Source organism: Furipterus horrens, unplaced genomic scaffold (genome assembly GCF_987537825.1).
Source record: "Furipterus horrens unplaced genomic scaffold, mFurHor1.1.pri manual_scaffold_4, whole genome shotgun sequence".
Taxonomy (NCBI): domain Eukaryota; kingdom Metazoa; phylum Chordata; class Mammalia; order Chiroptera; family Furipteridae; genus Furipterus; species Furipterus horrens.
Window position 1 is genome coordinate 50,062,668 of NW_028327174.1, and position 121,896 is coordinate 50,184,563.

Consider the following 121,896-nt stretch of genomic DNA (forward strand, 5'->3'; position numbering starts at 1 on the left):
GTCAGCTGCATCACCGGGATCTCTATCATGATCTGTGCCATCCTGACCATTTTGTGTTTACCTTTGCTTCCTGGGTGGGGCCGTCACAGCTCCTACACTATAGGGGGCGGAGCCCCGTGTACTCATCACAACCCGGCGTCCTGTTTCACCATGCTGTGGCATTTTCTGCAGGGTGGGGTCCAAGATGGATTCATGCTGTTCACTCTCTACTGAGAGACCAGGAGCCTCCTTCTCCATCTCCACCCGCTCTGGGCCTCACAGTCCAAGGCAATAAGGGGTCTGCCTTCCCTGGCTTTGGAATCAGAAGCTGATGGGTATGGTCTCCAGCCAGGGGTGCTCCCCAGCCTCTTCTTGCCTCCCCCTAAATACGGGTGTCTGTGCTTACTGCTGTCCTGCCTCCATCGCTGCTGCTGCCGTGGACAGCACAGCTTGAACTCTCCTCCCCAGCTTCGCCCCTCCTACCTGTCCAGATGAGCACCACTTCTTTATAACTTCATATGCTGGAATTCCACTTATTTTCTGATACTTCTGGTTATTTCTGGTTTTGTTGTAGTTGTATTCCTTCTTAGTTGTGGAGGGAGATGGAGTGTGTCAGTCTAGGCCTCCATCTTGGCCAGAAGTCTCCTGTGTTTGTTTGCTTCAGTGTCCCAGGGAGAGCTGTCGCTCCTACTATGTTGTAAGGGGCGGAGCGTTAGGGATTCATCAGTAACGGGCGACCTGTTTCATCACGTTGTAGCTCTGTATGCGGGGGAGGAGTCAGAGAAGGAACAATGATGCTTGCGCAGCACTCACCCCTTTTCCAGGCACTTCTCCCACTTCTGCACCGGACTGGCACCCCTCTAGCTGCTGCCCTGGTCATTGTTCCGAGTGGGTGGGTCTACGGGTGTTCTAGGTCCGTGGGGGCCTTTTAAACAAGCGGACCCTGCTGAGAGACTGGCAGTTTCTGCTTCTGTCCCAATCCCCACTGGTCTGCACAGTCAGAAGCAATGAGGCTTGATTTTCCCCAGTGCTCGGACAATGAGCTGTGAGGTCTGGTGAGGAGCTGGGAACACTCCGCAGGTGTCCCTCCTGACTTTTTAAAATGTGTAACTGTGCTTTCTGCTGGCGTGCCGCTGTTGCTGCTGCTGCCACCACCACACTGGGTCCTTTCTTCCCTGGCTCCGCCTCTCCTACTTGTCTGGGTGAGTATTTCTTCTTTATATCTTTGCTTGTTGGACTTCCATGCAGTTTGATTTTCTGGAACTTCTGGTTGTTTCTAGTTTTGAGGTTGTTGTATTCCTTAGTTGTGGAGGGAGACAGCGCATGCCTGTCTATGTCTCCATCTTGGCAGGACTCTTGTCTTTTTTTTTTTCCATTTTTTTTTTTATTGTTGTTTATTACAGTTGTCCCATCTTTCCCCCATTGTTCTTCCCTTAGATGTTTCTTTGCTTTAACGCACATTTCATGCCACTGCTTTGGCTTTTGAGGCTGATATTTTTGTTCTCTTTGCGTTCCTTGTCATCCCTTTCTCTTAGAGTCACTGCAAAGCATTGAAACTTGTCAACTAACTGTTTTTGTTTGCTTATTTGTTTTGCTGAGGTGGGTTTTGAACAACAAAAGCAGAATAGTTACATGGGGTTTCAGCGAAATGTGATTTCATTTCAATGGTTTGTTGCTCTTTTCATTTTCCCTTTTCCTCATAATTCTCTTTCTCTCCATCCCTCATCCACTCTTTCCACAGCCCATCAGCTTATTTGAAAATTATTATAAATTTAAGCAAGGCCTTGAATTTTCTGTATTTAAACCTGACAAGTTCAATAGAACCAAGCAGTGCCTTGTGTGGAAAAGTTGGAAAGGACTCATTTTAACTCATTCTGTGCCAGACCTCAGTCTCATTTCTGGGCTGAGAAAGGTTGTAGGCAACATCCTCTGCAGGGTGGTGACTGAATTAGCATGTGAGCCTGACTTGGCAAGAGCCACCCAAAAGGGCTCCCCCCAACCCCCAAGTATCAATGGGTCAGGCACCTTTCAGATGAATTAATATCAAGAAAGGAATGGGAGAGGTATGAGAAGCATAGAATTGTCTTCTATTGATGTTTCCCATTCACAGATCTGAGGACTAGTGAGGCTCATATTACTCCCCTACCTTTTCTTCCATACCCCTGACCACCAGTTTAGACTTGGCTCCTTGTGTTTCTTTCTCCTTTTCATTCCTGGGGTCCACAGCAGAGAGTGTACATTTACTTCTTTTTTGTATTATTTGGGTTGGAAAGCAAATAAACGCTCATTCTCGGCAAGTGGTACCATATTATTTTATATTCATTGACTGGGAACTCTTTGTCTCTTAGCAGTTGACTTTTCTTGCACAGCAAAGAGACTGATCCTTTCAGACCCATCTCCCTTCAAACTCTAATTCTTTTCCAGCAATGTGTTTCTTGTTTGCATGTTAATGCCTTTGCCAATGTCACTCTTCATTCCTATAATTATTTTCTCTTTCTGCTAACTGAAATCTTTATATTTCTTTTATAATCCAGCTTAAGGTTTATCCCTACATGATGACTTCACTAATTAATTCCATTTCCAGTAATCTTTCCTCCTTGAATTCCTTCAGCATTCTTGTCCAGTTTGTAACATTCTACTTAGCATTTTCTTATGTACTGTCTCATGTTTGTAAGTCTTGTCTCCTCAACTATGACAAAGCCCCTTGAAAGAAGGGACCATCTTCTCCCAATTCAACTCACAGGGCATTTATTAAATGTGTTAACTTGTTATTTAACCATTTAAAACCTGTTTCCTAATTTGTCACATGGGGTTAATGATGTCTATCTCACAAGGATGTTGAGACAATAAAATGAGACAATGTGTTGAGAGTGGTTTATAAACCAAAAAACAAACACAGAGGATAGGCATTACCAATTTTTAAAATATGGTGACAGACTGTATAAATGAAAGAGTATGCAGAAATTACATGAATGAACTTATAGAAAAGCAGTATTAGTTATATATCTTACAGGTAGACACAAATTCTCTTAAGATCAAATTCAAGTTTTTAATGAACCTGCAAGGCACTCTCACTGAATTGAGTGTTTAAAATCTGAGTTTTGGTTCTGACATTGCCACTAATTTTATGATGTAACAAGTTAACCTTTGATAATTTAAGGCCTTTTCCAGCTCTAAACATCTGATACACGACTGAATTTGGATATCTTACCCATGTCTTTGGACCTCGGTTTTGTTATCTTTAAAATGGAAAATGCTGACATAATCAAAACCCTTTAATAGAACTTTATAGAATGAATATTCAAAGAAACATAAACCTTGGACAGAAGTCTCTTTGAAGAAAAAAAAAGTTTCCTTGGGGGAAAGCTGCATACTATATAGTGCATCCCCTTAAATATGAACAAAGCACATTAACATATCAAATGCTCTGAGAAGTAAAGCAACCAGTTAAACCTGATTTTGTGTAGTGTTTCCTAAACTTATTTGGACCTGGAATAGTTTTTTTCTCTTTCTTTTTAAATTAATGATTTGAGAGAGAGAGAGAAGGAGGGAGAGAGAGACCGAGAGACATGGGGGGAGAGAGAAACATTGATTTGTTGTTCCACTTATTTATGTATTCATTGGTTGATTCTTGTATATGCCTGGACTGGAGATCGAACCCACAAACTTGGCATATGTGGATGATGGTCAAACCAACTGAGCTACCCGCCAGAGCAGAAATTAGTTTCAAGCACCCATGAAACTAATTTTTTAAGGCACTTAGTTTGGACTGCCAACATGAATAGTCTTAGATATTAGAAGTAGTCCAAGCAAAGGGAAAAGTACACCCTTATGAGATGTTCTCTGCTTGTCTTCATGCATGCTGTAGCTTGTAGCTTTATCGTTAGTCAAGAGACTTTGAAAAATCATGTTCCTTGGTTAGTCATTGATTATCAAGTCTCCAAGATAATTAGTAAAATTTTTAAGTCTCTCAGATTATTAACTTTAGTCTTTTTTTCTTTCTCATAAAAACATGAAATCTGGCAATCAATCACCTCAGATACAAAATATCAACTCAAAATAAAAACACAAGAAAAGTTCTCATCTTCGGGATCTATTTGAAACATATAAAATTAGGTCAGGTTAACATCTGCAGAATATATCTGCCAAGGTGAAGATTATGTCATGATTTATTTTTGGTTCTAGTCTTTCCACTGGATCATTAGGTAACCTGGGATAAATTAATTCCCTGAAGGCTGAACTGAGACATACGGATGTTATTTCAAAATGATCTTCTTTCGTAACTCTTAGCAGTTATTCTAATAATCTCAGAGTTTTTTTGGTTTGTTTTCTTCAGAGTAGGTCATAAGAATTATGTGTTGTATTTATTTCAACATTTATTTTCTTCCAATATAATTTATAGACAGACTTTAAACAATCTGCTATTATTTCAAAGCAGGCAATGATCACTTTATTTTATTGTGAAGTATAGCATACAAAATTAAAAATGTATAGGTGGTATAAAGAACAATGATAAAAATTAATCTTCGTAACCCAATTCCAAAAGGTGTTTTTTAAAATTAAGATTTTTAAAATTTATTTTAGAGAGAGGGGAAGGGAGGGAGAAAAAGAGGGAGAGAAACATTGATGTTAGAGAAAAACATTGATCTGTTGGTTGCTTCTTGCAGGCCCCCAACTGGGGACCTGGCCTACAACTTAGGCATGTGCCCTCACCAGGGATTGAATCAACGACTTTTTGGTTTGTGGGAATGATGCCCAACTCACTGAGTCACATCAGTCAGGGCCAGAAGGTATTTTTGAAACATTTATTCAGTGTATCTTTAGAGAGGTTGAATGCTGCATAGAGAAAGGGCAAAGGTGGGCCATGAGTTGCAGTAGGGGTACTTGCAAAGCCCAGTCAGCTAGACATAAACTATGTAACCCACCCTCCTTGGATGGCTATTTTTTGAGTAAAATCCTTGGGAGGAGCCTACCCTTATTTATTGCTACCCCAGGGCTTTAACAAAATGATCCTCTCAACCACACTCACAATTCTCCCTTGAAGGAGATCTGTTAAATATGATATGTTTCATCTCATTAGATTTCCCATGATGTTTAACAGCTCTCCTAGATTGAGTCTAGGTGTGCTCCTTAGTCCACCTCTCTTCTCCTTGAGCGGGATATCCACATAGAAAAAAACTCCCTCGTTAGATCAGGGGCTCTCTCAGGAGAGGCATTGATGTCTTTCCTAAACAGACCATAAGGTTTCCAAGAGTGGGGCCTTAATTGCCCTCCTAAAGAAACTATATTGGTTTTGCAACAGCAACAGGCCCTGTAATGAAGGCATTTCATGAGTGACTTTCGACAGAAGAAATCACTCATTATGGAATGAGATCTTGGATCCTCTGTTAGTTCAGGTTCCATTCTTTAGTATGAAGTTTCCTATTAACTAGGACTTATTGTTCTGTTCCCATTTTGTATGGAAAGGAAGGTGAATTGTGAAAGAGTTTTTCATCATTTCACTTTGCACTTTTCTGTTTCAGCACTTACTGCATGTTATTACAGTTAATTATTTAATAGCTTACATCCTCCATTACAAGTGTATACTCTCCCTGGTAATAATGATATTGTTTTATTCTTCTTTGTAAGTGACCCAGTGCCTAGAACAACGCTTAGCACTCATTGAGCATTTATGTCAATTTAGTGAATGAAAAGAGAGCAGATATTTGGATGGTCTGCTTCTAATTGAATATTTGAAAGAATTCAATAGGAAGCAGCACACAGTGTAGTGCCCTAACTAGCTGGATGACGAACTTACTCTTCTGTTTCTTTTTTTTTTAATTTTAATTTTTTAAAGTATATTTTCTTGATTTTGTTGTTACAGTAGTTCCAGTTTCTTTCCCCTTTGCTCCCCTCTGCCCAGTAACCCCCTTCCCTCCATCAATCCCACGCCACCTTAGTTCATGTCCATGGGTCAGGCATATAAGTTCTTTGGCTTCACCCTTTCCTATATTATTCTTAACATCTCTCTGTGTATTTCGTACCAACCAATTATGCTTCTTAGTCCCTGCATCATTTCCCAATTTCTATCCCTCCCGCCTCCGAGCTGACACACTCCAAATGATCCCCATACCTATGATTCTGTTCCTATTCTGGTTTGCTTAGTTGGATTTTGTTTTTATTTTTTAGACTCAGTTGTTGATAGTTGTGAGCTTGTTATCATTTTAGTGTTCATAGTTTTGATCTTCTTTTTCTTAAGTAACTCCCTTTGACATTTCATATAATAACAGCTTGGTGATGATAAGCTCCTTTAGTTTCACCTTATCTGGGAAGCACTTCATCTGCCCTTCCATTCTAAATGATAGCTTTGCTGGATAGAGTAATCCTGGTTGCAGGTTGCCTTTCATCACATTGAATACTGCTTGCCAGTCCCTTCCTGCCTACAAAATGTCCTCTGAGAAATCAGCTGGTAGTCCTATAGGCATCCCCCTGTAGGCAAATCTTGGCTTCTCTCTTGCTGCCCCAAGGACTCTGTCTTTATCTTTCGCCTTTGGCATCTCTGTCATGATGCATCTGGTGTGGTCCCCTCTGGGTCCAGCTCACCTGGGACCCTCTGTGTTTCCTGGTCCTGTGTGTCCATCTCCTTTGCAAAATTTGGGAAGTTTTCCTCATTTTTTTCAATTCTTGCTTCCTCATTCTGCACTGGTTGACTGTTTTTTTCTTCCTTATGTTCCAAATCATTGATTTGAACCCCGGTTTCTTTCCCTTCACCATTGATTTTGTGTGGATTTTCCTTCGTTTCACTTAGCATAGCCTTCACTTCTTCTGTTTATGTGTTTGCTGTACTCAAGCATGTCTGTCAAGCCTCTGAGCATCTTTATCACCAGTGTTTTAAATTCTGCTTCTGTTAGGTTGGTTATCTCCTTGTCGCTTAGTTCTCCCACTGTAACCTTGAACCGTTTCCCCTTTTGGGCCATACTTCTCTCTCTCCTCATTCTGACAGGCTCCTGTGTTTGTTTGCCTCCACGTCCCAGGTAGAGCTGTCGCTCCTGTTATGTTGTAAGGGGGGGGCTCCCGTTATGTTGTAAGTGGGGTTATGTTGGAGGGGTCCTAGAGGGAACAACACCCCAGCCCAGCACTTGACCCTTTTCCAGGCACCGCTCCCACTTCTGCACCAGACTGGCACCCCTCTAGCTGCTGCCCTGGCTGCTGTTCCCAGAGTGGGTGGGTCTGCAGACGTTGTAGGACCATGGGGGCCCTTTAAACAATCGGACTCTGCTGAGAGACTGGCAGTTTCTGCCTCCACCCCAACCCCCACTGGTCTGCACAGTCAGAAGCAATGAGGCTTGATTTTCCCCAGTGCTGGGACTGTGAGCTTCGAGGTCTGGTGAGGAGCTGGGGATGCTCCCCAGGTGTTCCTCCTGACTTTTTAAAACGTGGGACTGTGCTTTCCGCTGGCCCACAGCTACTGCTGCCACCACACTGCGTCCTCTCTGCCCCGACTCTGCCCCTCCTACCTGTCTGGATGAGTATTTCTCCTTTACATCTTTGTTTGCTGGACTTCCAAGTAATTTGATTTTTCTGGAACTTCTGGTTGTTTCTAGTTTTGAGGTAGTTGTATTCCTTCTTAGTTGTGGAGGGAGATGCAGTGTGTCTGTCTACATCTCCATCTTGGCCGTAAGTCTCTTCTGTTTCTTTAGATCTGTAAATAATACGATTGGATTAGATTAGGCAGTATTAACCAGGGGTCAGTGGGCCCCAAGGTATTTTTGACCCCTCACACCACGCAAAGTTAAAAATCAAAGAACCAATGACCTTGTAGAGATTTACTATACTACTCCATAAAGTGTACTGTAACTGCAGTAGTAAGTATGTGGACACTAAAACTGCATGGTGCCTGTGGCTGTATGCATTCATATACACTCTCGAGTTTGTCCAGATTCACTTATGCTTTGGCCTCAAAAGATAAAAACATGACGACAGATTCTGATTAATTTTTTTAATGCTGATTATCTAAATTCTCAGCTTGTAGCCGCTCCTAATAGACAGCTGGCCAGGGGGTTGAGCACTTCACAAATGCAAAATATTGGCTAGGAAGGTACACATATATTATGGGTTCTGTCCTTGACCGGTATGTTTTAGTTGGTTGGGCGTGGTCCTGAAAGATCCCAGATTCCATTCAGACAGGACACAAGCCTGGGTTGCGATTCGGTTCTTTCTGTCACGATTGGTTGCCTAAGAAAGGCAAGCCATCCATGTTTCTCTCTCACATCAATGTTTCTCTCCCTCTCCTTTTCCCTCTCTTCCTCTCTCTCTAAAAATAAATAAAATCTTAAAAAAAAAAAAAAAGTGGTTCTGGCTTTGGGGAGGTTGGGAATCTGACCACGAAGTCACAGGAATATTTAACAGAAAGATTCGACGGGCGGTGAGGCTGACCGCAGCTGCAGATGGATACAGACGGCTGAGATCATAAAACCGACTCAGCAATGGACTTAGGCGGTGTGTCCTGGGTACGTGGCCGGGGTAGAGAACCCTCGACTCGCCCTGAGCCAGGCCTGGGCGGTGCTTTCTCCCCGCGCCGCCCCCCCCACCCCGCCCCCGGCCTCCATGCCTCCCAGGAGGCTGAGCGGCCACCAAATCCAGACATCCCAGTGTTTCCTCGCAGCGGGTTGATCTGAAATGGCCTTTTTGTTGTAAAACTTGGGTCTGAAAGGAGGCAAAGGGGAAAGTGGTGGAAAAATTCATGGGGTGGAGACGTCAGCGGCGAAAGGGAGGGCGACCTGGGAGACCAGGATCAAGAGAGAAAATCTCCTCCTGCGGTTCCCTTGGAGGCGCCCGCCTTCGGTCACCTCTGAGAGTTTCGGTTCTTTTCGGCAGTTCCAGCTGGGGCACAATACTCCCAGCGCGCTATTCCCCATCCCCAAGCCGCCCGCTTTCTCTGGGCAATGGCAGTTCTGCACGTGGACGCCAGTTCCCGTCCCACCCATCCCCGCTTTAATCTACGAGCTTGTTTCGAACCCACTCCTCCAATCCTTCCCCTTCCTTGTTATCCCAGTCCCCGGCGACGCCCGAGCTCCCTCAACTCAGGCGTGAGGGACTTAGTCACCAGAGGAACGGTAACCCAAATGACCAGAGACCGCCTCCTCCCCGGCGCCTTTCCACTCGCACGCCGGGTTCGCGCCGGCGCGAGCACGCGCCCTGTGAGCTGGCTGGCTGGCGCGCACGCGCCCGAGCGCGCTCCGGGGCGGGGCGAACGGCTCGAGCCCTGACGAGGTCGGTGTAGATCCGCTGGCACTCCGGCCCCTAGCCGCGCCTGCGATCCCCAGTCCGCCCGCCGACCGAGGAGAGAAGTGGGGAAAGGGGAGGGCGGAGGCTGGGAGGTGTCCGACTGTGGGAGAGCCGAGGGAGCAGCGCGGGGGCGACGGCAGCGTCTCTCGAAGAGGCGAAGCAGACAGCGGAGCTCCTTTCCTCTTCTCAGACCCCGGAGCGTCCGGGACGCAGAGCCCGGAACTGGGGGGACGCGGCGACTGCGGGGGCCCAGCGTAGGTGAAGCTGAGCGTGCTGGGTGGAGGAGGTTGGTGGGGGATAAAGGGGGCACAGAGGTGCACAGAGCGGGCTTGAGGGAGGGCACTGGGGAAGGGGTCGTTGTTGGGGGTTGGGTACGGAGAGGAGGGGACGTGAGCCCTTGGGACTTGGAGTAGTCAGATGGTGAAAGGTTTTTGGGGTCTGCGGCGGGCCGAAACACACCGGTCAGAGTTAGGGTGTTTGCAAAAGCATAGGCCGGAGAAACAATGGAGTGAGGGGGTTTTCTGGTGTGACCGTGAGTGGAGTACTGGATTTTAAGAAACAGCAAGAGATGGAAAATATTGAAAGAATGGGTTATTTGGGAGAAATGCAATGAATTGGGAATGCAGTTGCGATGCGTAAGGTCATCTGAGTGGGTGCCGGAGGTCCTTAAGAGTTGGGGGCAAAGTGGAGGCCCTGGCCACGTAGCTCAGTTGGTTAGAGCGTCGTCCTGATGAGCTAAGGTTGTGGGTTCGATGCCTGGTCAGGGCACATAGAAGAATCAGCCATTGAAATCCGTGTTTCTCTTTCTCTTCCTCTCTCTCTAAATCAATTTTTAAAACGTGGGATTTGAAAATAAGAGATAGAAGAACATTTGAGAGGAGGAAGAGAACGAAACATAATGCGAAGTGGAGCAGAGAAATGAAATAGATGTGGTTTGGGCTTCAATTCAGGTAGAAGGGTACAGCCGGTTAGAGAGCATGGGGTAGGTGTACTAGAGTGGCATCTGCCTCCTAATTCATCCAGGATGATTGAGTTCTTTTAGAAGGTGGATCTTCCTCAGGCTTGTCCCTCTGCTAAGGAGTGCAAGCTGTTCTTTTAATAATTTGGTTTTCATTTGTAGTCCGTTTCATTGAAAAAGCGTGCCTGAAATAGTTATTTCTCTTCTGTTCAGCGGGTTATGTACGTAATTTATGTGTGGTTAATGAAGCAGGAGAGGACAGGTAACCAGAAACAGGCATCTTGCTTTTGAGTCAGGTCAGGGATAATGCAGAGTTCAGGGTGTTTGGGGGAGAACCAAGACCAAAAGGTGATGAATAGCCTTGATAAAATCAAAGTTATCTGTACTTTGTTAGAATTGCAGTTTCTCACTGAGAAAACTTCATGTACTATCTGCTACTGGTTTTAAGTTCATGGGAGAGAGCTTGGGTGCTGCCTCAAGAAATTCTTAATGCTGATTTCAGATTATCAGGCTGTCTTAAACCTTTTAGTTTGAATGAAGGTGATTTGAAAATCACCTTACTTGAAAACATTGTGGGAAAATATTTCTGGAGTTATGATCTTTGCATTTCCTTGAGACTTGGATTTCCAGACTAAATTTTGAGTGGTATTAGATAACAAGGTTACTGATTTTGAAATTGTAGTTACCTTTATGAGTTCATAAATAATCCATGTTATGCTTTGTATTTGTTGGGCATTAAGTTTTGCTGACTCATGTAAGATTTCTGGGAATTCATCAGTTTACCTTTATTTGTCCGTTAGGTCTTGGATAGTAGCATTAGGTCACTTTATAAAGGTCCAAAAATAATCATCTAAATTGTCACTTTCCTTATATGCCATAAAGACTGAACAAAGCAAGGAGTGAGTACAGTGTCCTTATTAGTGATAAGGTGGCTCCTTATTGACCTCTTTCAGTGGGCTAGGTAAGGTGCTAAGATTGTTATGGATGCATTATCTCATTTAATTTTTTTTGAAGATTTTATTTATTTTTAGAGAGAGGAGAAGGGAGAGGAGAAAGAGAAGGAGAGAAGCATCCATCAGTTGCCTCTCCTACATGCCCTGAACGGGACCAAACCTGCAACCAGCGACCTTTGTCTTTGCAGGACAATGCTCAGCTAACTGAGCCACACCAGTCAGGGCTATCTCATTTAATTTAATCCTCACAATTATTTCCTATTTTGTAAACTAAGAGGTGAAATAACTTACTGAGGCCACAGAGCTAGTAATTAAAGCTGGAATCAGACCCAGCTCTGTTGGATGTCTTTACATCTTCAGTGCCTGGTGGGTCTTCCAGGTTTGTCCCTCCTCCAATCTCGATTGTAGTACAAGCAGCATGAATTGGTTGCAAGTTGGGTCTGATACGATATTAGTGATTTAGATGAAGGTTGGGTTAGTGGGCCATATCTGTAGAGTTAACTGGATGTTTGCTCCTGTGATTTAATAAATCTGTGGTCCTGAAAATAGCGTTAAAACATCTTGCTAGGGATTTGCCCTGTGAGCACACTTAATCTTCTGCTTAGCGTACTGCTGAAGTACTGTGCACATGTGGCGCTCTTCCTTGTAGAAGTCAAGACAGCCAGTTGTGGAACCAAAACCAGTTCACACTGGAAAACAATCAAAAACTGCTGAGTGCTCACGTGCCCTCCAAGCACCTGTTGAGTCCACAATTGGTACTGGCATTATATCTAAATATAGCTAGGATTCTCTTAGAAACCCCAAGTGGAACAACTAGAACTGAGAGAAACAGCTGGGGCCTGAGGGAGGAGCCATAGGTTACTGGCCAAAACATCAGCATAGCCCCTGGAGGCCCATACAGGAGCAGCAAAGGCAGGTATTAGTAAATGGCAGGAAGGGAGGGAATTATTTGTTGAGCATTTATGTATTCTAGGCATTGACTCAGTGTGTTTTTAATATAAATATTACCTTATAAAATCTTCAAACAATCCTTAAAGGTAGGTATAAACATGATCCCTATTTTTCAGATGAGGCCCAGAAAGGTTAAATAACTTGTACAAAGTCAGTTAATAGCAGTGAAGGAAGTTTGTATTATTATTGTTGTTATTTTAAATTGCTGCTTGTAGTTTCCCTCTGTAGAACAACCATATTAAAATCGGGATCTTAAAAGTCACTCTTCAGGATCCATTGTGCTTCTTTGTGAGAAGTAAAACTGGTTATTTCAATCTTGCTGCTTCCATTGGAGACGGGAAGGAAAAGCTTTTTTTAAAAATTTTTAAAAAGATTTTATTTATTTTTAGAGAGAGGGGAAGGGAGGGAGAAAGAGAGGGAGAGAAACATCCATGTGTGAGAGATACATCCATCCGTTGCCTCTCACAAGCCCCTACCTGTGGACCTGGTGCTCATTCATTTAACAAATAACCTCTTGTAGAATATAATTCAGCTTCTTCAGTTGCTTGGTATAAATCTGTAGCAACATAAAAATGGCATGTCCATCCCTCCTGTATTCTGAGATTTAAAAAAAAAAAACTTACTTTAAACATCTAATGTTTTATTATTTTTAGCAAACTGGGGATACTTTAAAAAAAATTATCCTCACCCAAGGATATGTTTATTGATTTTAGAGAGAGAGGAAGTGGGGGTGGTAGCACATCAGTGTGAGAGAGAAACATTGACTGGTTGCTTCCCATGTGCATCCTGACTGGGGATCAAATCCGCAACTTTTTCTTGTATGGGACAATGCTCCAAGCAACTAGGCCACCCGGCCAGGGCTATTCTGAGATCTTGACTTTCAGGTAAGTCATCCAGGCTCTGGAGGATGACAGTGGAGCAGGCCCGTTACAGACTTCTGCCTCCTCTACAGATATATTTTTGCCACAAAAATTTGATGATTGTTCTTGCTTGATTACTTTTTAAAAATTGTGGTAAATTATACTTAACAAAACTTACCATTTAAACCATTTTTTAAGTATATTTTATTGGTTATGCTATTACAGTTGTTCCAATTTTTTCCCCCTTTGCCGCAGTCTGCCCAGTACCCCACTTCCCTCCAGCAATCCCCCCACCCCAGGTCATGTCCATGGGTCATGCATGTAAGTTCTTTGGCTTCATCCTTTTCTATACTATTCTTAACATCACACTGTCTATTTTGTTCCTACCAATTATGCTTCTTAATCCCTGCAGCATTTCTCCCCTTACCCCCTCCCAGCTGATAACCCTCCAGATAAGCACTATACCTATGATTCTGTTCCTGTTCTGGTTGTTGGCTTAGTTTGTTTTTGTTTTTTAGGTTCTGTGTTGATAGTTGTGAGTTTCTTGTCATTTTAATATTCATACTTTTGACCTTTTTCTTATATAAGTCCCTTTAACATTTATGTAATAATGGCTTGGTGATGATGAACTCCTTTAGCTCTACCTTGTCTGGGAAGCACTTTATCTGCCCTTCCATTCTAAATGATAGCTTTGCTGGATAGAATAATCTTGGTTGTAGGTCCTTGCTTTTCATCCTTTGAATACTTTTGCCAGTCCCTGCTTGCCTGCAAAGTTTCTTTTGAGAGATCAGCTGATAGTCTTATGGGAACTCCTTTGTAGCTAACTCTTCTTTTCTCTTGCTGCTTTTAAGATTCTCTCTTTATCTTTAACCTTTGGCATTTTAATTATGATGTATCTTGGTGTGGTCCCCTCTGGGTCCGGCCTACCCGGGACTCTCTGTGCTTCCTGGAATTGTATGTCTATTTCCTTTGCCAAATTAGGGAAGTTTTCCTTCATTATTTTTTCATATACGTTTTCAATTTCTTGCTCTTCCTCTTCTCTTTCTGGGACCCCTATGGTTTGGATTTGACACATTTAAAGTTGTCCCAGAGGTTCACAAGCCTCTCCTCATTTTTTTCAATTCTTGTTTCCTCATTCTGTACTGGTTGACTGTTTTTTTCTGCCTTATGTTCCAAATCATTGATTTGAACCCCTATTTCCTTCCCTTCACCATTGGTTTTGTGTTGATTTTCCTTCGTTTCACTTAACATAGCCTTCACTTCTCTTATGCATTTGCCATACTTAAGCATATCTGTCAAGCCTGTGAGCATCTTTATCATCAGTGTTTTAAATTCTGCGTCTGTTAGGTTGTCTATCTCCTCATCTGTTAGGTTGGCTATCTCCTGGTCACTTAGTTCTCCCACTGGAACCTTGATCCGTTCCCCCCTTTTCGGCCATACTTCTCTGTCTCCTCATCTTGACAGGCTCCTGTGTTTGTTTGCCTCTGTGTCATAGGTAGAGTTGTCCCTCCTGTTATGTTGTAAGGGGCAGAGTCTTAGGAATTCGTTAGTACAGGGCGACCTATTTCACCACGTTGTGGCGCTGTATGCGGGGGAGGGGTCTGAGAGGGAACAATGTCGCTTGCCCAGCACTCACCCCTTTTCCAGGTACTTCTCCCACTTCTGTATGGAACTGGTGCCTCTCTAGCTGTTGCCCTGGCTGTCGTTCCCAGAGCGGACGTTCTAGGACTGTGAGGGCTCTTTAAACAAGCGGACTCTGCTGAGAGACCGGCAGTTTCTGCCTCCACCCCAACCCTCACTGGTTTGCACAGTCAGAAGCAATGAGGCTTGATTTTCCCTGGTGCTGGGACTATGAGCTTCGGGGTCTGGCGAGGAGCTGAGAATGCTCCCCAGGTGTCCCTCCTGACTTTTTAAAACCTGTAACTGTGTTTTCTGCCAGCCTGCCGCTGCCACCACTGCTGCCACCACCACACTGCGTCCTCACCGCCCCCGGCTCTGCCCCGTCCTACCTGTCTGGATGAGTATTTCTTCTTTATATGTTTGTTTGTTGGATTTCTATGCAGTGTGATTTTCTGGAACTTCTGGTTGTTTCTAGTTTTGAGGTAGTTGTATTCCTTCTTAGTTGTGGAGGGAGACTCAGCTTGTCCTCTACACCTCCATCTTGGCTGGAAGGCTGGTTCTTTCTCCCTCTCTTTCATCCTCATTTCCCCTCTCTCTAAAATAAATCAAATCTTAAAAAAAGAAAATCCTAAAGCAAAGCAGTTTGGGTGGGCCTGTAGATTGGTCCATAGGTTCGTTGGGGGGCGGTTGTGGAGTCTCTAGGGATTCCAAGGGCCGATCAAACAGTATTAGCCAGATTGATGGAGTCCCAGATATGGCATCAGATATGGCACCAGCTTGCTGGCTCTGTGGAAGGAGGAATCAGAAAAGGGACAACGGCCTCTATTGGCCTTGATGCCAGACACTTCAGACACTTCAGTTTCTCCCTGTGTACCAGTGGTGCCTTTCTAGCTGCTACACTGGTGCTGGAGCTCAGAGGGAGTGAGTCTGAGTAGGTGAGTCCCAGTGTGGTTTCTTTAAAAACTGCTTGGGGCTCCAGCAGTTTCTTCAACAGGCTCAGTCCCCATTGGTTTTTGCAGCCAGAAGTTGTGGGGACTTATCTTCTTGGCACTGGAACCCTGGAACCCTGAGCTGGGTGACCTGGTGTGGGGCTGGGACTTCTCGCTCCTGAGGTATTCCTCCCAAATTGTTATCCACCACGCGTGGGTGAGAGGTCCGCCCATTCTGCGTCTGCGCCCCTCCTACCTGTCTCGATGGATGTGGTTTCTTTCATTCTGTAGTTGTAAAACTTCCATTCAACTCCATTTTTGACGGTTCTGGCTGATGGTGGTTCTGTATTTTAGCTGTAATTTTGATGCGGTTGTGCGAGGAGACGAGCCATGTCTGCCTACTTTGCCATCTTGCCCAGATCCCCCTAAACCACTTTTAAGTGTACATTTCAGTGGCATTAAAGTGTAATCGCATTGCTATGCAACCATAACCACCATGTACCTCCAGAACACTTTTTATCTTACCAAATAGAAACTCTGTATCTACTAAACAGTAACGCCCTATTTTCTTTTCCCAGCTCCTGGCTACCACCATTCTACTTTCTGTCTCTGTGAATATAACTACTCTGGATACCTCATATAAATGGAATCATAGAATTTGTCTATTAGTGTCTGGCATATTTAGCACAATGTCCTCAAGGTTCATTGTTTTAGCCTGTGTCAGAATTTTGTTCCCTTTTAGGACTGCATTATATTCCACAGTATGTGTATACCACACTTTGCTGATCTGTTTGTCAATAGATACTTGGATTGTTTCCACCTTTTGGCTATTGCAAATAATTCTGCTGTGAGCATTGGTATATAAATATCTGATTGAGTTTTTGCTTTCAGTTCTTTTGGGTATCAACCTAGAAGTGGGATTTCTGGGTCATATGGTAATTCTGTGTTTGATATTTTTAAGGAAGCTTGGTTACTTGTAAATGGTGGTTTTATGATGTGTTTACCTGAAAGTAGTGCTTGGCCTTATGTTTGAGGGATGATGTTTCCTCTACTAATGTCTTCTGTACTGTTTGTAGGACACTTATCCTGGGAATAATTCAAAAGGAAATGATTTACTCAGTTTTCATGGCTTTCTCTTAGTTTCTGCCTACTTATATTTATCATGACATCTGGCAGGCACATTAAAATATGTTTCAATTTAGCAATAAAAGTACTTTTGAAAATCTTTTAGACATTTCAGCTGGAATAAAACGGGAGTTTCTGTTCTATAGTGTGAAATGTATCTGATGTGGAAGGAACCATTTGTTATATGCAGCTCTTTTCAGTCATACCTGTAAATGTGGGTAATCATTTCAAAAACATTATCTGTATGTATATGTGAAAAACATGTCAGTAGTGTAGAGCATTCAGTTTACTTTGCTGCCTTTGATTGAAATTTAAGGTACTCTTTTAAATTTTAAAATGTTTTACCTTTATGGGCTACTGATTACTGCTTATCTTTGGTATCCCTTCCTCATTCATTGAATAGGTTTTAGTGTCTGCTATATGCTTTAAATATGTCAAGAAGGTAGCTGTAATACAGGAAGTAAAATGGGCTGAAGTCATTTGTTTGACTCCATTTTTTCCACTCCCTTCATATGTGAGAGAAAGTTGACACACAGTACCAACACAGTAGGTAGAAGTAGTTGCAGACTGACAGTGAACTGTCTCTGAGCATGAGCCTAACCTCTCATGTCATTTTTTCTAAATGCCACCAGGAGGTTAATTATCCATGTATCTTGCTTCTTGAGATTGTTGGGTTCCAAAGGGACTTCAGGTTCATGTGCCGTTTTCTGGGAATCTCATAGGAGATTTTGTAAGCCCATACTTACCTTGGAGGTGGTGTGTTGATTCTGAAATATTTCTAAAGATTTAACGTTTGTAAACACCCTTTCTTTAGGTTACTGGATATTGAAGGTTGGTCAGAGGCCAGCATTTAGTATCCATGTTCAAATCTACCATGGCAGCGTTTAAGAGTGGGTTCCTGAAATATATACAGCATCTTCAACACAGATCCAGGCCCTTAAAACATTCTGTAGGGTCTGAGGATGTAGGCATTCGCTAAAGCCATTCTGTAGTTGTCGTTATGACAAATTTGTGCTTAGGGGTTAGCAAAGTATTCTTACTAGTTTAAACCCTAAATAATAACCTTAGGTTGCTGGTTAAGAGGATTTTTACATTACTTAATTAGCAAAATGACATGATTATTAGTTGTGGAGAGTATGCATGTGTGTTCTTTAGAATTGGCTAAAGAGGATTGGGACTGAGGAGAAGAAGGAGGTGTTTGATGAGGCAATTATATGATTGTAGATGAATCATTATAGATTCGTGAAGATATGTTTTGTATTTGAAGATGCTGCCAATGATGTTAGTTCCTACTGACCTGTATAGGAGTGAAAAGATAATTTTGAAAAAACCTGCAGTCTTCCCTTTCTTGAGTACACATGATCTGTCCAGTAGTAAATGATTTGCTGTTGTTTTAAGACTAAAACTGCCAGTAGAGCAGTACTTTTCATAAAAGTAGCCACTTGGTCTCTGCTTATAGCATGCCAGTGTGTTCAGCTCACTGCTGGCTCTTCCTGGTTATCTTCTATTACATTGAGTTGAAATATACATTAGCATATGATGGAAGTGACTGACTCTTCAGCCTACTTCGTTTGGTTATCCTCTTATGTCTTTATAGTAAATTGCCTTCATAGCTTCCCTGCATGTCCTGCACAAGCGCTCAAAACAAGGATCTCATCATAAGAAGCTTCCACGGATTTGATGAAAACGATGAAACTTGACTATAACTAAGATGGAATGACAGGAAGCTAAAGTATTGTACCCGAATAGTAGGTGGTCCAGAGCCACCCCAGACTAAATCAGCCATTTAGCTTAGATACAAACTTGTTGTTTTGTTATATCATACTAGTCAGTAACCAGTAGGTTTCTTGAGATGGGTTTATCTAATTTTTTGTTACGTGGACAGGGCTTTAAACAAGGCTTTATTGGGTAATCTTTTTCACCTTTGTCACTATTCAAAGGTTGTACATTTTTTATGGCAGTCTTTTACAGGTTGATATTTGACATTTGTCATTTGTTTGCCTATCTGTGATGTTATGATCCTATAAGTTAGACTACAAGGTATTAATATGTGATGCCATGTAACTTGGGAGCAGATGCTCTTGAAACAATGCAACAGCAATGATGACTAAATTTGTGTTTGGGCATCTAATTTGATTACATAGGGAAAGCTCCTGAAAAAAGACGAATATTTGATACCTTCATCCTGATTCCTTTTACTTGAAGTCTTAACATTTAAGTAGAATTATATTCAGTTTTTACATGATTACATTTTTGATTGGGCAGTAAAGCTGAGGACATATCCTTTCACACACTACTGGCTAATCATTTCCATTGTGAAATAATCCTAAGTATATTATTAAAGTTCTTGGCAGATGAACTTTTTGAGGCCTGAAATGTGGATTTACTGAGTGGTGTTGGTTATAATCAGGCTAATACTAAGAGTTATTTATAATATTCCCATATTGTAATATTTTCCTTCTAATTTCTTATTAAAATAGGGAAGCTGTATGACATGTTAAGAGCACAGACCTGTTAGCTGTATCACATAAAAGTTGCTGTATCACATAATAAGTAGGATTATAAATAGCTGGGCATAAAATTAATTGTTGGGGAGAGGGGCTATGAGGGTCAACAACAACAATTAAAGAGGAGTCCAATTATTTTGCACAGATCTGGCTTTGAATTTCTGCTCCTCTACTACTTCCTCTGGTGACTTGGACAAGTCATTTAATTTCTTGGAGCCTGTGTTTTTGAATCTGCAAAATTGGTGTACATACAGTATTCCTTCACTTATCATGGGTATTACGTTCTAGACCCCCCGCAATAGGTGAAAATCCACGAAATAGGAACCTTACATTTATTTTAGTATTTACATATATTTTAAGGCTTTATAAACCCTTCCCACACACTTATAAACCATTCCCAGTCCCTTATTAACCTTTCCCACTCCCTTATTAACCTTTTCCATACTTTTATAAACACTACTTATGTTCTTAAACATATTCTACACTCTTAAACCTACATAACCTTAACAACATACGTATATAGTACTGCAAAGTCCTGCGATACAGCGAAAAATCCGCAATAAATAATTAAATATATTTTAAAAAATCCCATGGTACAGTGAGGCTGCTATAAGTGAACCGCGATACAGTACAGAGAGGGACTACATACTGTAGTAGTAATTCCTACCACAGAGTTGTCATGACTGTTGAATATTTTTTTGAGGTGAATTTTTTTTTGAAATTTATGTAACATAAAAATTCTTTTAAAGTATACAACACAGTGGTATTTGTTACATTCACAATGTTGTACAACCATCATTCTATCTAGTTCCGAACTTTTGCATCACCCAAGGGACATGTGGTTCCCATTAAGCACTTTTCATTCTCCCCTCCCCCTCTCTCTTGGTAACTACCAGTCTGCTTTCTGTCTCTACAAATTTATCTATTCTGGATATTTTAAATACATGTAGTCATATAGTAAGTGACGTTTTGTGTCTGGCTTCTTCCGATTAGTGTAATGTTTTTGAGGTTCATCCATGTTGTAGCAGGTATCAGTACTTCATCTTTTTATAGCTGAATACTATTCCATTGTATGGCTATATCACATATTGTTTATCCATTTATCTGTTGATGGACAGTTCTGTCATTTCCACCTTTGCTTATTGTGAATAATGTACCAGTATTTGTTTGAATACCTGTTTTCAGTTCTTTTGGGTCTATACCTGAGAATGGAATTGCTGGGCCATATAATAGTTCTATATTTAACTTTTTGAGGGACTGTCATACTGTTTTCCACAGAGACTGCACTATTTTACATTCCACCAGCAATGTTAGAGGGTTCCAGTTTCTCCACATCCTTGTCAACACTTGTTATTTTCCTTTTATTTGATTGTAGCCATCTCAGTAAGTGTGAAGTCGTATCTAATTATGAATTTCATTTGCGTTTTCTTAGTAACTAATGATGCATCTTTTCATGCACTTATTGGTCATTTGTGTATCTTCTTTGGAGAGATGTCTAAGTCCTATGCACTTGTTAAAAATTGGATTGTCTTTTTGTTGAGTTATGATCATTGAATTAAAAAAATACTTTATTAATTTATTTTTAGAGAGGAGAAAGGAGGGAGAAAGAAAGGGAGAGAAACATTGATGTGCAAGAGAAACTTTGATCTGTTGCTTCTTACCCACCATCAACTGGGACCTGGCCCACAACACAGGCGTGTGCCCTGACTGGGAATAAAACCACTGACCTTTCAGTCTGCAGGCCAGCGCTCAGTCCACTGAGCCACACCAACCAGGGCATGACCATTGAATTTTAATGGCTATAAAACATTTAGCTCAGTGAGTACATAGAGTATGTAATGAGTAATGATTAGCTAATAATATAGCTAGGATTATTTTTGCTATGTGTGGTCTGAATTGGAAGGCTGAAAAACATTGTCTGGCTTTTCTTTTTTTTTAAGTGTATTTTATTGATTATGCTATTACAGTTGTCTCATTTTTTTCCCTTTGTCCCCCTCCACCTGGTACAACCCTTCCCTCCAACAATCTCCCCCTTAGTTCATGTTCATGGGTCATGCATGTAAGTACTTTGGCTTCTCCATTTCCTTTACTGTTCTTAATATCCCCATGTCAATTTTTGTTTTTTGTTTTTGTTTTTTTTCACTTGTGAGAATTTAACAAACTCCCCTCCATGTGGCTTCAAGCTATCAGCACACAGGCCCCACCAACACTTTTAATCTTCTCTTCGACTCTTCTGCTGAAGAATTTGGCCTTCACAAATGACAGGCTGCTTTGGGAGCTTTCCCTTCCCCAGAACTTTGTAGTAGCCCGATTGTACCACATCAATGACGGGAGCGACTCTGGTCTTGCTTTTCGCAACATTTACCCATGTCTGCTCACTGACCAAGGTCCACAGTTTGTCAAGGCTGACAGTGGGGCAGAAGCTCTGGTTCCTCTTTAAGTGGAAATGCCTCATACCAACTTTCCCAAAGTAGCCTGGTTGATACTTGTCGAAGTTGATCCTGTGATGATGCAAGCCACCAGCATTACCTCAGCCTCCTGGGTGCTTCCTGTGCTTGCCCATATGGTCATGGCCGTGGCTCACGTGGCCCCTAAGTTTCCAGGTCTTCCTCAGTCTGGATGACATGTTGATGGCCGAAATGCAAGAGGGCTTGTTTTTTGTTTTTTAAGTATATTTTATTGATTATGCTGTTACAGTTGTCCCAAATTCTTACCCCTTTGCTCCCCTCTGCCCAGTACGCCCCCTCCCCTTGAGCAATCCCACCTTCCTTAGTTCATGACCATGGGTCATGCATATAAGGTCTTTGGCTTCACCTTTTACTATATTATTCTTAACTTCCCCCTGTCTATTTTGTACCAATCAATTGTGCTTCTTAATCCCTGCACCATCTCCCCATTTCTCCCCCTTCCCCCTCCCAGCTGATAACCCTCCAAATCATCCCCATACCTATGATTCTGTTCCTATTCTGGTTTGCTTAGTTTGTTTTTGTTTTTGTTTTTATTTTTTAGGTTCAGTTGTTGATAGTTGTGAGTTTGTTGTCATTTTAACGTTCATAGTTTTGATCCTCTTTTTCTTAACTAAGTCCCTTTAACATTTCATATAATAATGGCTTGGTGATGAGGAACTCCTTTAGCTTTACCTTGTCTGGAAAGCACTTCATCTGACCTTCCATTCTAAATGATAGCTTTGCTGGATAGAGTAATCTTGGTTGTAGATCCTTGCTTTTCATCCTTTGAATACTTTTGCCAGTCCCTGCTCGCCTGCAGTTTTTTTTTTTTTTTTTTGAGAAATCAGCTGATAGTCTTATGGGCATTACTTTATAGGTAACTTTTCTTTTCTCTTGCTGCTTTTAAGAATCTTTTTATCTTTAACTTTTGACATTTTAATTATGATGTGTCTTGTGGTCCTCTTTGGGTCCAACTTGTTTGGGACTTTCTGTGCTTCCTGGACTTGTATGTCTATTTCCTTTGTCAAATTAGGGGAGTTTTTTTTTTTTTTTTTCATTATTTTTTCAAATAAGTTCTGGTATTCCTATGATTTGGATGTTGGCACTTCTGGAGATGTCCCAGAGTCTTTTTAAAGTCTCCTCATTTTGAACTCTGCATTTGATAGGTTGGCTATCTCTATTTTGCTTAGTTCTTTCATTTGGGACATATTTTTTGTCTCAATTTGGCAGCCTCCCTGTGTTTGTTTCTGTGTATTAGGTAGAGATGCTTTGACTTCCTGCCTTGGTGCACCTGTTACGTTGTAAGAGCCTTAGGTATTCGCCAAGGCAGGGTGACGTGTTTTACCACGTTGTGGCACTATATGTGGGGGAGAGGTCAGAGAAGGTACAATGCCACTTGCTTGGCACTTGCCCCTTTTCCAGTCACTTCATCCACTTTCTGTATGTGACTGGCGCCCCTCTCACTGTTGCTGTAGTAGTGGTTCCCAGAGTGGGTGGGTTTGCATGCATTCTAGGACCAAGGATGCCCTCTAAACAGACTCCTGAGAGTCAGGCAGTTTCTTTTGCTGCCCCAGCCCCCACTGGTTTTCATAGCCGGAAGCAATGAGGCTTTATTTTCCCAGCACTGGAATGCTGTGCTATGTGGTCTGGCCTGGGGCTGGGATTGACCTCCAGGTTTCCTGGCTTTTATCTGCCACATATGAATGTGGGACTGCCTGTTCCACTGGTCGCTGGGTCCTCGCTGTCATGGCTCCCCATCTCTGCCCCTTTTGCCTGTCTGGATGAATATTTCCTCTTTAAACTCTTGGTTGTCAGACTTCCGTACGATTAGATTTTCCAGCAGTTCTGGTTGTTTTTTGTTTTGGGATTAGTTGTGATCCTTCTTATGGTTGTGCGAGGAGGCAAAGTGTGTCTGCCTATGCCTCCATCTTGGCTGGAAGTCTGTCTGGCTCTTCTAAATAGGAGTGGAGAGGCAACGATACTTATTTGTTGTGAATAAAGGTTTGTGTCAGTGTTGGTATTTTGCTTTTAATTGATGCTCCCAAGTCAGGAAATGAGACACACACAGGCAAAAATCAGTTTATCTCTGGCAGAAATCAGTACAGTAAGTCCTCACTTAACGTTGTTGATAATGTTCTATGACTTGAAGCGAAATGTCATTTAACAAAACCAGTTTTACCAAAGGCTAATTGATATAAACAAGAGTTAAGTCCTATAGCATCTCATCAATGTTATAACAAAATGATGTTGGAACAAAATGATGTTATTCGAGGACCTGCTGTAGTGCCATCTAGTTATAGCTGAAATTTAGATTGTTTATTTTTATTTTACCCTATGAGATATTTGTTATTAATACTACAATCAAAATTTGTTTGCTAACTGGGTCAGGGAAGCCTACTTTTTATGTTTACTGGTATACAGTTTATGTATTGTCATGTTTTTATGCTTTTGCAACGTGGCTATATGGGCTGATCAAAAGAAGATAGATGAGACTAGGAGATTAAAGTAATTATTAATTTAGAATCTTACTCTCTAGTCAGGATTGTACCATCTTGAACTGATGACTATATTTAGCTAGGTTTATAGGTACACAAACTCATTTAATCATGTCATGATTTGGAGTGAGGTGGTAGCTTTAATCAGAACATACAGAAAACTATATGCAGGTCTAAATTTTGGTTATTTACTTGGAAAAGGCAGCAAAGTGTATGCTTTCAGAAACTGGTAATTATTCAAATCCCCCCTGAGGTCCACCTATCATGTCCACCTATCACTTCCAAGCTTTATATGCTGCAGCTCTGAACCCCACTTTCTTTTGTTATGCCTTTATCCATGCCCTAAACTCTGCCTGTGGGGCCTTCTATATCTCACAGTAACTTGCCTTTCTGAATGAAGTCTCTCAGGCAGACCAAACACTCCTTCTGGGCTTTTAATTCTGTTACATACTTTTGTAACAGTACTTGTCATACAGTGCTTTTAAAAATGCATATTAGTATTTTTTTAAAGGAGTATATGCACATGGTGAACAAAATTGAATGGTACAGAAGTAAATAGTGAAAACAATTTTCCTAGTTTTCTTTCCCAGAGGCAATCACTGATAGGACTTTCTCTTCTATGTCCTTCCAGAGTTATTGAGTACTGAAACAAGAACTTTTATAGTATATGAAATGCTTATTTTTCTTTTAATTTCTTTTGCAAAGGAAAAAATTGAAGCGTTATAGAAATATATAGAGTAAAAAGTGAAAGGTTCCATTTCCCTTGATCCTTAATTCTTATCCTTCCATATAATAACTGTCCATTTCAATAATGTTCCTCTCTCCAGAGGTAATCCTGTTTTAAGCCCTTTCAGTTCGTTCCACTTATATTTATATATTTATATAAAATATTTTTTCATGTATTTTTATGATTTTTATATATTCTGTAACTTCCTCTATATATCCATTGTACTTTCTAACAGTGTTTCAATGAACACTTTTTTCTGTGCTTCTCGTTGGACATATGTGAGTGTTTCTCTAGGTTGCTAGAAGGGAATTGCTGAGTGGAAGAGTGTATTCTAAAAATTTTGTTGAATACTGCCAAATTGCCTTAAAAATTTTTTTTGCCCTGACCGATGTGGCTTAGTTGTTTGGCTGTCCTCCTGTAAAGTGAAAAGTGGCCAGTTTGAAATATGGTCAGGCCCCATGCCTAGGTTGAGGGTTGGGTTCCTGGTCTGAGCTAGAGGCAGCTGATTGATGTTTCTCTCTTACATGGATGTTTCTCTCCCTTTCTTTCTCCCTCTCTTACCCTCTAAATAAGATAGTACAAAGTGTTCCCATATATTCTTCTGCCAGCTTTCCCTAATGTTAGCATCTTTCTTAATCATAGTACTAAAAAGTTGTAGGATCCATTCATGATGTCACATTGCAGTGAGCCATCATGTCTCTATAGTGTCCTCCTTCCTGTCTGTGGAAGTTTCTTAGTTTTTCCTTGTCTTTTTCACTGCCTTAACACTTTTGAAGAGTACTGGTCAGGAATTTTGTTGAACATCTCTTAATATAGGTTTGTCTGATGTTTTTTTTTTTTTTTTTTCCTGTTGAAGCATGCACATGTTTTATTTAAGTATTCTCCAAAGGTCTATTTTTTTCCAGCATAATGCAGATATTATGCTACCCTTTAAAATAAGATATATGGATTTCAAACAAAATTGTCAAAAACAATGACCTTGGTTACTCCGTATAGTACATAGAAATAATTACATTTCACTTACAATACAGATGCACTTAATACAGTCTGATGTTTTCTTGTGATCAGACAGAGGTTACGGATTTTGGGAAAGAATAGCACAGAGGTCATGTGCCCTTCTCATTGCATCACATTGGGGTAGATGATATCAACATGTCTTATTACTGGCAATGTTAACCTCGGTGACTTGATTAAGGTGGTGTCTACCAGGTTCCTTCTCTGTAAAATTTCTGCTTTTCCCATTCGATACTCTATGAGTCACTAAGTCCAGCCCACACTTAAGTTCCACCTCCTGGAGGGAGAAGTATGGAAGAATTTGGGCATATATATTTTTAAAAGATTTTATTTATTTATTCTTAGAGTGGAAGGAAGGGAGAAAGAGAAGAGAAACGTTGATTGGTTGTCTCTCGGGCACACCCTGAATGGGGACCAGGCCCACAACCCACACAGGTGCTGGGACTGGGAATCCAGCCAGCAACCCCTTGCTTTGCAGGATGACACCCAACCAACTGAGCCACACAAGTCAGGGTGAATTTGGACATATGTTTATACTGCTGCAGTAATAAAAAGTATTTTAGGGACATAGTTTGAGGCTATGCAAATATACTGTTTCTCTTTAAAAGTTCCACCAGTTAATTTTAGCATTTATCAGTTGATCTTGCCTGTAGCAGTTACCACTGTGGTAATCTAATGGTTATTTTTCGTTTCTTTCATCACTTCTACATTTATTAATTAAGACATTTTCTGTAAGGAGGCTTGTACTTTGTTCCCCATTTATTTATTTAATAATTTGTTTACATCACTATGGACTCATGGATATTTATTTTATTCTTTGGATCATTACATTATTTACTTTGTTGCTCTTTAATTTACTTAAAAAACTGTACCAATTTACACTCCTATCCGTAGTTGTAGATAACAAACTTCTACACTTACAGCATTGGCTATTATCTGATGAATTAAGACACTATTTTATTTTTCCTGATGAGGTTGAGTGTGTTTTATATAGTTATTGACTATACTTCTTTGTGAATTGTCTTTTTATATACTTTGCTCAGTTTTAAAGTTTCCTCATTTTCTTTGTCATGCCCTCTCCTCTTCCCCTTCCCTTGCCCCCCGAAGCAACCACTAATCTGCCTTTTGTCACTAGATTAGTTTGTATTTTCTGTTTTATATAGGTGGACTTCGGCGGCGGCAGCCGTCCGTCTCGAGAGACGATGGTGTAGCTTCTTAAGAGTCCATCTGCACCGCCGAGAATGGCTGTGCAGTCCAACTCGGGAGTGACATGGTAGTATCTGTCTCCTCCCGTGTTGAATCGACATCTTGCGATGACGCTGAAGCTACAGAGCCTGGGCAGGGTAATATGGAGGGTCTGCTGTTGCCCATGCAGCAGACCCCCCCTCTCTTCGCAGCTGAAGGGTCCAAGGGAAAGACGGAGTCGATACAGCTTGGGTTCAGTTGCGCCGCAGGAGTTGCCGGTGTTGACTACAACGTCAAACCGCCTTAGGGACTCCGGCTCCGGATTTTCTGTCAGGGTTTACTCCCTTAGCCTTTCCCCTGAAGAGGTATGCCGCAAGGCAGCGGAGGTTTTTTGGAGTCAGAGTTTCCTTCTCTGATAGGTGGACTTATACTGTATATATTTACTATTTCTTTTGTGTGTGGAGATCTGGCTTCTTTCAGCATCGTTATTTTAAGATAAGTCCATTTTTATGGATAGTGAATACCTATAGTATATTCATTTTTATTGCTAAGCAGTATTCCATTGTGAGGATTTATCACAATTTCTTTATGCATTCAAAATGATTGATGGACTTTTGGATTGTTAGCAGTTTTTTGCTACTACAAATAAATGAACATTTATTTGTGTGTATGTCTTTGTATGGACATATGTTTATTTCCTGATGGGTAAATACCTAGGAATAGAATGGCTGAATCATATGATAGGTATATGTTCAACTATTTAAAAAACTGTCAAAGTGCTTATGTCATTTTTACATCCCTATTAGTATGTGAGAGTTCCAGTTTCTTCACATTCTTGCCAGTATTCGATAACAGTCTTTTTCATTTTTAAAGACTTTATCCATTCTGCCCTGGCCGGTATGGCTTTGGTTGGAGCATCATCCAGTAACCAGAAGGTTGCAGGTTCGATTTCCGGTCAGGGCACATGCCTGGGCTATGGATTTAGTCCCTGGTTGGGGTGTGTGGGAAAGGCAAACGATTGATATTACTAACATCAATGTTTTCCTCTCTCTCCCTCTCCCCCTCTCTCCCCCTCCCTCTCTAAAACCGATAAGCATGTCCTTCTATGAGGATAAAATAAAAACCTTTTTTCATTCTAACAAGTGCATAGTGGTAACTAATGATTTAGTATGTATTTCCCTAATGACTAAGAAAGTTGAGCACATTTTCATGTGCTTATTGGCGTCTTTGGTAAAGTGGTTTTTTTGCCCATTTTTAAAATTGGGTTGCTTGTGTGCTTATTATTGTTTTGAGAATTCTTTATAAATTATAAGTTCTTCATCAGATATATGATTTGTAGATACTTTCTCTCAGGCTGTGCCTTGTTTTGTCTCTTAATTTCTTTCAAAGAACAGAAGTTTTGTGCTTTTGGTATCAAATCTAAGAAATCTTTGCTAACACAAGGTCATAAAATTTTTCCTTTTTCTTCCTAGAAAACTTAGTTTTAGGTTTTACATTTAGATCTGTGTGCCATTTTGATGAGATGAGAGTTCATTCTTTGCATGTGAATATCCAAATGTTTAGTACCGTTTGTTGAACAACTGAATTGCCTTTTTTCCCCCCAAATATTTTATTTATTTATTATTAGAGAGGGAGGGAGAAAGAGGGAGAGAAACATCAATGTGTGGCTGCCTCTCGCGCGCCCCCAACTGGAGACCTGGCCTGCAACCAGGCATGTGCCCTGACTGGGAATTGAACCAGTGACCCATTGGTTCTCAGGCCAGTGCACAATCCACTGAGCCATACCTGCCAGGGGTATATTACTTCTTATTTTAGGGGCATAGCCTCTGATTGATGCATCAGCTGATGCACTGCCCCATTGGAGGTTTGCTGCTTTGTTTTTTCTTTTTTTATTGTTTTTAATTTATTTTTTAATTGTTCTATTACAGTTGTCCCAATTTTTTCCTTATGTTTGTTTTTTCTTTAAACCTTGACCTTAAGTCCTGTGTGTCTCAGATTGTGAAAGCATCTCTACTGTGTAATGCTCATTTCTTTCTGCTGTGGTCCTGTTTCATTCTTTGGTTTGGAACCTTATTTATAATGAAGTGCCACTTTGGAGTCCCTGTACCACATGTGCAGGGAAGACTCCACCTTGGTGAGTGGTGCAGGCCTTGGGTCCCATTTTCTTCGGGGTAATTATTTCCATCACTAGGCCCAAGTGCAGTGCTTGCTCTTTTCTTAGTTAGTGATCTGAGTGTTTGTTTCCATGTCCTGTTTCAAGTGTGGAGTACTCTTTTGTGTTTCTTGAATTTATACCCAGTTCTAACTTGTGTGCTTGGCACAGGGCCTATGGCTTAGACTCCTTTGCAACTCATAGGCATTAAGACATCTGTCTGATTTAGATATTCCTGTTTATCATTTAGACTCTATAATAGCCTTTTAAATTGGCTCCCCAAATTCCACTCATACGCCTAATAATACATTCCCAACACAGTCATCATTTATTTGATTTAGATTTTAGTGCCTATGTTGTCAGCTTCCACTGGCATCATTTCTACTATCTAGTTACCCTGGCCTTTAATTTTCCCTAATGCCCTGGTCTCCCACTCACCTCAGGACCTTTGTACTTTCTATTCCTTCTGTCTAGAATGCTCTTTACCACTACTATCCCTTCCCTTGTGATTGCCTATTCATGTTTGGGCTATTATCTCAGTTCTCACTTCCTGAAAGAAGTCTTTCTTTACACCTCCAATTGGTTTAGGTTTCTCTGTCCCTGTGTATCTCATGGAATCCTGATCTCTATTTTCATGCCATTTATCACAGTTTCTCACTAGAATGTAAACTGAGGGTAGGACTTTATCTTGCTCATCACTGTTATTTCTAACATTGAGAAGAGTGCTTGTACAAGTAGACATTCAAAAAATATTTAAATGGATGAATATATTCATCTGAGCAATTTCCTGCATTAGTATTTCCCAGTGCCTAGTACAGAATTTGGCATGTTATAGGTGCTGAATAAATAATTTGGTGACTGACTGAATGAAAGAGATAAGGTTTTAAATTAGGATGGAAGCCAGATAGGGTTACTTTATAAAGAGTTTTATTTGCATGCTGAGTACCTTAAATTTTAGGTGTTGGAAGGTTTTAACCAGGAGAGTGACATGAACAGGCTTGTATTCCATCTAGAAGGATCCCTTTAGCAATTACTTGGAGGATGGCTGGAATATTATAAAGCTTTTGCTGTAATCCAAGGAAGGGATTAAATCCTGGTACAAGATAGTAGTTGGAATGGAGAAGATGAACTCAAAGTAATTTAGAAATATATTAGATGTGATTGGATTAAAATGGGGGAGTAAGTAAGAAGAATCTAGCATCACTTCCTGAGTTTCTAGTTTAAGAGATTAATACCTCCCACTTTAGAGTAAGCAGTATGAGAAAGAAGGGTAGGTTTGGGAGTGGATGAATTTAATTGAAATGTTAATTTTTTAACATAGGAAACTTAATCCTTTATATGCCAATATAGAAAACCCACCCACCTCCTTAGTTTTAAGAAAATTATTTGAGTTAAATGGTCCTTTTATTAGTTTGAGTTTCCTGTGGGATATTCAGGTGGAGATGTACATTAGATGATATGGAGCTCAGCTGAGAAGGTCTGTTTCTTTTCATTTCAATTAAAACAACCTGACACTTGACTTTTTGTATCTTAAGCTGTTACAGCATGTTTGTCTCCAGTCCTTCCTTGCAAAGCTGTTCTAGATTTTTCCCATATTCATATACATTTTTCTCTCGTCTTTGTTTTTCTCAAAGATCCCTTAGTTCTTTTCCTTTTATTTAGGGTTTATTGTTCTCAAAATTCTATGTGTTTCTACACATAGTGTGTTGAATCAAGTAGTTTTGTAATGTTCCTTAAATCTGGCCAGGGAAACAGAGGAGTTAGAGGGAAAGAGTTCAAGACTTGTGTCCTGAGAGGGGAGAGTAAATTACTGTTTGGAAGGAGGGAACCTGCCTAAGGATCTATATCCTGGCAGGTTCCTGAAAGAGCCATTGCTGGATGGGAGACTACTATTGAGAGATTCATTCATTTCAAGGGATATTTACTAGTACCTATTATGTGCCAGGCACTGGGCTAGATGCTTGGGATATTATGTTGAGCAACTGCATAGGTTCCTACTTACATGAATTTACAGTCTTGCAGGAAAGACAGTTAAACAAGAAGGTACAGTTTAATGTGAATGCTGTGATAGAGGTAGTGAGAATTCTTTAGAAGCCTGTAGTAAAAGCACTGGATTAGTCTCAGGTAGGGGTAGGGAGGGGAAGAGTGCAAGTTCTGGAGTTAGTGACATTTGAAGAGACCTGAAAGATAAGCTGGAATTAGCCAGGCAAAGAGAACAGGGAGGAGTTATATGTCCAGCAGCCACCCAAAGTCAGTTTTATTGCAGGACTGGGATTTTTGAATAAGGAAGGAAGAATTAGGTAACTGGATTCCCTGTGGACAGTGACCTTAACTTATTTCAAAATTTGTACAGGACCTAAACTTTTTTCCCTCTAAACATGAGAAAACCTTTTTTCTCCCTTTGTATTGGATAAGTCACTGCTATCAGGACCCAGAACCCAGACTGATATTTCAAATCAGCCATATTATGGGTTAAATACTTTTGCACACTGACCTTTTCCTTTAGTTACCCAAATTTGAGTATATGTATTACTCAGTGTTTGAAGCAGAACACGTATTTTATTCTTTAAAATTTCTTCTCAAATTAATTATACTTGATTTCTTTTCAGTGCTTGCTGGCTAGCTAAAAAAAGAAAAGCAACAAAATTTGACAGTCTAGGAAAGAGTGAAAAACGTTTAATTAAATTGCTACTAAATAATGTAGGATGTCTTAGCTATTTTGTGGCATAGAGGATTAAGGCTTTTTTCCTTAAAATGTCTAGTTGGAAGTACTTACACAATGGAGGAAGTAATTACTTTTTCAGAGTAAGTAATTTTGACCTCAGGCTTCCTTGTTCTCCGTATTCCAGAGTACCTTCTGCCATTCTGCTGGGGCCAATTAGTTCTTAGCTCAGATGTTTCAGTTTCTCTACAGAAGTTGAGCTTAACTGTGTTTATAACCTGTGAACATCAAATTCCTTTTTTTCTTCTGTGTGCTAGAACATTAAACTCCTTGCCAGTGATCTAAAGTACATAGAATTCTGTATCTTCAGGTGCAAAAGATTTATTTTCTCTGAACTAAGATCATGACATTTAAAAATGAAGACACCTGCCCTCGCCAGGTGGCTCAGTTGGTTGGAGCAGGTTGCAGGTTCAATCCCCTGTCTGACTGTGTATGGAAGGTAAACCAGTCAATCTCTCTCTCTCTCTCTCTCTCTCTCTCTCTCTCTCTCTCTCAAGTTAATAAACATATCCTCAAGTGAGGATTACAAAAAAAATCAAAAAGACTTTTTATAAAATAAAAATAAAGAGACCTTAGAAATGAAGAGACCTTAGGCTGTTGTCTGTTAGTGATGATGATTCTGGTTCTGCTGCAGATATAAACACAGTTAAAAACACTACAAATTAGTATTTTGTTGCAGAGGATGTTGTGTGACTGTCAGTCTCAAATTATTTAATCATTTAAAAATATTTGTAATGTAATTGAAATCATGCTAGTAAGCAGCAAATCATTGTGTGTGTTTATAAATATAGGTGATTTCAGATGACAGACTGGCATACAGTTTGAAGCAATAATTGTCACATTATAATTTTATACATGTTAAATCAATCATAAAAACGTCTTTTTACCATAGTCAAAGCAAAGATTTTAGGTGGGGAAGAAGAAGGAACTGAGTGAGCGTAATGATATTGTGTGATGTTATTTGGTTGGTACTATAAAAGGCAGGCTAAGTTTGACCTCCTGACATTTCAGCTAAGGTCTCCGGGCATGTTGTTGCAGCAGGAACAAAACCACTCCAAACTTGACACAAAACTCTTATGGTTCTGGATGTTGACTGGGCTCAGCTAAGTTACTCTTGCACAAATTCTGTCATGCACTTGTAGTTACATGGGTCTGGAATTAACCCGAAGGCTTCCTTCCAGACTTTCATGTCTGGCACTTTAGCAGGGAAGTCCAAGTAGCTAGGAGCTGAAATAGCCGGAGCTCCTTGGACATATTTATTTCTATTTCTTTGTAGTCTCTCCAGCATGAGGGCCTCATGGTAGCCAGACTTGTTACATGGAGGCATAGGGTTCTCCAAAAGCACTTGTTCTGAGTAAGAGAGCCAGAACGGGGTTGTAGTGTGTTTTATGACCTAAATTCAGAATCAGTGTCATTTCCACTGCGTTTTGTTCATTAGAAGCGAATCACTAAGTCCAACCCATGTTCAAAGGGAAGTGAACTAAGACTCTACCTCTTGCTGGAAGAAGTGTGAAGAACATTCAGACATATTTCAAGATCACTTCTGTCTTCCCTCTGGCCATATATTATCTACATCCCTTCTACATTCAAAACACACGTACCACTTCTCAAAGCCCCCAAGGTCTTATGTAGTACAGCATCAGGCTCAGGCTTGAGGTCCAGGATCTTGCCATCTAAATCAGTTCCAGGAGGAGATAAGGCTATTTGGATATGATTCCTTGAGTATAGTTCTTGAGTACTATTGCTTCAATTTAAAGACCTGAAAACTAAAGGGTCACATCATCTCCCCTTATGCCCAGTCCACCCAATATGCAAGAATATGCAGGCATAGGATAACCACTACTGACACTCCTGTGAAAAAGTAAGGAACACAATAGTCACTGATTCAGAGCAGTTCTGGAGAGAGAGGGAGAGAGAGAGAGAGAGAGGGAGAGTTCAGGGATCCCCCCAAAGCGTGTTTTCATTTTATATTGTCTGCCCTTTTTAGTCTTAAGATGACAATGTTTCTGAACATGAAGTTCTCTAAATCTTATAGCCGCATTCACTCTATTAGACAAAAGCCACACTTATACATTGATACAAGCCCTTTTCTACCTTAGGCTCTATAGAGGAGGAAAAAGTTTTCTTTGAACTTCTTAGGTCCATGGATGGGTCTGAAAATTAAACTGATAAAAGACAGATTAAAAGGAGAAAGGATACAAATTTATTTATATGTTTTATGTGACATAGAGCCTTCATGAGTAACTGAAGACCCTAAGAAATGTTAAACCTGAGTACTTTTATGCTGTGTTTGGTGAAGAGTGGACAGTCATGAAGGAAAAGGATAGATTAGAGAGTATGAATTAAGTGTATAAACTAGAGAAATTAGGCAAGGTCTGTTTGTTATGACTCTTTTCTGTGTGCCTTTGTCTTTGTAGGTAAGGATGTTCCTTTGGTTATAGGGAGGGCATGTTTCCCAAGAGGATTTTATTACTTGCTTCAAGGGAGAAGGGCAGGGAAAAGTCAGAGTGACTTTCCTGCTTCTGTCGTTTACTGTAGTTCCTTCAGCTTAAAATATTCAATATGCAAGGTGCCATATTTTGGGGTAGCTCCCTTTAATACTTTTGTGGGACAACACTTTTAAGATACCGAGACAGTTTTATTTTGAAAGGATCTGTGAAGTACCACCTTAAATCTCTTTGAAGTCTAAACTAGGAGTAGGCAAACTATGACCAATGAGCTAACATTTGTTTTTACATTTGTGTTTAAAGGGTTGTAAAAAAAAAAAAAAAAAGAAGACTGTTCACCAGTGACTGTATGTGGCCCTCAAAGCCTAAAATATATTTATATGATCCTTATCTAAACAAAAGTTTAATCTTTAAAAAATTTTTTATTGATCTTAGAGATAGAAGGAGAGAAACATGGATTTGTTGTTTCATTTATTTATGTATTCATTGGTTGATTCTTGTATGCGCCTTGACCAGGGATTGAACCTGCAACCTTGGTGTATTGGAATGACACTCCTGGCCAGGGCCAAAAGTTTAAGTTTTAGTCCATGTATCCCTGCCTTGGATTTGATCTTTGCCCAGAGGGCATTTTTTAATTTGAAAAACATTTGATATATAGGGAAGCCAGTAATAAGAAACAGTTCTTTTTTGGATCTAACAAGTCCTTTGTTTTGTATTTCCTCTGTATTCTGCTTGAAAATTGTATGATTTCTTCTTTTTCTCATTTCTATCTGTATTTTATGGTACATAGCTAAACAACAACAAACAACTGATTGACACTTTCTTTTAAAACTATTTTGTTTATTTGTAGAGAGAGGGGAGGGAGAAAGACATGTGTGCTTGCCTCTTGTGTGGCACCAGTTGGGGAACTGGCCCGCAACCCTGACTGGGAATTGAGCCAGCGACCCTTGGTTTCGCAAGCTTGCTCTCAGTCTACTGAGCCACACCAGCCAGGGCTGATTGACTTTTTTTTTAAGTGTATTTTATTGATTATGCTATTACAGTTGTCCCAATTTTTTCTCCTTTGTCCCCTTCTGCCAGTAACCTCCCTTCCCTCCAGCAACTCCCCCTACCCCCTGCCCTTAGTTCATGTCCATGGGTCATGCACATAGGTTCTTTGGCTTCTCCATTTACTTTATTATTCTTAACATCCCCTGGTCTATTTTGTACCTACCAGTTACACTTCTTGATCCCTGCACCTTTTCCCCCATTCTCCCCCTCCCCTCTCTCCACTGATAATCCTCCATATGATTTCCATATCCATGGTTCTGTTTCTGTTCTAGTTGTTTGCTTAGTTTGTTTTTATATTTTTAGATTCATTTGTCGATAGTTGTGAGTTTATTCTCATTTTACTGTTCATAGTTTTGATATTTTTCTTAAATGTGTCCCTTTAACATTTCATATAAGTGCTTGGTGATGATGAACTCCTTTAGCTTTACCTTGTCTGGGAAGCACTTTATCTTCCCTTCCATTCTAAATGATAGCTTTACTGGATAGAGTAATCTTGGTTGTTTGCCCTTACTTTTCATCACTTTGAATACTTCTTGCCAGTCTTTTCTTGCCTGCAAAGTTTCTTTTGAGAAATCAGCTGACAGTCTTATGGGAACTCCTTTGTAGGTAACTCTCTGCTTTTCTCTTGCTGCTTTTAACACATTGTTGACTGGTCATGAATAAACCTGTGTTTTCAGGTACGATAAACTGCTATACAGTTTATCATACCAAAAAAAGTTATGTAGAAGAAATGTACAAAGTTTCGTTTCAATACATTATGTATAAAGTATGTTGAAGTTTATTTAGATTGTTTCATTTTCATATTCGATTATGGAAAAAATAGCCAGTGATATGGGATAGCTTTTGTATAAAATTGCCATTCAACAGTGTTAAGATTCTCTCTTTATCTTTAACCTTTGGCATTTTAATTATGATGTGTCTTGGTGTGATCCTCTTTGGGTCTAGCTTGTTTGGGACTCACTGTGCTTCCTGAATTTGTATGTCTATTTCCTTCACCAAATTAGGGAAATTTTCCTTCATTGTTTTTTTCAAGTAAATTTTCAATTTCTTTCTCTTCTCCTCCTGGCACCCCTATGATTCAGATTTTGGTATGTTTGAAGTTGTCCCAGAGGTTCCTAATCCTCTCCTTTTTTTGCAATTCTTGTTTCTTCATTCTGTACTGGATGATTGTTTATTTCTTCCTTATGTTCCAAATCGTTGATTTGAACCCAGGCCTCCTTCCCTTCACCATTGGTTTTGTGTGGATTTTTTTTCATTTCACTTAGTACAGCTTTCACTTCTTACCTTATGGGTTTGCCATACTCAGTCATGTCTGTGAGCATCTTTATCACCAGTGTTTTGAACTCTGCGTCTGTTAGGTTGGCTATCTCCTAATCGCTTAGTTCTCCCTCTGGAACCTTGATTTGCTACCTCTTTTGGGCCATACTTCTCTGTCTCCTCAATTTGACAGGCTGCTGTGTTTGCCTCTGTGTATTAGGTAGAGCTGTTGCACCTGTTATGTTGTAAGCGGCAGACCCTTAAGTATTCGTCTGTGTGGGGCGACCCGTTTCACAACATTGTGGTGCTGTATGTGAGGGAGGGATCAGAGAGGGAACAATGCTGCTTGCTTGGCCCTCTCCCCTTTTCCAGTCACTTCACCCACTTGTTGTATGAGACTGGCGCCCCTCTAACTGTTGCCCTGGTGATGGTCCCAGAGTGGTGGGTTTGTGGACGTTCTAGGACCATGGGGCCCCTCTATATGGACTCTCCTGAGAGACTGGCAGTTTCTTCCACCACCCCAATCCCCACTGATTCTTACAGCCTGAAGCAATGAGGTTTTATTTTCCTGGTGCTGCAACTATGAGCCGCTTGGTCTGGCCTGGGGCTAGGATCACGCCCCAGGTGTCCCTCCCAGCTTTTATAACATGTGACTGCTCTTTCCATCAGCTGGCCACGGCCACTGCATCCACACTGCATCCTCTCTGCCCTGGCTCCCCATCTTAACCCTTTCTACCTGTCTGGATGAGAATTACTTCTTTATATCTTTGTTGGGCTTCCATGCAGTTTGATGTTCTGGTAGTTCTGGTTGTTTTTTGTTTTGAGGTAGATGTAATCCTTCTTACGGTTGTGGAAGGAGGCGAAGCGTGTTTACCTATGCCTCCTTCTTGGCCAGAAGTCCTGATGGACACTTTTGACATTCTGCCTGGAAATCTTACCTAGATTCATCATTTCATTACTTATATTTTCTCTTTTCCACATTACTGCAGGTGACAGCTTTGCTAAACTTTATGCCATTATCTAGTAAGGTTCTTCTTTCCTTTAGCTTCCAATAACACTTGCTTTTAAACTAAGGATCAGCAACCTTTTTCTGTCAAGGACGAGATAATTAATATTTTAGGCTTTTGGGGCCATATGATCTCTGGCACACCTGCTCAGCTCTACTGTTACAGGAGAAAGCAGCCACAGACAATATGTAAATGGGGGTGGCTGTGTTCCAGTAAAACTTTATTTACAAAATAAGCAGCAGAAAAACAAAAACAAAACAGGCAGCAGGTTGAATTTCACCAATAGATTGTAGTTGGCTGTTTAAAAATTTTTACTGACATCTTCCTTGAAGCTTTTCCTTAAGACCCTTCAGGCTTTCACTAACACTTTCAAGGCCCTTCTTCTTCTTCTTTTCCTTTTAAATTTTTAAAAAATTGATTGATTTAAGAGAGTGACACACACATATACAATGATTTGTTGTTCAACTTACTTATGCATTCATTGGTTGATTCTTGTATGTGCCCTGATGGGAGTTTTAACCCGCCACCTTGGTGTAGCGGGATGATGCTCTAATCAACTGATCTACCCGCCCAGGGCTTTTAAGGCCCTTTTTGCCTTCTCCTGCCACCCAGGCCCAAAGCCAAACAATTTAATTTTTTGTTATGGGAACAACTCACTCCCTGTACCAAAAGCTGTTTTAGATATCTATTGCTGTATAACACACCATGCCACATTGAGTAATTAAAAATAACACTCCTTTTTATCATTTATGGTTTTGGTGTTTAGGCTTTGCTAGGCAGTTGTTTCACAGGGTTTCTCATGAGGTTGCAATCACATAATCACTGGGAATGGAATCATTTAAAAGACTTCCTCAGCAAAGTCTCTTATTGCAGCTGCAAGCAGCTGGAAGCTGGGCCTGGAGGTGATTTCTCATTCGCATGTCTGATGGCTGGGCTGGGAAGACTCGAACAGCTGGCGCTCCTCAAGCATCTAACTCTCTGTGAGGTCTGGTCATAGTCTCTCCAGCTCGAGCACTTAGGGAAGCCAGACATCTTACGTGATGATTCAGGTTTTCAAGTTGCCTGTCCTGGGAGAGCACCTGGCAGGAGTTTTACCAGCTTTTATATCCTAACTTCTGAGGTTGCTCAGTGTCATTTCTGCTTCATTCTCTCTATGGGAAGGAGAATTAGATTCTACCTTTTCATGGGATTAGGATCAAAGAACCTGCAAACATGTTTAAAACACAAAATGCCCTCCTGTCCCTACATAGCAAAATGTTTTGGAAGCTGGAATGTAGTTGGGTCTTGCTTTGTTAGGGCAGGCTTTCTCTCTTCCATGTTCGTGGTGGTGGAGGTAGGAGATCACCTCTTTTTATTTAATGTTCAAGAATGTATTCGTCAGGATGTCAAGAGCTGTGGAAAAGGAGACCTCACAGTAACAAATACCTCATCTTCAGTAGAGATAGGACCTGGGAGCTTTGGACTTGACATTCTTTTTCCTTTTGTATGACAGCAGGCATAATGGTGCTTCCAACCCAAAAGAGAAAACAAATGAAACAAACGAAATCTCACAAACTATTTAAAGTTCTACCATTTATAGATTTGTTTGAGTTGATGAGAAACATTTTTGCAAGGGTGAAAGAGTATGTGTGCCTGTTTGTCATTATACTTCCCATTGAATTAGTTTAGCTAGCTCTCTTAATGCCTGCAATGGTACTTCCAAGGGAGTAGATGATAGAAATAATTTAAACTTGGGAGACTCCAGCACCAGTGGTAAAGCTGGTTATAAGAGACTTTGAATAGCATTAGGGAATGGTGTTTAGAACTGCACTACTACCTGACCCCATCTAAAAAGACTTTATTCACCTTATTAGTGATCTGGCTCTGGAAGTAAAATAATAGGTATTTTATGATATGTGCTTTGTAGAGGCTACTGTGTTATTTTTTCCCCTTTTCTCTAGATCAGTGATTTTCAACCTTTTTCATCTCATGACACATAAACTAATTACTAAAATTCTGCAGCACAGCAAAAAATATATATTTTGCTGATCTGATAAAAAATAGGTATAATTTTGATTCATGCACACTGGATGGCTATTGTTGTATTGGCCATTGTCACTTTTTTATTTGACAGTCTAAGGGAAAAGAGGTCAGTGCCCCTGACTAAATAGCCAAGTAGTGCATGCTTTAAAAATTCTTGCAGCACACCGGTTGAAAATCAGTGCTTTAGATAGAAGAGGGCAGTGTATATGTTTTGCCTTATTTGTTTATGGTCACACAGGTAATGTGAATATTGCATTTTTATATTCTTTCCATTTTGTTTTCTTTTTCCACTTTGCTTCTTTCTTTCCCCTTCTTTCTGGTTTGTACACCAGATTCTCTGATGATCTGAAAAAGGAAGCCTGGCAGTGGGATTGGTGAACTTCATGGCCAGCTGGGTTGCTCTTTCCGCTATGGCTTTGCTGGTCTTTGAGGAGACACTGTGAGCAATCTCAGCACAGTAAGATTTGTTGCACATCAGCCGCACTTCAAGTTCCTTGACATTGTTGATCAGGATCTTCAGAAAGCCACTGGGCAGCATGTGCTTTGTTTTCTTGTTGCTCCCATAACCAACGCTGGGCATGAATATCTGGCCCTTGAATCTTCCGCATACTCTATTGCCTCTGGTTTCCCTCCATTATGCTTAATTTTCACATACTGGTTTCACTGGTGCCAGATGAACTGCTTGGTCCTCTTTTTGATGATCTTGGGTTTCACAAGGCATCTGAGGGCAGCCACGATGCTGACTAGAAGATGGCTGCTTGATTCAGTTTTTTTTTAAAAATTGATCTTAGAGAGAGAGAGGGCAAGGGAGAGAGACACCCACAGCACCAGCCCTCCCAACCCCATACATTTGTTGTTCCACTTGTTTATGCGTTCATTGGTTACTTCCTGTATGTGCCCTGACCAGAAATTAAACCTACAGCCTTAGCCTATCGGGATGATACTCTAACCAACTGAGCAGGCCAGGGCTCAATTATTTTTTTAATATGGTATCTGAAAGATGATTTTACAGAACTTAGACTCCTACAAACACATGTTAATAATTTACAAGGGTATGAGAACGTCAAGAAGAATCAGAAAAGATAGTTCTGGAGTAAGTTACACTCCCAAGGAGAAGGACAAAATATACCCATCTTGAACTACTGAAAATGGGGAAGACTTCTCACCACAGTTCTTTAACTTCAGTTAAAACTTGGAAGAGCTAACATCTCCTTTTGGAATTAGCATTCTGTACTTTTTTCAGTTGTTTATCTGCATTCTCTTTTCTCTTTCTTTCCAACTGGCACATGTTTGGTTTGGAAGGAGTAGATGGGGAGAAGGAAGAGTTAACTTTTCATGCTTTTTAGATCTGCTAGTATTACTTAACTAATTTCAACTAGATGAAAACTTATCTTTTAGAATATTCAATGCATGATATGCTGCATGCATTATGCATTCATTTTAAGAATTATATGATAGTAGCATGAATTTATGAATGACATGGATAGAAGATTATTTCCAGTCTAATATCGTTATGTTCATTTTTGGACAAAATAATTACTTGCTAGAGCAATATTTTTCTGGCATGTTATAAGCCATGAGAGTGGTTTGGGAGGATCTGAATGAATGCTGAGTGCAAAAAGATTTTTAATGCAACTTGATTTTATTATTTCTTTCCTTGGAGTATTGGCGGATTAGTTTGATCTTAAGAGAGGAGAGGAAAAAAGCTGCTTTGTGAAACCAGTAATTCCACAGAGACTAGTGGTATTAGAGATACTTTAAATTGGGGGCTTAGAAAGCCAGAAGATGTGAGCATTGATATGCTCTTTTCCCATGTATTAATGAGTTTAAAATATGTTGTTCATTTAATGTTTAGTTTGTCTATGGATTCTGGTTTGGGCTTCTTTAAGCTGTATGTGTATATTGAATCAAATTATGTCCACTCAACTGACATACAGTATTTTGAAGAGAGAACTATTATTTTGAAAATAACAGATGTATTTAATATTTTTATGATTGTATAGATGCTACTGGCACAAAAATCTTTTGAATCAGAAAGAGAGTTTGTCAAATGTAGATTTTTAGTTCAGTATGAAAATGTACCATCTATTTTATTGGTGGGTGTAATTAATAAAAATAGTTCAGATAAAAGATTCTAAACATTTCTGAAATGATGAAGCTTCTGTTCTTAAGACAGTGCTTTATTTACACTATGCATCAGGAAAAAAAGCAGCTGCAAATATCATTTAAAAGAATTCTGTGAGTTATGGGCTTTTTCAAGAACTACCAGCTTCAGCAATGACTGCTTTGTAGAGTCTTAAAAATTTCGGAGCTTAGAGGAAACAAGACAGTTTTGTCTGGCCTTCCTTAAATATGTACATGAATAGAAAAGGATGTTTCCTTCCCATGTGCTTTTACATTAAAATTTTCATTTTCCATGGTATTTACTACATGTTATGTGAAATATATTGTAAAAGGATTATTAAAAAATAGGCAAAATTATTATTTTCATACAAACATGAAATGAACACATGTAAAAAATATTATTGAACTTATTAATTATTGAAAGAACCAGTAATATGTTAAAAGTCCTTCAAAGGAAAATTCAAAGTACCATGCGTGTATAGGATCAAGAATGCTGAAATATATTTACAGATTGATGTAAAACTTTCTTTTTCCACTTGACATGTGGGAAATTCTTCCTCCCTTCACTGGACAGGATCTATTTGCTTGTGTACAGACAAGAATCCTTTGCATTGCTCTCAGTTATCTACAGCTTACAGTCATAAAATAGCTCGAAGATCATAAAGGATGCACACTCCACAGAATCAGGTAACTAGGAAGGGTGCATGTTACACAATGACAGTTTTTTCATTGAAAATGCCCAGTGATCTTTTTGGTTCATATCAAAATCTTTTACAGTTTTCTCCATCATAAAAGGACAAAATTAATGGGCTTGTATTTTGTTTTTTTACAAGCCAATGTTTGTTAGGCTAAGGTTCTTACTATTATTCCTTCTAAGTAAAATAAGTTTTCAAAATGAAAGAAAACGAACTTAATCTTAGGTGGATGTATTTTGGTATTTTAATTGGCTTTAGAACACTTCCTCAGCCCTGGCAGGTGTGGCTCAGTGGACTGAGTGCCGGCCTGTGAACTGGAAAGGCTGCCAGTTAGATACACAGTCAGCGTACATGGCTGGGTTGTGAGCCAGGTCCCCAGTTAGGGGTGTGCAAGAGGCAACTGATTGATGTGTCTCTCCCTCTTTCTCCTTCCCTGCCCCTCTCTCTAAAAATAAATAAATAAAATCTTTAAAAAAAAAAAGAATACTTCCTCAGATTAGTGTTTGAAGTTTAGACAGATACTTAACTGTAGCTTCAAATGGTTAGGTAGCAGGTTCTGTAAGACTACCCAGGACCTATTATTTTGTAGATAGTTAATTAGTAAAGAACAGTAGTAATAATTTAAAGGGAGGCAAAACTCTCCTATCCAATTTTAGTCCTTAAAAGTACATATTAATTTGTTACAACTTTAGCAACTTCGCCATGTAAATACTTTTTACCTGGGTAGTTGAATCCAGGGAGGAGAGGGCACCGAGTTGACATTTTCTACTCCAAATTCATACCTGTTTTTTTAAGTATATTTTATTGATTACGCTATTACAGTTGTCCCAGATTTTCCTCCTTTGCCCCCCTCTGCCCAATACCCCGCTTCCCTCCAGCAATCCCCCCCTCCTTAGTTCATGTCCATGGGACATACATGTAAGTTCTTTGGCTTCTCCATTTCCTATACTATTCTTAACATCCCCCTATTTTATACCTACCACTTATGCTTTTTATTCCCTGTACCTTTTCCCATATTCTCCCCTTCTCCTTCCTAGCTGATAACCCTACAAATGATCTCCATATCTATGATTCTATTCCTGTTCCAATTGTTTGCTTAGTTTATTTTTTAGATTCATTTGTTGATAGTTGTGAGTTTGTTGTCATTTTAGTGTTCATAGTTTAGATCTTTTTCTTAAATGTTTCCCTTTTAACGTTTCATATAATAATGGGTTGGTGATGATGAACTCCTTTAGCTTTACCTTGTCTGGGAAGCACTTTATCTTCCCTTCCATTCTAAATGATAGCTTTGCTGGATAGAGTAATCTTGGTTTTAGGTCCTGCTTTTCATCATTTTGAATACTTAAAAAAAAAATTTATTAGTTTATTTATTTATTTTTAGAGAGAGGGGAAAGAAGAAAGAGAGGGAGAGAAACATCAATGTGTGGTTGCCTTTCACTTATGCCCCCAACTGGGGACCTGACATGCAACCTAGTCATGTGCCCTGACTGGGAATCGAACCAGCGAAACTTAGTTCGCAGGCCAATGTTCAATCCACTGAGCCACTGCAGCCCGGGCTTTTGAATACTTCTTGCCAGTCCTTTCTTGCCTGCAAAGTTTCTTTTGAGAAATCAGTGGCCAATCTTATGGGAATTCCTTTGTAGGTAACTCTTCTTTTCTCTTGCTGCTTTTAAGACTCTCTCTTTATCTTTAACCTTTGGTATTTTAATTATCATGTGTCTTGGTGTGGTCCTCTTTGGGTCTAGCTTGTTTGGGACTCTCTGTCCTTCCTGGACTTGTCTGTCTATTTCCTTTGCCAAATTTGGGAAGTTTTCCTTCATTATTTTTTCATATACGTTTTCAATTTCTTGCTCTTCCTCTTCTCTTTCTGGCACCCCTATGATTCAGATGTTAGCACATTTAAAGTTGTCCCAGAGGTTCCTAATCCTTGTCTCATTTTTTTCAATTCTTGTTTCTTCATTCTGTACTGGTTCCTTTTTTATTTCTTCCTTATGTTCCAAATTGTTTATTTGAATTCTAGCTTCTTCCCTTCACTGTTGATTCCCTGTGGATTTTTCTTTATTTCACTTAGTGTAGCCTTCATTTCTTCCCTTATGCTTTTGCCATATTCAGTGAGTTCTCTGAGCATTCTAAGCACCAGTGTTTTGAACTCTGCATCTGGTAGTTCACTATCTCAGTTCCCTTAGCTCTTTCTTGGGGTTTTGTTCTGTTCTTTCATTTGAGCCATATTTCTTTGCCTCATCAATTTGGCAGCCCCCCTGTGTTTGTTTCTGTGTACTAGGTAGAGCCACTTTGACTCCCTGTCTTAGTGGACTTGATAAGTTAGTTGTATGTGACGAATTCTTGAGTATTCACCAGGGTGGGGCAACCCACTTCACAGCTTTGCAGGTGTGTGTGTGTGTGTGTGTGTGTGTGTGTGTGTGTGTGTGTCTGGAAGGGTAGAGAGGGGACAGTGGTGTTGCTGCCTGAAGTCTGGAGGCTTGCCTGGCACTTGCCCTGTTTCCAGTCACTTCACCCACTTCCTGTATGCAGCTGGTGCCCCTCCAGCTGCTGCTTTGATGCTGTTCCCAGAGTGGGTAGGTTTGTGTATGCTCTGGGTCCTGCAGTCCCTGTAAATGGACTTTCCTGAGAAACTGGCAATTTCTTCTGCTTCTCCAGCCCCCACTAGTTTTTACAGCCAGCAGTTATGAGGCTTTATTTTTCTCAACACTGGACTGGGCCTGGGGTCGCTCACTCACAAGGTATCCCCCAGATTTTTAACCATCACATGCAAATGTGGGACTGCCCATTCCACCACCTTGCCTCCACCACACTGTGTCCTCTCTGCCCTGCCTCCCCATGTCTACCCCTCTACCCATCTGGATGAATGTGGCTTTTTAAAATCCTTGGTTGTTGGACTTTCATACAGCTTGATTTTTCTGGCAGTTCTGGGTGTTTTATGTTTTCAGGTTAGTTATTGATCCTTTATATGGTTGTGCAAGGAGGTGAAGGGTGTCCACCTATGCCTCCATCTTGACCAGGGGTCCACCACATTCATACTTAATTTAACTGAACCTTTGCTGCTTCATCATATGTTTATTTTCCTCATATTTCTTTTGCATAACCCTGATTTTGAAGCATCAGAGTGGTATAGTGAAAAGAAACAGAATATGTAGTCTCATAGACCTGGGTTTGAATCACTGCCACACCACTTACCAGCTGTTTGATCTTGGGAAATAATTACAATCTCAAGTTCTTCAATTAAATGAAACAAAATTATATGAAATTTGTGTATAGAGGATGTAACAGTGCCTGGCACGTTAGGCAATAAGTGTTAGTTTTTTTACTTGTTCCTTTCAAGGTCTGAAGCCTTCTTGCTTTCTTTCCTGTTTCCATTATTGAAACAATTGCAGTCATTTGGTATGACCTCACTTATCTTCCCTCTTCTCTCTGTATTTCTTATCGTTTTTGCTTATTTCAGAAATAAGTCGTTTGTTTTTTAAATCTTGGAGAGTTGTTGTAAGGATTAAATAAGATAATGTATATAAAATTGCTTAGTGCATTTCCTGGCACATCTTAAGTATTAAATAAAGATTAATTGAGCCCTGGTAAGGTGGCTCAGTTGGTTAGAATGTTGTCCCATACACCAAAAGTTTGTGAGTTTGATTTCTGGTCAGGGCACATACCTAGGTTGTGGGTTCGACCCCTGTTGGGGTGAGTGTTTTCTCTCTTCCCCTTCCTCTCTAAACATATCCTCAGGTGAAGATTTAAAAAAAGATTAATTGAATGTGAATGCATGGTTAATTTGGTCTTTGGTTGCCTTTTATCTTGCTTTTCCTTTTTAAGTTATTTTTTCTTTCTACAAGTATTATCCTTCTCTGTAGTATGTTTGATCTTTCTTTCTCCTTTTGGAAAAGTATTCCCTGTGTTGGGGGTAAAGCTTACCCTTTTACTCTGCCTTGCTAGAACTCTGGCTAATACCGAATTTCTTTTATTTCTTTATTGTCAGACTTCTCAGCTGAGTAGTTAGGAGGTTTGGCCTCCACTTTTTCATCACCTGCTTTTACATTAAACTGCTGGTTCTGAAACAGCAGCACCCTCCCAACTTAAGTTCCCATAATACTTAGAATGTAGTAGGCATCCAATGAATATTAGTTGAATGATGAATGAAATAGAAGTTTTAAAATACTATCATTGAGAACTATGTAATGGTTTCAATCAGTGGGTTTAAAGAAATCTGATAAGAAACTATTATGTCTAAATTTGCTCTAACTGGATGCTCGTGTATAATGTGAATTTTGTTGTTTTTCTGAGAAACCCATGGTTTGTATCAGATTCTGGAAAGAAATTTTAAATACTATGTTTCACAGAAAGTTTAACTTTCAAGGAAAATTTATTAGTGTGAGAAATGCACACAGTAAAAACCGGGACACAGGACTTGAGCAGCAAAGCGAGGCGTTTATTCATGAGTCTGCAGAGTTGGGCGCACCCTCAGCCAGGAAAATGTGTGCCAGGTGGACTAAGAAAACTGGTTTTATAGTAATGTGATTAGCTTCCCCTGCCCTCTCCTTCTCCCCCGTTTCTCCATTACTGGTTACTCCCTAGTTACAATCTAACAGGATTATCTAAATGCCCCTATTGTGATTTGTAAATATGCTAATGCTGTCAACTCCCTTCTCAGAGATCCTCTAATTACATTTGCCCTTTGTTACTAATGATTTTCTACTGGTTTGGGAGTCACTATTTCCTTGTTTCCTACACTTCCCCCTGTCTTCTCTTGGGAAATTGACTACTCAAACCATTCTATTTATCCCTTCAAATCTAAGGAGGATTGCTCGACTTTCTTCCTCATAGTTAGGATACCCTTTGGTCTCTAGGAAGAGGAGATTATTCTGTTGGTAAATTACTGGCAGCTGTTTAGTTAGTGCAATCTCAATTAATCTCTGAACTAAACCTCTGATGCATGGAATAATACAGCAGCTTAAAGCAGTAAGGACATCTGCCTACCTACCCTTGGGTCTAGAAATCCCTAATAAGAGTTGGGGTGGAGGGGAGGGTGGCCTTCACTCATGGGGAAGGATTTTGCAGAGTCCAGGTCAGTTGGCTGTTCCCAGACAGCAACGTGCTGGGTTTCCAAGGGCTGGCACTGCTGGAAAAGCTGTCATCCTTGTCGTATTCTGGGGGCAATAGATTTGGCAACAGGGTTAAAAGGCATCATTAAAACCACAACCACTAGATGACAAAAGGCAGGGGTTAATTTCTCAATGTCCTACATTAGGAAAAGAAATGGCTTCTTTGGAGGAAGGTGTGCAGGGCATGTCACACCTGTCTAAAACCCTTTTGCCCACTATACCTAGTTTGGGCCGAGGGGTATATTTTAGGATTTACCCCCTCTCAGACCTCTAGGCCCTTTCTGTCCAAGCTGTTAGGATAGAAAAGAGAAACCAGTTTTAAAGTGAAGCCCACAGACCACCCCATTCTTCACCAACCCAGCCACTTAGTTCAGCCAAACTGTTGAGTCTCAGGAGGCAGCAATGCAGACAGGATTAAGTGAGGCCTATATGTACAGACAGTCACTTAGGTAATGAGATCATAGACTTATGCCTTATGAAAACAGAACACACATGTTAATTCACACAACACAATTCACAAACCAGTCTCTAAATATGTGAGACTGTCTTATTGGGAAGACATCCAGTTGCAAGGCATTTGACATTCTTCTTGCCTGTAAATTAAGCATCTTTGGTAATGTCACAGACCTGGTTTAACTTTCAAATGAAAACAAACTTTTAATGAAAATAAACTTTATAGACACAGTTAGCTACACTAGTTTATAGTCTACCACTGAGCATTGTGATTTTCCTCAAATCGTGATTTTTCTCCTTAAGATTACCCTCCTTGTTATTAAAGGCACTGCATTAAGTCCAGTTTTAATTTAGCCTGTTCATTTGCATAAACACAACAAGAGCAGCAATTGATCACATAAATCTTTTAAGTCTGCTTTGCTGGAACTCACACAAAGAACCTTCAGGGTGACCTTCAGTCTGCCCTTTGGGCACAGAAGCTGAGCCACACACCTGCCATTTAGCCTTGCCTGTAAAACTCATGCTTTTTACAAGTCCTTCAAGTTTTCCATTGTGCCTTAAGGTTCCTCCTAACCATCTATCAGGGAAGCAACCTTCGTTCCTTCCCTAGAAAGATTGCCATGAACCGCACAACCAACCAGGGTGCCAGGCTTTTCCCTCACGGGCTTTTCTTAGCTTCAAAAGTCAATTCCGGTTCCTCAGGGCTTTCCGGTAACAACCAGAGCCTAAGCATGCCTCCTTCAGGCATGACATTCCAGTCAAAGCCTCGGTTGACAAAAACCACCATTAGCAACTGGTTTTATTAGTTTTATGCAAAGGAACCTAATGTCATTACTTACTCCTTCAAATTGCCAAATTCTGGAGGGATCAGGTAGGGAGAAAAATATACAGTGTAAAGGAAAATTTTTGTCCTTCTAATATTCACTAAAATTGCATTTGCATGCCTTATACTTTCTTTTGTTAAAACCATACAAACTCCTAACAAACCTTCTATATACCTTTCACAAACCTTCATTTTTATGCTTTACACTTTCTTTTGTTCACTTTCCTACATGTGAAGTTTTAAATTTCCCTGGGAAACCTCAGTTTTTCCTTTCGGAGCATAAACAGAGCAATAATTCAAAACACAGATAGCTAGGCCCTCTCTCTCTAGTATGTCCACTGGCCTCCTAGAGATACATGCCCTTGGCAGAGACATGTTCACTTGCCCAAGCTGGAGCACTCAGCAACCCTGAATGACCCTTCCTGGATCCTGAGTGGCAAAAGGAATTTTTGCCAACTGGTTTACAGACAACCTTTCCTAGGTCTCATTGGTCAAAAACAGATACAAAGAATTCCACAGCAGAACAGACGAAGGTACGCTTTTATAAAATCAGAACACAAGCATCTGAGGTTTCCTTTTCCCAGGTTTAAAACTTCCATAACTTTCCTTTTTATCATTACAACTTTCCTCAGACCTTCTGCAACATTCACAAACTTTCTAAATACCCTTTACTTCTTTAGATTTAACCATAACATGCTTCCAATCTTTGTTCTTTTCCACACGGTGAAGGACTATACTCAAATTCAGTATCTGGCAGCTAAAAGTTCCTAGATTTGCAGATATCCTGCAGCTTTTTGAAGTTCCTGTTTCTCCTCCTCTCTTCTAACATACACTTTCTGAGCTTTCCTGAGGAGTTTTTCAATTGTTCTATCTGACCCATGCATCTACTTTCTGCAACTTCTTACAAATATCTGGCCAGTTTCTGTTACAGCGGTGACTTTTAAGAGTTCCTGTTCTACAGCATTCTCTGGATTTAGACCAGAATACTTCCTCATCTGGTCCCTGAGCTTCTATAGGAATGCTGATGGAGCTGTATCTCGAATGCCTTGGAGACATTCTGTGCTTGGGGAACGGACTCCTTGATTCCCCTGATGATGAGGCTCCTAAGGTCTCTCATCTGAGCCCCTATCCTCCAGCCTGTTATCCCATTCAGGGTCTATACTGGGAAACTATTGTTAGGCCGGCACAATTCCCTGACCGGGAGGATGTTCCCTTTCCCATATCCTCATAGCAGCCCGTCTGATCATTCCCCTCTCTTCCCCACTGAAGATGTCTAATATAGACATTAATTCCATCCACATGTCTATGCTGGGTCCAAGGAACTGATCTAATTGTTCTGCTGATCCAGAGGAGTCCTCTACCAAGTGCTTCATATTGCGCTTGAAGTTTCTAACTTCAGTGCTTGTTGAAGGAGCATTTGACATATCCACTATGTCCTGGACCCATGGAGACCTCCCTAAGGGGAAATATCTGCTGCTCTGAGGGAATGGGGAAGTTCTTCAAGTCTTGCTTACATTGTTCCAATTCCTTTCTTAATTTAGAATAAGTTCCCACCGGCACTGTAGGTGTCATGGGGGCGGATACTGGTGGGGTATCTGCTAGGCGTTCCTGGCCTCTTCCATCTGCACTGTCTGTCCGCGGTGCCTCTTCCCAGTTGGCTGCTGGCTGGCCAGAGCCGTAAGGTGGCAGGAGACAGGACGGAGAGTCACAGGCTTTATCTTTTTTTTTTTCATTTACAGGGAAGAGACCTGTAGACTTGCTGATAGGTTGCAACCAGCAGAGAGCATATTCCTTCTCTTCCTTAGAAGCTGATACCTGATCACTCATATATAAGACCAGGGCTTGACAAACCCAACATTCATCAGACCCAAATTGGGACCAGAAGACAGATTTCCCCTAATGGGTTCCTCTGGCCGAAGGAGACAATATTTTACCATTGCCTGTTTTTCCTTACTTTTGGTCTGGGGATCCTCTCCCCAGTGCTCTAAAATTCTCCCTAGTGGACTGTTGGGTGGAATGTCTATGGGGCCCTCTTTGGCCCCACCCCTTTTAATTTCCCTAGGCCTAGAATTTCTATTTCCCATCCTCAGCTGATTCCTGTGGCTGAATCCGGTTGTGCTCTCAACCTCCTTTACCAGAGATTTATTGAACACAGACCCCATGAGCTCAATCCTTCTATACCAGAGAATTTCTACCCATGCCCTGTATACTCAACCTCCCTTACTGGAAGTTTCTTATATACAGTCCTGTGTGCTCAACCCTCTTACCAGAGACTTTGCACACAGCCCAAGATGCTTCGTCTGATTCCAGCCGTCTCCCTCGCGGGAGAACGGAACCGCGGATTGGGACTCTACACTCGCTTCGTGTCTTGAGACACGTCCCAGTCACATACACAATCAGCTTCCTGAGGATGCCTAACCACCAAGGCAGTACTTAAGTCCAATTTTCTTACCTTGGTCTGTGCACGAGGTTGCCTGGCTGCCGCGGTGTTTGCTCTTGTTTCCTCCTTGCGTCGATCTACTGCTGACCCAACAAGAAGTCTCGGGTTGTTTCTGGACACTGTGAGGCGGGTGGGCCCTGGGTCAAGCGAGCCACCCCAAAGCGGGTAGGACATGTCTCCCCGCCTCGGCTCAGAACCCCTTCCCGCACACAGGCGGAGGATCCCGGATGAGCCCCCAAACTGTGAGAAATGCTCACAATAAAAACTGGGACACAGGACTTGAGCAGCAAAGCGAGGCGTTTATTCACAAGTCTGCAGAGTCCAGCGCACTCTCAGCCAGGAAAATGTGCGCCAAGTACACTAAGAAAACTGGTTTTATAGTAATGTGATTAGCTTCCCCTGCCCTCTCCTTCTCCCTGTTTCTCCATTACTGGTTATTCCGGAGTTACAATCTAATGGGATTATCTAAATGCCCCTATTGTGATTTGTAAATATGCTAATGCTGTCAACTCCCTTCTCAGAGATCCTCTAAATTACATTTGCCCTTGAGAACCTCTAATTACATTTGCCCTTTGTTACTAATGATTTTCTATTGGTTTAGGTGTCACTATTTCCTTGTTTCCTACATTAGCAAAAGCATCTTTCTATTTTTCCTATCAAGAGAACACAGACCATTGTTTTTCCATTTCAGTGATACTCAGATCTTGGTTCTTGAGCCCCATGTAGGCCTTTCACCATCTGTCATCTTCTAAGACCTCCCTTATATTCAATATTAGCCAGATTATGAAACCAGAAAAGTTGGCCTTCGTGCTGCCTGTCACTACCAGAAACAATTAGTAGAGACAAGGATTGAATCTTTATGGGTGCTTTATTCAGAATCTGGCAGTCTGAGAAGACAGCAGGTTATATACCCTAAAAATTGTCTTAACATCTCATCTCAAGTTGGCTGACCTTTTTATAAGGAGAAGAAAAGGGTAGGTAATGGGTTTGGAAAAAGGTTAATCAGATAAGAGTTGCAGCTAGGCTATGATTTACCTAGTATTTCTTTATCAACTGCCAACAATTTTTTGTCTCCCTCACAGAAGTTCTCTCCCCTGAACACAATGGCTCAGATACCATCTCCATTGCTTGCAGATCCCCTGGGACACAAAAGTTGAATTGCTTGTTGACCTCTTTGCATTCCAGTTCCTGGAACAACAGCTTTCCACAGGCATTAATCACTTAATCCTATCAACTATGACTGAAGCTAAAATCTTTAACTCTTTAAGTTCCCCTATCAATTATGCCACAATAGGGTAACCAGGCTGCCCTTTTGTTTAATGATAACTAATATGGCACCAAAGACATGTTCTTTTAAATATAACAGTTCCAGCTTTGGTCAATTGATTTATCTTTAGTCATTTTAACACACTGTATGTAGGACATGGAAAATTACATTTTTTGCAAACTGTGTATAGAGTGCCTTTATCTTTCATAATAACAATGAAGAATACATTCTAAGGTAAGAAAATCAAAATTTCATAAAGAAAATTCAAAGTTTTTTCAATTTATAGTGATTTTACATAATGGCAAAATTGCGTGCATATTTCAAAAAATCTCCCGCTCCCACCATGATGCGTGGGCACAAAATGCCCACATAAAATGTGTTAATAAGTGGACTTGTTGGCAGTTAATATTTTTGCTTTGACTGTCTAATTGATAGTATTAATTTGCCAAAAGTTATTACATAAGTTTTCTTTGATTATAGTAGAAGTCTTCTTATCTTTTACTATTCTATCTTATATAGTTTACTGTTAATTGAAAAAGTTGGCCAAAGCAGGAGATAAAAATGAAAATGATACATACATACCATAAGCATTTTATTTCAGCTTAAAACAAATATACATTTATTCCCCAACCTTATGATATATTAAGTATGAGTCTGCTGATTAGAGTTCTTCATCTTTTTGGCATTAATTATACCATGTGATGTATTGCTTGAAACTTCCAATTACAGTTTTTCTAAGTGGAATGAGAACTCTTAGTTACTTGAAGCAATGAGTATAAGCTCCTCCTAGATTTTTAATTTTCCCCAACCTTATTTATGTGTCTCACCACACTTAAATTGAGGACAGTTTTTCAAATGATTTATATTGTCTTCCAGAGCCTTCAACTTAATTTTCAGAGAGATAGCAACTTTTTTTTCATTCATAGTTTATTATTGTATTTAGTATTTCAGTATAATTATCTAGTTATAATTATGGCTACAACTGGCATTGAGTAGGTTTGAGAACAGATATGTCAGATCAATGTAGCATAGTGGGAGTAGAAATGGTCCCGTGTCAGTGTTGCCTGTTAGCTACCAGTGTTCAGCCAGAGGTACAGGCAGAGCGTGGTAAAGGAAATGTAAAATATCAGGTAAACTGTTATGTTAAGTGGTAAAAGAATGTCTAGCTTATTTGGTCAACTTTTATATGTAATATACACAAAGTAAAATGCAAAATCCTTAAGGGTACAACTTGATGAATTTTTACACAGAGAACACACCCATATAACCATTACTCAGATCATGGTAATGGGACATTCTCAGGATCCTAGAATCCTCCCTTGTTCCCTGACCCAGTTTCTCTCCCACCATGATTATGGTTTCTATTACTATAGATTAGTTTTCCTTCATATAAGTGGGATCATAAAGCATGTACTCTTTTTTACACCTGACATTTTTCACCTAGCAATGTTTTTGAAATTCATCCATGTTAATTGGTAGCTCTTTTCTTTTTCATTGTGGTACAGTATTTTACTCTGTGAATATACCACAGTTTATTTATCTTTTTTGTTCATTCATAGATGTTTAGATTTGTTTTTGGTTTTGGACTCTTACAAATAATGCTGCTGTAAACATTCTTGTACATGTCTTTGGCACACATATACATACATTTTTGTTGAGCATATACTTCAGAGTGGGACATCTGGGTCATAGGATATGCTTATGTTCCACTAGCAATTATGTGAATACCATTACTCCACATTCACCAGTGGCCATTTAAAAAAACTTTATTATGTACTTACTTATTTTGTCATTTTTTTATGTTGTGTATTTGGTTTTTAAAAATATGTAGAATAACCTGGCTGCTGTGGCTTAGTGGATTGAGTGTCAGCCTGCGAACCAAGTGTTTGTTGCTGGTTTGATTCCCAGTCCGGGCACATGACTAGGTTGCAACTCAGGTTCCCAGTTGGGGGCACGAGTGAGAGGCAACCACACAGTGATGTTTCTCTCCCTCTTTTTCTTTTTCGCCCTCTCTCTAAAAATAAATAAACAAACAAATAAAATTTAAAAGGCTCGTATTAAAAAAAAAGTAGAATATTTATGAACCCCCCATCTAATCTAATAAGTTTAATATTGAATATTGACAATATGTTACATATTCTTCTCTTTAATGTTCCCTTGGCTTTCATGGTAAATGCTGTTCCAAACTTTTTTTTTACTCTTTCCATTGCCTTTTCAAATAATAGTTTTATCAGATAGGTGTGTCTGAAAAATACATTGCCTAGTGTTAGTTGTATTTGAATTTTTTAAAAAGAATATGCTGTATGTTATCTGGAAATTAACTCTTCTTTCTTTCTTTTTATGCTTAGCATTGTATTGCTGAGATTTATCCATATTGTTACATACAGTTATAGTTGACTCATTTTCTCTTCAGTATAAGACTTCATTTAGTGAACACATCATAATTTATTCATTTTCCTGTCAATGACATTTGGGTTGTTTCCATTTCTTACTGTTATGAATGGTCTCTATGTGTTTTTGCATGTACCATGATAAGAATTTCTCTTGGTACTTAGGAATGTAAATTCTGAGTCATAGGATTGATAAATGTTTTACTTGATTGATAAATGTTTTACTTTACAAACTAATGCCTATACTCCAAAGAGATTGTGCCACTTTACACTCCTACCAGTAGCAGCTCAAAGATGAGATCATTTTCATTATGAGAGAATTTCAAATTATAACTTCAATTACTTCTACAGACATAGATTTATTTATTTATTTAAAAGCAAACCTTGCATTTCCCTTCAGTTTGAATTATTTTTTTATTTTTTTTATTTATTTAGAGAGAGGTGGAGGGGAGGAGAAAGAGAGGGAGAGAAACAGCAATGTATGAGAGAGAGAAATTGATTGCACACCCCCAACTGGGGACCTGGCCCGCAACCCAGGCGTGTGCTCTGACTGAAAATCAAACCAGCAGCTTCTTGGTTTGCAGGCTGGGATTCAGTCCACTGAGCCACACCAGCCAGGGCAAGACATAGGGTTATTTAGATTTTCTATTTTTTTGTGCATTTGTTCAGTAACTCGTATTTTTCAAGAAATTTGTTCTCCAAATTTTCAAAGGTACTTACATAACATATTTTTGTCTATAAAATCTACACTGATTCTTTTTTTTTCTTTGTAAAGATTTTATTTTTGTGGGGGAGTGGCGGGGAAGGGAGGAAGAGAGCAAGAGAAACATAGATGTGTGAAAGAAACATGGATCAGTTGCCTCTTGCACACCCCCAACCTGTGACCTGACCCACAACCCAGGCATGTTCCCTAACTGGGAATTGAACTGGCAACCTTTCAGTCTGTGGAACAATGCCCAACCACTGAGCTACACCAGTCAGGGCTATATACTGATTCTTTTAAAAAAAGAATCTTGATATTGGTATTTATGCTTTATTTTATTCCTCTTGATCAGTATTTCTAGGGATTTTTTGCTGGGTGAAGAAATCAACTTTTTCTTTTATGTTTTTTATCTTATTGCATTACAGTTTTTAAAAATTATGGTAAAATACATATAATGTAGAATTGACCATTTAAACCATTTTAAAGTGTTACAGTTCAGTAACATTCGGTACATTCAAATTTTTGTCCAACTATTATTACTGACTCATCTCTAGAAACTTTTAATCTTCTCAAACTGAAACTGTACCCATTAAAGACTTAATTCCTCATTCTCCTCTCCCCACAACCCCTGGCATTCTACTTTGTATGATTTTGACTACTATAAGTACCTCATATAAGTGGAATTATACAGTATTTGTCTTTTTGCGACTGGCTTATTTCAATTAGCATGTCCTCAAGGTTTATCCATGTTTTAGCATGTCTCAGAATTTTCTTCCTTTTTAAGGATGAATAATAATCCATCTTTCATAATTTTTTGACTGTCCTAAATTGTTAATTAGGTAAAAATTTTACAAACATTACTTATATTAGTGGTAGCGGTAGAGCTGGAAAGTATTGTGCCATCTCCAAGTGAGAACCACCAGTAGTGTGGTGGAACTTGTGGCCTTTCCAAGGCCATGGCTCTTGTGCCCCACAGGCGTCAGCCCTGGCATCTATCTCCCTGTGCTTGTGGTCTGGTTTGGTGATCCACCGGGTGTCAGGAATCCTTCTGACAGTCGTAGGGAATGGATCAATGAGGATAATCTCAAAGAATGTGTACTTGGGATCTTCACCAACCCAGTAAGGATTCCGGACTCTCAGAGCCCCACAGTGATGTTCAGCTCACTCGTCGGCAACAGATGAGGCTTCCAGCAAACTGTAGCTGGTTAACGCCATGAGGGACAGGTTTGCTGTGGGTTACACCCTAGGAATAGGGCATTTGCGGCCACCACAGCACCCAGAAATCTGAAATGTTACGTAACCTTGCTTGGCCTTGTATCCCAGCCTGCCCGCTTTGTGGGGCTGGACAGGGGCGGGTATTGTGGCAGTGCTCCCTGAGAAGAAAGCAGATTATATTGGACTGCTTCTTCCTTCATCGCTCCTGGTTGTACTTGTAAGTGCCCATCTTGGCTTTCCTGATGGCTGTGGCCAGACGGAAAAGCTCATAATTTTTTATGACAAGTATTGACACACAGTAGATTCATGATAATTACTTACTAGTTGATTAGTTAATAATGTTTCTTAAGTTAGCAGGAGTGTTTGAAATCACTTTCTATATGCATGGACTCTCCCTTTATGGATTGGAATTCATGAATAAAGTTTCTTTTAATTGCCTTATTTTGTTTTTGCCTAGTAATTGCCTCCATTCGCTTGAGCTACTTATGCACCTGTGCTTTGGGGAGATGTGAGCAATGGAGTTTATATATGTGTGGGGGGGGATGGGGATGAAATGATCAATATTGTTGAACACAATTATTGAATTTATATAGTTGAGGATTATTTGGCCGAATTGGGTTTGGGATACAGCCACCTGCATGAGGAGGAGGATACAGATAACTCTAACCACCCAGCTAGCAGTGAAATAAGAAGAGGCAAACATACATATTCCTACTCTGCTCCTTTTGAGCCCCTTCTACTCCCACACTTACACTTATAGCTGCCACTGATGACTAATGTTAAGCAATTTGGAGGGTCCTGTACCTTTCAATAGTAGTCAAGAGGAGTTGTGTTATCACATGGTTTCTGATTTTCCACCTAAGTCATATTTTAAATTTTAGGAATTTTTTTTTTCCAATTTCCAATTCTGTGTTGTTTCAATTCAATATTTTTATTAATGCAAAATAATTTATTGGTTTTTCTAAGTGACAGTTTTATTTTCTAAAATAAAGTTTATGGTGATCAGACATTATAATTATGGGAGAGTTTTTAGATTAGAGTGGCATATGAATCAAAAAGTGCTGAAGAGTAAAGACATTTATTGAGGAAAAAGACGTTGGAAAGGCCTCACCTTCCTCTTTTTGACCTAAGGAAATAATTCTTTTTGTCCGTAACTATTTTTGAGAATGTATCAGTTCATTAATTTGGGTCTCTCTCCTTTTTCATAGTTCTTTATAAAGCTAATGAGAATGATACTTATTGGCCAACTGAGGATATTGTGGTATAAGAACTCTTGGTTACTTTCCTATAACCGAAACTCTTTAAAAATCAGAAAAAAATATTTTATTTGAAACTTCCCATTTTCTTGTTTTTGGTTAGAGTTAGCATTTAATATATTATTGACACATTTCTTGAACCTCTTGTTTGGTTTTAATTTTTTTTCATTTATTGATTTGAGAGAGAGAGAAACATTCATTTTATTGTCTGACTTATTTATACATTCATTGGTTGATTTGTATGTGCCCTGACCAGAGATTGAACCCGCAACCTTGACATATTGGTTTGACACTAACCAACTGAGCTACCTAGCCAGGGCCTGTTCATTGGGTTTCTAAGTTGGAATACATATTATTTAGAGTCAATGGAGGGTTTTCAGCTTTGATTTAATTTACTGGGAAGGATTGTGTTTAAAAAAAGTAATACAAAAATTTTGAAAAGATAAACTGTTTATACACTTCCATTGTGCAAAAAAAAAAAAAAAGGTAGATTGAAAAGTTTTTCTTAGGACTTCCAAGGTCAAGATGGAGATGTAGACAGAAACGCTGCGTCTCCCTCCACAACTAAGAAGAAATACAACTACCTCAAAACTAGAAACAATCAGAAGTTCCAGAAAATCAAACTGCACAGAAGTCCAGCAAACAAAGATATAAAGAAGAAATACTCATCCAGACAGGTAGGAGGGGCGGAGCCAGGGCCGAGAGAATTCGGTATGGTGGTGGTAGCATCAGCAGGCTGGTGGAAAGCGCAGTCACACTTTTTAAAAAGCCAGGAGGGACACCTGGGGAGCGTTCCCAGCTCCTCACTGGACCTTGCAACTCATGGTCCCGGCACCGGGGAAAATCAAGCTTCATTGCTTCTGACTGTTCAGACCAGTGGGGGTTGGGGTGGAGGCAGAAACTGCTGGTCTTTCAGCAGAGTCCGCTTGTTTAAAGGTCCCCCATGGTCCTACAATGTCTGCAGACCCACCCACTCTGGGAACGACGGCCAGGGCAGCAGCTAGAGGGGTGCCAGTCTGGTGCAGAAGTGGGAGAAATGCCTGGAAAAGGGGCGAGTGCTGGGCAGGTGGCATTGTTCCCTCTCAGACCCCTCTCCCACGTACAGCGCCACAACATGGTGAAACGGCTCGCCCTGTACTGATGAATCCCTAAAGCTCTGCCCCTTACAACATAGTAGGAGTGACAGCTCTACCTGGGACGTGGAGGCAAACAAACACAGGAGCCTGTCAGAATGAGGAGACAGAGAAGTGTGACCCAAAAGAGGAAATGGATCAAGGTTCCAGTGGGAGAACTAAGTGATGAGGAGATAGCCAGCCTAACAGATGAGAAGATAGACAACCTAACAGACGCAGAATTCAAAACACTGGTGATAAAGATGCTCACAGGCTTGACAGATATGCTTGAGTATGGCAAATACATAAGAGAAGTGAAGGCTATGCTAAGTGAAACGAAGGAAAATCCACACAAAACCAATGGTGAAGGGAAGGAAACTGGGGTTCAAATCAATGATTTGAAATATAAGGAAGAAAAGAACAGTCAACCAGTGCAGAATGAGGAAGCAAGAATTGAAAAAACTGAGGAAAACTTCCCAAGTTTTTGAAGGAGATGGACATTCAGGTCCAGGAAGCATGGAGGATTCGGGTGAGCTGGACCCAGAGGGAACCACACCAGGATGTATCATGATTGAGATGCCAAAGGTGAAAGATAGACAGAGTCCTGGGGGCAGCAAGGGAGAGGCGGAGATTTCCTACAGGGGGGTGCCTATAGGACTATCAGCTGATTTCTCAGAGGACAGTTTGCAGGCAGGAAGGGACTGGCAAGTAGTATTCAATGTGATGAAAGGCAACCTGCAATCAGGATGACTATCCAGCAAAGCTATCATTTAGAATGGAAGGGCAGATGAAGTGCTTCCCAGACAAGGTAAAGCTAAAGGAGTTCATCATCACCACGCCATTATTATATGAAATGTCAAAGGGAGTTACTTAAGAAAAAGAAGATCAAAACTATGAACACTAAAATGATAACAAGCTCACAACTATCAACAACTGAATCTAAAAAATAAAAACAAAATCCAACTAAGCAAACCAGAATAGGAACAGAATCAGAGTATGGGGATCATTTGTAGGGTTATCAGCTGGGAAGGGGAGGGAGAGAAATTGGGAAATGATGCAGGGACTAAGAAGCATAATTGGTTGGTACAAAATAGACAGGGGGGTGTTAAGAATAATATAGGAAAGGGTGAAGCCGAAGAACTTATATGCATGACCCATGGACTTGAACTAAGGGGAGTGGGATTGCTGGAGGGAAGGGGGTTACTGGGCAGAGGGGAGCAAAGGGGAAAAAAATTGGAACTACTGTAACAACATAATCAATAAAATATACTTAAAAAAAAAAGTATTTCTTACCCCTGTTGCCTATTTTTTACATTTCTATTTCTCAGTAGATCACTATTATTGCTTTATTGCTGGTTTCTTTTTTATCCTTCCAGATATACAATATGTATGTGTATATATGCGAGTATAACTATATTCTTCTCCCCATCATATTCATTTAAAAATATCTTACTATGTCAATATACCAAAAACCTCCTCTTTTCTCAAAAATATTTGCATAGTATCTCCTTGTATGGATGAACCATAATTTGTTAAATTAGTGTCCTGTTGATGTACAATTAGGTTGTTTCCAATCTTTTCTCTTATAAATAATGTTGGATAACTTTGGACACATGGGTTCACGCATTTGCAAATGTGTATGTAGGGTAGATTTTCTAGAAATTGTCTTGCTGGGTCAAACAAAATATGCATTTTTAATTTTGATAACTATGGGTGTCTTGCATAGGTATTTACAAATTTAAACTCTCACTTAGATATGAGGAGGCCTGTTTTTTGATAGCCTGTCTACTAGTGTGTGTAATCACTTAGGTTATTTGCCAATCTGAAGGTAAAAAATGTTGTCTTAGTAGTTTTAATTTGCATAAAGTAGGTTAAAGTATTTATTTAGTCTAAATATACACATACCCAGTGTAAGAAGTCAAATAACATAAGGCTTATAGTAATTTATTATAAAAACAGCCCTCTGTTCCCCTCTCCCAGTTCTCTATTCTAGTTTTCCATGGGTGATCATAAACATTTCTTCTAGTATTAATCTCTGTATTTCTGATTAACATTGGCAGTACTGAATTTTTAATCTTTTCAGAGGCAATTCTATTATGGAAGATGAGGATTTAATTTTCTTCCCTTCTCACCTGTCCCCTCTTTTTTCCCTGGTTCTATTGATAGGTAGATTTTGTAACAATCTGTATTTTAAATTTAAAATAACAGTAGATACCTTTGTGTATAGCCCAATTAATTATTTGTTAGTGTGTCAGGTTTTTATAATGCATACCAATACTCCAAGACTTGAAAATTATACTCTCTATATCTTTAGAGTGCTTTGGATCATTCGATTTCCTAATTGCACATCATTTAAATTTAATGGAGTTGCCATTCTAAAGCTCTAACAATAACTGTAATTATGACCTATTACTAATAGCCCATAGTCTTGGTAAAGTTTCCATTTGTTTGTTAAATAACGTATATAATCTATGATTCTTGGAAGTTTTTAGTTTTAGGGGGGCACATCTTTCATTTGGTTAATATCAGCCATTATAGACTGAATGGTTGTCAATGAGTATCAGGCATTGTTCTAAGTGCTACATCTGTGTGAACTCATTTAAACCAGAGAACAACCTTGTGAGGAAGAACCTAGCATTATTTGCATTTTACAGATGGCGAAACTGAGACACAGGAAAGGTAAGTAGCTTGCTTGAAGTCATTTAGCTAGGTGGTGGAGCTGGGGTGGAAACCCAGGCATTCTGGCTCTAAAGCTTTCACTTATCCACTCTGCTATGCTGCATCCATGCATATATTAATGATATACTCAACCTCAGTAGAGAATGTGCTTTGGTTTTTTTTTCCACTAGTGGTGATAGATTTATGCTAATCCGACCACATTTAACATTTCTCATTTCCATTTTTTCAAATCAATATATTCCTGAAGATTTAAAAAAAATTTTTATTTACTTTTAGAGAGAGGGAAAGGGAGGGAGAAAGAGAGTTAAGAGAAACATCAATTGGTTGCCTCTTGCACGCCCCCAACTGGTGACCTGGCCTGCAACCCAGGCATGTGCCCTGACTGGGAATCGAACCAGTGACCTTTTGGGTCGCAGGCTGGCACTCAATCCACTGAGGACATCAGCCAGGGCTTGAAGATTTTAAAAATAATTTAAGAATTTTTTAATTGTAAAAAAAGCCACATAATATAAAATTTACCATCTTAACAGTTTTTAATTCTACAGATCAGTGATGTTAAGTATATTTACATAGTTGTGCAGCAGCTCTCCAGAACTTTCTCATCTTGCGATACTGAAAGTATACCTATTAAATAGCAATATTCCATTTTCCTCTCCCTCCAGCCCCTGGTTTCCACTGTTATACTTTCTGTTTCTGTGAATTTGACTACTTTAGATTCCTCATATCAATGGAATCATACAGTAGTTGTCTTTCTTGAGACTGACATTTCATTTAGCATAATGTCCTCAAGATTCATCCATATTGTTGCATGTGACAGGATTTCCTCCTTTTTAAAAGCTGAATAATATTCCATTGTATGTATATACTACATTCTGTTTATTCTTTTGTCACTGGATGTTGGGAGTTATTTGTACTTCTTGTCTAGTATGAACAGTGCTACAGTGAACATAGGTGTGCAAATATCTCTCTGATATGTTGCTTTTAGTTCTTTTGGATATATACCCTGAAGTGGGATTGCTGGATTATATGGTAATTCTATTTTGAAGTTTTAGGAAACTCCATGCTGTTTTTCATAATGGTTGAACCATTTTACATTCCCACCAATGGTGTACAAGAGTTCTAATTTCTCTACATCCTTGCCAAAAATTTTTTTTGCAGCAGCCAACCTGATGGGCATGAGATGATATCTCATTGTGGTTTTGATTTTTATTTCTCTAATGAGTGGTGTTAGTCATCTTTTCACATACTTGTTATTTGTGTATCTTCTTTGTAAATAGCTATTGAGATCCTTTGCCAATTTTTAAATTGGGTGGGGTTTTTTTGTTTGTTTTTGTTAAGTTGTAGGAGTTTTTGATATATTCTAGATGGAAACCCCTTGTCAGATAAATGATTTGCTAATGTTTTCTTTTGTTCCACAAGTTGCTTTTTCACTCTGTTGATTGTTTCCTTTGATGTATAGAAGTTTTTTAAGTTTCATATAGTCCGTTTGTCAGTATTTGCTTTCTTTAACTGTGCTTTTGGGGTCCTATCCAAGAAACCATTGCCAAATCCAATGTCATAGAGCTTTTCCTCTTACGTTTTCTAGGAAGTTTAGGTCTTATGTTTAGGTCTTTAATCCATCTCTAGCTAATTTTGTTAAAAAGATTTTATTTATTTTTAGAGAGAGAGGAAGGGAGGGAGAAAAAGGGAGAGAAATATCAGTGTGAGAAACATTGATCAGTTGCCTCTTATACATGCCCAAACCCACAATCCAGCTGTGTCTCCTGACCAGAAATCAAACTGACAACCTTTCGCTTTGTGGGATGATGCCCAAACAATTGAGCCAGGCCAGTCAGGGTTTTAGTTAATTTTTGTATATTTTGTAAGGTAAGGGTTCAACTATATTTTTTTTGCATGTGGATAGCCTGTTTTCTCAACAACATCTTTAAAAATTAAATTTATTGGGGTGATATTGGTTAGTTAATACATTATATAAGTTTCAAGTGTACGATTCTGTAATACAGTCATCTGTATATTGCATTGTGTGCTCACCACCCAAAGTCTAGTTTCCTTATCACCATAAATTTGGCCCCTTTTACCCTCTTCATCCTCCCTCCACCCTCCTTATCCTGTGGTAACCACCATAATGTTGTCTGCCAACACTGTTTGTTGAAGAGACTCTTCTTTCCCCACTGAGCGTTCTCGGTGCCCTTGTCAAAAATCATTTGACCATATATGCAAGCGTTTACTTCTGGGCTGTCTATTCAGTTACCTCAGACTTAATGCCTATCTTTATGCCAGTACCACACTGTATTTGTTACTCTAGCTTTGTACTAACATGTTATACTTCATCATATCTCTCTTTTTCACATATTTGCTTCATGTGTCATAAGTATTTAGAAAGACGCCCCCCCCCCCCAAAAAAAAAACCCAGCTGTGTTCTTTTTCAAGGTTGTTTGGGCTATTTGAGATCTATTCCTGAAATTTAAAAAAATTATACATAGCATAATATTTACCATTTTAACCATTCATAAGTGTATAAATCAGTGTCATTAAATAATACATTTGCAGTATTGTGTAACCATCACTGTTCTCTATACCCAAACTTTTTCATCATCCCCTACAAAAACTTTGTATGCATTAAATAGTAACTCATTTTCCTAGCTGCTGGTAACCTGTCTTCTACTTTCCTCCTTCCCATCCCTTTTAACCCATTCTGTGTGTGTGTGTGTGTGTGTGTGTGTGTGTGTGTGTGTGTGTGTGTCTTATGCCCTCTTTTGTTGTAATTTGGAATGAAAAATAAATAGAACAATTAACAGTAAATCAAAGTAATAGGTTTTAAAACTACATATTAATCCTCTTCCTATTTCTCCCCTTTGAGAGTCACCAGGCTATCCCTCAGGCTCAGGGTGCCTAGGAACTAGTAGCATATGTTTGTATACCTGGTACTAGGGGTGAGGTCTTTGACCATGGATTCCTTCCTTCTGTTTTTGTTTTTTTTTAATTCTCACTTGAGGATATATTTATTTATTTTAGAGAGGAAGGGAGAAAGAGAGAGAGAGAAATTGATCTCGATCAGTTCCCTTCCATACACACCCTGACTGGGGATCGCGCCACAACCTAGGTATGTGCCCTGACCAGGAATTGAACCCACAACCATTTGGTTCATGGGCCGGTGCGCCATCCAGCTAGGGCAGGGTGGACTTCTTTAGAGCAAAACTAACTGAGGATGGAATGGGATTCACTGGTTTTCTTAGCTTTAAGTTCTAGCTCACAGAAGTAACTAATCCCAGACTGACTATTTTGAATTTGCTTTAATACTTAAAAAGCAGCAACAAATTAATACTAATTTAATCATTTTATTTTATTTTTAATACATCCATCCATTATTGATTACCAATTTCCCCACACTTCAGGTATTGCATAATTTTGTTCCCATTTTGAAAAAAGTCTTGACCAAATGGTTTCTTGTGTACAAATGAGTGGCTTGGGCAAGAGTATCCTTTGGGTTTTTTCTCTTAGTTTTTACAGAAAATTTAAAAAAGTTTTAATATATAGTAAAATACACAAATCTTAAGAGTACAGCTCAGTGAATTTTTATATATATATATATACCCATGTAAGTACCATCCAGATCAAGATATAGGACAATTTTACCCCTCAGAAAGTTGGCTATGTTCCTTCTCAGAGGGACACCCTCCTTTCAGAGGAGGGATGAAATGACACTTTTATTATAATGATATAGTTCTGTCTCTAGCAATATTTTCTGTCTTAAAGATCTGAATTTCATTCTTCTAAAGTCTAATAAAATGTTTTCTATCAGGCCCACTCTATCCACTAGTAAATTCTATGTATTTCCATAGGCTTTGGCTGATTCTCCAATTTGGCTCAATGCTCTGGAAGATGGTAATCCCCAGAGTTTCAGCTGCCTTTCCTCAGGTCCCATAGTGATTTAAAGAGGTTCTTACTCTTGATGGATTTTTAAAAAAACTTTCCCAGGGCTATCTATTCATCCCATCATTCTCCTTCTTCAACATTGAGAAGTATTTCATATAAGGTTACTTTCATTTTCTTCTTGGGTTGCATTTTATCAAATGTTTTTCCTGTCAGATGCTAGGTGTAAGTTCTATAATCCTTATCATGCTTTCTTTACCCCGAAATCTTGGGCATGTATTTTTAAAATGTTTAGTAATGTGGAAAAAAATAGCACTTGTATCTTTACAATTTATAGAAACTTCATGCAGAATGAACTAATCCAAATTTGATGTTTCAGTTTTCCTTACTAAAATTCTTTGTGTGCTCCCAGTTCACCCCTGCTCCTAAGTTTCTTACAGCTGTATTTGAGCTGGGAAATCTGAGGAGAGATTAGAAGCAGGAAACTCTAGAGGGAGAGAAAAGACCCTTAGTTTGGACAGGAAAAGATGGTAGTAAGAAAGATCTTAAGGAGTAATAAGAGGTAATATTTTAGTTTGTGAAGCAGAAGTGTGGATAAGATATTTGAGGTAGACACAGAATATAAGATGACTGAGAAAACATGCTTTCTGAACTAAAATGGTTTGATTCCAAGATTAAAGTTTCTAAACGGTGAAACATTGTATTTTACAGATATATATATTTTAGAATACTTTTCTTATAATTATTAGTTTTGTTTAGAAAAAATATGAAATAAAACCTGTGGATATCTCTTAGAAATTTTATACAGATAGTTATTACTATAACAGTAAATATGTGTTTGTTTGTTTTTTCTTACAGAATCTTCCTGGAAAAAGAAACATGAATGTCTGCAATGATATTTCCTGACAAGAAGTTAATAGAAGGAAAAGAGATCACCAGTTAGAGAACAGAATTTCAAATAATTAAGATTTTGTATTTATCACCTCCAGCTACAGACTTCTCTTGCCTACCTTTATCAGAGATAATTACAATCAAAACCCAGCCAAGGCAAAAAGAATACTTTTCTTCTGTATCTTTTGAGATCAAATAAACTACAATGTCTAGGAAACAAAACCAGAAGGGTAAGATTATATGTGGGCATAAATTGTAAAAAGCATAGCTGTGAAGTAATGACCACCATTTATTTATTTAGTTTTTTAAAAAATATATTTTATTGATTATGCTGTTATAGTTGCCCCAATTTCTTATCCCTTTGCTCCTCTCTGCCCAGTACCCCCCTTACCTCCAGCAATCCCAACCCCCTTAGTTAATGCCCATGGGTCGTGCATATAAGATCTTGCGCTTTTCCATTTCCTTTACTATTCTTAACACCCCCCCTTGTCTATTCTGTACCTACCAATTATGCTTCTTAATCCCTGCACCATTTTCCCATTTCTCCCCCTTCCCCCTCCCAGCTGATAACCCTCCAGATGATCCTCATATCTGTGGTTCTGTTCCTGTTTTGGTTGTTTGCTTAGTTTGTTTTTATTTTTATTTTTTTAGATTTCTGTTGTTGATAGTTGTGAATTTGTTGTCATTTTAATGTTAATAGTTTTGATCTTTTTCTTAAATGTATCCTTGTAGTATTTCATATAATAATGACTTGGTGATGATGAACTCCTTTAGCTCTACCTTGTCTGGGAAGCACTTTATCTGCCCTTCCATTCTAAATGATAGCTTTGCTAGATAGAGTAGTCTTGGTTATAGGTCCTTGCTTTCATCACTTTGAATACTTCTTGCCAGTCCCTTCTTCCCAGCAAAGTTTCTTTTGAGAAATCAGCTGATAGTCTTATAGGGATCCCTTTGTAGGTAACTCTCCTTTTCTCTTGCTGCTTTTTTTTTTTTTTTTTTTTTTTTTGGAAGGCAGACTGCCACGTGCAGCGCCTCATTTGGATGTGTCTGGAGTCTTGGAAGCTTGACTACCCTACGTTCTCCTACAAATGAACCTTGAGAGCTTGTTTGGAGGTTCTAGCAGGGGAGCGCAGCTACTCGTATACCCTTGACCGAAGACTGGTCCTCTCCTCCAGTTGGGAAGGTCGTCCTCTTCGACCAAGCGCACAGCTTCGGGAGGGACGCACATGGATCGGTGAGGGAGGAAGGGGACACCCGCCTAGCCAGCCAGATCAGCCGAATCAACCCTGGCGATCAATGGGGTGACAGATGTCGCAGCCAGATCGCCCTCACATCCTCTCTTGCTGCTTTTAAGATACTCTCTTTCTCTTTAACCTTTGGCATTTTAATTATGATATGTCTTGGTGTGGTCCTCTTTGGGTCTAGCTTGTTTGGTTTGGGACTTTCTGTGCTTCCTGGACTTGTATGTCTATTTCCTTTACCAAATTTGGGAAATTTTCCTTCATTATATTTTCAACAAAATTTTCAATTTCTTGCTTTTCCTCTTCTCCTTCTGGCACCCCTGTGATTCAGATATTAGCATGTTTAAAGTTGTCCCAGAGGTTCCTAATCCTCTCCTCATTTTTTTCAATTCTTGTTTCCTCCTTCTGTACTGGTTGACTGTTTATTTCTTCCTTATGTTCCAAATCATTTATTGGAACCCTGGTTTCCTTCCCTTCATCACTGGTTTTGTGTGGATTTTCCTTTGTTTCACTTAGCATAGCCTTCATTTCTTCCTTATGCATTTGTCATATTATTCTTGTCTGTCAGGTCTGTGAGCATCGTTATCACCAGTGTTTTGAACTCTGTTTCTGTTACGTTGACTATCTCCTTGTCACTCAGTTCTCCCACTGGAACCTTGCTCTGCTCCCTATTTTGGGTCGTACTTCTCTGTCTCCTCATCTTGACAAGCTTCTGTGTTTGCTTCTGTGTTTTAGGTAGAGCAATCGCACCTGTTTCATTGTAAGGGGGCGGAGCCTTAGGTATTCATCAGTGTGAGGTGACCCATTTCACCACGTTGTGGTGCTGTATGTTGGGAGGAGTCTGTCTGGATGAGTATTTCTTTGTTTGTTGAAATTCCATGCAGTTTGACTTTCTGGTGCTTCTGGTGGTTTTTTTCTTTTTTTCTTTTTTTTTTTTTTTTTGAGGTAGTTGTAATCCCTTCTTACTTGTGGAGGGAGATACAAAGTGTCTACCTACATATCTATCTTGGCTGGAACACCTATATTTTTTAAAAACATTGTCTTACTACTGGTAGTTACAACTTTTTGTCATGAGGGAAATTAATTTCATTGTTTTTAATAGTTTATTTTTACTGTATTTTTTCCATTACCATTTCTCTCCCTTATACCCTTTTCCACCTCTACCCATTCCCCCTCCTTACCACAATCATCACACTATTGTCCATGTCCATCAGCCCTTTTTCTTTTTTGCTCGATCCCTCCATCCCCACAACTGTCCCCCTGCAGAGCTGTCAGCCTGCTCTCTTATATGAATCTGTCACTATTTTGGTTATTAGTTTAGTTTGTTCATTAGATTCCACATGTGATTGAAATCATATGGTATTTGACTTTCTCTGACTGGCTTATTTCACTTAACATAATATTCTCCAAATCCACCTATGCTGTTGCAAAGGGTAAAATTTTCTTTTTTACAGCTGAGTAGTATTCCATTGTGTAAATGTACCATAGCAGTTTCATCCACTCATCTGCTGATGGACACTTGGGCTGCTTCCAAATCTTGTCTATTATAAATAACACTGCAATGAACATAGGGGTGCTAATATTCTTTTGAATCAATGTTTTGGGTTTTTTAAGATAAATTCCCAGAAGTGGGATCACTGGGTCATAAGGCAGTTTCAGTTTTAATTTTTTGAGGTAACTCCATACTGCTTTCCACAGTGGTTGCACCAGTCTGCATTTCCACCAACAATGCAGAAGGGTTCCTCTTTCTTCACATCCTTGCCAGCATTTGTTGCTTGTTGATTTATTGATGATGGCCATTCTGACCAGTGTGATGTAATATCTCATTTTGGTTTTAATTTGCATTTCTCTGATGATTAGTGACATTGAGCATCTTTTCATATATCTGTATGTCCTCTTTGGACAAGTGTCTATTCAGGTCTTTTGCCCATTTTTCAATTGGGGACACTGAATAAAGAAATTGAAGAAGATACAAATAACTGGAAGCACATACCATGTTCATGGATAGGCAGAATTAACATCATTAAAATGTCCATATTACCTAAAGCAATCTTACGGATTAGATTCATCATAATTCCTATCAAGATATCAATGACGTATTTCACAGAACTAGAACAAATATTTCAAAAATTTATGTGGAACCACAAAAGACCTCGAATAGCAACAGTGATCTTGAGAAAGAATAACAAAGTTGCAGGAATCACACTACCTAATATCAAACTATACTATAAGGCTATAGTAATTAAAAAAAGCATGGTACTGGTATAAAAACAGACATATAGATCAATGGAAAAGAATAGAGAGCACAGAAATAAACCCATGCCTTTATAGTCAATATTTGACAGAGGAAGCAAACACATAAAATGGGGCTAAAGATAGTTTACTCAATAAATAGTGTTGGGAAAATTGGACAGATACGTGCAGAAAAATGACACTAGACTATCTTCTTACAGCACACACAAGAATAAATTCAGAATGGATTAAAGACTTAAATGTTAGACTCAAAACCATAAAAATCCTAGAAGAAAATCTAGACAATAAAACCTCATACATTGCTTGTGGGAATATTCTTCTGCTCTATCTCCTCAGGCAAGGGAAACAAAGAAAAAGTAAACAAATAGGACTACATCTAACTAAAAAGCTTTGGCACAGCAAAAGAAATTAATTATGGAAGAGTACAAACACTCATAACAGTCTTATTAACTTAAGTATCTAAATATTACATTACAGTTTTGTGTATTACTAAATTGAGAATACATTAACAGTTGCTTTTCTAGTCTTATAAACCTAATAAATTGGAATATACTTGCAGGAAAGCCAAGTGCCTCTTGAAAATGCACTTTTTTTAGACAGTGAACATACGTTAGGAGAAGTGGTAGGAGATAACTTACTGCAGGATATTCTGTATCCTGTTAGTTGATGTTTCACTGGAGACAGGAAATGAAGCGAGAGCAAATGCTTCTATGTTTTGATTCCTTCTTTAGCTTTCCTTCTGAATTATTACTCTAGTTTCTTGTCGAAAGTAAAATATAAGGTGCAAAGAGTCAAGAAATATCAAGAATAGTTATAAGGAAGGGCAGGACAACAAAGACTGTATAAAATCACTTTTCCATTTTCCTTGAATAGCTGCAAAAACATTAAGGGATACATTTAACAATAGCTGTTACACAACTGGAAATATTTACTTTAAAAAAAGATTTTATTTATTTATTTTAGGGAGAAAGAGAAGGGAGAGAAACATCGATTGGTTGCCTCCCGTATGTGCCTAAACCAGGGATCAGTTTCACAACCCAGGCATGTGCCCTGACTGGGAATCGAACGGTGACCTTTTGTCTTTGCAGTGTGACTCTCAACCAACTGAGCCCCATCGGGCAGGGCTCTATTTAATTTTGAATTTAATGTTCTTTAATTGGAAACAAAGCTGTAGATAACAGATCTGACATATTAAATATGGAAGAAATGCTTTTAAACTTACTTTTGACTTGGGAGTTCAGAAACCTCATTATAAGGAAATAATATAACAAAGTTCCTTGTGGTTTTGAAAGTTGTCATTCTGTTGTATAATAAATCCATACAAAGAAAATCTGGGCTCTTAAGGAATGGTTATATTACTAAAGAAACTGAACTGAACTGCTTTATGCAATGAGATTTATCAACTGAATAGTTTTTACAACGTTTTTCTTTCTTCAGACTTTAATTTTATCATAATTCAGTTTGCTTTTTCCTAGGTATGCTTGAAATACTGAGTTTCTGTTTTCCTCTTGCAAATGAGAAATACTATAGTAAAATTAGGATTCCAGACTTTAGAATAAAATAATTTCATCTAAAAAGTTTAATATTTAATTTTTCCTAAAAATTTTAACTTCAGCAGATTGCTTTGACCTTTTAAAAACTAGACTCTTTATTTCAGGTCTGTGTTTTGCCAGAGCTATAAAAATGTCTTGATTACTGTAGCTTTATAGTGTTCTTGAAGTCAGGTAGTGTTTGTCAGTTCTTCAACATTGTTCTCCTTCAATGTTGTGTTGACTGTTCTGGGTCTTTTTTCTTTCTCTATTAACTTTAGAATCAGTTTGTCAGTATCCACAAAATAAATTACTAGGATTTTGATTGGGGTTGCTTTTAATCTACAGATCGAATTGGCAAGAACTGACAGCTTGACAATATTGAGACTTACTATCCATGAACATAGAATGTGTCTCCATTCATTTAGTTTTTTAATTTCTTTCCTCAGAGTTTTTTAGTTTTCCTCATATAGGTGTTATATGAGGGTGGGACCCAAAAAATTGTGTATGTATTCTTACATGTTTAAACTTCAGTAACCTTCCAAATATTCTTTATTTAGTGAACTACACCTATCAAGACATTTTTTCTACTGCTCAAAAGTTTCTGAACTTAACCGATTTTTATGCCTTTTTGTGCTACTGCAGTTTTTTTGTTACACCTCTTCCACATAAGCAAAATGTTTCTCTTTGAGGACTTTTTTCATCGGGGAAACAAAGAAAAAAGTTGCTCAGGGTGAAATTAGGTGAACAGGGAGGGTGGGGTATGGAGGTGATATTGTTTTTGGTCAAAAACTGATGAGCACTCAGCACAGTGTGGAGAGGTGCACTCTTTAAATCACCCATCATGAAATGGGCAAATGCATTGAAAGAGTCTTCAAAAAAATTTCACTGAAGCCGAACACAACCTCTCACAACAACATCTGTTGGCACACTGATACAGATCAGTTTCTAGAACACTCACCTAGTAGGGGAAGCCTGTACTACAAAAGGCCTGCTCTCTAGAAGATAATTCTGTTTTCTTTTGGGTCCCACCTCATGTATACTTTGTTAGATTTATATCCAGGTATTCTGAGGGTGCTAATGTAAATAGTATTGTGTTTTTTATTTTAAATTTCACTTGTTCATTGCTGTTATATGGGAAAGTGATGGATTTCTGTATGTAAACCTTGTATCCTGCAACCTTGATATAATCATTATTAGTTCCAGGACAGAATGGGCTAAACGAATATATTGTTTAAGTAGCAAGTTTCGTATCTTCACAAGTATAACACTTAAAAGCTAGGATTCACCTTGTGATAATTATAACAAGTATTTGAAAATAGAAATATTTGTGATTAAAGTAGATTATTGATCCATAAGTCAGTTTAAGAAAGAAGAAGCGAATAGATTGAATTCTTATTTGCATGAGGTTAATGAGTGAAGAGTGATAGATTTTGCAGTGCTGTAGGTTTTTTAATGAGAAGGGTATTTTGTTGGAGACAGAAGCATATGATTAGAATTGACTTGTTCATTTCTGTACTTTGAGGCAAGGGAATGGGATGCAGTGGGGCAGGATGACATTGACTATTTTATAGGGCTAGAAGGCACATCCAAAGCAAAGTCTTTTACAATGATAAGAGAATATCTCTCACATACAACATACAGTTTTAAAAAGATGGTTTCTTCTTACTCACTCTCCTTCAGATTCTCAAAAATCATACCAGCTGGTCTGTACTTATCTTAGTAATTAAAGATTTGACTTAAAAAATTTTTTAAAATTTATTTTAGAGAGAGGAAGGGTGGGGCAGAGAACCATCAGTTTGTTGTTCCACTTATTTATGCACTCATTGGTTGCTTCCTATACGTGCCCTGACTGGAGATCAAACCCATAACCTTGGTATATCAGGATGATGCTCTAACCAACTGAGCTACTCAGCCAGGGCAGATTTGTTTGACTTTTAAATATCACAGTTCTTAAATGTTTTAATTTTTTTTGACTTGTGTAATTGAGTTTCCTGTAATAGCTGATAGAATGCTTGAGAGTCTGAAGGACAGTGTGAAGTAGGAAATAATTAAAAAATAATAATAATAATAAAAGATGTGCATTCAGCTCACCTAATCCATCTAAGCCCAGAAGTATGGCATATATTGCAGTAACATCGAAGAATAATAATCCCATAAAATAGAAGATCCCATTAAATAGAGAAATACCAGTGAAATCTAAAAATGAGGGTTTGACTTGTAAGAGAGACTCGAAATAGGCCCTTAGTAGCTGAAAAAGTATGTTTTTCTACAGACTTAATTGACCAGCTCACACAGAGGCATTTTATAGAACAGTATTTATTTGCAGACGGATTTTTATGGCTTTTAGATGATCTAGTTTTCTTGATTTCTTTTCCCCCCTATTTTTATTGGCTGTCCATCTTTTAACCACATCACAATTTATTTTTACCTTTCCCAAAAGGAAGGGTGAGATTAGGAAGTAGAAGGATAAAACTCATATCAGTCCTTCTCGCTACTTGGAAATAAAGAAAGATATGACTAAATATTTTAATTTTTATTCTATTTTAGTGCACTTTTCCTTTAAAAAGCCTGAATGTTGGCTGTAAACAGATATCAAAATAATCATCATGTGACTTCATAATTTTCTAAGTTTTAAATTCATGTAATCCATGGGACTATATACAAAGTTCTTTTTAAAAAAAAAATAGCTCAGAAATTATCTAGACTCAGCAGAGAATATGTACTGATCTTATTAAATAAAAATTTGTGGTGGTTTTGGTTTGTTTTTTAAATCACTGTTCTTAAATGCTTTAATTATTTTGACTTATGAAATTGAGTTTCTTTCCTGGAACAGCTGGTAGAATTCCTGCATTTCTAAAGGATAGTAAAGACTAGGAAAGAAATTTTTAAATCGTTTATTCATTTCATATGTGGGACAACTGATTCCAGATTATGAGAAATGGTATTGAGGCAGAAGAGGTTGGGCACTAGAATCAATATTATTGCCTCCTGGCTATTCTCTAGAGTATATTAATAAGGTTTTTGAAAGGTGGACTGAGTTTCCTATCCAATCACCATTCGTGCAAAAATGGACAGAATTGTTATTAGGACCAGCAAACCTTTTAAACAAAGAAAACCTCAAGAATTCTTGAAACTTAAAAAATAGAAGCTTATTCTGTTGCCTCTGCTGGAAACCTGGGAAAATCTATTGGTGTGAGTAAGGTAGGATTTAATTGCTTGTCTGTATCTTTAATAAATACCCTGACTTTCCATCAAGTTCTACATGGAAAAATCAGAACTCACTCTAGAATTTTGGAAATTTCCCAGTGTAAGTGCCTTGTCTTATAAGAAGAGGCCGAACATCCTTTAGACTGTAGTTGAGAAAGCACTCGAAGGAACAAAGTAAAGAAAAAAAATTAATGATATATGACAAATGAAAGCAGAGCTATCAGAGACATAAAAGACAGCTTTAAAAAATAAAATAAAAGGCTGCTTTTATCATTAAAGGCCTGTTTAGCAGATCGATCATTAAAGAATGCATTTTTCTGAATGTGAAGGCACAGTGGTCACCTGGGGTGGCTAGGAAGACCAGTTGATGAGACTTACTGAGAGGATTTGTGTGTTTGACCATTGGCAGCCAAGATGGAAGCTTCTTAATAACTTAAAGAACTAAATATAAAATGTATTAACATTTCAGAAGACCACAACAGTACACTGTGGTAGAATTCCTTAAAACCGTCTTTCAGAAGTCTTACAAAATGACACTTTGACAGAGCTATCTTTCAAAATTTCCCATCTCTAATTTGCTCCCCTTCCAAGCTTGATTGCCCATTATTTGCACATTATCTCTCCTTTAAAATATATATAAATATCTTATTTCTTACCAAAACAGGCATAAATCTTCCAAGCTTAGTTGGTTAATTGGCAGAAGAGAGTATTATGACCTAGGAAATTGAACTCTGTGGCATATTCAATTTTGAAGTTGTAAATAACACTCCAGGTTTTAGCTAGTAGTGTCTGTGACAGTAACTTTTCCTTGCACTCACATTTGGTTTCTTTCTTGTTTGTTTGTTTTTGCATGTATGCAATCAATAGTTTTTTCTTTATTTTTTATTGTTTACACTATTATAGTTGTCCCCACTTTTCCGCCCTTTGCCCACCTCCACCCAGCCCCTGCTCCCCGCCTCAGGCTATCACCACACCACTGTCCGTCACTTGCAGTCCCATTTGTACAATATAACTACCCTGTCCCTATATTTGCCACTAGTGCACATGAAGTAGCTGAACTCTACTTGTCTTTTTACTTTTATGTGGATTATTCTCAAAATTGGCATGACAAAAAAACTATTTGAAGGCACTGGTGGTTGAATATTGTCTGTGTTCACTCTAAAGGAGAACTTCAGGTTGTTTAATTGTTCATAAGATACCACTTCTGTAAGATTTGGCACTTAACGTCTGTTTTTGAGTTTACTTTTTAATTTTTAAGAGGAAGCTTATATAGTTTGAGAAAATATGACAAGTGATTGTTACACTTGTTAAATTATCTCTTTGGATAGGCCTCTTCACCTCAGATCTTACCACATTTAATTGGATCTCATCTCTGTGGCCTCTCTTTGGCCAGGGTAAAATGTGAATAATTTTGTTACCCAACTTGTTTTATGTATGTGTAAGGAATATCAATGAATAATAACAAGAAACTGAGATCCTTAGAAGAAAGGTGATAATATATCAAGGTACTGTTAAAATAATGGCACTTGAGAATCATATTTGGTGAGTTACCATGGTTCAAAACTTGTTAGGATACTTGTTTAATTCCAAAGAAGACATATAGATGGCCAGCAGGTGCATGAAAAAGTGCCCAACATCACTAACCATAAGAGAAATGCAAATCAAAACCATAGTTCTTACACCTCCTAGAATAGCTATTATCAAAAAGATATGAAATAACAAGTGTCCATGGTGCAGAGAAAAGGGAATCTTGTGTTGGTGGAATGTAGATTGGTACAGCCACTGTAGAAAATAGTGTGGAGTTTCCTCAAAAAATTAAAAATTGAACTACCATATGATCCAGCAGTTCTACTTTGGGGAATTTATCTGAAGAATACAAAGACACTAATTCAAAAAGATACATGCACCCCCTTGAAACATTATTTGCAATAGTTAAGATATGGAAACAACCTAAGTATTCATCAATGGATGAATGGATAAAGAAAATATGACGTGTATGATTATAATTCAATCATGAAAAGAAAGAAATCTTGTCATTTGTGACAACATGGATGGACTTTGAGGGCATTATGCTAAGTGAAGTAAATCAGACAGAGAAAGATAAATATCATTCCAATATGTGGAATCTAAAAACAAAACAAAGAAAACCAGACTTGGCTGGGTAGCTCCGTTGGTTAGAGCATCATTCCAATACACCAAGGTTGTGAGTTTGATCTCTGGTCAGGGCACATACACATACAAGAAGCAATCAGCGACTGCATAAAAAAGTGGAACAACAAATTGATGTTTCTCTCTCTCTCTCTCCCCCTCCATCTCTCTCCCTCTCTCAAATCAATAAGAATAAATAAACCTTGCTCATAGATACAGAGAATAGATTGGTGGTTACCAGAGGCAGGGATAGGGTGTGGGGGGAGGGTGGCGAAATGGGTAAAGTGTCAAAAGGTACAGATTTCCAGTTATATAAGTCCCGGGGATGTAATGTAGAACATGGTGACTATATAGTTAATTATACTGTATTGCATATTTGAAGGTTGCTAAAAGTAAATCTCATCACAAGAAAAAAAGTTGTAATCATGTATGGTAAATGATGTTAACTAGACTTAGTGTGGTGATTATTTTACAGTATATACAAATGTCAAATCCTTATGTTGTACACCTAAAATTAATATAATGCTATATAAATGTTAATTATACTTCATTTGTTTTTGTTTTTAAGATTTTATTTATTTTTAGAGAGAGGGGAAGGGAAAGAGAAAGAGAATGAGAGAAACATCAGTGTATGATTGCCTCTTACATGCCCCCAACTGGGGACCTGGCCTGCCACCCAGGCATGTGCCCTGACTGGGAATCAAACCGGCGACCCTTTGGTTCCCAGGCCGTGGCTCAATCCTCTGAGCCACACCAGTCAGGGTTATAATTCAGTTTTAAAAAATTGTTCAAGGTTGGTTTTATATGTGGGATAATCAGACTCAGACATTTCTGTGTCATTCTCAATGCCTAGAACAACTTCTGCCTGATTTTTGAAGCCAGCAAAAGCAATAATAACAAAGCCTGCAGTATTTACAAATATGTTAGTGATAGTGTAAATTACATACTTTTTTCAAAATGTTCCTATTTGAAATAATTCAAGAAACTTCTAAGATGGTTCCTGATAGAGGAAAATAAATGATAAAAAGAAAATTCATTCTGTTATTCCTCATATCCTTTATGAATCTTCCCCGATAATAGTATTTAACTGCATTTTTTCCTTAAAAATTTATTTCTGATAGAGTATACATGTTCTTCTATCATAGAATGAGATCTTGCCTTATTTCCTACCATGGAGTTAAGTAAATCTTGGGCTTTCTTTGCATGTAAAAATAAGAGAATTGTTAAATCACTAAATATTTTTGATGGGAATTAAAAATAACTTTCTCTGTAATGCTGAGAGGCACTTAAACTCTAGTTCTTTGATATTGGGTTTCATATCTACTTGAATTGTTGGTTTAAGAGGCAGTATTAGTAGGTGAACAGACAAGTTAAGATATTAAATTACTGCTTTCCCTTTCTGGTGAACTCATTTAAAGGATAAATACTACCGCAGTGGCTCTTCTACCGTCTGGTGTGTGGTTGGGTTTGGCCCTTGGGCAGCTTGGGCAGGAGATCAGGCAAAGAAGAGAGTGAGGTAGGGGTATTTATTCCCCCAATCTTTCCCTGAGGGGTCACTATGGGTTTACTGTGACCTTTGACCAAAGATCATAGCCACTGTCCTACGGCCTTTACCACAGCAGATGCAGCAAAGATGAAAAAGGCCTCTTGTCTCCTTCCAGTAATTGGTGTCTCCTTACACCTCTTTAAAACCTCAGGGTAGCAATGCACGTTGCTGTTATTAGCCAAGGGGTAACTGCACTCCATCTTGTGGTTTCCCTACTCCCTACTAGCACCTTCTAAAATAGTCTTTTTAAAAAACTCCTTAGATTTCCTGATTCAAATGTGCCATTTGTTTCCTGCTGGGATCCTGACTGAAATAGCTGCTTTATGTATTTTTAATTATTATCCTAATTTGTATGCCAGCTGAACCCTAATAATACTGTGCTAATTTTGGGGGGATAATAACCGAAGGTGTTTGCAGAACTACCCTTTGTTTTCCTTGTACTTTGTTTCATCTAGTGTGTTGTTAAAGGCAAAAAAAAAACTGTTAGATGATGTATTGTATAAGAAGCTAATAATACTGATAGTTCATTTAAATATGGACACCAAAATGCTGCTTTACTTTGTAAAAGAGATTGGTGGTTTGATTCTCTAATAAGAATATTGAATTCCCTTGTATCATCTCACTGCTCGTTAATATGTCTTTGGGAGAGAGAGCTTACAATATTCAAGTTGTATCATTTGGCTAACCTATAGCAATTCTGAGAAGGTTGCTGGATAGTATTTTGGCTGTATAGGATTTTCATGTTTATATACTGTCTCTCTTCAGTTATTAAAGAGAATTGGGAATTAATCATGTAGTCGTCTGGAAAACTAAGGCTTAAATACTGAGTTTGTGTAAGTGCAACCTGGTGTTTCATCTAACATTCTCAAATCTGCCAGTATTACAGAGGTTAAACCTAAATCAGTTCACGCTTCATTGGTAACTGGCAAGCATATTTTCTCTTGGAATGACGTACATTGTGTTCATATACTTTTTTCCACCTTTTGTACCAAAATATGTTATCATTCTAACTTAAAAATTATCAATCTTCCATAGCAACTAGGAGGTATTTGAAAACACAGAATAAAGATTGAGCTATAAAAGAGGCTTTAATTAAAACAGATCTGTAGTAATAGCAAAAGAATTTGGAAAATGTACTAGAATATTGCTGTTTTCTTAAACCCCTGCCCATTCAGGTTGCTGTAACAAACTGGTGGCTTATAAAACAACAGAAATTAATTTCTCACAGCTCTAGAGGCTGAAGTTTGAGCTCAGAGTGTCAGCATGGCCTGGTGAGGGCGCGCTCTGGCTCACAGACCTCTTGCATCACTTGGTGGCAGGGGCTGGGGAGCTCTGTGCAATCACTTTCGTAAGAGCACTTGTCCCATTCATGAGAGCTCTGCTCCCATGATTTATGTACCTTCCAGAGGCCCCAACTACTAATGCTAGCACTTTAGTATATTGACATAAGAATTTGGGGTGGAGGGCCGGGACACAACCATTCAGAACACCGCAACCCCTTTTTTCAAAACCTTCCCTTTTACTTGCTTTCTTGAAATTCTAACCCCTAAGCTACTCCCAAGTATGGTGCATGAATCAGCAATGTTGATACCACCAGGGAGTAAAAATCTCAGGCCACAGGCTAGACTACTGAATCAGAACCTACGTTTTAAGCTAAGATTCCCCAGATAAGTATACACATCAGAATCTGAGAAGCATTCTAACCATTTCCTGGATTGCATCTCATTAGAGTAAAACAAAGTTGTCAGGTGTTTAAAGCTGAGGTAATTCATAGTAGTCTCAGGTAAACGAATTGATTAAGTGTGTGGATAGCCTTTTCTTTGTAAGTACAGGGAAGCCAGGCTCTTTCTGTAATCAATCACACTAAACTAAGTTTTCCCATGTTGTGCTGGTAACGTAAACCTAGGTACATTGCTTCATCGAGCATTATATTGGGAACACAAACATGAATATATTCATGGAGTTCATAGTCTGAAAACCCAATGTGTGTGATGCAGTCTAGAAGGTTGAAATTACTTTCATGTTGTTGTTATTGCCACAGAAGCTCCCATCCTTACTCACATTTTCAGATTTGTTAGGTGTTAAATTTTACCTTGGGGAGCCGTTTACTTTCAACATTTCTAGAGAGACTTTTAAATTAAGATAAAATAATTAAAGATAATTAAGGATTACTGGACAGTTTAATTTAGTTGGTGTATTTAGTGTTTTTCTCTGTGACAGTTTCTATTAAAATCAAATTTTATTTTATAATTTTAACTCAAATGTAGTTGTCAGTGATCTATATAATAGAATTTACAAAGTAAGTTAACTCTTTAAGGCAGAAGAGCAGCTAGTATTGGCCCTTCTGTTTGGGGGATGGATCACATGTCAGTTTTGGATCTTGTTGAACGTATTTTTTCCTTCTCATTCTTTCAGATTCATCAGGATTCATTTTTGATTTGCAGTCAAATACTGTACTGGCCCAGGGAGGAACTTTTGAGAACATGAAAGAGAAGGTATGATTAGTTACTGTAGATCAGCAATTTTTAACTGGTGTTCTGCAAGAATTTTTAAAACTTGCAATACCTGACTGTTTAGTCAGGAGCACTGATCCCTTTTCCCTTAGATTGTCAAATTAAAAAAAAATTACAACAGCCAACACAAGAGACGTCCGGCATGAATGAATTAAAATTATACCTATTTTTTTGGTTAGATTGGGAAAAAAAATATTTTTGGTGTGCTGCAGAATTTTTGTAATTAGTTTATATGTGCCCTGAGATGAAAAAGGTTGAAAATCACTGCTGTAGATAGTAAACTTGAATGTCATACTAAAATTTAGGTACTGATACAATCAGTGACTAGGCACCCTCATTAAGAAAATGAAACTTTTAAGAACAAAACAGAACACCACTGTATATCGAAGAGTAACTACCATGAAGGCTTTGAGGAATCAGAGCCTATTAAGTGCAAACATGAATTTTTTTGCATATCTCTCTCTCTATTCATTCTAAATTCCTTTGAAGACACCTTAATATTAATGAATATTGTAACATATTTATATGGCTAAGTGTGTATCTCATTTGGCAACATTCTTAAAGGAACAAGCTGACTAGGATCTTCCCATTCACTTGAAGAGGATTCTGAAGTTCAGGAGACTTCAGAGCCAAATGAGAAATAGATTTTCCAAGTAACATTCCTTTGGAAGAAAACCAGGTGTTTTTTTGTAGTATAACACTAAATGAGCTATACTGAGAAAAACATAAAACAAAAGCTTTATGTGCTTTAAAATATTTTGTCTTGTTATAAAAAGTATATATCTATGGAGTCAAAGATATATATTGTTTCAGTAATATAAACACTTATACATTTTAAGTTACCAGATTCTTACCATTATTGTTGAATCTGTAAATTTTGCCTAAAATCCATTTTTTAGATTTTATTTATTTTTAGAGAGGGAGAACAGGGATGGGGGAGAAACATTGATGTGCAAGAGAAACATTGATTGGTTGCCTCTTCCGTGCCCCCAACTGGGGACCTGTCCCACAACCTAGGCATGTACCCTGACTGAGAATCTAACCAGCAACACTTTGGTTTGCAGGCCGGCACTCAATCCACTGAGCCATACCAGCCAGGGCCTAAAATCCATTTTCTAGTGATCAGTGTTAAGTTTTTTGCTCATCTCAAAAATGAAATTATCCGTTTTTGGATTATAGGTTATACTCCTTCCCACTTCTATAGTTTTAAACCTTACCATTGTTTAATTAAGCCTGAAACAAAACAAGCATAGAATGATGTGAAAGCAAGTGTACTAAAAAAGACTTATGTTCTAATACAGACTCTACTTATTACTTGGACAAGATACTTCTTATCTATAAAAGGACTTCCTTTTCAAGTATTATTGCTGACTAGAAAACTTGAAAACATTCATAATATAAAATACTGAAAAATATAGAACGAAAAAGAACACATAATTTTAAATGCATAGCTGAACAGACAAAGTTAGGGAAATCCCTAGGGGCTAAGTATATAAAGGGAATGAAAAACCAGAGTAGAGTAAGCCTGAGCTAGGCAGCTGTGATGTATTTTGCCAGTCTCAGTAACAAATGGGTTTTACCATACGGGGTCATAAAGCTCAAGGCTTATCCTAGGTTAGGAATTGGGGCCGAGGTCTTACATAAGATTAAGATCCTAAAAATATTTTACCTTCAGGGAAAGGGTGAACTAAAACAAATCTTCCCACTGAACACAATATTCTTACTGTACATGATTAGAGGGATATATTTAAAGGACAAAACAAATTGCAAATCTTAAATTTTATTAAGTGTTTTTTCATTAGTAGTAATGTATCATAGTGTTATTAGTAATATTTTATGAATATTAAAAAATAAAGCAAATCACTAAATTAACACTTTTAGGAACTAAAACTTTCAGTTTAGAGGAAAGAGATAAATGTTTAAAATCATATAAGAAAACTTTTAATATTATATTTGAATATTATATATGAATTCATATTGTAAAAAACAAAATCTCCTAGCTCGATCTGGCAGTATACACCCCTAACTCTTAGATCTTGGTTTCTACCTACCACTTCCTGCCAAAAAAAACAGGTCTTTTTAGAGAAATGGCTAATTTTACATTGTACAGTAAGACAAGAAATGAAAATTACAAGGATTGGAAGGGAAGTAAAAAACTGCTATTTATATACAATACAGTTTATCTCCATAGAAAAATCAAGAAAGCAACAAATTATTAGGGATACTAAGAGTTCATCAAGCTTGCTGGATAAATACTGATATATAAAAATGAAAACTATGCAATTATTATATATTTTTAATCTCAAACAATTAAAAGACCTTGGGAATAAACCTGACAAAATCGACATACCTATTTTAAAGAGCAATTTGTCATTACCTAATGAATTTGTAGATGCCCTGCTATTCAGAAATTCTACTAGTGGTTATATACAAGAGACATTCTCTCACTGTTCACAGAAGACCAATTTTGTCGATTTAATTGTGATCCCGGACACGCAAGTAATTCCAGCAAGCAGAATGATAAAAACAATTGGGGGGCTGCAGCACTCTCTGGCAGTCAGCGGAGAGCATGAGACCCCACCGTCATTTTATTAGGATTTCAAAAGTTACAAAAAAATAGAACAGGGAGGGGTGGCTCTACAGCCAATAGTGAAAGAATTCTTACAATGTATCATTAATGTGTAAAATACAGCTAGGGTAACTTATGACTTAGATAGCACCTATCAAGGATACAAAGCAGGCCCACTAGTCCTCGAGGCCAGATCCAATTAAGACTTTATTTACAAGGAGGCAGATGGAGTACTTAACAGATCTCTTTGTTCTCAGGATTCCATGACTCAGTGGCCTGTATAGCCTAAAGCCGCAGGAGGAGACAAGGCCAGCTTATCTCCTGAGCCACAGGACACCTGGACAGAGGAGCATGTAAACATGCCCTTACCCAGAGATCTGAGTTCCTGCTACACAATTTCTTTTTTAATATGCTAAACATGGTTTTAGGCACTGAAGAGCCAACAGTAAATAAGCATAGGAATGTTCAGCATTTTTCATATTGGCCAAACATTGGAAACAATGTGTCTTATCAATAGGAGAATGAATAAATTGGCTATATTCATACAATGTAAATGCTATGTAGCAGTTAAGTAAATAAGAGATGCATTTATCAACATAAAAAAACTAAAAAACAGTGTTACTTGAAAAAAGCAAATTGAATATAGACATATATGACGTAATATTTATATAATGCAAAACAATAGTATATATTTAATACTACCTGGGGATACATGCATACATACATCATACAAATTCAAAAATGTGTATCGAAATAACATCATATTGAAGGTGGAACTCTGTGGAGAGAAGGGAAACAGGATTACGAGGGACTTCATGGGGGGCTTCAATTGCATCTACAGTAGAACCTTGGTTCTTGAACTTAATTTGTTATGGAAAACTGTCCGAGAAGCAGTTTGTTTTAAAACCGAATCTCCTTTGTTTGTTGCATGAGAGATGTGTGACTGATCATACAGTTATCAGCACGAAAGGTTGTTGGATAGAGTTGAGACCCAAAGTTTTGTTAAACAAATGAAACATTTTTCCCATGAATAACTTGGTCAAGAACTGAATTGTTCAAGAATTGAGGTTTGGCTGTATTTTATTTTAATAAACTGGCTGTCTCGCCCTGGCCAGTATGGCTCAGTTGATTGGAGTGTCATCCAGTGCCTGAAAGGTTAAGGGTTCAATTCCCAGTCCGGGCTCATACCTAGGTTGCAGGTTGGGTCACTGGTCCAGGTGCTTACAATCCCTGATGCAGGCATACAATTGGTGTTTCTCTCTTGCGTCGATATTTCTCTGTAAAAAGCAATGAAAAAATGTCCTCAGGTGAGGATTAAAAAAAACTGGCTGTCACACAGTGAGTGTTCATTATGTTTTGTATGCCTGAAATAGTTTATAGTAATTTAAGTTATCTTTATATAGTGTTATACAATTAAGTGATATGAAATAAAATGTTTTGAAAAATGCTATATAAAAATCTAAGTTTCTATGGGCGGTGGTTCATTAAACTTCCCACCTTTCTGTACAATATGCTAAAAATGAGGAAATGATAACTCTAAAATTAATACCTGATACCTAAATTAAACCTCCCTTTCTTGGAATAAAATCTGGCACATGCCTTCTATTTCTAGAAATGTTTTGGTTTTCTTAGTTTTGTAATACATTTTTATGTGCTGTTATCACTCATCTGTTAATCATTCCCAGTGAGATGGTTGTATGCTTTCTCTCTGATGCTAAAGAGTGATATATATTGTTAAGAATGAAATGTCACTCTGTAATAGGCTTCAGTTGTTAAAATTAAATGACCCTGTCATCTTTTCCAGATAAATGCAGTGCGTGCAATAGTTCCCAATAAGAGCAACAATGAGATCATCCTGGTTTTGCAGCACTTTGATAATTGTGTGGACAAAACAGTACAAGCGTTTATGGAAGGTAATCCTAGTTCAGTTTTTTAATATGTTGGTGTTTGTTCAAAAAGAAGTTGCTTCAGACTTCTATAAGATTCATTCAGCAACCTTGTGTTTCATAGATAATACAGTAGACCCCATGATAATATAACATACCATGCCACTTAAAAAGGATATCTCATTATTGAATAACTACATCAGATTAGGTCTCCCTCTTCCTGTTTTTCTGCCAGTAGAAAATAAACAGGTTCAAACAGTGTAAGGTTTCTCTTCATTGTCATCTGTTTTCTGTATAATTTAGTGTTTGGGTCTGGGGTAGTGTACAGGTCTGTAAAACAACATAGCCGAGATGAAATCTTCACAAGCAGGGGGATGGTATACTCGGGCTGCAACCACTCATCTTTGTATTTGCTCTAAGCTATATAAATAATAGAATTTCAGAATGGTCAGGGTACATTAGTCTCTTCTTGGGAGAACTTACTGAGGGAATTACATGTGGAAGGGGAATCTAAATGGGCAGGTACAGGTATTCCAAAAAATAAGAATGATTATGATTATCTCATAACGTTAGCTCAGAGACTTGAACTTTAACTTTTCTTGTTAGGAACTTTAGAAATTCTCCAGCAATTACAAAATGCAGGGACACTAATTCCTACTTGACTGTGCATGTGCTGAAAGAGGAAATCTGTAATTGGTTTCTCTTACAGGTAGTGCCAGTGAAGTACTCAAAGAATGGACAGTAACAGGCAAGAAAAAGGTAAAAATGAATTAAATTTAAAAGCATGATATTAATATTATAAAAATATTTGGACTCTGCAAAAATATTTGAAATAAAAGACTTACATATACATCTTCTGTTCACCTGGTCTAAAAAAGTCTTCTGTGATGCTGAAACACTGCTGTGTACATAGAGTAGAATACAGTCTCCTCCATGTGATATGACAGGAAACGGAATGACCCTGCCATGTGCAGTTGCTGAAGGTATATTAATATTAGTCAGGAATGAAACAAGTGTTTGTCAACGAAAGCAGAGCTCCACTAGAGAAAATGATGTAGGCTGTGGTTTTCAACATCATTCTTATCACAGATTAGTTTAGATTTTTAGGTCAGATAACTGTGTTGTAGTCTCTAGTATTAACAATCTTTGACTTAAAGCCCAAAAAGGGGCTTTGCTACTATTAGCTATACAGAAGGGTCTGATATTCCAATTTAGGGAGAGAGAAGGCACTTGGGTGTGGAGTCAATCAGAACAGGATTTATATTGTTCTACTTACTGGCTTTGTAACCTGGGAGTATTGTTTAACCTTTGTGTGCCTTAGTTTGCTCATCTCTAAAATAGGAAAATAATACTAACAAATACTAGTACAGTAGTCCCTCTCTATATCGCAGTACACTTATCACAGCTTCACTGTATTGCGGGATTTTTAAAAATATTATATTGTTTATCGCGGATTTTTTGCTACATCGCGGGATTTTGTGGTACTGTATATGTATGTTGTTAAAGTTATGTAGGTTTAAGAGTGTAGAATATGTTTAAGAACATAAGTAGTGTTTATAAAAGTGTGGAAAAGGTTAAAAAGGGAGTGGGAAAGGTTAATAAGGGACTGGGAATGGTTTATAAGTGTGTGGGAAGGGTTTATAAAGCCTTAAAATATATATAAATACTAAAATAAATGTAAGGTTCCTACTCCATGGATTTTCACCTATCGCGGGGATGGGGGTCTAGAACATAATACCCTCGATAAGTGAGGGAATACTGTACCTAAAATCTGACATACTAGTTTTCATTTCCTTCTCTTTGTCAACTTGAAACCAGAACACTTTCCCCAAAGGACACTAACTGGTCTCAAAATGCTTCCCACAGCTCTGTACTCTAGATCTAGCTCCTTTAGGAAATGCTTGAAGTATGGTTTTTTTTAAAAATATTTTTTATACTTTTAGAGAGAAGGAAAGGGAGAGAGAAAGATAGGGAGAAACATCGATCTGTTGCCTCTCATTGTGCCCCTTTTGGGGACCGAACCCACAACCCAGGCACGTGCCCTGACTGGCAACCTTTCCCTTTGTGGGACAACCCCCAACCAACTGAGCCACACCAGGCAGGGTTTAAAGTATGGATTTTAATCAGGTGTCTCTATGAAATCTCTGGAAAATTCTTTTCCTGTATCAAATAGTACTGGAGTTCTGGAATGCTTTCTTGATGACTCTAAATCACTTCATTAGATTATCTGTTAAGTTTTGACCAAATTAGGCTTGGCCCCACTGACCATTGAGAGTTTTTTCCAAGGAGAACCTCATATTACTACAGATTCCCCTGAAGCTCTACAAACCTATAGCTCTGTATATTTGCTTAATTTCTTCTCATTGCTTTTACCTAACATAAATACCCCTGTGTGCTCTGGAGAATCCCAGGTTAATAATTTATTGATCCAGGATAGTAAGTTATTTAGTGATGTAATATATGCTTGAAGCTGGAAAAGTATGTGTTGGACACATAAATTTCTTAAAATTTAGAGAAAGAAAAATGGCTTCTGTTTGGCAGTCCCAAGTGCCCAAGTCCAGTCCATTTAATTGTTGGGATCACTTCAATAGGATGTGACTATGAGCAGTTAGTTACTGGGACAGTTAATACACACATGGGACAGCGAGATGAAAACTTAGCCAGTTTACATGGGAGAAAATGTTTAAGAGAAAGAAGGACGAGAGCTGTGGGGAAGAGAAAATGGTATCTAGGGTTCCAGTAGTGCTCTGTAAAAGAGGGTCATGAGAAGGGTTTGGGGGAAGTGATGCAGTCATATCAGTCTAGCCTTAGGAGTAGAATAAGTGTTGCTGGTAGAGCTGTGGTTTGTCAAAATAAAAGGTAAAGGACTTTTTTGTTTGTTTTAATTTTAGTATTTGCCTGGGCAATATAGTCCTATGGCTCCAAGTTCAAAGCTACAAAAGTTAATACATTGAAATGTTTCTATCCTGTCCCTGCCGCCCCACTCCAGAGGCAAACAGAATTGTCAATTTCTCATTCATCTTCCAGGATTATTTTAAGCATATACAGGCAAATATCAATATATATTCTCTTCTTTGCCTGCTTTTTAAAATATAATATATCTTGGAACTTGTTCTGCGTCAATATATAGAGCTTTCTTGTTTTTTATGGATGTATAGGCATCCTATTGTTTGAATGTACCATAACTAATTTAACTAGTCCTTTTATTGGTCAACATTTTGGTTGTTTCCACTCCTTTGCTATTACTATGAATATTTACATGAATAAACGAGTACATACATCATTTTCACATGCGTTAGTATTGCTGAGGATAAATTCCTAGAAGTGGAATTGCTAGGTCAAAGGGTATGTGCATTTGTAATTTTGATAAGTATTACCAGATTCCCATAGAGAGTACTACATACTTTGCATTCCCACAAGTAATATAGGAGAATGCCTGTCTCTCCATATCCTCAACCCTGCCAACCCTCCAGTATTACAATCAAACTTTCTGACCTTTTGCTAATCTAGTAGGTAAAAAATAATATTGTAGTGCAGTGTTTTTTCCAAATGTTTCTTACTGTAGAAAACACATGGCATTTACCATTTTAACTGTTTTTAAGTGTATAGCTTAGTAATATTAAATACATTCGTAATGTTGTACAACCATCACTACCATTCATCTCCAGAACACTTTTTTTTTGGGGGGGGGCTTTTATTCTAAGCTGATATCTGAACTGATTTGCCAATGAAGGCTTTGTATTTTAATTTCTTAAAAATCAAGCCTAATTGACATGTATAACATCATATTAGTTTCAGGTGTACACCATAATGATTAATATTTGTATGTACTGTGAAATAAGTCTAATTAACATCAATTACTGTATCTGGTTACAATTTTTTTTCTTACGATGAAAACTTAAGATCTCTTGTAGCACTTTTCAAATATACATTATCTTATAAAACAGAAACTCTATACCAATTAAAATGTAACTCCACATTTTCCCCTCCCTCTGGTCTTTGGCAAACACCAGTTCTGCTTTCTGTTTCTATGATTTTCACTACTCTGAGTACCTCATATGAGTGGAACCATACAGTATTTGTCTTTTTGTGACCAGCTTATTTCAACTGGCATAACATTCTCAAGGTTCCATTCATGTTACAATATATTGCAGAATTTCCTTCCTTTTATAGGCTGAAATATATATACACACACACACACCACATTTTGCTTATCTATTCTTCCATCAATGAACACTAGGACTGCCTCCATGTTTTAGCTATTGTGAATAATGCTACAATGAACATGGGTACACAAATATGTCTTTGATACCCTGCTTTCAATTCTTTGGGGTATGTACCCAGAAATGGAATTGATGCATCATATGGTAATTCTAGTTTTAATCTTTAGAGGAACTGCCATACTATTTTCCACAGCAGCTGTACCATTTTACATTCCTACCAGCAGTGCCCAGGAGTTCCAGTTTATTCACATCCTTGTCAATATTTGTTTTCTTGTTTTTCTGATAGTAGCCATTTGATGAGTCTGAGATAGTATCTCATCGTTTTGATTTGTCTTACTCTAATGATTAAGTGATGATGAGCACCTTTTCATGTGTTCATTGGCTATTTGTATATCTTCTTTAGAATAATGTCTATTCAAGTCCTTTGCCCATTTTTAAATTGGGTTGTTTGTTTTTTTGTTGTTGACTTTAGGAATTTTCTATATATTCCAGATATTGGTACTTTATCAGATATATGATTTACAAATATTTTCTCCCATTCCGTGAGTTTGCCTTTTTACTGTGTTGATACAGTGTCTTTTGATGCACAATTTAAAAAAATTTTCATAAGGTCCAATTTTCTATTTTTTCTTCTGTTTCCTGTACCTTTGGTGTCATATCCAAGAAATGATTGACAACTCCAATGTTGTGATGCTTTTCTACATTTTCTTCTAATAGTTTTAGTGTTTTAGGTCATATATTTATGTCTTTGATTCATTCTCAGTTAATTTTTGAACATAGCATTAGGTAAGGGTCCAGCTTCTTTCTTTTGCATGTGGGTATTTCAGTTTCCCAGCACCATTTGTCAAAAAGACTCTCCTTTCCCCATTAAATGATCTTGGCACCCTTGTCAAAAGTCATTTGACCATACATGTGAGAGTTTGTTTCTCGGTTCTCTATCCTGTTCCATTGGTCTATACATTTGTCTTTTTGCCACACTGTTTTGATTACTGTAGCTTAGTAGTAAGTTTTGAAATCAGGGAGTGTGAGTACTCCAGTTTTTTCCCCCCCGAGATTGTTTTGGCCATTTGGGGTCCCTTGAGGTTTCCATATGAACTTTAGATTAGGTTTTCCTATTTCTGCAGAAAATGTCATTGGAGTTTTGATGGGGATTGTATTGAACCTGTAGATCACTGTGGGTAATATTGACATTTTAACAATATTAAGTCTTCCAATCCATGAACATGAAATATGTTTCTATTTATGTCGTCATTAATTTCTATCAGCAGTGTTCTATGATTTTCATTATGTAAGTCTTTTTTTACCTCCTTGGTTAATTTCATCCTTAGATTTTTAACTCTCTTTGATGCTGCTTTATATGGAATTGTTTTTGTAATTTCTGTTTCAGATTGTTTGTTCATATATAGAAATGCAACTGGTTTATATGTATTAACTATATCCTGCTACTTTACTGAATTTATTTATTAGTTTTAACAGTTTTTTGTGGAATCTTTAAAGACTTCTACATATGAGATCATATCATCTACAAACAGAGATAATTTTACTTATTTCTTTCTAATTTGGATACCTTTTATTTCTTCCTTTTTGCCTACTTGCCCTGGCTAGAACTCTCAGTACTATGATGAATAGAAGTGACAGAGGGAACAACCTTGCCCTGTTCCTGATCTTTGAGAAAAAGCTTTAAATCTTTCATCATTATTCACTGTAGGTTTTTTGTATGTGGCTTTTATTATGTTAAGGTTATTTCCTTCTATTCCCACGTTTCTTTTGTGTTTTGGGGGGTTTTTTTTTTTTAGTGTTTTTATCAGAGGATGTTGAATTTTGTCAAATATTTTTTTGTATCAGCTGATGTGGTTTCCTTTTTACCCTTCATTCTGTTAGTGTGGTGTTGGACTTCGATCAGTTTTCTTATGTTGAACCATTCTGGCATTTCAGGAATGAATCCCACTTGGCCATGGTGTATAATCCTTTTATTTTAATTTTATTTTAAAATATTTTTAAAGATCTTCATTTATTTATCTTTAGAGAGAGGGGAAGGGAGGGAGAATAAGAGTACGAGAAACATCTATGTGAGAGAGATACACTGATCCGTTGCCTCTCGCCCACACCTAACCCTGGATGGACCTGCAACCCAGGCATGTGCCCTGACCAGGAATCAAACCACCCTCACTTGGCAGGACGACGCCCAACCAACTGAACCACACCAGTCAGGGCTATAATCCTTTTAATATGCTGCTGAATTCAGTTTGGTAGTACTTTACCGAGGATTTTTTCCCTCAGTGTTTATAAGGCAGATTAATCTATAGTTTTCTTACAGTGTTTTTGTCTGGCTTAGGTATTAAGGTAATGCTGGCCTCATAGAATGATTTATGATAGGAAGTGTTCTCTCCAATTTTTTGGAAAAGTTTGAGAAGAATTGGTATTAGTTCTTCTGTAAATGTGTGATAGAATTCACCAGTTGAAGCCACTAGGTCTGAGACTTTTCTTTGTTGGCAGATTTTTTGATTACTGATTCATTCTCCTTACTAATTTGAGGTCTATTCCAATTTTCTATTTCTTATTATTTAGTCTAGGTATATTTTGTGTTTCTAGGATTTGTCCATTTCATCAAGGTTATTCAATTTTTTGGCACACAGTTTTTCATAGTATCCTCATAAGGCTTTTGATTTCTGTAGAATTGGTAGTAATGTCCTCACTTTTATTTCTGATTTTATTAATTTGAATCTTCTCTCTTTTTTTCTTAGTCCACCTGGGTAAAGGGTTGTCAGTTATGTTGATCTTTTCAAAGAACTAGCTTTTGATTTCATTGATTTTCCTCTATTGCTTTTCTATTCTGTTTCATTTATCTCTGCTCTAATCTTTATTTCCTTCCTCCTGCTAGCATTGGGTTTTGTTTGTTATTTTCTAGTTACTTAAGTTGTAAAGTTAGGTTGCTAATTTGAGCTCTTTCTTGTTTCCCCCTCTAACTGCTTTCACTGCATTCTGTAAGTTTTTTTAAAAGATTTATTTATTTATTTATTTATTTATTTTTAGAGAGAGGGGAAGGGAATGAGAAAGAGAGGGAGAGAAACATGACTGTGTGGTTGCTTCTCACATGCCCCCACCTGGAGGCCTGGCCTGCAACCCAGCATCTGCCCTGACTGGGAATTGAACAGTCAACCCCTTGGTTCGCAATTTATTCAGCCACACTAGCCAGGGCCCATAAGTTTTGGTATGTTGTACAGATGGACCCCAACTTAAAATGGTTTGACTTATGATTTTTTTTTTTTTTTTTTTTTACTTTGGGGTGGTGTGAAAGCAATAGCCTTCAGTAGAAACCATACTTTGAATTTTGATCTTTTTCACAGGCTTTCTATATGTAGTACAACACTTTCACATGATGCTGGGCAGCTGCAGCTCCCAGTCAGCCACCTGACAATGAGGGTAAACAACTGATACTCTTCATTGTATTCACTGTGTTAGATGACTTTGCCCAACTGTAGGCTAATGTAAATGTTCTGAACCCATTTAAGGTAGGCTGGGTAGAGTGATAGATTCCCAGTGCTTTCTCCTCTGCCATCTTCCCAGAATTGTCTGCAGTGCATTTTTAATTTATGTCTCTTATTACTGAGGTTGCATTTCATTCCATATGCATATGTCCTATACCATTTTTTTTCTATTGGGTTATTGTTTTGTTTGCTTTTGTTAGAGCTCTGTATGTAGTTAGCTCTTTGTAGTAAGTTGCACAGACTTTTTCACACTTTGTAATTTAATCTTTTGATTTTGCTTATGGTGGATTTTGCCATGCATAAATATCTTACATTTATGTGTTTGAGTTTAACCAAAGTATTTTACAAAGTTGTTTTAGTCAGTAATTTAACATATATAGAATTGTGTTCAATTTCTGGAAAAGCATTTGAGAAATTGGTGTCATTGGTTGCCTTTGGGTAACTAGAGTTCTTTTCTGGGTATGGGGGGGTGGGGGTGTTATCTCTTTCTTTTCTTTTTTTCAAATCTTTAACAACCATTAGAACAAAAAGAAGAAAAGCAAACCAAAGCCTGCAGCAGACACAAGTAACAGTATCCCAGATTCCAGTAAATTGGTTTCCATTCAAGAGGAGCAGTCCACACCTTCAGAAAAAGGTGGTGTTAATGGTTACCATGTTAACGGTGGCAACAATGAAACTGAGTCTGTGGACTCCCTCAGTGAAGGTATGGAGACACTTTCAATAGATGCTAGAGAATCGGAGGATCCTGAGTCTGCCATGCCAGATATGCTGGACCGAACAGGTGAGTTTATTAACAGATCTTTAAAAAGTTGCATTCTCAGCTAGGGGCTTCCTGGTTGAGAAAGCAATCCATAAAATTAAATGTAATTAGTATCTTTTTAGTTTTTGTTACTTCTCATGTGAAAGCATCACATTTTGTAATTATCAAAAGCCTAGAAAAATATAATTATTTTCCATTGTCTCATTTTAATTTTAATCTAAAGCATTCTTGTGGAAGTCTTATAATTTAATAGTCCCTTAGTACTTAGTACAGAAGGTGACCTTAAGATTTTTAAAAAATGCATACTTATTAAGGAAAATTATGATAATAAATTGATGTTGATATTATTATTCTAAGATCCAACACAGTGAGAAATGTATAATAACTGTAAACCCTTGACTTTATGAGAAGTAGACTGTTGGTTTTTGTAGTCTCACATTTGTTTTCTAACAAAGTTAAGATTAGTGTTAGTTATAAATTCAGATATTTTGTATGTTTCCTTTTGTTTTATTAACCATTAAATGAGTACTGGGAAGATATTGGGAGTATCTCTTTTAAAATAATTTTTTAAATTACTTGTTAATCCAGTTTCCCTTTATTGCTGCTGGCTTCATAAATGTAATGGCAGTTTAAGAACTGTGCTGTACTTCCATATGTTCTTTTATTGATTAGTGTGCACAACACAAAAAGACAGAGAAAAACATAATGCCTAAAGTGACCTCAAACCAACCTAAGCTAGTCTAGTGGCTTCAATTTGGGGAGAAGCTGGCTCTCTTCTCATTTTCTAACTCTGCCCTTTATGCTCCCTAAAGCTTTTAAAACTCTTCATTCCCAAGGACAGTGTAAAGCTCTTTTTTCCTCAACAGAACTTATAGAAGCTATCAGAAGTTGGTGATGTTGAATCTGTTCACTTCCTTGTACCTAGAGCTACAAGGAAGCTAACAAGGTACAAGGATCAAGCTAGCCTGTCAAGAGATGGGTTAATACATACTTCTTCATTTAGGATGCTGCCTAGGGCTAAGTCAGAGAGCCTCTTTCAGTTGATTCTGCTCAATTGATTTGTTCACAGCCATTTAAGAAACAGTTTTGAAAAAAAAAAACTTAAAAAAGAAAGAAACATTGTATTGCCTAAAATATTTTTACCTTTTTCTTTGTGTACACTTAGACTGCTCGATTGATTTACCCTTAAGTCTTGCTAAAACACTTTCCTGTTTCTTTGACAGGATCCATGCTGGAAAATGGTGTCTCTAATTTTGAGGTCAAGCCTTTGACTATACACTCTACTCAGAATTCTCAACAAAATAGGAATGCTGGCAAATCTCTCACAAGACCTCAGTTTTCAAATCTGGGCATGGAAGATGTTCCACTATCCACCAACAAAAAGCTAGGTAAATCAGAGGCCTAGCCTACCTTTAAGAGAACAAAAAAATGTGTTTTGGCTAAGGAGGGCAAATTTCCTCTTTGTTCCCATAGATAAGATCTGAGAAGGTTCTGTAGGTAATCTTTCTCAAGTTTTCTAGGCAGTGACTATTCAGTTTTTCCTGACTGTGTATACAGTGGAGTCTAATAGTACAATAGTTCAGATGCTATATCGTATCGGCAGCCGTCCGTCTCGAGAGACGATGGTGTAGCTTCTTAAGAGTCTATCTGCACCGCCGAGAATGGCTGTGCAGTCCGACTCGGGAGTGACACGGTATCTGTCTCCTCCCGTGTTGGATCGACATCTTGCGATGACGCTGTAGTGTCCTCTCCAGTGAAGCTGAAGCTACAGAGCCTGGGCAGGGTGATATGGAGGGTCTGCTGTTGCCCATGCAGCAGACCCCCCCTCTCTTCGCAGCTGAAGGGTCCAAGGGAAAGACGGAGTCAATACAGCTTGGCTTCAGGTGCGCCGCAGGAGTTGCCGGTGTTGACTACAACGTCAAACCGCCTTAGGGAGTCCGTCTCCGGATTTTCTGTCGGGGTTTACTCCCTTAGCCTTTCCCCTGAAGAGGTATGCCGCAAGGCAGCGGAGGTTTTTTGGAGTCAGAGTTTTCCTTCTCTGATGTGCCCTGACTGGAAGATCGAACCAGCGACACTTAGCTCGCAGGCCAACGCTCAATCCACTGAGCCAAACCAGCCAGGGCAAAGATGCTATATAGTCTTGTTATAATAGTGGGGATTCTTTTTGTGGGGATTCTTTTTGTGAATCAAAGTTGAACTCTACTGCCAGGATGACTTTTATGCTGCCATTAATCTGTTTCTTTTATTTGCTCTACTGCAACATTTTTGTGCTGTTTCCTTCATTTTTATCTCCTGGTGGACAACAGTAAAAACATCTGCCATCTCTGATGTGACATTTGAAAGAAATCTTTTCATTTGTCTTCACAACTTCATGCTCTTACTAAACTCTGTTAGATTCTCGTTTTAAACAAAATCATTTTTTAAGTACTTAACATTGACTAGTAGTAGCTTTTTTTTTTTTTTTTAAATTTAACTATAACTCTGGCTGGTGTGGCTCAATGGAGTGAGTGCCAGCCTCAAAGATCGTAGGTTCAATTCCCAGTCACGGCACATGTCTGGGTTGTGGGCCAGGTCCCCAGTTGGGTGCATGCGAGAGGTGACCGATTGTGTATCTCACACACTGATGTTTCTCTTCCTTTCTTTCTCCCTCCATTCCCCTCTCTCTAAAAGTAAATAACTAAAATATTTTTTTTAAATTAAAAAATTTGACAATAGTCATTTAAATAATCAGTCAATAATTAAACAGAGGTAACAGCCCTTTTGAGTATTCATACATCTACATGTAGTGGTCCACTCCACTAAACAAATGAAACACAGAAATATGAAAGACACTCGTAACCTGTGATTCTTTATTCAATTATTTATTTCACATGAGCTAAGTTTAATTAGTGAAGCTCTCTCTTTTCATCTTTCTAACACAAACCTCAGCTTAGTGCAGAAAAGCAAGTCTGAGAATATTCAAACAAAATAAAGGCACAAGGCTTGAAAACCTTCAGGTAGATTTTAAAAGAAATCAAGTTTATATGAAGAATTTAAATAAAATTAAAGTCTATACCTGGATACATTATAAACTTTTAAGGTCTGTGATTCCAGCTATCAATTATATATATAACTTGGACATTGGTGACATTGCAATGTCTACATTGTGAATTATATTCTAAAATCTATTCATATAGGATTTTTTTAGTATTTTTCTCTGTACTTCATTTCATTTTGGATGGTTTCTAAAATTGCTGTCTTCCAATTCATTAATCTTCTTTTTAACTGTTTCTAACCTTCTGTTAATCTCACCTCATGTATTTTTCATCTTAGACATTGTTTTTTTGCATTTCTAGAGGTTCAGTTGAGGTCTTTTAAAATATCTTCCATGTCTCTCCTTAACATGCTAATGCTTTCTTCTGCCTTCTTGAACATATAGTATCTGATTATATTAGCTGTTTTGTTGTCCTATCTGCTTGATTCTGTATCTGTGTCATTTCTGCATCTCTTTCTGTTAATTGACTTTTCATTATGGGCCATATTTTTCTCCCTCTTATATGTCTAGTAATTTTTTATTAGATGCCAGATATAAGTTTTGCTTTTTTGATTGCTAGATGTTTTTGTATTTTTAAAAATATTCTTGTAATTTGTTCTGGGATTGTTATTTGGAAACAGTTGGAGACTTGCTTTTAAGCTTTGTTAGGTGGTACTAGAGCTGCCTTTATTCTAGAGCTAATTTTGCCTCATTACTGAGCATTTCCAAGTGCTGTACCTAGTGCCCCACTCTGGCTGGTGTGAAAATGAATTCTGGCCTGGCCCTGGTGGGGTGGCTTGGTTGGAGTGTTGTCCCGTACAATGTGGGATTGCAGGTTCAATTCTCGGTCAGGGCACATGCCTGGTTTGAGATTTGATCCCTGGTTGGGGTGCGTACAGGAGGCGGCCAGTAGATTTCTCTCTCTCTCTCTCTTTCTTCCTCTCTCTCTAAAGTAAATGGATATGTTCCGAAAGGAGGATTAAAAAAACAACTTTCTGGCCTGAATGAACTCTGGGGATTGTTCACCTGAATCTTTTCAATGGTTCTTCTCCCCAGCTTGGGTGGTTTCCTCCCACTCATGCAGAACCCTCTGTAGATCTCTGTCCAGCTCTCATCTTCGTGTAGCTTTCTCCTCTTCAGTACTCTGCCTTGAGAATTCTAACCTTGGCATCCCTGAGTTCTCAACACTGTCTCCTCAATTCAAGGAGACTTCCTGGCTCAGTTTAGGATCTCTCTTCTTTACATTGCAGCCTGGAAACTCTCTTGGGGCAATCATAGACCTCATTTCTTTCATTTCTGTTTTCTCAGAGAATAAGTATTGCCTATTATCCACTGTCTCAAAACCATTGTTTCAGATGCTCTGTGTGTGTGGTGTGTGTGTTTAGTTGTATAAGACAGGAGGGTAAATTAAATTCCTATTACTCCATATTGGCCAGGATACTTATTACTTTTTTAAATCTATGAAAACATTCTTTTTTTGTTGAAGAGGGTGGCCCTTTAGGAAACATTCTTAGTCCACACATTTGTTACTTTACATGCTTAGGTGCTCAGATCCATCTTTCAAGTTACGTATGCTTTATAAACTTAATCTTTGGGGTTTTTCCCAAGGTTCCAACATTGAAAAATCTGTGAAAGACCTCCAGCGCTGCACAGTGTCTCTGGCACGGTATCGAGTTATAGTGAAAGAAGAGATGGATGCTTCCATTAAGAAAATGAAACAAGCTTTTGCTGAATTGCAGAGCTGGTAAGTTGCATTTGATATCAGTAGCAAAAATGATCATTTATAAAGATGGTCAGCCATTCACCAAAATGTTTACTTCCTTACTCCTAACTACTTTACATAGTGGAGAGAGATTTAAAAATCTTGTGATAGATTTGGCTTTCTGCTTTGTCCTACTTCTTTTGGTCACAGTGTGGAAATGAGTGGGACAAAGAACTCCTAATGCTCTAGAAATGGGCCTGAGGTTAATATTGTTTGGGAAGGAACAAATAATTATAGAGTAGATCATGCATTCTTATTTTAGGGATCTGTAATCGATGACATGAGTTTTGTGCATGTAAGTTCTTTGGCTTTTCCACCTCCCCCACTATTCTTAACATCCCTCTGTCTATTCTGCACCCACCAATTACGCTTCTGAATCCCTGTACATCATTCTCCCCCTTCCCTCTCCCTGCTGACAACTTTCCATATGGTCTCCATATCCATGACTCTGCTCCTGCCCTAGCCATTTGCTTAGTTTGTTTTTGTTTTTGTTTTTTAGATTCAGTTGTTGATAGTTGTGAGTTTGTTGTCATTTTATAATTTTGTGTTTTTCAAACTGTGTCCTAAAGATACTCATACCTTAAAATATATTAATATGTATTCTGTAGGGGAAATATGGTTTGGTAGTTAAAGGGGTTTGAAAATACTTCTAACAAAAATTTTATTACTGGACTTCTAGTGCCTTTAAAATGTTAATGTGCGTTGTGAATCTGCAAGAGGGAGCTATAGTATGATGTTCTTCAAATGTATTTGATTATAGAATTTGGGGGGGATACATTATGTTTTTCTAGAATGCCAAAGCTGTTTTGATTATTAGATACTAGGTGTTAATTGATGTTTAAACCATAACTCCTTTCTGGGAAGCATTTGCATTTTTATAAGAAGCTCTTTTGAAACTAGAAAAGACATAAGGAACAAATTAAATAAAATGATGGAAGAAAAGCAGTTTTGGGATAGAGGACTGTCTGCTCTGCTTATTTATAAAACTTGCCTGGATCTCTAAAAAATGAGAGGAAGTATTCATAAATAAAGAGAACCTATATACCACCCTTCCTCCCAACCATCTGTTTTCTTGCTTGTCATGTTTTCTTAGGTCATATTCAACTGTGTCTCTGTTCACAAACTTAGTCTGGTTACTTTATGCCACAGCAGACAAGAGGAGTATGGGTAGCCTCAGTCTTCCTGTTCTCTGGAATTGAAGGGGAGTGAATTAACATCGATGGAGAATAAAGCCTCCAAAAAGTTACCCCCGTGTTTATCATTTGCAGATTGTAGAATCGTCCATTGAACCATTATAACCAAAGTACTTTTAGGATAGATAACTCATGTACTAGTCTACCCATGCTTTGTCCTGAATCCCGAGTTTCCCCTTTCAGATTTTACTCTTATAGCTAAAAACTTAATGTCATATTTTCTATTTTGGTTTTTTATTCAACAAACATTTTTGCTCCAGCCAGATCACCTAGTGTTTCAACAACAACATTCACACTTCGTCGTCCACTTTCCCCGCCTAATGTGCTCTCCTATATCCTGTACTTACCTAAATTGAACTAATTCTTCCAAAATTACCTTAAATTAAGTTCTAACTTGTGGAAATTTTTCTAGGTAACTGATTTCTTCTCTTTATGCACCTCTGTGAGGAAGCATTATGCCCTTTGCCCTGGATTATGAGCATATCAGATATTGTTGGCTCATTTGGAAAAGAATAAAGTGCTAAAAGTAGGTCATCACAACTTTGTCTTGATAAGACTCTGGTCTCCATGATTGTTTAGTTGATTGGTTACTTAGCCACAGGATCTGATTCCATTCAGAACCAGCTTGAAGCAGGAAACACAGTTCCGGGAGAGAGATTTGTGAGTTCCTGTTGACTTGGAACCCAGCCAGAGGGAGCCTCCTTCAATAAATGACAAATGAAATGGTTTCCTGCCTGGGAACTGTGTATTTAGGATTGATTAGCAGACAGAGAAAACCACGTCAATTTAACTTGAGGAAAGAGATTACCTGTCCTTTCCTGCTGGTATAAAACCCTTCTCTCTGGCTGATTGGGTTTTTAAACTACCTTATTTCAACATCCCTTGTAGTTGTTATTTCAAGACAATTGGCAAGTGAGCTAACTCCATCTGGCACCAAACCAGAGCTTGGAGTTAATGTCACTTAGGAAGCCATTTTTTTGGTGTTAGTTATAGTGTAAAAGAAAGGCAAAGGGTTCTAACAAATTTGCAACAGTAAGATTACATTACCCCTGACAGGGCTCTAGGGGAATTATACTGATAACTGCTTTCACTTTAAGGCCAAATGAAAACTGACACATACCTGCATATGCAGGGAAGGTAAAGTTCGAAGCCCTCTAGCATATAACACTTAATAATCTGTTCATATTGATGATTCAGTAATAATCATCTCTGAACTGAAGTTTACTTTTCTTATTTATTAATAAAGTTATCCTGACATTGTTGGAGCTATTAGTTGACTTCAGTTTAAGGCTATTAAGGAGTGAGATATGGAGTGGAACATGGAGCTGGAATATATGAACTACTTTGCATGGCTGTCATATGTGTTGGTGAAAAATACAAATAGGATACATACTCAGCCTACCTTTTAAATAAAATTCGTACTTTATTAAAAGTCAGAAGATACTTACAAAAGCAGAAAACATGTAAGAAAAAAGGACTGTCAAGAAATTTGAGATTATACAGCACATAAAGTCAATATAAGTCTGTGCTTAAGGTTTTGATTGGGACAACTGTTGACAGCATAATCAATAAAATACACTTAAGAAAAAACAAAAGGACATTACAAGAAATAAATCCAGGTAAAAATCAAAATTTAATAACATATTTTTTTTTGAGAAAACTTCTAGCTGATTTCGCATTGTCTTTAGGAAAGTTACTTACTTTTATTTGCGCTTCTCTTTTCTTCTTATATTAAGCTACCAGTAGTCTTAACAAAGGCTTTCAGATCCTTAAATTTAAAGTTTATATAGATATTTGGAATCATTTTATGAACCAGAGCATTTCCAAAAATTTCAGAAAAGCATAGAAATAAAGGAACGGGCTAATGTATTATAAAAAATATATATATCATTCTATAATTTTAAATTATCTTTAGTTTTTTTATGTTTAGGGCATTAATGCCTTCTTTCTACTAGTACTTAGCTCCAGGATCTCAGTGTTCATTGATTAAATAATTTAACTCTTTAAAAAAATAAGATAAATTTTAAAAAATTAACTCTTTAACCATTTCTGAAAATAACTAATAACATATGAAAATTACTTTACATTTTGCCAAACATGTTCAATCATATTATCTAATATATAGGAATTTTTCATTCTACTTTACCATTAAATTTCTTTTACCATTAAAAGGGATTTGAGCCTTGACGGTGTGGCTCAGCAGGTTGGGTATTGTTCCTCAAACCAAAAGGTCACCAGTTCAGTTCCTAGTCAGGGTACATGCTTGAGTTGTGGGCCAGGTACCCGGTTGCGGGTATGGGAGAGGCAACCAATCAATGTTTCTCTCTCACATAGATGTTTCTCTCCCTCTTTGTCCCTCCCGTCCCCTCTCTCTAAAAATAAATAAAACCTTTTTTAAAAAATGGGGATTTGAATCTTAAATGATTTGCCTAACATAACATCTTAAGTTGCGGACTCAGTATTTGAATCTGTGCATTCTGACTCCCAGTAACCGTATGATTTTCCCCCCATCCATCATTGATGGCTCATTTCCCCACTAAAGCTTGGGAAGAAGGCTGGGGATTGTTGGTATGTGTCATATATGTTATTTCCTCCTCAGCTTAAAAGTTATATAACAGAGAAACCCCACTGTAGGAGAATTTAGGGACTAAGGAATTTAGTTATGGAACAGAGTTGACAAGGAAGACTGAGTTTTTGACTGAGCCTATGGAAACCTTTATAAGTATTTATTTTTAGTTCAAAAATAAAACTATAAGAAAGAATATTTCACCCAAATATTCATCGTTTTTTAAATTTTGTAATTCAGACAATCTTAAATTACATTTCTTAAGTCACAACTTGGAGTCATGTGTGATTCAGATATTCTTCAGGTCAGATCTTAGTTGTGGGAAAGGTATGAAGATACCTTTCCTGTGGGAAAGTTCACTTTGGAATGGAGTTAATTAGAAAAGATTTCTTGGAGGAAATGAATCATTATCCAGCTTTGAAAGAAGCATGGAATTTACATTGACAGAAAGAATGGGGATAGAATACTGCATTTAGGCAATATGATATAAGCAGAGGGATAGGAGGGACATGTAGGGACTCTACACAGTGTAGCTAGAGTTAAGGGACAACATATACTAGAAAGTTGTGGGGGATAAAGTCAGAGACTGAGGTAGAATGAGAGCATTTTATGAAAGAATCTGAATCTGTTTTTCTTTTTTTAAAGGTCCCACTATTCCTTCTTATTTTTTACTGTATTTCCCATAATTGTAACAACAGATTTTTAAAAATAGAAATGAAAGTCATATAACTCTACCACCTTAACACATAATTTTTTCTATTCCCTTGTGCCCCTTATCTATCTGCATACATAATTTTAATAGTTTAATCATAGTGAGACTGTAATTTTATAATGCATTCTTTTCACTTAGTTATCTTAGATTCACATCTGTATAACTGCCTGCACTGTGTTATTATCTGTATGTGCTTATTTAAGAATTTCTAAACAATATAATCAATAAAATATACTTAAAAAAAGAATTTTTAGACAATGGAGCTGCAATGTATAATGATTTATCAGAGTTATTATGAAGGCATTTTACTAAATAGTATTCTGAAACTGAGAAATCAAGATTAGTACAGAAAATTAGAACTGCTGCTGCCATTTATTGAGCTATTAATGTATGCCAGAAGCTTTTATGCACAATATTTCCACTGTATATAACACTATTACTTGTAGTATTAAACTCAATTTATTTATTTATTTTTAAAATATTTTATTTATTTATTTTTTAGAGGGGAAGGGAGGGAGAAAGAGGGGGAAAGAAACTCAGTGTGTGGTTGCCTCTCACACACCCTCAACCGGGGACCTGGCCCATAACCCAGGCATGTGCCCTGACTGGGAATCGAATCAGCGACCCTTTGGTTCTCAGGCCAGCACTCAATCTACTGAGCCACACCTCCCAGGGTTAAACTCATTTTAGAGGTGAGAAAAGATGGGCACAGAAAAAAAATACTTTGCCCAAAGTCATAGTTGGTGTTAAGTGACACTTTTCTACTATACTGTGCTTCCTTTTTCTGTGTCTTATCAGGTGTCTGTTTGCCTTTATTTTTCAATGGCTATGATAATTCCAGAGAGAGGATTCAAAAAAATAGATCACAGTTTCAAGTGAGGATGTTGTCAGCCACTTGCTATGTGGCTTAACTCTAACCAGTTTTCCTTACCAATTAGTAGGTTGAACAATAAACTCCTTGGTAAGCTAGGTTGGTGCTGGTTCTTTTTTCCTAGGTTTATCATAAAATGTTATCAAGTCATATGGTCTCTAGTATTACTTCAGAATTAAATTGTCTCTGGCCCCGGGAAGAGAACGGAAAGAAAGGTTATTCATTGAATGTCCCACAAGAACAGCTTATGTTCACATTCCAACTTCTTAAAATCTACTTTAGACTCTTGAAATATGAAATCACATGCGCACATGCTTTGTAAAAGACTCCTGACAAAGAGGAACCCATCAAAATTTTCATAAGATCCAAATTTGATTTAATAAGTTAGTTTTTTCAATTCATTTTACCCCAGCTCTTCAGCTCTGTATGATGACTTGGCCATCTAACTGGGATTTTTGTTTTTATTTTGAGCCCAGATGTGTGTGACATGCTCAAGTAAGACCAGGGTGGAGACTGTGGAATTTTAGAAAACACATGAAGCATCATTAATTCTCTGCTAATAAAAACTATGACAATGCTCTTTTTTTTGGTTGTTTTATTATGTGAAGAGGGAAGTCTTTTCAGAGAAATGAAGGTATTTGCATTGGCTTTGCTTGAATTTCTGCTTTGGTTGGCTACTGGAATTAGAATAAATAGGTTTTAGGTTTTCAGCAAATAAAATCAAATGCATATGTTTTCTAAGAACATTATTGAGTGGCTTAGAGTATTATCGCTTGCAATCATTGGCTGTGGAATTGCCAGAATTGTATTTCCATTATAACATTGTTTTCTAATGCAACAACCGTAAACAAATGATAGTTAACAGTTTTTTGGTACTAAAGGGAAGAGCTAGAATCAATAAGCGGCATGTTAAATATAATAATTAAAGGGCTTAGCTTCAAATGATAAACACAATATATTATAGAGATATGAATGGTAATACTACACAAACTATTGTGATCAGCTAAACTACACAAAAGCTGTAGAATAAATTGAGCAAATGGTGAAGGTGATAAAAAGTTCTGGTAAGGAGGGAAGGAAATACAGAACATTCAGATTTTTACCAGTACTTATCCTTAGTAACAGTGACTAATCATTTAAAACAATCTTTCATGATTGAAGAAAGGATGTGGGAATTCTCCACATTGTATAAGGCCCAGGCTTAATAAGACCTAGTGTCTTTATTTAGTTGAATTACATTAGCAGTTTTAGAATCCAGTATATCAGATGCTTCTTATGGTATATTTCTGTTCAGGAAAGCCTTAAGAGAATAGTTGCAAGCTTAGTAGCCTCATAAATTGGAGTGAGCAAGGCAGCAGAAAGTGTGATAGTCTGAACGAGCCTTTCATCACTTTCTGAGGGGAGTTATTGCTTGCATTTATGGCATCTAAAAACTGTTATCTGAATGTACAGGTACTTTTGACTCTCCTGGCCACAGATCCATCCTGGGACCTCCCCCTCTCCCCCATTAGCTTAGGAACAGATGGGACGCTTTAGCTTCACTTCCTTCATTGTTAGTTGTATTATAGTAAATTATTGATTTTAATTGTAAAAAATGCTTCTGCTCTTTATTCTTAGGCTTAACCTACTTTCCACTTTTGAACTCTTCCCACCTTCTCTATTTATTTTGTAATGCACATAGTTCCCCAACTATTGTGAAAAATTTCAAGAAATAGAAAGTTATGGGATAGTACACTGATCAGTGTATTTTCTGTGTGTGTTGGTGGAACCTTTTGGAAGTTGGAGACATGACACGTCACCCTTAATGCCACATCACCCTTCAGTGCTTTAGCATGAATGATATAAAAATATGATTGTTCTTCTACACAACTGTAATATTACATTGTGTGATATACTTTTAATAAGAAACTTATTATATGTTTTGTATTGGTCTCAGCCTATTAACAGCGATGCTATCAGCTAGGAATGCTTGTGGCCACGGTGGCAGTCCCCCACATGAGCCCATGTTGTGGCTGGACTAGCCCTTGTGGTTCCTATGATTGTAAGATGCACCTCAGCAACAACATCTGGGAACTTGGAAAAACAAGATTTATTACTTACAGGTTCTGGAGGGCAGGGGCACTCCCAGGGCCACATAGCAAGGTCAGAGAGAGAGAGAAAGAGAGAATGAGAACTCACCTGAGGTTCTTCCTTTATTGGGGTAAAGTGTGGGTGCCTGGGGTTTTGCAGATTCATTCTTTATTGGTGAATTTAAAACACGAGAGGGGAATTAAAGTGCAGAAGGGAAAGCAGGGTCACTCACGTGGCCAATTATCGAGGTCACCCAGGGTTTTTCTAAAAGGGGAACTTCATGGATAGGGCAACCTGGCTTTTTATCTAGTTGTGTTGCTGGCAATGTGTTTATTAGAGATGGATGCCTTTGAAATGTACATCTCAGCAATCCAAAGCTTAATGTCAAACACTTACACTGCATGGGTTCTAGCATTTATTCATTTTTGTATTTTAAAAACTTGTAAAAAACTTAATGGAAAAACTCAAACTTTTCTCCGAGAAAGTATCCTAACAGCTTTAGTTAACCTAGTGGATTCCTCTGTCTAATTCTTGGCTGATATCATAGGACCTTTCAATATATGTTATCAATAGATGGCAACATGAAAACAAAAAGAAATAGAATGCGTACTGCTTTTCACTAATTTTTGGCATAAAAGTGTAAACTAATTTCTTTTTATGGAGTGTTTGTATGGTTGTTTGTGCACTGCCCTATAAATTTCTCATGATCTCCCATGAATCAAGCAAGTCACAAAGTTTATTTAAATGGATGCTTCTCAGGAAAAAAAAAAAGTGCCATTACAATGTACTAGCTCATAATGCCACAAAAAGTGATTGTGATAGGGCAAAATTTATATTTTTTCCTTGCTAAAAGGTACGTGACAGTCTACTTTTCATAATATAGATTGTTATAAATATTATTAACATAACTACAAAAGCTTACTTCTTTGCTGAAGTTCTTTTAATAGATAGTTTACAAGCTTTGTTAGATATAACTTTGTCATCTGGTGGACACAGTATCTGCACCTTATGGTGATGCAGCAACAAAAGAGAAGTGACGCCAGAGCCCAGGCCTGGCAGCTCTTGTCTCAGTTGTGCTTTTGTTTCGCCTTTTAGGTATTCCAAATGCTGCTAGAGTTCTTGGAGCAAAATCTTGCCAAGGTTTGGGAAATGCTTTCCTAACAAAATATTGCTACCCCACAATAGTTGTATCTTTTCTGCAGTCTGGTGCTTTTGGAGTAACATGCCAACCAAATTTGTCCCTAGTCTGTTTATTAACTTCGTGCATAATGATGATCAAACCTGTGTTCTCTGGCACTTCACTATAAAGGATTTTACTCCTTAGGCGATATCTCTACTTTATACTTTTTTGTATATCTTACACTGTAGTCTCTGTGTTAACTGCTTTGTGCTAACATAAACAGGTTGAGCTAAACTGAATTAGTATACTTGTGTGTGTGATTGGTTTCACAGCAAGAAACGAGTAGAATTTTTATTAACCCTGTAATATTTCTATTCAAAAGGAGAAATCAGAATGAATTCCAAATTTGAAAAAAGTTGGAACATTTCATGGTTGTGTAGGTAATAACCTTTTAGATTTCCTTTTTTTCCACCACTAAGCAAAGCTGATATGCTAAGGAAAAATTATTTGCACCTAGAGCTTGAACACTAGGGCAGCCTACTCTCTGGGCTCTTTATAAGGACATGGAAAAGGTGTGCATGCCATTTACATTTGCCATGAAAAAGGTGCTAATTGTCAGTTTAATGTTCTTTTTCTGTAAAAAACCTACCATAAAACTTTGATCCCATATTTTCTGGATTATTAATAAATGCTTGCCAAAAACCAAAACAAATTTGACTACCCTTCATTCTAAAGACTAAAGTTCTGGTAGACTTAGTGCAACTCTGGCAAAATGTTGAAGGTATACAAACCCTAATTGTGAATAAATATACCATGCCCCAGCAGGGGTACTGCCTGATAAATGCATTAGAAGCAAAGCTGTCCAACTTTATAGGCCAGACTATAAAATAAAAAAATAGGTGAGTAGGTATGTGGAAATAGGTAATTTCCATAAGGACTTTTGCTTTAAGCAGTTTACCAAGAAATGAATTTCATAGCTTGCTACTGCCATCTACTGGTCTACTGCAATATACAGAAATAAAAGAGAATTAGACCTGTTTGTTTATTAGAATTCTTAAAATATTCTTTACTGAGGATAACAGAATTTCCTTGTTGTCCATAGTGTTTACTTTGTAGTATGCTTTTAGTGAACAGACTCCATAGGTCCTTATCTACTATTTCAAAGTGTTAATTCTCTATTTCAAGTTTCTGATCAAACCTTTTTTTCCTTTGCCATCCCTTCTTAGTTTAATGGATCGAGAAGTCGCATTGCTTGCTGAAATGGACAAAGTGAAAGCCGAAGCAAGTAAGACTGATCTTTAATTAAAGCTATTACCAGTTAGTGGGTACTTGCCTCTCAACCCCTATAACAAAAGCTCAGTATAAATGCCATAACAAGAGTTTAGATATTTAACAGTCTTGAGCAGTTATACTGCACTGGTGTATGAATTTTTTCAGGCAAAACAACTTTATAAGAGCCTATTTTTAAAATATTTACAAATTTTAATATTTTGGATGTAGAATTCCATGTATAAAAGACTGCATTGTGGTATCTGCCACCACAGCATCAACTTAAGAAATAAAGTCTCCTGCAGGCACCTTTGTTCGTTTGTTTGTTTGTTTGTTTGTTTGTTTATATCCAGTGATTAAAGAACTCCTTTGGCATAATCAGAAGAGACTTCACCAGATTGCCTCAATTTAGTGTATATATTCATGTCATTACCCATCTCAGAACTTTATTCTCTCAGTTTGTAGAACAGTCTTAACTCGGTGTTTGTTATCATTAGGTAGAGGAAAAGTCAATGGATTGAGGGCTCAAGATACCTTGAGTGGGGTTCCTTGAAAGCTTACTAAAATAGATTCTGGAGGAGTAGAGTCTAACTTGGGTAATTTTTGAGGTTTCATACAGAAGAATAAATACTTGGTTTTTTTTTTTTTTAAATTTCTGTACGTATAGGTTAAAAACGTACAGTGGCATCAATTTAGGACTTTTCAGAAGCAGGTTTTACTTTCATGCATTGAACGCTAGATCTATAATTAAGAAGGTTGTTTCTTTTAACCTGCTCTTAAACTGGTAAGAATGGAAATAGGTTGAGGTGCTGACTCACAATTAAATCATTTGTGTCTATGGTCATGGATCAGAAGAGGCAACTTTGAAGTGCGGAGCTGAATTCAGTTTTGATCCATTTTAACCTGAAATGTTTAATAGATAGTAGAGATGTTACCTACTGTTTTTCAGAGTTAAGATTTCATTTAAATTGAGTGGTATATCTTGAAATTTCTAAATGTGACAGTTTTAGTCCATTCATATACTTATGAATTCTTCGTAATTTTTTTGAAGATGAAGGTTCAGATAATAAAAACCTAGTAAGAAGACATGGTCCTTATTTTTAACATATTTCAAATAGGGAAGCTAATATAATTAACCTCCATCACACTGCTTCAACCAATTATCAATTCATGGCCAATCTTATTTTATCAAATTTAGAGCTACAGTTTTACTTAACTTCATCAATTTTGTATCTATATCTCCTTTCTTCCATGCTAAAAATCCTGGCTCTCAGTGATTCTAATGAAATTACTCATTTACCAATATTATCAAGAAAATGCTGCTTTTTAAATATACATTATAATTTTATTCATTTATATGTTCATAGTACTTCACAATTCAGAGTTGTTTTTTTTTTACTCATATATAACCTTCTGTCAACTTTATGAAGTACTTAGGGTTTCCTTTTTTTTCCATTTCATAAATGAAGGAAAAAATGTGACTTGTGTAAAGTCATATATAACTAGGTTTTCTGAGTTAATCTGGTATGTGTCAAAATCTTTACTCAACACATTTTCTCCATCTTAGAACCTTAGAGTGCTTGAGCTGAGAGATTGTGAATTTGATTCAAACAGCAAGTAGGTTTTACCTTGAGAGGCAGACCAATAGATTATTTGTAGCTCTTGGGCCTTGGTGTCCATAGGCACATTCCTGATATATGGGGCTGTATGCTCTTACTGATTAACCTGACATCGGTATGGGAAACCCTTGGAAGGCATATATGTGGCAATCAGGTTAAGAAAACTTGCTAGAAAGGTTCAGCTCTCTGTAATACCTATTGGAGCTCTTTGAAAATTCTATTTTTTATAAAATAAACTTGGCTGATTTCTCAGTAGATTACAGGATTCTGTGTGTAACAGTTAGGAATTGAGTTAGATTGCCATGCAACAGAGTGGCCTAAGTAAATGTGAGTTTATTTTTCTCTCATGAAATGAAAGGTCCAGAGGTAAATGATCCAGGCTAAACGGCGTCTCCAAAATGACATGAGGGGTCCAGGCTTCTCTGTCCTCCTCCAGCCGTGTGTGTGTTTATGGTCAGAGGCTCCAGTCACAGAGAGGCAAAATGTTACATGCTGGCTAAGACTTCTTTAAAGAACTTGCGTGTTAACTTCGCCCTGTGAATTCTGCTTGGATCTCAATGGCCAAACTGTCTTATCTGTAGCAGGTCAGGAAATGTAGATTTTTACCTAAGCGGGTTGGTGCCCACAACATTGAACTCCTGGTAGGAAGAAGAGGAGAATGGTTAAGCAAGCAGTCACAAACAGTCTTTGCTACAGTCCTCCCGATATCCCTCTTTTTCCCAAATGAGAATGTACTCACCTCCTCCTCAATGGCATCACCTCCGAAGTCACATCTAGTTAGTATATTCAGCTGAAAGTTCAGGACTTGTGAGGAATTTCAGATCTTTCAACAGGTCTGGATATGGCAGGCACACTGCAGTCTGGGGCCCCATAAACTAAAAGAAATGTTAAATGTTCCCTCCTCCAATGTTAACACTGATAGAGGAAGAAAAGATAATTATAGTAAAAATTCCCACTCAGAAAAGCAATGATCAAATCATACTGGACAGGAGCAGCAGAGTCCCTGCCCTGGTGGAAGAGAAATCTCCTTAGTTCATCTGGCAGTCACTGGTTCTGCTTCCTAGGAGGGATTCTTTTTCCATGTCCTCTGTAGCCCCTACTCTCTATTCTGAGAATATTTTTTTATTTTTTAAAAATTATTATTGTTTGTTGTCCTTCACAGTCATATCTGAATTATAATCTGGGAGCATGCCAAAGAAGATTCTTCTTAACAGGCTGTAAATGAGCTAAATATTCATCATTAAGAAATTTGGTAGATAATTGTGGTATATCCGTATAGTAGAATACTAAGTGCTATTAAACAGTGAGGGAGAACCAATGTATTAATAAGGATTGAACTTCAAGATATATTAAGTAAAAATAGCTAAAGGGGGGACCATGCATATGATACATACCCATGTGTGAGGAGGAGAAAAGGGAAAGAAATATATGTTACATATGCATAGAACATATTTGGAAGTATACATAAGAAATTAATAGTGGTTTCCTCTGGGGAGGGAACCACAAAGTCAGGAGGGACACTTTTACTTTTCATTTCATATTAATTTATTCTAGGTAAATATTTTTTACCACTTGTGCATGTTTTTGTTTTAATTTATGTGCTTCTTGTTTAAAAAAAAATGTCTTTGCCTAGGAAGAGGAAAAAGAGAAATGACAAATGATTTATTCATCTTTATGATTTCAGAAAGTGTTTACCTTTAACTGCCTTCAGAGTTGGTCAGGAAGGTGGAAACCAGACCTTTGGTATTTCCATTTTCTGGATGGGTGGGCAGCTAAGCCTTTAGCTGTTCAGATACTGCAAGGCTTGTACTTCCAGTTCTTCTTTTTTGTATTGAGCAGATCATAAGAGTTATACTGCCTTTTCCTCTACAGTGGAAATTTTGCTCAGCCGACAAAAGAAAGCTGAACTTCTAAAGAAGATGACTGATGTGGCTGTTCGAATGTCAGAGGAGCAGTTGGTTGAGCTCAGAGCTGATATCAAGGTAAAATTTCCTTCTCCTTTCTGCCTTTCTTCTTGCCCTTGGGAACTAAAGTGGCAAATCTCCATAATTCATGGCCATAACTAATATATTGAACTCATGATCTTCCTTTTCAAAACCTGGCCCTCCTCCAGGTTCCCTCTCTCTGTAAGTGATACTGTCATCTAGCCACTTGTCCAGGCTCAAAACCTTAAGAAATTTCTCCTTGCCTACATGAAATCTATCAGCAGACCTTGTCCATTTGAATTCCTACTGAGTCTCAGATTGACCTTTTCACCACCACCACTGTTTACAATCAAGTTACTATTATCCCTTGCTGGGACTTCTATAATAGCCTCTTAACTGATTCCAACCATCCTCTTTGTCACTGCCCCACCCCCTCCATCCCTCCACATCTGTTCCTCACACTATAGTAGCCTGCTTCAAACTTTGCACTGCTTTTAGGATAAAGACTATAATCCTTAGCATGGGCTGTAGGGCTCTGCGTGGTCTGGCTCTGCCACCATTCTCACATCATACCCTGCGCCCCTTGTTCTCAGCTCCAGCCATATTCACTTTTCCTTTCCACAGACACATTCTGTTCCCTCCTGCTAGAGGACTGCTGCACATGCTGTTCTATCTCTGCAAAATGCTTCCCCCCCACCCCCCCCACCACTCCTAGCACATGCAGCACTCACAGCCTACTCATCCTTCCTGATTTTCCTGTCATATTCCCTTATTTTGTGCCTTCATAGTACAGTTATATTCCATGTACATTTGATTAATCTGCCATTCTCAATAGATTGTGAGTTTTATAATGGCAGAACTGCTGTCTCTCCAGTGCCTAGTATAGTACGTTGGCACATAATAGGTATTCAATAAATATTTAAATGGTTGGTCAATTCTGATTTTATAGAGAAAAATGAGCAATTTGAGATGTTGGTCATATTATCATCTATTTATAATGGTTCCTTGTGTTTCACACTCATACATTTTACTTGATTTTTTAGCTTTATTTTTCAAGTACAGTTGACATTTAGTATTACTTTATATTAGTTTCAGGTGTATAACATAGTGGTTAACAATCATATAATTTACAAAGCAATTCCCCTGATATTTCAGTTACCCACCTGGCACTGTACATAGTTACTGCAACATTATTGACTATATTCCCTGTGCTGTACTTCACATCTCTGTGACTGTTTTGTGACTATAAATTTGTGTTTCTTAATCCCTTCACCTTTTCCACCCAGTCCCCCCAATCCCTCTCCTGTATGGCAACCATCAGTGTGTTCTCTGTGTCTCTGAGTCTGTTACTGTTTTGTTTATTTATTCTGTTCTTTAGACTCTGCACATAAGTGAAATCATGGTATGTGTCTTTCTCTGTCTGATTTATTTCATAATAAATAAATTATTTGTTAAGCATAATACCCTTTAGGTCCATCCATGCTGTCACTAATGTCAAGATTTCATTCTTTTTATGGTCAAGTAATATTCCGTTGTATATGTGTGCCACAACTTTTTATCCACTCGTCTATTAATGGGCACTTTGGATGGCTTCCATGTCTTGGCTATTGTAAATAATGCTGCAATGAACATAGGGGTGCATATATCTTTTTGCATTAGTGTTTTGAGTTTCTTTAGATATGTACCCAGAGGTGGAATCGCTGGGTCATAAGGCAGTTCTATTTTTAATTTTGGGGGGAACCTCCATTCTGTTTTTTATAGTGGCTGCACTAATCTGCATTCCCACCAACACTGCACAAGGGTTCCCTTTTCTCCACATTTTTGGTCAACAATTGTTGTTTATTGATTTATTGATGGTAAGCCATTCTGGCAGGTGTGAAGTGATATCTCATTGTGGTTTTAATTTGCATTCTTTGATTAGTGACATTGAGCATCTTTTCATATGTCTATTGGCCGTGTGTATGTCCTTTTTGGAAAAGTGCCTATTCAGCTCCTCTGCCCATTTTTAATTGGATTGTTTGGTTTTTGGGTGTTGAGTTGTCTGAGTTCTTTATAAATTTTGGAAATTAACCGCTTATCAGATGTATCATTGGTGAAAATGTTTCCCACTTGGTAAGTTACCTTTTCATTTTGTTGATGGTTTCCTTTACTGTGCAAAACCTTTTTAGTTTGATGTAGTCCAATTTGTTTATTTTTCTTTTATTTCCCTTGCCCAAAATGATATATCAGAAAAAAATAAGCTATGAGAAATGTCAGAGTTGACTGCCTATGTTTTCTTTTAGGATTTTTATGATTTTGAATCTTACATTTAAGCCTTTAATCCATTTTGAGTTTATTCTTATTTATGATGTAAGAAGGTGGTCTATATTCACTTATTTGCATGTATGATTCCAATTTTCCCAACACCATTTATTGAATACTATCTGTATCTCATTGTATGTTCTTAGCTCCTTTGTCAAATATTAATTGACCATAGAGGTGTGGGTTTGTCTCTGGATTTTCTCTTCTGTTCCATTGACCTATGTGTCTTTATTTGATGCCAGTAGCATGCTGTTTTGATTACTATAGATAGCCTTGTAATATAATTTGATATCAGGTGGTGTGATACCTCCAACTTTGTTCTTCTTTCCCAAGATTTCTGTGGCTATTTGGGGTCATTTGCGGTTCCATATAAATTTTTGGATTATTTGTTTTAGTTCTGTAAAATGCCATTGGTATTTTGATGGGATTGCATTGAATCTATAGATTGCTTTGGTGGTATAGATGTTTTAATGATGTTAATTCTTCCTGTCCATGAACATGGTATATGCTTCCATTTATAGGGTAGGGCAAAAATAGGTTTAGAGTTGTGAGTAGGCAAAACACAGTTTATTCTTGTATTATTATTTATTATTGTATTATTTTCCATACGAACAACTGTAAACCTACTTTTGCCCCACCCTGTGTTTCTGTCTTCTTCAGTTTCTTTCTTCGGTGTCTTATAATTTTCCATGTGAACATTTCTTACCTCCTTAGTTAAATTTATTCCTGAGTATTTTTTTTTAATGCAATCGTAAGTGGGATTGTTGTCTTAGTTTCCCTTTCTGATAGTTCATTAATAGCAACTGATTTCTGAATATTTACTTTGTATCCTGTTTCTTTACTGATTTCATTTATTGGTTCTAGTAGTTTTTTGGTGGACTCTTTAGAGTTCTCTAACACTCATACATATTAAATTCTTAGCTAAAGAACAGTGTTTCTGAGACTAAGCATGGGAACCCAAGAGAAGTTGGGATATGCATTGGTAGTTGTAGGCATTGGTGTTCTAAATAATTGTTTATAAACCATGAGCTATATGAACAAGGGTAGTTGGCATTCCCTAACCCTGCGCCCTTAACTTCTGTTCTTTCTTGAATATATGAGATTCATTGCCATACTTAAAAGGAATACTTGCTGCAGAAGCTATGTAACAGCCTTTGTAAAATAAAAACATGGAAGATCACCTAAGCCCTTACAGGTATCCTTGTCATTTTGACCCAGTGTTTCACACAAACCCTAGATCATGTTATTATTCTCTCACTTCTTCCCCTTAAAGGCTATTGGAATGAAATAGCAAAACAATGCAAATTTTAAATTTCCATTTTCTGATTATATTACTAAATATTTAAAAAGATTTCATTTTATTTTTAGAGAGAGGGGAAGGGAGGGAGAAGGAGAGGGAGAGAAACATCGATGGTTGCTTCTCACACGCCCCCAGCCAGAGACTGGGCCCACCACCCAAGCCTATGCCTTGACTGGGAAGCAAGTCAGAGGCCTTTTGCTTTGTGGGACAATGCTCAACAAACTGAGCCACACTGGTCAGGGCTATATTGCTAAATTTTTTAGAAAGTCTTCTTCATATTATGCAAGTCAGTCTCATTCAACTATCTGGGAGAAGTCGGAAACCCCTTTGGAATTAGATGAGAATTCTGGCTATCACAGGCTTCATCTGTTCTCCTTCCCACGTGGCTGAAAAGCTGCTAGAAATATTTCTGCAGGCTGACTAAGGATCTGTTTCTCTCCACATTTTAAGTGTACTGAAGTGGGTGCTATGCAATTTAAATGTCTTATTTCCAGATCATTTTATTTCCGTCATTCCTGTTATGTTTTTGGCTCAACAAACTCTAGAATCAGATTTAATCTCAGGCTAATATTACATGTCTGAAGGCATTGTCACAGAGGTTCATGTGCTTTCCTAGGCCACAATATCCTCTGAAGCTTTAGAACTTAAAGGGCCAGAGGTAATTTTTATTTCTCCTTTCCCTTTTACTGCTTCTCAAAGATTCTGATGCACTCAGTTCTACCCCTTGAAAATCCAAAGTGGAGTTAGACCACCGCTCTGAGGAGTTCAATTTTTCTAAATTATATTTAGAAGAATTATAACTTTTCTTTTTCATCTCCTTTTCCTCTGAAAAAAAAACATTGATTCCAGGCTACCTTAGAAATTGTTTATTGAAATAGACTCCCAGAAACACTTCATTTCTAACATGTATTTAGTCCCACAATTTCTATAGTATAGTTTTTGCCCCAGGGGGTTGGTTACTTCCCAGCTCAGTTGGCTTAAAAGGCTTAAATTATTTGCAGCATGAACTTCTCATTTGTAAAGTTGACTTTTCACATGAATGATTTTCCATCCGAAGAAATTGTTTCTATTTCAAGGACTAACAAATTCTACTTTATAAAGAGGTGAGGTGGGTTTCCTAAGGAACTTTCCATCTATTTAAATGGAATCACTGTTGTAACTTATGAGCGTTTTTGCTGATACCTCTGCTTCTGTATAAAATGGAACGATGTAGAGGGTAGCCAACAGTGGAAAGATGGCCCTCTGCTGTAAATTCTTTCTCCTTTCTCTGCAGTTTCTCTTGATTATACTTAGTGGGCTTTGACCATAATACTGTTTCATGAAGCTCCCAGATAGACTTATCTTTGGGCTCTGAAGAAAATGACTGAATTTTGTCAGTCACTCAGCATTGGTAATATTATGGCCATTGAGTAAACTTTGAAGCAGTAAAAAGAACTCAATTGAAAATAAGTCTGTTTCATCCTTACATAGCAAGCTGTGGATTCGATGTATATTGTGTGTCTCACCTGGAGGCTTTTCTCTCCTTTTCTCAAGCACTTTGTTAGTGAACGTAAATATGATGAGGATCTGGGACGAGTAGCCCGGTTCACCTGTGATGTAGAGACCCTAAAGAAGAACATTGATTCATTTGGACAAGGTGAGTTAGTGAGAGATTCTGGGCACTGGACATGGTGATGAGAAGACCACACTCTAAAAACTAGAGACTTGGGAGATGGTTGGCTTCTCCACTGATTCTTTAGTGCCTCTTATGTTTTTGTTTGCTTGCTTGTTTTTATGAAAAGTAACTCTGAGATCTTTTTTTAAATGAATATTTATTTACTTATTTATTTATTTATTAAGGTTTTATTTATTGATTTTAGAGATAGGGAGAGGGAGAGAAACGTTGATGTGAAAGAGAAACATCAATCAATCACCTTTCACTGGCCCACAACCCAGGCATGTACCCTGACCAGAAACCGAACCGGCGACCTGTTGGTTTGCAGGTCTGTGCTCAATCCACTGAGCCACATCAGCCAGGGCAGCTCTGAGATCTTTAAGAAATCAGTGGATGCAGTTCCTTTGAGCTCTGAGGATGGACTCCCTAAATTAGCAATAAGATTTTTTTTATCTGCCCTGGCTGGTGTGGCTTAGTGGACTGAGTGCCACCCTGTGGACCAAAAGATTGCCAGTTCAACCCTCAGTCAGGGCACATGCCTGGGTTGTGGGCCAGGTCTTCAGTTGGGGGTGTGTGAGAGGCAACAGATCGATGTTTCTCTCCCTCTCTTTCTCCCTCCCCTGCTCTAAAAATAAATAATAAAATGAAAAAAGATTTTTTTCAATCATTCTCTATTGAGTTGAGAGGTTTATGATGTGTAGTGTAAAGAACACAGAGTGCTGGAGTCAGAGCAAGTTTGAATCCTTGTCTCCTCATTAACCGTTGGGAACCTCATTTTACTCCTCTCCAAAATAGAAATAACAATACCTGCGTTGCCTGGCAAATAATAGATACTTAAATAATACCTTCAAAGGGGGTGGTGCCTCTAAGCTGAGAGTTTGTGTGACACCAACCCTGAGCTCAGCTCCTTTGTTCTTCCCATCTTGGTCTGAAAGTGAAATGTTGGATCTAGGGCAGTGATAGTGAACTCAACATTAGTCCAGGCTTAATGCCAAGAAAAAAATCTAGTGGGCAGCATTAAACCATTGAATTTGGACAAAATTCGAATTGGAAATGTTAATATTTTTCAGCTAGGTTGGTATTTTGAATTTGAGATTATTTTTGCGAAAGAACCTTAGGAAGATGCATGTTTGTTGTAAAGACTAGTTCTGTTATATTAACTAATCTTGATTATATTGTACATCATTCAAATTTTTTAAAAAAGATTTAGTTCTTTTTCTTTCTTTGCAAAATCTGTACTTTATAGAGTGTTCCTCACATAGAAAACTAAACATATGGCTTATATTATTATTCCTAGGCTTAGTCAACTGCCAGAGTTAGAATCAGTTTAGGTGGTAGGAAGTGTCAAGAAGTCATTATTTGGTGGGGGGGTGGGTCACTCTGATCTGAAACTGTTGTCATTTCTGAGAATTCCTTTACAGTGCCGAGGGGATTTGGGGGGAGTAGAGAAAGAGGGCAGAAGGGAGAGTCTCCTTTTTGTTACCCATTTTATAAGCTTTTCTTTACAACTACTCAAGTAGACAGTTCTTTATCTTAAATTGTTTATTGTGAAATGGGAGATAGGGACCCTTACCCTTCATGCTCTTTCGTCACATGACCACATACTTCTTATATTTCTGTTGCAGTGTCCCATCCAAAGAACAGCTATTCAACCCGGTCCCGATGTAGCTCAGTTACGTCTGTGTCCTTGAGTAGCCTGTGTGATGTCTCTGCTGCTTCCTCTTCTACCTGTGCCTCTGCTCCCCGCCTCACAAGTGCTAACAAGAAAAACTCGGCATCAGGAGAGACTCCTGCAGGCAGAGCAAACTCTGGTGGCCGGCCCTGTCAGTCTCAGCCTCAGCCTCAGCCTCAGCGAGAGGTAACCTGGCTTCCACACTGAGCAAGTTAGGAAGAAAGCTACCAGATTGTGACAGTTGAAATGCTGACAGCTCTCAGTACATTATCTTCCTCTCTCTATTTCCATTCCACACTTGTTTTAAATCCCTCCAGCCCCAGTTAGTTCCAGAGGAAGCATTTGGTATGTATGTTCCAAGCCACCAGCCAGAGTAGATTTCCTGTTGCTAAGACTGCTGACTTTCTGATGTTGGCAGTGATCCTAGCTGTCGTAGGTAGTATCGCCTGGTAATTAGTCACACTGGGAGTCCTGCACCCATCTTGAGGTAGATAAGTACCACAGTGGCAGGTTCACCAGAGTGAAGCAACAACTCCCGAGAAGCACAGAGTAGAAGGCATCAGGGAGGGAGAGTGTAAACTAGATGTGGTGCACTAGAAACCTGAAGATTAGTTTCTTTTCCTTGGTTTGAAAAAGATACACAAGCACAATTCAAGGCAATGCTGGCAGTTCTTCTTCAGAACTGGAATTACATTGGAATTGGAAGACAAAAATAAAATCCTGTGCCATAAGCTTTCTGGGTTCTAATGTAAAAATGTACTACATGTCACAGCAGCAAGATTGAATCTATGGTTCATGATACATAGCAAAGCAGATCATAATGATGTTTATTTTATTAAACAAATGTTCATTAGCTTTACAAATTGCTTTTTATCTGCCAAGTTCAGACTTGTGATAAGATGTTTGCCCAATTGAGTGCTTGTAACAACCCAAAGAATGTTCTTTGTTCTTTAGCTCATGCCCAGCTAAAGAAAAGTGAACCCGTCTTCAGTGGAGAAGAGCCTAGGGGTGAAAGGCAGGGAAAAAAGTAGTGGAAGATTTATTATTTCTCATGTAGTGGCTACGTTGAATTGATTGGTAGAATTCTGTGAGTCTTGAGAGATAACAGAGTCCCAAGCATGGGATACTGCCATTTTGCTATCAGAATTCTCCTATAAACTAAACTGGAACAAATGGAGTACCACAATGCCAGAGTGCTTTGAACATCATATTCTTTTCTCCTTAGGTGTTGCTGGGGAACAGACGAGGAGGACAAGGCCACAGGCCACAAGGCCAAAAGTTCAGTGACCCCACAAACCAAGGGCAACATGACAATGTGGGCCGTTACAGAAATAGCTCGTCGTATTATTCATCTGCTTCCAGGTATCAGAGTGTGCCACCCCAGCCACCAGGAAATGCTAGTGAACGGGGCCAGTCTCATTCTGCAGGGACCAGTGGAACTGGAGCCAGCATGGAACCCAGCCAACCCAAGCCCTCATTCAAAAGGGGCTCCCCCCAGCGCAAGCCCAGGACCTCTCATCCTAAAGCTGTGAACTCCTGAGGGAAATGCCAGGTGGCCTCTCTGGTCTATCCCACACAATTCTATGTGGTAACTGGACTTTAGGACACTTATAGTTAGATTTAATAACAAAAAGAAATTTTCATATATCACTTTTTATGCCATTCTAAATATTTTTGGTTTCTTCTACCCTGATTTCCTCTTTATGATTTTTGGAGGGGGAGCTTTTGTTTTCCCTTGACTTTTCCCAATGATATGGATTAATCCTGATTGGTCATTTCTACCTGGAATCATGGGCAGCTGTTGCCAGGTTTCCCAAGGTTAAGCAAGGCTCTTCCCAGGGCACCCGGCCTTTCAGTTTGCTGAAGAGGCCGTCCTCAGCAGCCCCCTGCTGTTCAGGTTCTCAAGAGGAGCGGGATCAGAGCTAGTCCTGCTGCCTTTCCAGTCTAAGCAGAGCCACACAGGCCTCTCAGGTTCCCTCTAAACAACAGTTTAACCAGGGGAGGTAATGAGGGGATTGTGTACTGCACTGAATAGCCAGAGAAGGGGAAATTTAATTGGTGAAAGGGAAAGAACAGTAGGAAATATTTGATAATCTTCCTCTCCTCCCAGAATGTGCCTGAGATTGACACTCAAATCAGGGTTTCAAGTCTCTTGCTGGGTACAGTAGCTTAACCTGCAGTTTCTATTACCTCAGACTGCAAACCAGTCTATGGGAAAGTAGCATTTAATTAAAGTTAAAAGAAGAGGAAATTTTTTCTTTGCTTTAATGTTTGAAGATTTTTGTTGTTATTATTCTCTCTCGTTCCTGAATTGTATTCTTATCCTGAACCAAATTTATAGCAATGTAATTAGTGTTAATCTAAGGTGTTACCCATTGAAAAATTGCTGCAGTCAGTCTTTATAGTTGAGTAAATAAAAACAACTGCATAAATATTCCCACATTTGTTTCCCAGAAGCAAGTGATTTCATTTCATTATCTGTTTTTGGGGGGGCCTCATGGGGTAGAAGTCTCTCAGCTTGTTTGGGGCTTAAATGAGGGTGTCTGATGCCTAAGTTGTCTGTCCACCGCTTAGCTTCAGAAGGAAATTAAAATATGAAAGCCAGGATGAGCAAATGCAGCCATTCCTGTGGGAAAGATTCATAGGATAGGGAATGGTGACTTTCCAAAGGAGAGCTTACCAGTTTAGCAAAGCTGCAGCTGCCAGCAGCTCTCCCAGGCAACCAAAGGTCATATCAGCACCCCTCCCCTCCCGGCCTGTCCCTTGACAGGAGTAGT

At 38.3% G+C, this 121,896-nt stretch overlaps 1 protein-coding gene and 1 pseudogene across 4 annotated transcripts; one reads left to right on the plus strand and one right to left on the minus strand.

The window, feature by feature from the left end:
* The first annotated feature begins 9,166 nt into the window (after positions 1 to 9,166).
* SPATS2 (spermatogenesis associated serine rich 2) lies at positions 9,167 to 121,550 on the plus strand. Of its 4 annotated transcripts, none has more exons than XM_090273117.1 (13): positions 9,167 to 9,231; positions 66,674 to 66,936; positions 81,049 to 81,128; positions 85,520 to 85,628; positions 86,311 to 86,360; positions 93,835 to 94,093; positions 95,296 to 95,460; positions 98,694 to 98,829; positions 108,606 to 108,664; positions 112,140 to 112,249; positions 117,327 to 117,429; positions 119,073 to 119,305; positions 120,345 to 121,550. In XM_090273117.1, the coding sequence occupies exons 2-13, from the start codon at positions 66,912 to 66,914 to the stop codon at positions 120,657 to 120,659; spliced, it is 1,644 nt and encodes a 547-aa protein (XP_090129243.1). In that variant the 5' UTR covers positions 9,167 to 9,231; positions 66,674 to 66,911; the 3' UTR covers positions 120,660 to 121,550. The 4 variants fall into 4 exon arrangements, with proteins under 4 accessions (XP_090129243.1, XP_090129242.1, XP_090129241.1 ...); XM_090273116.1 differs by lacking the exon at positions 9,167 to 9,231 and adding an exon at positions 9,238 to 9,532; XM_090273115.1 differs by lacking the exon at positions 9,167 to 9,231 and adding an exon at positions 9,238 to 9,504.
* On the minus strand, positions 21,328 to 21,775 carry LOC150011710 (large ribosomal subunit protein uL15 pseudogene; annotated as a pseudogene).
* Positions 121,551 to 121,896: the final 346 nt, after the last annotated feature.

Excerpts from the sequence above, each read along its gene's own strand:
- SPATS2 (XM_090273117.1), top strand. The coding sequence starts at position 66,912 with ATGTCTAGGAAACAAAACCAGAAGG. Across the intron at positions 81,129-85,519 it reads TTGAGAACATGAAAGAGAAG|ATAAATGCAGTGCGTGCAAT; the intron begins GTATGATTAGTT and ends CATCTTTTCCAG. Across the intron at positions 94,094-95,295 it reads AGATATGCTGGACCGAACAG|GATCCATGCTGGAAAATGGT; the intron begins GTGAGTTTATTA and ends TTTCTTTGACAG.